Source organism: Leptosomus discolor, chromosome 12, assembly GCF_034619465.1.
Source record: "Leptosomus discolor isolate bLepDis1 chromosome 12, bLepDis1.hap2, whole genome shotgun sequence".
In the NCBI taxonomy this organism is placed as follows: domain Eukaryota; kingdom Metazoa; phylum Chordata; class Aves; order Leptosomiformes; family Leptosomidae; genus Leptosomus; species Leptosomus discolor.
The window spans coordinates 12008723-12152901 of record NC_141402.1 but is presented as its reverse complement, the minus strand read 5'-3'; the positions used below and the strand labels follow the sequence as shown (position 1 = coordinate 12152901).

At 41.6% G+C, this 144179-nt stretch overlaps 2 protein-coding genes across 3 annotated transcripts; both read right to left on the bottom strand.

The window, feature by feature from the left end:
• Window positions 1-32380: 32380 nt before the first annotated feature.
• LOC104345048 (mucin-5B) lies at window positions 32381-78121 on the bottom strand. 2 transcript variants are annotated; one of them, XM_086472301.1, is made up of 48 exons: window positions 77902-77983; window positions 75993-76248; window positions 74402-74516; window positions 72944-73031; window positions 70806-70939; window positions 70178-70403; window positions 67759-67884; window positions 66895-67012; window positions 65577-65715; window positions 64873-64974; window positions 63773-63842; window positions 63379-63516; window positions 62436-62600; window positions 61488-61582; window positions 59859-59985; window positions 56613-56865; window positions 55525-55577; window positions 55038-55138; window positions 54594-54745; window positions 52696-52834; window positions 52001-52111; window positions 51038-51217; window positions 50404-50640; window positions 49350-49506; window positions 49035-49163; window positions 48517-48601; window positions 48275-48312; window positions 47067-47225; window positions 46227-46292; window positions 45798-45890; window positions 44853-45094; window positions 44163-44340; window positions 43615-43865; window positions 43019-43202; window positions 42299-42491; window positions 41460-41638; window positions 40871-40940; window positions 40603-40724; window positions 40204-40235; window positions 39583-39760; window positions 38517-38621; window positions 37838-37878; window positions 37157-37279; window positions 36141-36236; window positions 34836-34964; window positions 33913-33952; window positions 33116-33239; window positions 32381-32555 (listed from the first exon to the last, which is right to left on the bottom strand). In XM_086472301.1, the coding sequence occupies exons 1-48, from the start codon at window positions 77981-77983 to the stop codon at window positions 32381-32383; spliced, it is 6396 nt and encodes a 2131-aa protein (XP_086328427.1). The 2 variants fall into 2 exon arrangements, with proteins under 2 accessions (XP_086328427.1, XP_086328426.1); XM_086472300.1 differs by lacking the exon at window positions 46227-46292 and having other exon boundaries at window positions 77902-78121.
• A 12261-nt stretch (window positions 78122-90382) lies between these two features.
• Window positions 90383-143842, bottom strand: MUC2 (mucin 2, oligomeric mucus/gel-forming). Its single transcript, XM_086472002.1, has 53 exons — window positions 143773-143842; window positions 141903-142167; window positions 139384-139498; window positions 138607-138697; window positions 138124-138233; window positions 137668-137884; window positions 137090-137215; window positions 136268-136385; window positions 135813-135951; window positions 135036-135146; window positions 133965-134034; window positions 131204-131341; window positions 130456-130620; window positions 129756-129850; window positions 128699-128829; window positions 127788-128039; window positions 126846-126898; window positions 126457-126566; window positions 125975-126126; window positions 125388-125526; window positions 124711-124821; window positions 124209-124388; window positions 122931-123170; window positions 121559-121715; window positions 120193-120321; window positions 118300-118447; window positions 117388-117431; window positions 116638-116835; window positions 116248-116277; window positions 115434-115877; window positions 114293-114404; window positions 112395-113008; window positions 110640-111260; window positions 108885-109505; window positions 107115-107750; window positions 103736-105699; window positions 102404-102578; window positions 101598-101845; window positions 100228-100411; window positions 99892-100096; window positions 99064-99242; window positions 98337-98406; window positions 97918-98018; window positions 97704-97735; window positions 97358-97535; window positions 96699-96803; window positions 96047-96087; window positions 95263-95385; window positions 93949-94047; window positions 93184-93312; window positions 92476-92515; window positions 92055-92184; window positions 90383-90632 (listed from the first exon to the last, which is right to left on the bottom strand). The coding sequence occupies exons 1-53, from the start codon at window positions 143840-143842 to the stop codon at window positions 90383-90385; spliced, it is 11205 nt and encodes a 3734-aa protein (XP_086328128.1).
• Window positions 143843-144179: the final 337 nt, after the last annotated feature.

Here is a 144179-nt window from a genome sequence, read left to right as displayed (position 1 = left end):
ACAACCTAAATACTTCTATTTGCCTTGCGATTGAAACAGTCCCAGATGACAGAACACAAAGTGGTATCATCTTGCAGCTCCCACATGGAAGGTGGTATCCCTTCTGCATCTTGGAAATAAATGAGGAGCTGAAGCTATTTGTTGAGGATGGGCTGAAACGAGAGATCCTCATTGCTGGGTCTGTTTTGCTTCTGTGTCACACAAGACTGAAGGGTATGCTGGGAGGGAAATGCCACACTGCAGCCAGTTTATTTTGCTCCAACGTGTGCCAGCTCATCATTGTCACTGAGTCAAGATACTGTCTGGAAATAAAGAGAGTTTGGAAGAGGTGAACTCACTGGCTGTGCAAAGCACATGGCGCAGAGCTGGCTGTGTGGTCATCTTTTGCTGGGGAGTCTCTCATGCAAAGGTTTTCTTTGTTCTCCAGTGAGGCTTTTTACACCTGCAAGGTGTAAAAAGGTGCACTGCAAGGCAATTCATCCTGGGTGGAGGGGGAAGCTTTCTGTGTGATTTTCCAGGTAAAGGGACTCTTTGTGTAGGTGTGTGAAGCTCATTGCCCAGGAGTCTACAAAGACTTGGTGTGGGAGGAAAGCTTGGGCTCCCTTCTCGCACAGGCGAAGCAACAAACCTTTCATTTCTATCTTGCTTCACTGCTCCTCAGCCACCTCTAGGCACCTCTCCCCTGCTGCTCTACGTGACGGCCTTAGGCTTGCCAAAAAGCTGCACATCAGCGCTACGCCTCACTGCTCAGTGTTGGTCACTCCTTCCTTGGCTCTGCTGCAGGACCTGTCATAAAATGCAGACCGCTGAAAGCCGCGGGGCCTTTCTGGAGATTCAGCTCTGCTAAGGGCATTTCTGCATCTCTACCTTTGAGGTCTTTTTTCTACCCCAGGTTGTGGTGCTCCACTTCACTGACATACTGGACTTGGGAACAGAAGGAGGAACAGAAAAGCGGAATACTGGACATGTGTACATTTAAGTGAGTATAAAAACGCGCTGCTTCCATTTGTCTACTGTGTTGAGTAAAACCTGTCTTTTTTCTTCTTGCTTCAGGTTTTTATGCGCGAGTTAAGGTCATTCAGTGGTGCAACGTGGATCTGTCTCTGTATTCGTCCACTGTTCCCAGACAACACCTGAAGTCAGTGGCTGATTTCAGTGAAATCTGACAGAGGTATGTGATCCCAGAGGCTCTAGATTCTTGCAGGCTCCATGAAAATAGGGGGTAAAGCAAAAGAAAAAATGTCCGTATTAAAAGAAAGGTCAGTGTGTGAGCTCAGCCCTTGTTATCTACCAGAGAAGCCGTGGTGATCACACCAATAATGCAGGTCTTCATGAAACCAGGCCTTCTTGTTCCACAGCTCATGCAACATGTTGTTTTTTAACTCATAGCCTTGCTTATTTTGCTAAATTTTACATGTGTCACTCCAAGTGGACAATGTTTCTTGACTGATAGTTTTTGCTTCAGATTTGCTTTGTCTATATGTAGAAGTCATACACCTCTACCAGAACAGAAAATGTAGCATGGCTGTGAGTTGAGTGGTATAGGTGGTGTGTTCACAGTGTTTGTTTCTGCACTAAGAGGAACCACTTACAATAGAGTGTAATACCTCTGCACTGCTACAGTCATGATCACACTATGGACCATACTGGTGCGGGAGTGACGAATCATGCCACAGGAGAATATGGCCCTTTATTTTTCTTAGTTGAAGCGATGGGTATTTCTCCACATGAACTTGCCCACAAGTCAGATGAACTGATGGTTTATAAAAAAGGCAAATGATTTGACATGAATAATGATTTTTCAGCTATCCAGAGGTTGCATTGCAATTCACTTGGGCAGTCACCCATCTGGCCTCTCTTTACTCCCCACCGTCCAACCTTGGAGCTGGGCACTGTATTTTTGTCTTTATTATATCTATAATATTTACTTTTTATTGGGGGAACATACTTCATATAATCCAAGAAAATCCTAAAAATTTGTTCTGCACCTCACCATCAATGTCATCCATGTTTGAGCTTATATGTGATGAAATCATGTGTGCATTACGGACTTTTGGATATTCGTCAAAAATTATTCCTAATGGAGTGATTTAATATAGGGCTTTACAAATTACTCTGTGCTGTTGCAAACCAGATCAGCCATATTCAGACCTGTTGATCCATTGAGCTTGGAGTGTAGATGGGAAATATATCTTCTCCCTTGCTTCTCTGTGCATGACACCTAAAGATAGTCGCATATAGCGATCATTCTCCCTTTGGCGTTGTATTTGCCCCGTTGACTCACTAGTACCAAGAGATACTGTACACATGCATGGAAGAACAAAACCACCAGGCTAAAGTTGCCTCAAAAAAGGCAAGGGTTGAATGTGTAGATCTTTAGTAACCATAACAAACCTCACTACATTGTATTGCATATTTTTATGTTAACAATATTGAATTAAAGGTTATGACGTAAAGGAGCACCTCCCAATAGATCTGTAACAATGATAACAGTTTACAAATATGACTACTATTTCTAGAACGTAATTAATTAGACAAAAGAAAAAAGGCAGACTTCATCTTATGCGCTGTTGGATACCTGCAGTGTTTGTATCAAATGCCTGTGTCTCCCTTTGCAATGCCTGGACAGAAACAGGCTCTTTTATAGTGCTATTCACACAGTACGATTCATAACATAGTACTGAAAGAAAGTCGGATGAACTCTATCATAAACACTGTGGTCTCAAGGCTCCTGGAAAAGAGGCTGTGTAAGGAGTGCAGTACTGCTAGATTGTACAATCTTGTTACATTTTTGTCCTGTTTCCATATAATCCAAGAAACAGGAATTAGCTGAAAATGCACTTAAAGAAACAAACTGAGATAATTTATATGCAATTATCTGGTGTGTTCTGATGAAGACTTATTTCTCTTTTTTGATGATTAACAGCCTACAGTAAAAATACTATTTTCGTAAGAGGTAGACCCAAGCTTCCTCAGTGTCTGTGGACATACTTATGTCCACTTACATCTTTGACTAATTGCATAAAATCTTTTGACATTATCTCCAAAGGGGCTTAAGCTTCCATTTCCTCAAACAAAACTGTCGGTAATTTCTCCAGAGCATCAGCCTTTCCTGAACTTGTTTCAGCCTCCTGGATTTTGTTTAGGTCTTGAGAAACATTCATTGAAATTGATTGACAGAAAAGAGAAACGCCTCTAACATAGATAATACCGCAGCATTCTTTAACTTCAACAAAATCGGCTATTTGAATCCCTTTTCATCTGCCTGATGTACAGCTAGGAGGTCAATCTGTATGTGGATGTAGACAGAACACCTGGTAACTCCTTTTGGTTTGGTAACATATGAAAGGTATTGGTCAATAAGTAGATGTGTGGCCAACGAATGAGCGATGTACAGTAAGTTCTCTGAAGTCAAAGGAAAGATGCACAGTCACTGGTTTTTGCAGCATGTCCCACCTGAGGGAGTAAAGCTGTTTCTCACCCTTGAGCCAACAACAGGCAGGCACCTGAAAGTTTATTGTGAAAATGGATCAACACAGTTGCAAAGAACATTCCATCCAGTTAATTCACTGACAGGTTACTTTGATTTGAAGAGAAAAGAAAAAAAAAAAACAAAAAACCCCCACAAAAAACCCATAAAGGATCTTCCAAATTATTCAAAACACTACTTACTGCATGTGGCTAATAAATAAATAATTAAAACAATAATAGGAGAAATTTACTGAGGCAAAGTAGGAAGTGGTTGCTGTAAGAAGTTTCCAAACCATAATTAGATTGCCCTTCTGGATGGAAATCTGATGGGATGTCATAAATCAAAAGCACTCTGAAGTGTACTAGACATGGACCAAAGCGTGTTGAGCCACTCTAGTACAGTCACGCAAAGCTCGTTTGCAGTATCTCATCTGTGATTAGATTATGATACGCAACTGTTTCCATGAATTTTGTTGTCTAGGTAAAAACAGTGAACCAACAGCAAGGCCTAAGTAAACATCCATAGAGATTATATGGCAGCGTGTGTTGGTCAAAATGAATGCCAGTAGTAGAGATTAGGGAAAGGCCTTTAGAAGGAAGTTTTGACCATGTTGCTCTTTTTTCTTCTGGGGTCTTTCAAATTTAACCACTGAAGATAGTGGGGTAGCACCTGATATCTTCAAGACGATCTCTGCATTCCCAAGTATACTTTTATTATACCAGTAATACTTGAACAATTTGGAACAGTGCTCCCAACTAGAGTGATTTGCCACATTCCTGTTTGTTGCTGTTTTTTTTTTTCTAGTAAAGCAGCAGCTAAAAATACTAGAAGTCTTGACTTTTAAACTATCATGAGTTGGGCAAGCAAGACAGAAGAGGCCGTTGGCTCATATCCATTGAAAAGTCAGTAATGTACGTGCAAAATAACATACTTTCTGATTTGTACCAATGGAAAATACAGCAAAATCTTAGGTGTGGTGATCTTGATAAAAATGCCAATAAAATCAATGGAAAGGCTTCATTTGACCTCACTGTGTTTTAGAGCAAAACCACTGTGATGATAACTGTGAAAAAAACCCCAAGGTTTTTAAAGGGACTCTACAAGAACAAAGACCCGAGACATACATTCAGATGTTGATTGTTAAGACCAGCCTGGAAGAGCTTTGTTTTGGATATCTTTTCATTTGTGTGTGTATTTATGAGTTTCCCAGTGTCATGAAGGCCATGAAGTTTTAATAAAAACGTTACTAAAGGAGAATCACAGAATCACAGAATGTTAGGGGTTGGAAGGGACCTGGGAAGATCATCTAGTCCAGCCCCCCTGCCAGAGCAGGACCACCTAGAGCAGGTCACACAGGAACGCGTCCAGGTGGGTTTTGAATGTCTCCAGAGAAGTAATTATACTTTCAGGAAAGTAACCTCAGAGAACGATCGCATATCTGAATTTAGCGAATTTAGCAAAAAGTTTGCTTTTTTAGTTTTCAGTGCCAGTGTGCACATGCTATCTGCGATTCCTGTATTTATTTTGCTGGGTACAGTCTGATAGCATAATCTCAGCTATTCTGTATTTGCATAGCACCTTTCAGAGACCCTTAATGGGTGACATAAACAATTCAGTAGGTGACTCATTCACTTTTTGTCATAGCAGTAGACCATTGTTTCCCATCCATCACGCATATCATTGGAATCACAGAATGTTAGGGGTGGGAAGGGACCTCAAAAGATTATCTAGTCCAACCCACCTGCCTAAGCAGGAAGATGATGTTTTGTAGAAAGAACAATTATGCAACTAAAAATTGATGAACAGAGATGAATTCAGTAAAGGAGAAGATACTAATCCCATGGTGGTATGGTTCTAGTTTGGAGGAATTTTCATGGCTAGAAAATTTGCCTTATATTTTCAACTAAACATAGTGCTGTTATTATCCTCTATGCTGCAGTGTTTCTCTGCACTTTGCATTGCCTACAAATGGTTATCACCTATCTACACAGTATTCTTAAAGCAGCTTGTGAAGCCATAGAGGATGAAAGGCCCTGAGTTAATGTGAGATAGCATTATTACTGGGGATGTGTATGTGCTTGAAGTGCAGAGAATGCTGCAGGTTAGATAGTAAAAACTTGTATTCCAGTGGTTTTCATTATCATTCTGCTTTGGTTTTGTCCTGTCTAGCATTACAAACTATCAGGATTAAGGGAAGTGAAAGACCAACATTTTTTACTGCAGCTATGTCAACAGTAGGTTATCACTTGGGAAAACTTTTCTGGAGGAAGCCAGCACCTTGCTGTGTTGCCTAAAGCTTAACCACTGCAAGTAGTGGGGTGACCCAATGAATGCATTCAGTGAAGAATCTGTGTACGTGTGTTCTTACCTGGTTTTGCATAATTCTGCTATGTCAGTAAAGCTGAGGCTGTAATCGAAATTACATTATCCTTAATGTTGGCCTTGGGTCCCTATCTGCCTTTCATCTCAACCCTAAGTTCTTTCACTTGACCCCAAACAGCAGTGCAGGCTGACCATGGTGGGAGATCTGGTCACCTCCACGTAGCAGACTGACCCAGCTGCTACTGACTTTCCAGCCAGTGTCTGCAGGGTTGGAGTCTACCCACGTGCAGATCTTGACACACAAAGCTGATGGACAGGAATTGCACAATTCCTTGTTCCTGGCTTCTGACCTGTCAGCATACCATCTCTCGCATTCTGCATGGAGTAGAGCAGTGTGTGGAGGAGAAGCAAGTGTCTGCAGAGATGTTGCTCACAAGAGTGGAGATCAAATGGCAAGGTGATGCCCATTCGGCATCATCTGGCCTTTGGCAGGAATCTTGGTGCTGGCTTTAGGAATGCACATAGTATATATGGGTTCTGTTCAGGATAGAGGACCTGATGTAAATGGGGAGGGTGGCTGGTAAAAGGCAAAACAAGCCAATGCTGAACACCAGCAAAGACAACTTCTAAGTGATCTTCATTCTTTGGCAATTGCAGAAGGGCTGTGCATTGAAGCCAGGTTCTAATCTACTCCCAAAATAAGACCAAACAGTTCTGGCACACAAATTGTTTCTAGTCCTGTGTTTATAAATCAGTGTATGCATCCTTAAAGAACAGAGTGAAAATGACTCAACTCTTGGGGACAAGGCAGGTCTTTTCAAACCTGTAGCAGATGAAGCAGCATCCTGTTCTCAGTGGTGCAAAATGAGTGAATTTGGTGAGCAGCAGCTCCTAGGGTTGATGGAGGTGGGGACTGGTGGAAGCTGTGTTGTCAAGAAAGCAGTGGAGGTATATGGGAAACTTAAAGCTGTAAACAAAGCTGACGAAGGTAGTAGCAAGTCTCCTTGGAAATGCTTTGAATGAAGACTACGACCAGTTTCTTTCATGATGTCTCTTTTTTTTCTAAAAAAGAGAAGGTAGAGGGTGGGGACTCCTACAAACCTTGCCTGTGTTTTCCAGTATTCCTTGCTTTTAACTCCTGGGCCCCCTGAATTCCTAGTATTCTAAACTCCAACCATGCAGGCAACAGCTTATGCCCTGCATTTCAAAGGGAATTAGCCAGGCTTTTCAAACATCTGTTCATAGAACTCCTAACACAAAGTTAGAAATGGTATTTATAGCAAGTTAAATTTTACATTTGGCTAATACCTTTCATCCAAAAGGATTCCCAAGGAGATTTACCATTACGTGTGTGCCAAAAGCATCAGCATTCAAACAGCAAAATAAGGCCAGAGAAACCCATCAGATAATTTCTCATTCCCTGGGTAGAAGTATGCAGATATTTAAACTGCATGCCACACGCCTCCCAGGAATTTGCATCTATCATCTAAAATTTCATAGCAGGGGAGGTATCGTAAAAAGCAACTGCCAAAATGATACATAGAGGGAAGTAAAAACTTAAGGGACATATTGATGACTCGTGTCCTGATCAAGCTTGACCATCTTTATTTAGCCAGTATTACTGCTGCAAATAAGTTTGTGCCTTATCAGTTTGACCTCAAAGGTTAATTAAACTTCATTCTGGATTTGATGTCTTTCCAAGAACATGTAGCAAATGATTTGTAGAGGCCAGCCAGTTTGCTACAGTAATGCTGTTACACACAAGAAAAGACAAATCAATTTGTCTTGAGACAAACAAAAAGACAGTGAACCTATCAGAAATTTTCCAAGAAAACAGGGAATATGTTCCACTTGCATAAAATCTCCTCCTGTCAAAGAGACTGTATGCTTAAAACCAGACTTGGCATCACTCGGTATTTCGTGACAAACCTCAGAGTCCTCTGGTGCCTGCCTTAAAGCAAACATAGCTGATGTTGAGAGGTTGCACAAAAATCTCAACTTTCCATTCAATGCAGTGGTAGCAGGATAAAGCTCTAAAGTGAGCATGGAGCTATCAATAAAATAGTGCTATGTAGGCAGATGACCTCATGGAAACGCTGGAGCAGGTGTCTGCTTGTCACTGTTGCTGCATAGGGGAGATGGCATAAATTTCACATGTCACTGTGCCCTACTATATTCTATTTCCTAAAAACCTTTGCCTTGCCTCTTGGATGGATATCACATTAAAAGCACAACTTTGAAAAACGGCTTTCTTAGAGGAAACTCGCCTGGAGGTCATAAATCAGGAAAGCATAAACAAAACAACTTAGCCAGAGCCGATAGACATCCTATAAAGCTAGACAGCTTTAAAGACATCCTGTAATGAGGAACAGAGCAAGGGATACAGAAAAGAATGGGATGTGGGTTTTGCTATGTACTTCGACTTTGATGCATCACACCTATATCAAAGAGGAGGAACCCCCAAACCCAACAGCCCCTTCCAATATGCTTCAGTGAGAAAAAAATTCCTCTCTGCTCAAGGTCTGGTTCAACTCTCTGTGTGCAAACAGGTTATGGCAGGTGGGTACCTGTGAGAGGGGAGTGCCATACGAGCACTGCTGCACCTTCTTCGCTCCGCCCAATCTCCAGGACTTCAGAGTCTGAAAAAGACACCTGGCAGCCAACCCGTGCCTGAAGGGGCATGGGGGAAATGGTTGCTTCCTACTTTGTCCTTCAACTCCCTCCCTGTCCCTGGAGCTATTGCAAGGAGTGGGGCGGGGGCTGGTACTGCAACTGTAAAGTCTGTTGCCAGGATTTCACCTCCAAACTTACCTCAGCCCTTCTGTTGGGTACCTCAGCCGTTCTGAGCTCCATATTCAAGTTAATTAGTTTTCTGACAGCCTTTTGGAAGACCAATGCCAAATCTGGTACTTTCAGATCATGATTGGTTTGTGACTGTCTGATATTTTACCTACTTCAATTTCCAGTTCTCATCATTCTCTTTGCATTGTTCTCCCCTCTTCAGATTCAAACCTTTAATGTGTATACAAAGAAATGTCATAACCCTCTTTGAATCTTTGGCTAAATAAGCTATGCTCTTTTAACTTGTTTTAATAAACTGCTTCATAGTCCTTACTCCTTTTGAGCAAGAGACTCAGGAAAAAAGAGATCATATGCTAAAATACATGTATTTTATAGAAAAAAAGAAAGATTGAACAGCTCAGAGAAGTGAAGGTTTGAGTGAAAGAACTGGGAGAAGAAATTAAGCCATCTGTAATTATATTCACATATGTGGACGTGTATGTACGAGTGCATTTATGCACAAATTAGTTTTTCTCTCCATATAAGCAGAGATTTTACACAATGAACTGTCTTGATCTCTTATTATACAGAAAAGCTATGCCTGATGTTTTAGTACTACTTAGGAATCGTGTACTTTTATATTATTAGAAGATACTCAGAATCGCTGCCTAACTCTTCATTACCCTTCAGTAGTTTCTGTCCAGAGAGGAGCAGGTAGTCAAGGCATTTCTGATTTCATGTGCAGTAAGGAAACAATACCTACATGAGGTATAACAATTTTTTTTCTTTCTGGACAATGATTGAAAATCAGAAACTTTACTGAGTGTCTTCAAAGGAGTGGCATTAGTTGACAGCACTTGGAGATTTGGCTTTTTTTTTTTTAATTTATTTAATTAATCTTAACCCACATCAGAGCCAGGAGTGTTTGAATCTGGGTTTTGGCTCTGAGTAGGTTTTGTCTGTTCATTTGTTTTGTTCATGGACTCTAGCAGTGCAATAAACCAAATGAAACTAAACTCTTCTGCTTCCAAAGTGTCTGAAATCCAGATCTGATTTATTTTATGGCTTGAGCCCTTTCTTATCTTCTTGCAGCCGGCAGCTGGGGAGTTAGCTCTGTGATGAGACACTGCAGCAGACATTCACAGTGTTTGATGTAGATCCTCTGACTCATCCTTTGGTTTCCACAGAAATCTATATATAGTGATTATTTAGTGATTATACAGTGATCCACATAAGCTCCTAAGTCTAGTTCTCTTCATTGTGTGTGGGATATACCTGAACCAAGTTGCATCTATCCAACTGTATACATATTAGGGGGATTTAAACAAATCAACACACAATACCGATATTAACTTTAAGGATTTGTACTTTTTGGAAAATGTGTTCAAAGAAGATCTCCGCACACTGGGTGGCTTCCTCCTAACCAAGGGAAAACTACAGAACAGCATTAAGCTTTAGTGCTTGTTCTGGTGGACCCTGTACTAGGTCGAGGCACATCAGAGCATTTTAGTGGACCATCGGAGAACGAGTTGCCCATGAATAATGTTGGATAAATTATGATGTTACCATGTTAAGTTAAAGGAATGCATTTTTAAGGTATAAAACATCTATTTTTCCATTGGAAATCATAATCCACTTCTGTTCTTACCTGTTACCGTTTCAGAAGAACTAGAATAATTTTGGAGCAAGTGTGGTATGGGGTAGCAGTATGCTATCATTTAACCCAAACTGCTGAGTATATACAGAATACGAAAGGGAAAATCACTCAAAGGTCATGAACTGAGCTAATCTGAAAAATATTAATGAAAATGCCATTGAAGCATTTTTACCTTGAAAAGAAAAAAAAAGGGAAATATTTTGTAAGTCTATGTTAAAGAAAATTACTTTTAATTGAGAAAAAAAATGTTTCAGCAAAGTATAAATGCCACTTTAGAGCCACTTTTTGTGGCTCTAACTCATTAATTTTTGGTTATGTTTTATGTTATGAGAAAATATCAATATGAAATATGTGGACTATATTTAATACTAAGATAAATGTATATGTATATTTTTATGCTTATATATGAGGGCATTTAAATAAATTAAAACTATAATACTATAACAAATAAATTGAAAACTAAGAAAAAAATTCCTTTTTTTCCCGTTTTACCACATCAAAGAATTAATTTTAAACCAACCCGGATGATGGGTATTTCCTGGTTTAGATTTCCTAGTGAAATCCCAGCAGCTATACTTGTCAGCTCTGTCACTTATAAAATGCCATGGTTCAGAAGGTGTTGACAAAAGACAAATTGCTGAAGAGGGGCTCTGCCCATTTGTCAAGGAAACCTGAGGGAAGAACATCCAAGTCCTCTTTATCACAACTTGTGGTTAGTATTCTGCAAAGGCAGCTGTGTTGGAGATTTGATTTTATGACAAGCAAACAGTGCTAACTAAAAAGGTACCTATAAAGATATTTAAGCCAGCCTACCTTCTGCTTTCCTGCAAGTGTCAACATCGCTAAAGCCTAATGTTATGTAGACTTTATTACACTCTTAACCAGCACTTATCTGATCTTTGCTATTCACATAACCTGATAAGGCACCATTGAGGCATGTAACTTGTTATAAATGCTTTATCTTTTTTCACTTGTAATCTTGTTATGCCACCATCAGATAGACCCTGAAACTTATTTATTGGTTCCACATGATTTTTCTGTGTTTGCCGTAATAAAACAATCTGTGTTTTACTGTTGGAAACATAAGAAAAATCTTCTTATATGGTTGCCACGTTTCCGAGAGCCCCAGTGGGAATACACAGACATTTGGTAATTTCCAAAACATACTGGTTTTCCTACATGATTAAGGTCATCAGGTTTTTTTGCTAGCTCTTTAACATCAATTTGTTGTTTAGATTTTGTCTGTCCCATCCCCCACACTCCAAACACACACACGTGCACACAGAGTGGCCTAACCCCTCGGGTAAACTACGCTACCATAAATTTGGCCAAATCAATATCCCTTACATGTTTTTGAATGAAATCTGCAACATACCTTTGAGCATGCTGAAGTTTAACCTTTTAAGATTTTCTTCAATTCCATGCAGTCCTTACTGCCTGCAGGACTAGGGCCTTCACGTGTGGAATTATCCTATTCATTTCACATAGCCTTAGGGCAGCAGCTATTCCAGCAGATTTTGGGGTATTTTTTAATTTGGACTGCTGCCTCCTATTAAGTGTAATAGAAAATAAGATCCTATGTCTTAGCTAAAGAGAGATCCTTTGGGTAAAATTTTTGGCTGCCTTGTAATCAGAGTTTTGCTGTTTTACCTTCCCCGTCTCTTCATGGACTTGCTATGACAGCTTGAGCACAAATTGAGACTCTTTTGGGCTAAGTGGCAACTTACCTTTTGGGTTAATGGTTCCATAGAAATATTTGGAAAAATAAATTTGAATTAAATGGGTAATATTATCATGAGGAATAAGCACCTCACTTCCCTTTAGGTAGCTAATCTGTCACTGTTAAGCCATTGATATCACTGTCTTTCAAAGTTTGGAATAGCTCCCATGACAATCTGCGTTTAGCTGTAAACTGGATTGTTTTGAATATGGGGAAGAGAAGCTGTAAATGTATAAAATCACTGACTCCTGGCCATTCCAATGGTGTAACATTTTTGTCAGGAGGCTGTTTATATCAGATTTTTAAGTGTCCTCACCAAAAAAAATGTATGATTTATGGTACTTTAACCCTGAGAGCTGTCACGTAAGTAGCCACTATGAAGCAAACAATATGCTGTGCATTGTAACTCCTTAGGCTATGGGGAAAGGTTCCCCGGGGGAAAAAGCAACCTCCCCAACTGACAATAGATCACGTTTCCTTCACTTGTGTTTTTCTGGGGCATGTGTCTGATGGATTTTGGTGTAACAGCTGACCATTGTCCCTACTCCTGTTCATCTCCAGCCCTGCCTACTCTGAAGTCGCTCCTGTAGTAGAAGCCAAGTATTTCTTCCTGGAAGAACTGTCCCACAGTGATCTCCGTATTCCTCTTTGCTGATGCTGCTCAAGCCTTTTCAATCCCTTCTGTATCAGTAGGATTTCCAGCCTTGACTCATTGCTGCAAGGGTCCTGGCCTTCAGTGTACATCCAGTGAATGTTGCTGTGCTCCCCATTGACAGCAAAAACGTGATCTTAAAAATTAAGGAGGTGCCTGCTAGGAAAATAGTTCTATACAGGGACGTTCATTGCTAAGTGAAACCTGGTACTTATGGCTCAGTAACTTCTCACTCTTTCTTGTTCCTCACCAATCCTTGTGTAAAAGCAGGATGGGAAACTGTGGAAATGTTATCTATTCCCTTTTATTTACTTATGACTTCATCTCTCCCCAAAGGGGTGATTAACATTCATCAGTGCACACTTAGTTTGCATAACAATTTGGTGATCGTGTAAAATTATAGGAATATTTTTGTAAGCTCTACTTAATCAGGATGTTTTTAATCTAAGAAACAAAGTCAAAGAAAGACGTGTTCTTCGGAAACTGCAACTGAAAAAACAACTGCTACCACTGTTGACCAGCAGTGAATAATAAGCGCAGACGTGGAGGCATAAGGCCTTTTTCATATTGACTAATGGGTCAATATGAAATGACCCTCTTTGTTGCTGACTTATTCCTGCTGTTGTGCTGAAGAAGATCCTTTGATTTCCTGCAACTCCTGCACAGGACTTCCCTCCTGGTACCCTGTATTACCTGAAGCTACAACCCTCTTTTGGAGTGTTTTTTTCCCTTTGTGTCAACTGACACACAAAATCACCAGAGGCAGTAAAGTGGCGATGACAGGCAGATCCAAACCCAGCTGTAGTCATTGAGGATCATTCCCTTGACTTATCTGCCCTTAAGTTCTGATGCTTTGTATTAAATGGACTGCTTTGCTCAGGATGCTGAAACCATCCCCAGATGCTGAAATATGGTCCTTCCTGGAAGGTCCCGTGTCTGCTGGCTTGAGCTGACTTCCATGAAATGCCACGGATCACAAAAGCACACATGACAAGAGTGACGCTAGAACTGGGCAGCTTTGCAGGACTGAGATATGATGTATATCAGTGACTGCCTTCAGAAATCAAAGTAATATTTAACTTGACATTTGCTGGCAGCACAACTGAAGTCTGCTTCCCCAAACGTATGGGAAATTTCCTTGATCATAAAGTTACTACCATTTTTATGCTGTCTTTCCAATCTTCTCTGAGAATCTGTAATCTCTAAGGATTTGTTGTGTCTATTGCTGTATGATTGAATGTAAATGCCGATTAAAGTGTGAGCTTTGTGGACAAGAGAGTTTACAAAGCATTCAGGCCCCTCTTTGGAGCACACGGAGTTGCAAAGTATCTGGACAATAAATTGCAGAATAAAAATGGAAGGTCAAATCTGGGGCCTATTTGTGATGGGATCTCTCTCCATATCTTTGATGGGTTACAGTTAGGAAGGCTGAGAAACACTTTGTGCTCAGTAAGTCAAGGCTGGAGTCCTGCAGAGTATCTTTAAATGATTACTCACAGCAAATTCTAGTTTTAATGGATGCCAAAAGCTTACCTGCCAATAAAATATGAGGGCCCTAAATACGCTCAGTCTGATGTGGGCACTTAACTAGGTATGAGGGCCCTAAATACGCTCAGTCTGATGTGGGCACTTAACTAGGGTACTTAAATTAGGATCTAAGTCGGTGGAGGGTAACACAAAGAGATTTGTATCTCTAATGGGCTGAACTGCCTTGGTGGGGTATTGGTGGGCAACTAAGGGTCTTAACTCACTAAGGCATGTAAATGGATGAAATTAGGTAGTATAAGCCCAAGGTGACATTTGGGATATTCAGAGTCTAACCTCGTCTATACAGATTAAAATGCGAAGAGAATTACAGGAACAAAAGTCTAGTTTGATGAACCTGTGATACTCAGAAAATTTATATTTTTGTGGAGTCCCACTGGGGAAAGCTTCTTGAGGTCTGTATCTGTGAACTACTGCGTGACAGCTGAGCTGCTAGGAATTTCTTTCATGCCTAAGCATTGTTATAATGCATATAATAGATGTTGCCTCTTGATTCACAGGGCTACAATACAGGATGTGTTTCCATCATGCTATGACACAGTATGCTTCTGCACCAAGCAAATTTGTGCTCCAGCTCTTCTTCTTAGGCACCTGGCTCAGGTAAACATAGGAACAGATGGAGCTGGGATCTACATGTTCTTGTACACCAGGCTCCACAAAATTTGTGACCAATGTTGTTATTATGCCAACCTACGATTACGCAGGGTAGGTCAAGCAGCATCTTGCATTTTTCTCATTAAATGAGCTTAAACCAGTGTTCCTGTGGAACTGAACTGCTGAGGAATGCATGTTCATGAGGAATGCAACTACTTGGAAATCATCTCAGTTACCTTGGGAAGAAGCAGTCATCTAGGGAAAGACAAGGCATGGTGTGGGAGAGAAAAGAGACTCGAGATGAGATCTACTGATCAACAAATAAGTGAAGACACTGTCACGTACTGTTTGGTACTGGGGAATCTGCAGAACATTTTTTCCGGAGGTATTTCTTCTAGCTGCAGTCATTTCTTTTTCTAGAGACAAATTGCTTTTTCTAGAGACAAATTGCTTTTTACAGATAATTCTGCGTAGCAACTAATGTTGTATTGACCAACTAGATAACACCTTTCTTAGAAGAGGGATTTAAATGGACAGCCATTTCTGGTGATTCACTCTTCAGACCGGTTTTTCTATGTGTAGCTCAAGGTGCTTTGGTTACCCTTCTAAACACTCAGCCCTTTCAGCTTCGGCCACGGTTAGCAGAACAGGAAGACTCAGGCTTATATATATATGTATCCATCCAGCATACTTCTCCCTTCCCATTGCTATGACTCCGATCACAGATGTTAAACGCTACAGCTCTGATCACAAGTGTTAAGTATTCACTGAGTTATATACCAGGAGGAAAACTAAACAACCTCGAAAGTTTCTGTTTACTTGAAATTGTTTGGCGTAAATTGCTAAGATTTTTTTTTCTAAAGGTGTGACCAGACTCTACCAATCCCAGCTGCCCATAACAGGAAAAGTTTTGACTTTCCTCTTTGTGTACGAACCATTAATCTAGAAAACAATGCCTCAATTCTTAACATCCCTCCCTCCTCTCAAGTTGCCTGTTGCCATTTACTCTTCATTAACTCTTCCAGCTCTACAAATGCAGTAATCTTGGGATTATAACATTTCTGCTGTGAGCATGGGCTGTGGGGCCACATGCTGCTGTTCCTGCAATTGCATCACAAGCACATGATATAGGAAAGAATGAGTACAGAAATGAAGATAAGCAGTGGGAGAGGCAATTCAAAAGGAGCTTAACCTCTGCAATGCAAAGGCACAGCCTTCTATTTTCTCTTTTAGGGGAGTTGTGAAATAGGGAAAATCCTGTATGGAAAATCGGAATGCAGAATTTGAACACCTACACCTTATGTTTGGTTGGTTTTGGTCCCAGGATCTGGTTTGAAAAATGCTGAGGTCTTTCTGGTTCGCTCGAGGGAGAGAACAGGTTCTGCCCTTAGGCATAAGAAACAGTGTGTGTACACCTAGGGCCTCTGTTTATTTAGTAACAGAAGATGCTGAGTAGTAAAAGCTATTGTAATTACTATCACTTAGAATTTTACAAGTTTTAAATCTTCACTTTCCTAGAGAGAAATCCCAGCTGATTCAAAGGAAGATTGTCTATCCCATTCCAGCCTCCTTATTCTTCTGTAAAGATGGAAGTAACCAAAACAGCAACAGGAATGGCCGCTGGAGAACAGTAATTGTATGGGATGTGGGAGTGTGTGTGTGTGTGGGGTGTCTCACATCAAATAAGGGTAACAACCATGCATGAAATGAGTTGGAAGGGCACTCCTTCTGCACCCTGAGGAGCCTTTCACTTACACAACAGTTTTGAACCTCCTTGAACTGGCCTGTTTACGCCAAAGATGGGCAGGTCCCAACCAGGGCAGGGTCTTTATTCAAGAAGCAAATTTTAGCATCTCTTTCACTTTAGGTTTCATTTTAGGCCGCTGATTTCACATAAAGTCTCGTTCAACTGAGGACCAAAAAGAGTGACATTTTAAGCTTTTTTTTTTTTCTCCATTTATGTTATATTTCAGTGACTCTGCTCTTTTTGCTCTGATTTTTCTTTTTAAAAAAAAAATGCTACAGACCAATAGCAGCTGTGGTTATCAGCTGTGCTGATGCTGTTCTTGGCACTGAATGCTGAGAGACTGGAAAATTATTTTATTGATGGAATTTCCTGAATTCCTTCAGCATTAGACACAATGGAGTGAACATTACTTTGACGTAGTAAATTCATTGGGATATTTGTTTAAGACCAACCCTCCATGACTCTGGAACATACCTCAATCAAGAGGGGATGGGCTAGAAGCTCAGTAATTAACTTTTTAAAGGAAAAAGTCCTACTTTTCAGAACTATACACAGCTTTAGGATCTGTATAGGCAATAGGTTTCAAACTAAGGATTTTTCATTATTAGGACAGACATGATCTATCAAACACTTGATATTTCTGATATCATATCAGCAAAAATGTACTCAACTTCCTGGTACTGTGTGCATTTTGAAGTTGCAGAACTGCATGCTGTGACCCTTTAAGAAACAGGGAAATTCTTCTGTAAATGTAACAGGATTGATTTTTTTTTTTTTTTTCCTAAAAATGGTCTGGTCCTCCTACCTCCTGCTCGTGCTCTAAGCAGCAAGGGAGTGGCAGCTACAACTCCAGTTTCAAGAGATCGGCATAAAGAGCTATCAATTAGTGACTGGTCCAAGATCAGACTAAACAATGACTAAAATTTAATGATAACCAGTTTTCACTTACTTTCCTGAAAATGGCTACAGTTTGGAGCAGTGGAATTTTCCCAAAGCAGAACAAAACCCGTGAGATGTGTGTGAGAGGCCTTACAATACTGAATGTCTGAGGACAGCAAGAGGGGCAAGAGGAAGTAAGTTTTGGCCATGCAGAAACCTGTTTCTGGCTAGAAATTCCACTAAGGTCAAAAAAAATTTATTTGGAGGGCAGCAAATCAATGATTAAGAGATCAGCTGCAGGCAAGTGATCCTGTACAGGCTGCAGTGGAGAGGCACAACCTTTAGTTCCCCAGGAAGCTGGACTTTGATGACCCACCCAGTAGGACTGGCCAGACCTGTCAAGTCCACACAAGGTCCACAGCGTCCCACCGCACATGTGCCTTCTTAAACTGGAGCAGCGACTCTCTGCCTCTCCACTCTTCCTACTCCTCCCTCCTCATGTTGCCTGACCCACACCACCCTAGGGAAGAGGACACCAGTTTAGTAAGGAGCAATTTCCCCAGTTTCCCAGAGGCCAGGAGTCCCACAAGATGTGAGGTGGTTTACAGGCAGCAAGTCCATAGCTGAGGCTTCAGCTGTTCCAGAGCAATTTCCATCTGCAGGCACCTAGGCTGGGGGACATATGAAATACAAAGAAAGAAAAGGGGAGTGGGGGGAAGTCTCCATGCAGGTGCATGCTGGTAGCCAGATGTAATTTGGTGAGGGGTAGAGGTGGCCTACAGGACTGCCAGAAGGTCGGAACTCCAGGTAGTGTCTTGTATTGCATACCCCTGGAGCTGCCAGAAACCAGTCCATGGCCTGGAAGAAGGTCCTTGGGTCATCTTGAACAGTTTTCAACTTGAACTTCCTTCTTTCCCTCTCTCACCCCACCGAACACTCCTACCACATGCAAACAAGGCAGCTGGGATGCAGGAATCGTTCTCAGAGAGCACTCCCAACTGGTGAGGGAAAGGAGATCAGGCAATCCCTGCAGGCTTTTGCAATATCATTCAGGATGCACACACACCCCACCCACCCACCCACTTCCCTGCCGCGTAGCTTTTTGTGCTATTTAAAGAGGAAATGTGTTGACAAGTCTTAACAAAGTCTGACTGGGATTGCTGTAAATCCAGAGCACCCACTGGGCTCCAGATCCTACAGAGCAGATGGTGATGTGGGGGGGCTGGCGATGAAAAAAAATCAGCACTGGAGCTCTTTCACGCATTCTGGGAGAGGGGCTGTGCCAAGAACATGCGTCGTGGTTTAACCCCAGTCGGCAACTCAGCCCCACGCAGCCACTCGCTCACTCCCCCCTGGTGGGATGGGGGAGAGAATAGGAAGGGTAAAAGTGAGAAAACTTGTGAGTTGAGATAGAGACAGTTTAACAGGTAAAGCAAAAGCCGCATGCAAGCGAAGCAGAACAAGGAATTCATTCCCCACATGGGCAGGCAGATGCTCAGCCACCTCCTGGAGACCAAGGCTCCATCACGCATAACGGTGACTTGGGAAGGCAAACAGCACCACTCCGAATGTGTGTGTGTCCCTTCTCTCTTCTTCCCCAGCTTTCTATGCCGAGCACGATGCCACACAGTCTGGGATATCCCTTGGGGCAGTTGGGGTCAGCTGTCCCGGCGGTGTCCCCTCCCAACTCCTTGTGCCCCCCTCCTTGTGCTCGCTGGTGGGGTGAGGAGCAGGAAAGGCCTTGGCTCTGTGCAAGCTCTGCCCAGCGATAAGGAAAACATCCCTGAGTTATCAACGCTGTTTTGGTCACAAATCCAAAACACAGCCGCATAAAAGATACTATGGAGAAAATTAACTATCACAGCGCAAAGCAGCACAACATGTAATTGAGGGACAAAGGGAAAAGCCAGCAGTAAAATGCCCATCTACCTTAGGGCTAAATGGGCCCACATGCATCAGGCTGGGGACCATCTAGCTCTGATAGATGCACTCATTCAAAATGGTGGGCTGCTTTTTTTTTACTTGCAGCAATCTAAAATAATTAACCACATGTAGCAGAGTGAAAATAAATGCCAACATTGGCTTTCAAAGGCTGTAGGACACAGAACGGAGGGGTTTTCCCCTCGGCTCCCACGTGCTAGGAGCATTATGTAACCCTGTTTTGTAAGAAGCACACCGATCTCCTGGCACTGAAAAAAAAATAGATGTTGACTGCAAAAATGGGAGAGACAGGAATATATCGTACAGGAACGGCTCTTGCCAAAGTAAGCAAAGTCCAAACATCCCACACTTCCCAAATTATCTTTCTTTCCTGCTTAATGCACTGTAAATGAAATTCAGTTGGACTTTGGCATTGTCGTGGACTGGATTCAATCCCATTTATACTGTACGTAGATAGGAACTGATGATAAAATGATATTGTTTGACCAAATAGCTCACTTCCTTTGCAATATTTCTTACCATTGTTAACATATTAATAATTATAATCGTGTGTTGCGTTTATAATGGCGCCTTTCTTCACCAAGGATCCTAATGGTCTTGTGAAATAAAGTGATTGTACTGCATGTGTGCTATCTTAACTGAAAATATATCCAATATTTGCCTGCAAATCATGCTTTAAAACATAAGGAGATTAACTTTCCTTCCAATTCATTGCATTTTCAGTGCCTTTTTTTATTGTTAAATATGGCTCTGCTCATTCCTCCACAGAGCTTGTAAAATGCTTTACACCAAAATAAGTGTGTAAGAAATCTGCAGCATTAGGCAATCTTCCTAGGGGAACTCTTCATTTCTTTTCAGTGCTGCAGCCATTCCAGTTGAGTTTGATTTCCCTTGATTTTTGAAAAAACAAGACAAAAATTAATAGCAGAAAACAGACTTCTTAAAGAACAATATTAGTATTTCAGTGGTTCCATTCAGCCGTTACTGTTGACACTCTGGGTGTGCAGAAAACATGAGGTAAGCCCTCATTGCCCAGTCTTGAGTGAAGCAGAAAGGTGCATGCTGTTTTTACTCAAGCAGCAAAGTATGTGAGGTCAGCCCTGGGAAAAACACTCTCAAAAGTAGCTCATGCTGCTTAATGTCATGAGGCCATATAGCCTGGCAATTTCGGCTAGGTATCTCGATTAAAAATAAATAAACAAAAAATCCCTACATCTTTATGTAGATGAAAAATTCCTCTTAATTCTTGATTCAGTGAACAGACAGGCTTGCAAGGCTGATATAATTTTGTTCAGATCCATAGGGATGGTCACATCAGAAACTGAATCATATGGAGAAGTTGGCTATTTCTTTAAATCCAAAAGTAAAAACTTTCCAATACAAACTTAATATGAATGATTCCTCTTTCTCTTACTGCTCAGGGGTTAAACACAGAGGCTTTGGAGGAATTTGTTAGGAACTGGACACGGAAATGCTTGCCACCATGTGTGGCACGTGGCCATTGTAAATAGAGCATGTCCCATCACTGCCTTCAGTGCCTCCACATCTGAACAGTGGGGATAAGAGCACAGAATCTGTGCTACTCTCTGAGAATGATGAGAAATAGTTAATTTTTTTTTCTCTCTTAGGATCTGTGAGCATATTATTATTGTCATTAGCCAATATAGGTAGTAGAAGTCATCCATATTGGCGCTGCTGACAAGCCCAGTGTCAAGATTTAATCAATCTCTATTCTTCTCAGTGTAGAATTTTAGTTGTGATCTTAGACTTAGTATGATGCTAAATTGTACCTATTGGCCCTTTTAATCATATCTAAAGATCAGAAAATAGGGAAAAGAGAAAGAATGGCTATCACTTGTGACAAAAAAAAATGTCAGATGAAGAAGTTAAACTGCATTTCTGAAAAACAAAAGTCTGGAAACTATTTTTCTAGTAAAAACAAAACAAAACAAAACATCCAAATCTCTTGTTGGCCAAGCATGGAAAATGCCTATTCCTTAGGTAATTGTCTGAATAGTTAAAAGGATGCAGGAAAGATGATAGCTAAAATGTTTTGTGCATGGGTGATACAATGAGTTTTCTTTACCAGACAGCTGTAGTAACAGTGAAAGACGTAGGAATGCCCTGCCCTGTGAGTCAACAGACTGACAACGTGGCTATTATTTGCCAGTTTAGAACAAGAAGCAGCAAATGCTTCGTCTACAAGAGCTGAAACTACAGGGCTAACATGGGCAAGCAAAATGAAAGTATGCATGCTGGAATATATGCAGGATGCCAGGTTGTTAATACTTCTACCTCTATGAAAAATACGATAAATACTGTATTGCCCATGAAGAAGGCAGAATTGTAAATGTTGTCCAGGATTCCGAATTATTCACGGAAGGCATGTGGAGTCCCAACAGCAGCAAACACCTGTCTTTTGCCTCAATGGGTATTGGCTCTTCCAAGTTACGGAAAAGGTGGCAGGTTCATGCTTCATGCTCTGTAGGGCCAACAGCGTGGCCTTTGGCTTCCAACCCTTCCTGCCGCTTTTGAGCATCTCCTGCTAGCACCCATGGTCACTCCCTGGGTGACCCTATTATCCCAGTACTTTGTAGATGAAGGTAATTCAGAAAAAAAGAAAGCTTTCTGAAGCTGGAAAGGGTGTCTGATTCTGAATTGGCTTTGTGCACAGACCACTTTTAATTCCCAGATAAGAGCAATCACCCAGGAAGCCAATCAATAGGCAGCACAGTTTAAATTCATACACACACTCTTAATCCAAATTCACTTCCGTAAGGAGATAAGCTTTCAGTAACTTCACTAATCAGCCAGTATAAGTGGAGAAAGCAGAATGGGAGGTGTGGTTTCACTACTTAGTTTATTTTCCAGGATTTACATTTAATTTGAGTCAAGGGTAAAATGAGAGTAGTGCTCCCATACTAGTTTCCATCAGAAACATTTCTTTTTTCACAAGCCAGCATTTGCTGATAAACTTGGTTGAAAAAATAAACTGAAAGCCAAGACATAAAATGGTTGTAAAATTATAAACAACCATTGAAAAGGGCTGAATATAAAGGAAAGGGAAAAAAAAAGTGAGGAACCTCACAAGGCAGCAGCTTTTCCAAAGCCAGTGGTGTCACCGGGAGTGGTTTTATTATATACTTGAACCACTCAGGATATCGGGTGATGTGCAATACATCTGACAAGCTTAGAGGCAAACCCTCCAGCAACTGTCCTGACACTTGGCTCTGCAGAGACTCACCCTTGGTGGGTCATCAAAAGAAACAGAATTCTTCTAAAAAAATAAGGAAATTTTAGTAACATCACTAGGAGAAAACATGAATGCAGCTAGTTTTAGCCCATTTCTTAGGAATTTTATTGCACAGGAGCATTTCCCGACTGTGAACCTGAGGTACAGTTTAAAAGGGAGGGGATGGGTCTGTCGTCTTTGCAGTTTAAGTTGCTTCTTTAAGTCTGGGTCATTTTTACAGGAAAACGGTGGTCCTGGTCTAGCGGACCTGGGTTTGTCTCATTACTGCTTTATTGGCGCCTCTGGTGAACACCTTAAAAGCCTTTTGCAGCAATACCTTTTTGCAGTGTTGGCCCTCGTCATTGTCCACTGTACGTGTTTTGAGCAACAGGCCACAGGACTTTTCCGTATCGCATGCAGAGCACCCTCTTCTCCCCAGGTAGCTCCTGACACTGACATTGCAAATTTACTAAACTCCTAAATTTGTTCACCTTAGACAAGGAGCTCTCTGGTATGTGGTGAAAAAGACTCAGGGCTGGACATGGACAGGAAGAAGGAAGTCTGCAGTACCTTGAAAGCCATTCAAAAGTGCTTGCCCAGCTATAGAACTTAGAAGTTTTGTCTGGTAGTGCTTTGTCCTGTGTTCAGAAATGCTTCTGAAAACCTGTAGCTACTTCCTTGTAATTAACTAAGCACAAAAGCTGAACCCATGGAAATTGTACAGTAAACACTACTGCTTACTGCTATACGGGAAAGAACAATGAGGGCACAGACTCCCATGCTAACCTAAAAGCAACACAATATACTGTATTTTGGGGTGATTCCATTGTGCTGGCGTATGATTTAGGGAGAAATAGTTGCTTTTGCCAACACAGAAACAAGTTTTCCCCTGCCATTATGTTTGGGCCCCTTTTCACCTCTCCTGTGTACAGTGTTTGCTGAAGTCTGCCTGGCCAGTCAAGCAGGAGGTGAGCTGCGCTGCAGCAGACATGTGGAAAGCAATTAAATGATGTATTACCTCTATTGAACACGGGTTTTGAAAAGCCAACATTGTCCAGTGCAACAACACCACTAGTAACACACAGCCATTTGCTTCACTAATGTCTTACCTTGGGATCTCCCAAATCATGGCAGAATATCACTTGGTCCCACAGGATATGCTGCCCTGGAAAGAAAATACGGCTAAGCTAGGATGAAGGAGATACAGTCACCTTTTCTGCAGTATGAACACCTGAGAGAGTCTGAATCTGTGACAGTGAATTTCAAACAACATGAAACAAAGACAGTCTTACAAGCCTCTGCATCTCCCCGGTCAGGCATAGCAAAAAAAAACCCAGGTCACTTGGTTTAACTTCAGGCTTTGAGATCGGCACATTCATGGTGAAGAAAGGATCACACATAAGATAAGGTGATGTTCAGTGACATCGCCACAATTATAGCAGAAATGATAAAGCTAGTGCTAAAAACTCAGTGTGGGAGCTGAGTAAGGAACACTAGCTCAGGACGTAAGCTACGTTAAATGCTCAGTCTGGCAAAGGTCCTGGGCATGCCATTGCAGCCATGATTTATGTCAAATCATGTACTGAAAGCAAGAGGATGAAGTTTAACTTGGCTCTCTGGACAGAAATACGCCAACGGTCAGGAACATGTTGTTCAAACAGCCAACATGGACCCTAATGCGCACTAAAAGCATCAACCTCCTGACTTGTGCCACTAAAACTCATGTCCCTGGTCTACCCATGAAATTTATTAAGAACCTCAAAGTGGAAGAGAGTTCCTGGTTCCCCAGATTCCCTTCTTGTATCTAGAAGGAATCACATCAGGTAGCCTCTCATAAACGTATTGATCTCCATCTTAAACCAAATAGGTTTTTCACCTTTGCCATTCTCTAAGAAAAGCTATTACGGGGCCTTTCATGTTTGGTGGCTTACAGACTAAGTCTGATTTCAGATTAAGGAAGAAAAAGCAAATACCTTTGTAAAACTTGTTGATTATTCCATTTTTTTTATATTGCCTTTCTGGGTGCAGATGGTGTGTGCACAGAAATATGCAAATTGGCTTTTTTATCCTTCATCTGAAAAAGCTCTGTCAGCATCAGATCTTTGTGTTTCTCAACTTTCCCAGGGACCCTGAAGGGACCTGGAAACCCCAGTGGTGCTGGCAGGGGCTGGAGAAAGGACCCACTCTTCACGAACACAACTGACAGGGGACCTATTTAATCAAACCTTTTAAAATCAGATTTGCCCAACAGCTCTGCAGTTCCTCTGCTGCAAGTCATCCTGTTACCGATTATTACTGTGTACTCTAGTAACATCCAGCTGTAGGGACTGGAAGTATCTGGTATTTTTTTGGCATGAGAGAGCCCTTTTTACTTTAAAAACTTTCTACTTGAGTGATCTGGCTGGTTAGGGATCCTGTCACACCATATGTCTGTCACATCATAACACTGCTTTCCATGTCAGCTCGTATCGAATGACAGGTTGGGTTTGTCACAGAGAGCAAGGGCTTTTCTCCCTTTCAGAATCTGCTGGTCTAAGCATATCTTTCATTCTAAAGGACAGTACTGACACATCTCATGTCTCCAGCTGTAGTGCAGACTGAGCACATAACTAATTTGTATTTCCTTCAGAGCAAGCTGTGCAGACGAAGCAGGACCTGCTAGTCCAGTCAGAATCCACTAGCAACAAAGATTACATATTTCAATGTTTGCTCTGTTGTTTTGACTGCAGGAACAAGGAGAAACAGTTCTTAATTACTAATAATCCCTTGCATGCATTATTAACGGACTATTTTGTTTGAATAGTTGGAGCCTGCAGTGTTTTACAAGCTCCATGTACAAAGCTAATGATAATGAGAAACTTTATTTATTGTTTTGTTAGGAGAATCTTTCTCAGACAAGGCAGCCCACCTTATGAGGGAAATAAAACCTAAAAATATAGTTCAGTTTTAAAATTGTAATAAAAATCTATAATTAAAAAAAAAACCCCAACCCATGATTCCTGAATTATCCCAGATTTATAACCTAGAAACTGGAAGAGAATCAGGCCCAAAGCTATTGGAAACCAGAGAATTCAAAGTGATTCAGTACCAGTGAAATGTATAACTGTATTATGGAATCGCCCAGTATCTGCAAGCGAGGGTGATATTAAACCCTTGATGTAGAACTTCATCAAATAAAACCACAACTCATTTCTTCAGGATTTTTATAGAACAAACAATTTTGTTGTCAGAAGTGCCATGCTATCCCAGGACAAATATCAGCCAGGTAGACCTAAGACACAGTGGCAACATTCATGTCCAGGATGTAAAGAAACTCCTTTCACTGAGTCTTACTCTGCAGTGAAAAATCAACATCAGAATCAAGCCCCTTAATTAATTAGTTATTAATAACAACACATCAGGGAAGTTGAGCACACTCTCAAGCATTGCTCCGAAAGCAAATAGGAGACCCCTGGGAAAACTTTGTTTATCTAACTTGGGAGGGTGGGGGTGGGGTGGTGTGGTGAGTGTTTCAGGTGTTTTTCAATTCATTGAGCTTGAGGGAAAGGTGAATTAATAGGCACAGATTCTGTTTCCGCCAGAAACCTTTGCATGATTAGTAACTGAATACCTAATTATCCAGTTATGAAAGTGTGGACGTAGGGTGAGAACATGCTTGAAACTGCTTTTCCTTTTACAGAGGCTGTAAGGGGCATTATTATAATCTAGTCTAAGCAGCACAACATAGGCTACAAAACTGTCACCCAAGCAACTGCTTGTTGTGTCTTTAGGAAGACATGCTGTCCAACTTAGTTGGTGATGGAGAAGAACAAGCAGCCACACTGGTGCCACAGGGGCTAATCTGGTTCTCGGTAAACAGCCTCCAGACAGGCATTTCACCATACAGAGCAAACATTGCAGGCTATAAAAACTCTTTGAAGGATTTCCCAAGCTAGTTATTTAGGAAGGGTGTGGCAAATTGTAGCCGTTCCTGAAAATATTCCTGGGGTAACAGTAAAGAAAGATGGATTTATAGCATATATCACATACCCAGAAAATCTTTTCCATGCCTAATCTGAAATGACTGCATCTGAAAAAAACAGAGAACATCATCAAGAGCACACAGATAGAAGTAAACTGGGGTGCTTGGGGATGTAAAGGTATTTGCTGTGGTCCTTGAGAGAAATAGCCCTGGGGAAAAAAGCTAATTCCAGGCCATAAAATAGCAGCTGGTATGGCTACACTGCACTTTGCTAGCCTTTTGTTTATAGAATAATGCTTGCTGAGGGTCAGATTCAATTCTGGTTTTAAGCCAGGCTTTTATGGCATTGTAGGAAATGGATCAGCCAATATAGAAAAATGTCTGGATATGTAAAGAAGTGAAGGCAAGATGCTGTAAAGGAGTGGCAATGGACTGGCTTCCTGACTCTGACTCTCTTTGAATAACAGTACAGGGAGAGGTGGTGACATGGAAAAAAAACATTTCAGAGCTGGAACACAAAAGGGTTTATGCACTTCTTCAGCGCCCTTCAGAAATTCAAGCTGAATCTAATTTACATATAAAACACATAGGAATGGCAGCAAACTCCCTGCCTGCTAAGTTAGTCCAATATTAAACTCCCTTTGATTTGCTGGAGTCATACTAAGGGACATTAGTGTAGGTCAAGATATGACTATTCTTTGTCAGGGCTGAGAATGAGATCGGTTACTAAGGACTACATTTAAAAAACCAAAAGGAAATAAAGGCAAACCACAAGACCACTATAAATGTTAAAAGCAAGTGAGATGAAGCCCTTGCCAAAGATCGTACCAAAAGTAATGAAGCTGTTCTCAGCATCGTTCTTAGAAAGCAGAGTGAAAGGGTCTTGAATTCCTGAGGATGGTTGAGATGTTCAAGGCAGGACATAGGGTTGGTGGAATTTGCAGTAAATATCTGGTGCTTCCCATTACAAATATATAAAATCAGCTTTTGGGATCAACTTCTTACATTGTTCAGGATGCAATTTAGATTTAGATAAGATATGGCTGTACTTACCTTAGACTGCCTATGAAGTCAAGAGAGGGAGAGGTGGGGGCGTTTCCAGAAGGCAATTGAGCTCTCAGGTAAGAGAGCAATTTTCATTAACTACACGGAAAGATTACAGTGCCTCAAGTCCTAATTTATACATACTTTTTTTGAGGTAGATGGGATGAACCAGAGCTTACCCACCCAGTCCTCCTTGATCTCTTCACTCGTGTCAATGAGAGACCTCATTGGACTGGATCCTCTGGAGGATCAGTAGTAAAATAATTTTCTTTCCAGCAAGGAGGATATTTTAAAAACAGGCCTTCAGAGAAAGCAAGCTCCAGTGAAAAAGGGTGATCTATAAACAGAGACATCAACCTACAGATACAGGAAGCAACTAGACATATTCCCTTTGAATTAAAAATTCATTAAATTAAAGCTAGTGTGTATCAGTTAAACTGCCTTAGAGACTACTGATGAAAACTGGGTCTTCACATCTAGAGAAAAGTAAAGTGCATAAGAAATTACAACCTCTCTGTATCTTCATGATCAAACCCTGGCCGACTTCTGACATAAAGCCAATTGCCTGGGCATGCTGCCGATGGGGTTGCTTTCCTGAGAGAGGGATTGCGGCTGTCAAAGAATTAAATGGATGTGAGAATGGCCTTGTACAAGGTAAACTGAGACTCCATTGTCGCCCTAAAGATACTGCATAATCAGATCCTTTGAAGTGTAAAAACCAGAAAGATTTTCACAACTGATTATCTTTGTTTTGGTGTCTTTGGAAAGTTGTCACAGTTCTTTCTCCTAAAGGATGTTTGGGATGCCTGACAAAAGCCAGTGTAGACACTTCAGGTTTGCAAATACCATGTTACATAGAACTGCAAAAAGGCTTTATGAACTTAAATGTTACAATCACATAAAAGAAACAAAGGCCTACCTTTATCCTTATCTTTAGATCAGAAAGGAAATAGAAACAAGGCCAAGAACATGTATTTGAACACACCAATCTGTAGACGAGTCAGGCACAGCTCTCAGACCACCCAGTGCTTGGTCTACCCCTTACCTGAAAGATGATCTGTCGAATTTGCCAGATTATTTTATTTTCTGGTTCATTACTAATCAGATTACTTTCCTGAGTGATATTTAGACAAATTTTTTCATGTTTACTTGCAACTTTCTAATTGTTAAGCCTGTATGCTGAAAGAAAATAGGTGCCGCATTCTTTTAAACAATCCCTTCTGTATTAGAGGGCATTTACAGTTCACAGTCTTTGTTTTCAGCTGAGATTCTAGATACCAGAATAGATTGGTATCGATACAGCACACCATAGGTAACACTGGAGGTTCAATTCCACAGCCAGGGGATCCACTCAGTGGAAAAGTTTGTAAAAGAACAGTGCCTCTTTCCAAATAAAAACCCAGAACGCGCCTTTAATTTTCTTTTCTTCCTTACAATCACCAATAATTGGTAACAAAAGCCAAACAAAATTTAGCTAAACTACGTCAAAGTAGTGTTGGGAACTGACCTTTCCAAGCCACTAATCAATAGGCAAGTCAGCGTCTGTCTCATAATGGCAACCCAGACTCAGAGCACACTAGTGAGATGATAAAGTGTCTTAAGACATATTCACCTGACACAAGGCAGTATCTCCAGCAAATATTTATTTTAGCAATATGGGACAGGACTTCCTGGTGTGTTGCCTCAGAACTGCTCAGTGAGTGGGAGTACCTTCCTCGCATGATAAGAAAAGAATGGCTACAGGCTGAAACCAGCTGAGCCCTGGCCCAACTGGCTCAGCTGAATGCTGTTTCTCCTGGGGTTGCCCTATTGAAGTGGATGCTGGTGTAAAGAATTCACGCAAAAGGAAGAAACAGTACTTGGAGCAATGCCACTGATTTTTCTTGAGTTACGCCAGGGAAATGTTTGACTTGCAGAGACTAGTCACTAACTGGAAGGGATGGCCTGGGGCTACAGACGAGGGCTCGACCGTGCACACGTGAGAAGCGGCCACACAGCAGCAGCAGCGTGATCATGGTCAAGTCAAGCCTTTACAGGGAAGCTTTTCCTGGAAGGGACGCCTGTGTTTAACTTTCCCAGTTCTGGTGGGGGCCTTGTGACGACAGCCTAAAGAAGGACACACAGACTTCAGCTGCAGTCCAGCTTGCTCTTTGCAAGCAGCAATGCCACTACACGCAGAGGCAGAGCCACCCGGCCAGAAAGGCCAGCTTGCAAGTGGGTCATTTTATCCATTTACTTCCAGTGTAACTCTTTCCCAAGGTCAAGCAGCTTTCAGGCTGATTTTTGTTTCTGTGAGTTTGTGTGGAGGGAGACATTTGACCCACTGACTGTCTCTGAGCTGAAGAAGCTGAAAGTTCTCATTAAAGAGGCTCTGCCTTGCTGGCTGCATCTCAGCTAAATGGGACTCTGCATCTGCGAACAGAGGACTAATGAGTTCGCTTTGACACCCATCCATCAGAGCTGTAAATAGTATTGCACAGGCCAGTTAGGTGCTGGACTGAGTGAGTAAATGAAGTACCAGATGTAGCTGGGAATGGAGAAGGAGCATGTGAAGTTTCACATGATCCTCTGTTCAAAAGTACTCTGGAGGTGGGAATATGCCTTTGGTTCCAGCATTTCGCTTGCCTGAAAAGCAAAATGGATGCCAAAAATGATCAGGAAATTATATCTTTATACCAATGCAGTCATGATTTTCTATATGAAGTCTCATCATCATTAAAACACACGGGAGAACAGAAATCTAAGCACACCTGGTAAGATTAGATTGTGTTTTATGCCCTTCTTCCACCTGAAGATAATGCAGGATAGGAAAGGTTTCTCATTGTGTTCTTGCTAAGCCATCCTGCTGAGAATGATTGATTTGCAGGATTTACATGAGTGTGTATCTAGCTGCTTACAGAGTCTGTTTACTCTTCTGATGACAAAAGCACTCAAGAATGATTTCTTCTCCCTCAGGGAAAGGCAAGGAGGAAAGAAAGGAATGTCCTTTTTTGTTGCGGTTCTTTGCACTGTAAAAGCACACATGCACTTGATTTGTATCAGTAAGTAAGAAGTTCGCTGGGCTAATGTGAAATTTGTACATGAGCCTCACTGTCAAGCACTTGCAACACATGCCTTCTGAGGGAGTTGCATTGCACTGACAGTTAACTGAATTATTTGGACATTCCTATCGTTTATAATCAAGCAAATTGGTCCACTGACTAGTGTAGCAGCTGGAAATGGGAGAGTTAGGTTCAGATAGATGACCCATATGGGTCCCTTCCAACTTGAGCTATCCTATGATTCTATAATTCATTACTTCAGCACAAACACCTTGTTGGATTTTGTTGTCCATGTTTCCCAAAGATACCTGCAGTGCACCTATTCCCGCTGTGAACATTAACTATGCCCAGCATATCTTTTATTTGGTATGAGGAAACAGAACAAAAACAAAGGATGAAATTCACCTCCTCTGACTTCAGCTGTCTAAGCCAGCTACCCTGGCTCCCAAAATACCCAGTGCTGAGAAACTGGTAACTTCCCAAGGGCTCTTACACCAGTCTTCAGCTGAGACAAATCACTCCAGAAAGGGGCTGGAGAATGTGTTAGTTAAAACAATCTAAGGTGAATCCTTCAGAGGCTTAACATAGACTGCCCTATTGCATCACAGTGGTGACCCAATAAGCACGGGACTCTCAGGTGAGAGCGCGGGAAAACATGTACCATTCAACCCCTATGCCTATTCAAAGTCAAGGATTCCCACAATTTTAAATCAACATAATGAAACATACACATGAATGTAACCTGACATCAGCTGAAATGATTTATTATGGGAAAGAATTAAATTAAAGATTACTTGGGGTTCAATAGCTGCAGCATTTTAAAAGGGAAAGCTAAAAGTTAATATGCTTCATATCTACTTGATCAGTTCAAAAGCATTCCCTTCAAAACAGTTCCCCAAACCCCCCACACAGCAGGCTGCAGGATACTGCAGTCTAAGAAAGTCACAATCCTCAGTTGTCTTTCAGATCACAAAAGACCAAATTGCTCAAGTAGCAGAAGCATCTGCCTTCCTTGTGTACTCTGAAAGTATTGTTGGACCATTTTGATCCTTGGCCACATAGGCTGTCACCAGTACCATTGGACATGCTAGCTGGGAGTCTGTCGTTTATAACACAAATCATATTCGTGTAACCAACAGTGAGACTGAGCATCAGTCTCCCACCTGACACACAGCTCGGAGTTCGATGTTGGCAAACAATAAAAAACACCAGTGAGATACGGACTCACGTGTTACTACACTCCTGATGTAGTGCTCACTGTGCAGAGGGGAAAAAGCACCTTGCTTTCCTCCAGTGACCCAGAGTCCCAGACAAAGTAGGTTCAGGACCACTGGGGAGAAGAACTCAATGCGCCCTGGAGCTGAGCCCGGCCTCTCCGACAGAACTGCAGCTGTGTAAGGGGTTGCCGTTTCCCTTCTAAGGGAAATAAAGTGGTGCAGGTCGTTATGGTTTTTACAATGTGCAGTTTCTTCAGGCCTTTTGAAAGGCATTGGTGTCTCTAGAGTGTCTTGTAATAACCTTTATACACCACTATGGGATTAAAGACATTAACCACCTTGCCCCCTTAGCAGCATCACTGAAACAGGAGAACAAGTCCTCTTTGAAATGCAGTTTATTCCACAAACATTTAGAGTAAAATCTTTAGCTAATTTTCATAACTGCATATAATACCAGAAGGAAAAAGCAGAAGGGAGAATATGGTCATCTGAAGGTTACTCACAGCTGTTTTCTAAACTACTCACTTGCTAGGAAAGCATTAAATGGGAGCTGAAATTTTTCCTTTAGTTTATGCTTATGTTCTCCTCTTTGGGCATTTTGATTCCACACATCCACATTCATCTACATGCACATATGTGAATTGGACTGTCTTATGCTCAGAGCAAACCAGTTCCACTTTCACTTCGTGACTCCTTTTTTCATGGCAGCAAATGCATTTGTGTTCCATTTCACTGGCCTCAAAGGAATACCTACAGAAACGAGATTTTCACGTCAGTCTGCTGCCTGTTGTCTTCCCAAACTGATCCGTATTTGCTGCCACAAACGGGGGTGCTTCTAAGGAGCAAAGGAGCAAAATTTCCTATCTATTTTTTCTGCTTATTCATAACAGTCTGTCCTCAGGATGCTACTAGCCATTCAGGGCCAGATCCTCTGACATCAGTGGGGAAAATCCCAGTAACTTCAGTGGATTTTGGATGGGGCCCATTCTGGCAAGACTGAAAGGAACAATTCATGGAGAGACCAAAGAGCAGGAAAAATCTCCACTAAACACCAGAGCTGTTAAAAAAAACTACATAAGGACATGTTTAAGAACAGGTAGTTAATAAATTTAGCTGATGTCTTTTCAAAGGACCTATTTTCCTAAGATAAGGCACTCCTGTCACACTACTAATGACTGCTGTTCTGCACACCCTGTTTCCCAACCAGGTCCTTTTAAACATCAGGAAGGTGACAAACAGCTCAGCCCGTTGGTGATAAGAACCCAGGAAGACCAGACATGGAGGAAGACAGAGAAAGGTTTCCAACTTACACTGAATAGGTACTGCACGTCCCTTCACAAAAGGGCACTGGGACCGGAGAAGCCGACTTGCAGTTGTTGTGGACAATATACTGCTCTTTCACATTGCGTTTGCATTTATGTGGCAGGTCGATACCTGCGAAAGAGAACACTTCTGTTAGACTCCTTCAGACCGGAGAGTAAATGTTTTGAAAGGTATCTGCTAGGAAAGCCAGGGCAGATCATCCTGCTAGAACATTTTACAGTTCAAATGCATAACCAAAGAAACAAATGAGAGTGCAAAGAGGCACTAATTCAGCAAAGCAATTTCCTGCTGGTCAAGGCATTTTCTATTTGTGGACTAGCTCAAATGAAGACATGTATATGCTCATGTAAAGATACTGTTGAATCAAGACCTAAAGGAGACGTGAAGGGTTTGGTTTTTAAAAATTGCTGAAAATTGTATTTGTGACTCTATAACAACCTGTGATTTCTGGGTGGATGCTACAGGAAAAGCCCCTTTTTCCCATGCAGTTTCCAGGTGGAAGAATACAGAGCATATTTTCTACAAATTTTCCTTTCAGGACTATAGGTCAAACTAACAGTATTTCAGTTATTTAAAAACACAGAAATGGAAATTTAGTGTCCCCATTGGAAGAATGAGGCAGCTTTTTAGCCTCAGCTGTGAGGTATGAAACAGCTCTGTTGCTGTAAGAACAGTCTTCCAGTCTATGGGAACTGCAGACTCTCAGTGCACACAGGAGCAGGACTACAAGCAGGGAAGAACTGAACAGTATTAGAACAGGGAATCATTGATTTAATTCACTCACATGTCTTACAACAGCCATCTGAAGTCACATCAACTGTGCCCTGTATTGAAAGCAAACATAACCAGAACAGTTCAGACATAGGTATTGCTAAGCAGCTAGTGGCAACAATGAGAGTTCAGGTATATTCCCTCGTCTCTAACCAACAGATTCCTCATCAGACCTATTTGTATATCAATTATACACAAAACTGCTTAAAAAAACATCCATCAAGGAAGGGAGTTAATTTTCCTAAAACCTATCCTCTCAGAAGCCAGGTGAGATGTCCTGTAACACATGCCTGACCTGACCTTACGTAGGTCCTATTGAAGCCAGCACAAAAAAGCCAGCACCAGAGAATGATGGCTGCTGCTGGAATTGAACAGCCTGACCTGCACAGAACCTACCCCAAAGTAGTTCAAGTCAATGGCTGTCTTTGACACTGCTTTGGTTTTCAGATCTGCTGTGAAGCCCCGCAGCGCTTCTGAAAGTTGCTGGGAACCTCTAATTGCTGGAAGCCAGGCATGAATGATACGCCTTGCTCACTCATGTACCATTTGTTTGCTTTGTGATGCACCACATACCAGAAGACACCGTGTTCATTGGTTTCCCCAGGGGTCTGTGGTGAGTTACCATTCGCTGAGTTGCATTTCATAACACTGGTGTTTCTGAAGTGATGAAAAATCTCACTTTGCTATTGCCCCAATACTCTTCTCTTTCAAGTTCTAGTGTTTATCCCATAACAAGTGAAATGCATGGGTTGTTTGCAAACAGCTTTGTTTTACTGCCACAGGACACTCCCTTCAGGGCTGAAAAAGTACATTTCCTTCAAACAAGGATGATCATCTCAGAAAGATCAAGAAATACTGAAGTGGTTCATTCAAAACAGTGAAGAAAACTCCCAGACCAGCAGCAGAAGTCTGCTCTTCTGGCTCTAAAATACTTACTGGGACACAGTTTGATTCTTCAAATGGTAGGCAGACCTTTACTGTACTAGTCAAGGAAAACTGGCCCGCTGATTCAGTGCATGTGTACTGAGTGCAGTTATCATATGGAGCTTTATAGCTCTTTCCAACCTGAATAAAAACAGGAAAAAACACCCCAAGTGAGTACAGTATAGCAATAAAAATAGAATAATGCAACAGTAATACAGTCAATGAACGGACAGAGGGGCTGGGTTGTTCACATCACTCTGAAAGTGCTGAGGTGTCTGGAACTCACATCTGCAAATTGCATACTAAGCTCACCCGCTGCCAGCCTATGCAAAATCCCTCCTGTGGAAAGGATCCACCTAGGTGGAAAGAATCAAAAGTTGGTGGCCGAATGAGCATAGAGGTATGAACAGAAATACCAGAAGGTAGGTGTGTTACTGTATTTGGAAGAAAATGTACACAAAAGAAAAATAATTCTTTTGAAGGATTTCAACAGTTTTGTTTTTAATAGATGAAAGAAGAGCAAAAAGAGTGAAAGAGGAGAAAAGTCTTCATAATAGAGGTTAATGGATAAATGTAGAGCCTCATGGAAACATGAAAATTGTATATTGGCACAGGAGAAGCTAGCTTGCAATTATCGAGGAATAAAAGGATGAAATAGAAAAGATGCAGAACATAAGAGCTACCAGAGAAGCAATAGTACCTAAGAAAAGAGTCAGTGGTTGAGACAGCATCATTAGCCGTTCACAGGAGTAGCAGGCTGTAATAAACCCAAAGAACTAGCCTGAGGCTCAGCCCATGTCTACACAACGCTAAGCTCACAAGACATATTGCCTGAGTGTGTTACCAAGTCACACTACCCTACAGCAGCTATGCCACTTTTGCTTTCTGCCTCAGCACCTTCAGAACAAGTGGTGGTACATCTGCATCAGCTCGCTCACAGTATTTAGCCCTGTATCTCCAGGGCGAGGTAATGACACTGTTTCCAGATCGGGGCAGGATGATGTGAAGCCAGATCACGTATCTCTGCAAGAGCAGTATTACACATTGCCACCATTCCCTCCAAATCCCTTCTCTCTGTTGCATGTCAGGAGGAGAGGGGGTAACATGATCTCCATTCCTGCCAGAGATGCATAATTTTCAACACAGTGGTACCTGTGAGATGCACACAGCTGTATAAACATCTACATTTACTTTGGAAATACAGACATTTTAAAATCTCCTAGAGGTCTTCCCAACCTCAAAACGTGTGACAGTGGTTCAAAAAATGCTGAAGTCTTTTCGATAATTCAGCCTTGTGTGCAGAGCAAGAGTGCTCACCTCAATGGTCACATTGCCAAATGGAAAATTTGCCACACATGCCACTTGCTGGCACTGGCTGCAGCACTGACCCTCCTCTTCCACATAGCGGAAACCCTGTGGGAATAAAGTTTACATTTAGCCATGTTACCTGATGTCTTGTTCATGAAGATCCTTTGGATCAAAGCCACACTGGAGATGGCAGAGGAAATGAGACAACCTTTTGGATTAATTTCTGGTTTTTTTTAGAAACATGTTGGACCCACTTTAAGCCTGTAAATCAAAGCTGACAGTTTCTTTCCCTTATTGAATAGTGACTTCTGGCCATTTCAGTTTCCATTAAGACCCTGTCATTGGCTATTCTTCTTTGGGCTAACACACAAGTCAGGCCAAATAAATTAATCCAGCATATGATAACTTGCACAATCTACTGCCAGTTCTTGGTCTAGTATGGTTACCCACAAGAATTGCTGCTGTCAGACATATCAAGATTATGCATCAGTTATTTCCTCCCCTGGGTTTTAGGTATCCATTGGTCTCTTTGTGGGTGTGAGTGTTGCTGGCTTCAGGATAAAGGATAATGGTTTTATCCATTTTTAGAATTGGTGGTGGGTCTGGCCTTATCTTGGCAAGAATGGAAAAGAACCACTCTTTGCTTACATTCAGTAATAGACTGAACAGTTTGTGTGCAGGCTCTCAGCTCATGAGTACTGAGAAGTGTCTGGGAACATACAAATCACTGTGCAGTTTCTTTACAATCTTAGTTTTTGAGCTGACAATGGGCAACACCAACAGAAGGGCACAAACATAGTCTTTCACAGTAGGGCTTCTCTTTAGCAGGTTTGCAACCATTCTCCCTGAGGGCATCTTTCCAAGGGTGACCTCTTAAATTTGCTAGAGCAAAATTAGCTAGCACCCTGAAAAGGACTCTACCAAAAAAATCTAACAGAAGATTATTCAGTGGGGAAGCAGTTTCACAGTACATCCCCTCAACAGCCTTTGTTGGTGGCTGGGGAGGCTGAGCACGCAGCGCTGACCTGCTGGCAGGTGGTTTGGCATTTCACTGGAACACACTGGATGCGGTTGGTCTGTGTCACGACGTCCGGCTCATCTGTGCACACGCAGTCCTCACACGTGCTTGTAGGCACCACTGCCCCAGGCTGGAAAGAGAGAGGAGAGAGGAGACAGGCCATGGTAAGGATTCAGCACGTTCTAGAATAAAGATACATCCCCTGGACCATCAAAGCTGAATGCTTATGCTTGGGATATCTTTGGAAGAACTTCCTGATATGAATACCTCTGGATCTCTAAAACCTCACACTGTCAGTATCACAAAATGAACACAAGGCTGACACTCCCAAGTGCATCAGTCACATTAAATGAGTTATTATATTATCTTATAAATTCCATGCACCAATTTTCACTCAGTTTGACCTAGTAATTAACCTTCCAACACCCAATGAGATTTAAAATTTGTATTCAGTCACAATTCTGACCTCTTGACTCTGAAGCATAGGTAAGATCTCATTTAGTAAGCAACCTACTGGTCTCTAGTGTTACCTTTTCAGTAACATTTCCAGTACTTAAGACTATTGGCAGAGGAAAATGACAGGCTGTTCTAATCCTGCTTTTTATATGAGTGTTGACAATAACAACTTCAGAAAATTCTGACTCAGGCAGCATTAACCTGTGGAAAGAAGTGTCTGAAGAAGACCTACCTTAAATTCAACTCCTTCAGAAACACATACGCCTTTTGGTACTGTAAGAAAAAAAGAAAATGAAAAGGATGTGCTAGGAGTGATGTAAACAGTTACTGTACTGATCTCTGAATTTTGAGTGATTTAGAGGAGACAAAGAGTAGAACTGAGTTTATTCACTAGCCTTAACATCCCCCACAAAAGGGGAAAAAATTAAATAGTACATGGTGCTAATTGTTATTTGGAAGCCCACATGTAACATCTGCTCAGATGTTGTGCATGAAGTGGGGTGTAAGTCTATATCCTGGTTTTTTCCTTATGGAAAAATCTATTTACCTTGGGGGTTTTTTACCCATACTTGAAATTAATTGAGCTTTTATTTATTGTTAACCACCTTGCTGGTAACAGAGCCAACGGGAGGCTAGGTCAGCTATGTGAAACTGGAAATATAATTTGGCAGCAGAGCTTCTGGATGGGTTCAATGTAACCAACATTCAGTATCTGATCAATAACTTACACTCACTGAATACTAGCTACAGAGAACCTACACCAGTTACTCAACCTCCAAGAAAAATGAAAGCACCAACTGTAAAGGCTGAGAGGGAAGGGGAGAGGGTACTGCCTATGATTTTGAATCATGTACAAAAAATGAAATAGTTCAAGGAATAAATAAGACACCTTAAGAAAACATTGTACTTACTACAGGAGAAGATAGGACAACAACCATCCTCAGATATAGCAACCACTGGTTGGAAGCCTAAGTTGCATGCTGTTTTGTTGATAATGCAGGTTTTTATATCACATTCTGCAATAGACAACAGAGATAAAGTAAGCCAAAGCATCCCATCCAGCAGTATTACTTGCAGACAAAGCTTGAACATCCAAGAAATTAGGTAGAAATAGATTATTCTTGAACCACACATTTTTGGAGTCTGAGACACGTTCAGGTGAAGTATCTCTAAGCTTGCTCTACTGTAAAGCTCTTCCCTGGACATATACTTCTGGTCCTTGTTCCTCCTTCTCTTCCCCCACTGCATGTCATCCCTAAAAAAACCTAACGCCCCCATCTCAGAGAAGTGACAGAGAAACAAGTTGGGGTAAAGGTAAGTGAGTCAGAGAGTGGAAAAAATTAAGAGGCAGTGGATGAGAGCCAAAGATGTAAAGGTTGGGACATGCAAGGTAAAGCATCCTGACAGTGCCCACTGCTCCTTCAAGGCATCCAAGGAGCCTAACGGACCTCTGTCTTGGAGCATGAAGGGATGAGGGACAGAAAAACATCCCACCACCATTGCCAGCATCCCCCATCCTGCATCTTCCCACAGGTGCTGGGAATGGCCAGGGTTAGGAACAGGCTGGTGAGGAGGTCCTGTGCTGTTGTGGGCATTTGGGACTAGGAGGATGCAAATAGAAAGGTGAGGGCAAACATATATCAAGAACCTCCACAGGAGTCATCCTCCCTTACTGGATGGATCTCTGTGCAAGGGTCACCTTCTCATCTCAGAAGGGACAAGAGCCAGAAGATCCCATGAAGCACCTGGAGGATTTTTCCAAGTAAGTACCTGGCAGGTCATGGCACTAGTTTAGAATACAAGCTGGACCAGAGAATGGTCTCTTCTGACAGTGAGAGCTCCTGGCACGTAGATAGAAGAAATGACCACTCCAGTGTGTTTGTTTGAATCTGGTACCTGTGGGGTGCCAGATCTCACTTGAGGATGTCTGCTAAAGGCAAATGATGCCACATTATGATGTCCGAATTATCTACTCACCGCAGACTGTCTCTGTGCAGCATGGGTCATCCAGGCGTGCTTTTATTTTGCGTACAAAGCCCTCTTTAGTGCAGTTGATAGGTGGCGATTTAGCACAAGGGCGCGGGAGGCAAGAGATATTGAAGGTCGCTTCATCGCAAGCACAGTATTGACAGTCGTGCTCCCAGGCCTCTCTAGGCTGTGCAAACAATAAGGACAGCAGTTCAGAGGGCAAAAACTAGAAGCATTATGTTAATGAATGCCCGCTGCAAGAGAGTGTAGGGCTGAGGTGCCCTAATTTATTATGTAGGAAAATCAGAGTTCAAATTCCAGAGGGAGAAGAAGGGAACAGTAAGAAAAAATATTATTATTTGCCACCTTCCTTTGCAGGTTTATACATTTCCAGAAGGGAAGCGTGGTAGTTCTACCAGGAAACAGTGATTCCCACAAACTGCTACTTCTGCTTCTGTACCTCAAGTGATTAATAAAGTTCTGGAGTTAATAAACTCTGCTATTTTCTTTCTGTCATTGCAGTTCACTGGTATTTAAGCATAGAATTAAAAGAAGAAACCATGTGTTCATTTTTACCTAAGGTCACAGCACCCAGCTATAGTATAAAGACAGTATTTTCCTTTTACTTACCTGTTTCACTGACCCATCTTGTGCAGTGCAACCTATAAAATAAATTACAGATGGCTTTAATGATATCTTAATCAGGGAAAACAACAGAAGCAGGAAGGCAGGAATAGAATGAAGGTCTTGAAATCTGAGAAACAGCCACAAAGAGAAAGAGAGATCCAGAGTGCAGAGTCACAGGATATGTACCCAAACCAGATACTCCCTCTTTGTTCTTTTGAAAGTTACACTTTCTGCATATGAACAGACAGAAACTGAAAATCTGAAACATTTCCAGACTAACTGGAAAGGATCAGCATCAGGGTCTCCCACATTTCCTCTGTACCCAGAACATCCCCCTTAATGTGCACTTCTAGTCAGGCTCTTATCCCACCTTCCCATCCCACCATTTACATTATTTCTTACCACAGACAGAAACACAAATGCCATCACGATCATTCAGCAGGTATTTTCCATCAGGACAGTAGCATCCCTCAACAAACACTGGTGTGTTATTTTGGGAGGGGAGGGTGTCCATAATGACCTCTCTGTACAATTAGAATTAAACAGGAACAATTGAGAGGTCGGTATGTGTCCCAGGGCATTCAGACACCTAAATCCCAGAGGAACTGAACATCCATCCTTCCTTGGAAATTTTCCAGTTATTGGAAAAGTGCCTTAGGAAATGACCCACCTGCTGAAGCAAGTGTTTCTTTTTGCTTCCCCACACGGCTTATATACCTGATCCTGAGCACAGCTGGCCTCTGTGGAGCGTTACAACACACAGGTTAGAAAGCCCAGACCCACGCATGCCCTTCAATGCACAACGGATGAACTGCACACGCTGACGCAGCCCGCCCCATGGGTCTGTGCAGCCCAGGGAGGGGGTCCCTGCAGCTTCAGCAAGAGGGGATCAATGGATTCAGCAAGCGGCTTGCCAGAGTACTAGTAATTCTTCTGCCCAAATCACTGGGTCCCCCTCCCTGAGCAGGGCCAAGCAAGCAGAGAGAAGCTGTGTTTTGCCATCTAGTGATGGAGCTCTAGGTAACACATGGGACTTCTCAGCTGAGCTGCTCAGGAGAGACTCTGGGCCTATTTCTCACTCGTTTTGCACCAGTTCTGGACTGCAACAACCTCTTTGATTTGTTCCTGCTTTTTCTCAAGTCCAGAGCAGCTCAGGAAAGATTGAAGCCTGATGACGTGGTGGAACACAAACAGGCATGTAGGTGAGGAAAGAGCAGACCAGAGTTGCTTCACCAGCAGCAGGTGTTTCCCAGGCTTACCGCACTGCCCGTTCGCTTGCCTCCTCCAGTCCACACAGACCCCGTGGAGCCCGCACAAGGCTGCGTATGTCTGCATGCTCTGGCACTGGGTGCCGGGGTGCTGTTCTGAGCACCCACTGGCCACACACGCCTCATAGTAGGGCTGTGGGGGGACCACTCTGTGGCACTCGGTCAGGTTCCTTCGCAAAGCAAGGAGACAGACACGGCATGTCACTTCCTTGGGCTACTTCCAACTCAGAACTAAACGCATCCCCACCCGGAGAAAGTCTCAAGGTAAGATACAACCACAAATTGCTCTGATAGGCAATATGACCACACAGTTTAATTAAGAATGAGCTTTACCTCCCATTCTTTACAATGCTTTCAAAGGATGCAGTTTTATGTTGAACTGGCGTCTGCAAAGAATAGTCTCCTGCACATCTCACAGCTATAATTCTATATGCTGACATTTTTACGTTTGACAATCCTGTTTTAAACTACAAAGTTGTTTTAAAAACAGACATACATACTTGCTTACTATATTCTGATTATTTTCGTTTTGATCCAGAGCTTTCAGCTACAGAATTATAGCTAGTTCCTGATTGGCTCCTCGAGAACTGACAGACACAGGGAGTGCCAAGCAGCAGACAGTATTAAGACAGGACTGATTTTGATGATGTGGTTAAAAAATATCTGCCAAACTCAGGAACATTCACACATCAGTTCACTGCTCAGTTTTTCAAGGTATGCTAGACTTCATATTTTCATTGTGTCCTATAAACAGTACACCCAAGTCACATAGTAAAGCACAAAATTATCTTGTGGACTTATTTTTCTGGCACTTATGGGGCTTTTCTTACCAGATGATTTTACATAGATTGGAAGGCTCACAGTGCTGATGATATTGAATCTCAGCTGGTTCTGAGACACCTGGATTACAGTATCTGTTAGTAGGATCTGGGACTTTCCAATCTAATGCCATCTCTTTGAAGGACTCAATAACCTCACCGTTCCTCTTCATAGCATCATCAGACTTCTGGTTGGTGCAGGTACCTGGTAGCAATACAAAAACAAAGTGACAATAGGAGGACAGTTGAAGCTGCTTTTAGAGAAAGCCTGGAGGGAAGTTCTCCTCCTTATGGGAAGGTAACAACACGTGTGGTCCTGGAAAAGTTCAGAAGAACTGTTTGTAGGAAGAAATAATTTGCCAGTTACTCATGAAAACCAGAGTTGATGTGTTGGTTGATACATTTTTCCTGGTGGCTAAAGCAACTGAGATGGCTCTATTTAGCACAGGACTCCAGATTTTGTACATTCCCCTACTGAATAGATATGATCAAGAAGAAGGACTTAAAAAGAGCCTATCTCCATCCACCAACAGACTGTGAACAGAACGAAAGGAAGTGACTCTCTCTCCTGACAGTGTCTTTCCACCGAATAGAGATAAATTATCAAAGTTTGTGAGGCATAGAAATTAGTGGGGTTGCAAGCATTTAGACATGTTTACAAGAGAACGAGAGAAAGGAGGAGGAGCATTTACTGCATTCATTACTGTCAGCTGATGAGATGAGGACACTCACCACACAGTCCCATGGTATTGTTATAAAACTTTCCGAAAGGGAGTTTTATGTAAAATGCGAGTTGACTGTAGGAGACATAAACTTCTAATTCAGGTATTTCAACAATGACGTAAATGCCAGAACTGGTTATTCTGATGCCATTCCTAGAAATGTCTGGAACAACTTTCTTATCATTAAACAAAATCTAAAAAGAAGAGAAACAAAAGGTCTCTATGGACATCCTCCGGTTGAGTAAGGTATACGGTTTGTGCAACTGGAAAGCAGAGCAGCACGAATTCAGACCTCAGGTCACCAAATGAAATCTGTCAAAGGCAGTCATTTAAGCAGTTCTCTATGATTCTTTTTCAATATGTTGTAATTTATATTTGAACACTCATGCAGGAAGAAAATCACAACTTTCAATTCATTTCCCAAGTTTTTAGAATATACAAATTTTTGTTGACACAAAGGAATAGAGAGAAAGCAATGTAATTCCATTTCCTACCCATTCAATTTTTTTACAAGCTTCATCCTTTGTCATGACAGAACATTTGGCAGTACAGTAATATAACTACAGCAAAATAATATTGAGAATTCATTTTATCACAATACTTTACCAAGTTTGTTTCTTTTCCATGTTCCATTGCTTGTGTCAGAGTAACAATAGAGTTGGAGTGAAAAATGAGAAGGGACATTGAACAAATTGCTCCATCAATGGCACCACAGTAGTAGTTGTCTATGTGAATCCAGAAGTTGTAAGAGTCAGGATGAATTGACTTCACAAGGACATAGGTGCAGTTTTCTTTAAAATGATGATATGTTCCATCAAAAGTCACATAATGCTCATTTCCCCATCCACTGCAAATACCTGAAAGACAGAGTGGCAGACTTCAAACTTGGCTTCTGAGCTTCCTGTAAGTACAAGCTGGTTCTAATTCTTTTACTCACTTTCAGTGAGAGCTGAAACAACCAGTTTGATTAAAAAATGTCTAACAAGGACACTCTTATCTGCTCTTAACAGCCAATGGTTTAGCTGGGATTTCTGTTCCGTTACATCATCCTACTGAATTAATACGAACATAATAAAGATGTTGACCACATAGACCTATATTTCTTGAGTCCCAGGTGAACATAACATAAATCTCAGGAATTCCTAAGTACTTACACTGGCACTCAAAGACTTCACAGCAACCAGTTTCATCGTAGTGTTTCGTGAATGGGAAACCATTGACACAGAGTTTCAGTTGCTGAGGAGGGCAAGCCGTGCTGGACAGTTTAATATTGCTTCCTTCTCCCAGGCAAGTGGCAATCTGGCAGTTTCCAAAGTTCCATGTTTCATTAAACTGTTAACGGATTGAAAAAGAAGAGGAGAGGCATGTAACAAAGTAATGTAGCAAAATCTTTAATATTACACACAGCAACTATGCTCCATTCAGTTAATTGTCTAGCATAGCATTATTTGCTATCTACTGTTTCTCTGGAAACTAGGCAGTATGAAACATCTAGCAATCAACAGAGGCTTTATATCTACTTCTGTTCTACAACATTTTGCATAGGACTCAATACTAAGGTCCTGACTACTTCTGATGACAGGACACTGCCAGATGTGGTTTCCCAGCCTTTGTTCAGCTGAGGTAGCTCTTCCCACATACAGTCATTTAGATGTTTCAGGTGACCAGAATAATCTTCAACTTAATCCCTCAATTATCTGGCAGCTTCTGGTATACTTCTAAATCACCTAATTCAGCCACACCTACAGCTGTAGTGGTGGCTATCAGCATCAGAGGAGAACACCAGATCTTGGCTGTAGGCAATGCCGTAGCTGAAGAAACACATCTTCTTTCAAGTCTCTCACCTTTCTGGGAGGAATGAGCTCAAGACAATCGCTCACAGGAGTCCCCGTGGAAGCAGGAACTTGGCTTGTTGCACTGGGTGCAGGTGTTGGTGGACAGGCTTCAGAGTCCGGATCACAGATCTTGAGGGCCTCAGTATGACCAGTTTTACACTCTGCCCAAATTAATTCAATCTGGCACGATGCATTGCAAATGGAGTAAGCACAATGACCTGATATATTCACTGGCAGAGAAACATTTTCTCCTGCAAGGTCAAAACCTGACTGTTAGAGCTGGACTGTGCATGAAACTGGTAATTCTCGAGGCCTATGAATCGCAGATTGGCCACATAGTCAGCCCTGCATTTGGCTAGCTGGGTCTGCCTGTACCCAATTGCCGCATTCGGGTGTGACTGTCTGTCTGTAACTCCTTGAATTCAGTGACTGAACAGGAGCTCGAACCATCCAAATGGCAAAGGCTGTGGGCGGGCTACAGGCAGCTAATCTGAAATTGTCCTCTTAAGTACATTAGTGGGAATTGAAAATGAGTACAAAAGGAGAGAGTACCAAACCCATCACTGAGTGCATCTGGTCTTCACAAAGACCAGGAGATAGGTTGTTCAGGAGCTAGTAAGGGACAAAGAAGAGTTTTCCCTCCTCTGTCTTTGGAATATGACTGTGCATTACAAACCCACGTTCAGCAGCTTGGGATTCAGGGTTTGTGCTGGAGATCGATGAAGTTAGCGTCTGGTATAAGCTTCCTTCCTCCAGGGATACTCAAACCAGGACAAAGTTATAGGATATGGGAGAGTTGTTCTGAAGTTTTTAGTTACAGTTCAAAGATGTAACAAGATTGTGGTAACGGGTAAGTGCAGAAGGCTGAATGAGCACCTGCTGAAGCACCTTTATCTAACAGTACATCTTCCCACATTGACACTACAGAAAAAAAAAATTTGCTTGGCTTCTCACCCATTGGTATCAATTGTCCATTGTCGCTGCAGAAGCAGGGAGTGGCTACCATTGACAACGGAGGTGCAGATGTTACAGGTTGCATATGTACTTCTGCAGGAAAGGAAATAAATTAGTATGCAAATCCTCTGCTACTCTACTTTCAAGCCCTATGGCATCTATTATATTCTCAACAGTCACAAAAAGAGGAAAAAATAACCTTTTTATACCCCCACCACATTCTGTACATGTACACACTAAAATGGTCCTCTCTGTATTTATATACACTTTTTCTGTTACACTGTGTGCTACTAGAATAAAACACACACACACTCCCCCTTGTAGTTAGGTTTTTTTCTATATATATTACACAATAAACTGCCCATCTACTATCCCTTATTCATTCCAGTTTAAGGTTTCTTCGAACTTTCTAATCCTACAGGATTTCACCTGACTTTGGAGAGGTGATTTCCAGTGGCGCTCCAGTTTGCTTTTTAATGCCTTGTTGCAAAGCTTCTGTTGGTTTAAATACAGACAGATCATTTAGACATTTTACTGTGCCACCTACACTCTGCTCTCATTATACTCCTTATTCCACTTGTAACACGTTTAGTAAATACCAAACACACAGGCTCACCATCTAGACTTTAGGTCTTCTACTTACTTCAGTAGAGAAGATAACTTTTAATTTTCCTCTGTATAATTTGCTACCAGGATAATACACATTTTTTCAGACACTTATTTTTGTTTGCTATAATCATGTGGCAAAATTCCACCTTTTATTTATTTCTTTTTACTTCCTGATTTCTGTTCATTTACATCCCCTTCACCCTGAAACTTTTCTTTTGGGAAGGGAGTAAATTGCCAGGCAGCTTTATTTTCTTGCTTCAGTGACCCATTTGAAACTGACTTAATCCAATGCAGCAAACAGTACAATAAGAACCGTAGCATGATATAGGTGATGAGAAGGAGGAAACCAAGGTTTAAAAGTATGAAATACTGAGAATAACACCACCAGTGTCAACTGCAGTATGCCCGAGGTTATTGTAAAAGCTGTACTGAAAAATGGCCAAATCTCTCCGTTCTCTCTTTACACCATTGACAGCAAGACTCTATGAAAATTACACTTTTGGTCCCCATTACAAGATTCACAAGCTCTGACCCCTCATTCCTGAACATTCAACCGCCTTAAATTCTGTGCTTATCCTAGACATGCAGCAAGACGGAGGATTCTTATTACCGTTACAGACCTTCATAAAATCACCACCAAACCTCGTATAAATCTAGTACCTTGTGCTGGTGTGGATGCTTCCCTTCCGCAAGGGAAGAGTGTTTTAATGATCACTCCGTCAGGGCCGCAGACAGCATCGCTGCACTCAGGCCCATATACTTGGCTGTACACAGTTTCATTTAAGGTGTAGGTCTTTCCATTGTAGCAGCAAAGGCAATCTGAGGCATCAAAAGAGCAAATGCTGTGGTAACAGGGGACACTTGTAATACAAATACAAATGAAGAGAAAACCAAACTCTGGATTTACCCTTCTGTAGCTCATATCATCAAATACGAATTACCTGGCTGAAAACCTTTCTCAGTTTCTACTTGAGAAGTTGCACTGGGAGTCTACCTCATTTATTTAAAGTGGGTTGTATTTTTGTTGTTGCTGGTGTTTCTTTGAGTCAGCTTGCACAGAGGAATTACTGGCTGGTGAAAGCATCAGAACTGGCACTGTCCTCACCCAGCACGGAGCACAGGTGCATTCCCTCTTGGTAGGGAACATGACTGGGATTACTGCCTTGCTGAGTGACAAAACACTGGCTCAGAAGGGTTTGCGCAGCAATTTCCATCCACTAATGAGGAACGTGCAGTGATAAACAATTTCATTTAAATATGTGAGAAGCTCTCCACATTTTGGAGAATGTATATTCTGGAACCCAAAAGAATATATCTATTACTGTAACAAAATCAGCAAAACTGAAGATGTGTTGTCTATCATGTTACCCTGCATTTTGGGATGTAGCTTCTCCCAGATATGGGAATGAACCGATACCATACCTTAAGCAAGTGGGCCCTTTAAGCACACCAACACATCTCTCATAGCTGTCTAGGCTTACTATGAAATTAGGAAATAGCACCTCTACAAGATTTGTCCTGTTCTAGAAGTGCTCATTAAACAGGTACCATGAATTGCCTGCTTCAGACTACTTTCTCTCTGTCTTCCTTGACTACCAAGGAAGTGTAAACGTGGAGAAGTGGCATTTGCCTGGGTGAGATGAATCCCACATTTCACACCTCTCCTTCCTCCCTATGATTATCATTTAGACAGTTCTTCAGATCAAAGGCTGAGTTTTGCTTACCAAATTATATCTGTACTGCTGTGCACCCACCTATTGAACTAGCTAGTTGGAGTCCGATTACCAAAACACCTGCAGTAACATGTGGTATTGGGTTGTTTCACTCCTATTGTCACTCAATGAATGGTAAGGGTGGTGAAAAGTTACCTTTGGAGTCTTCAGTACATAGTTTCTCCTCAGAATCGCTGAAGATAAAAAGGAGAAGACTTGTTTTATTGACTTGAATCAGTATGCAGAATAACAGTATCTGCAATGTTTATCTACTTGTTCATAAAAGCCTGCTTCTGGAGGTTTAATGATAATTGCCACTGCCTATGAACATAAACCAAACATTGCCCAGTTTGTCCTTTCCAGTCCTATTCTACCTCTCTCTCCATCAGCTGACCCACCATGAAGTGCAGTTGGGGAGGGAGACACACTCCCTGCTCTCCTCGTCAAAATATGGCTTGTCAGGACTACACTCTGGGTAACAGCCTGGAAAGTTAAAGTAAAAAAAGCATTCTTAGTCTGCTTTACATAGGTTTGGGAAAACACATAAATACCTCTATAAGATGCAGATTTGATACAAAAATGAATGTGATCCCAGTATGAATGTTCTTTATACTACCAATTGTTTTACCATGTCCTCTTTTTCCCTCTCCCCCAAAAGTTTTAATTATCTGATAAGATAATAATTCTTTGCAAATTTAGACTGAATGACCTTTTCTCTCTCCCCATATTTAAAGGCAACAGGCAAATTATGCTATGCATGTCACCATCACATGGGGAATTAGCCCAGGTGAGGCATGGTCAATGAGCTTCTGTGGCAAATGGGATAGCCTTTCAGCAATCTTGATGCTTAAGACATTTAAAACCAGACTAATAGCTCCAATTCCCATAAACTGCATCAAAGTCAAGCAAGGATTACCTTCTAAACTGTACAGCAAGTTCCCACATTTCCCTTGTGGGTTCCTGCAGGTCTTTAGACAAGGGGCTCCACAGGGTTTATAGAACCATTCATGTTTGTCAGGTGGGTTGTAATAATCACAGAACACAGCTGGAACAGAAGAATAAAAAACCTCCAAATCTCAGACACTGGGCAGGGGTTATTTTCTAAATCTTCTAAACAAGAGCTTGCTCAGTTACACATGCACAGCGACGTCAGAATTCTCTTCCTTATCTCCCGTGTGCCTGAGCACATGGAGCACTGCTTTTTTGTACGCATTTTCAGTGCAATACTTACGGCAAATGGCAGGCGTTCTCCAGTCGATACAGACACCAGCTCTGCTGCAGCTTCTTGAATAAGCAGCAACTGAGGTACAAAAGCACTCGCAGTCCCCCACACTGTCACAGCCACAGAAGTCAGAAATACAAGATTCATAATATGGTATTGGGTTCACCTATCAAAATACCAACAGATCTGTTACTACAGAGGTACCTGCTGCACTGTGTTTCAGTGAGAGAAAGGGCTCTGAATTTCTGTCATCCATTGGCTGTTTCTTTGGCAGAACCAGGCTGAGTCTGTGACAGGCAGGGATTGTCATGAAGGAGCTATGCTATTTTAAAATAGGTAGTTTTCTATTTTCACTTGCGTGGTAGAATTGGACTCTAATCTTCTCATTCTCATGTATGTAATACTGGCATTTACGCTCAAAATGTCTTTCCAGTGTAATTTCTGCAGGACTGAGCCACCTTGCTTTGGGTTAGCACAACTACATAGTGTGTTCACCCTCTAACTGAGAGACAGTGATTAAGTGAGTATAAAAGGAAATCCTATTTCCACTGAACTTCATGTCTTTTGTGTTTTAACCTGTGCCATCATGAACTAACCAAGGAAATTAAGCCAAGTTTGCTTTTAAAATGGCTTATTAACCTGCAATGAAGCTTTGTATAGACATTCTTATTAAGAATTAGTAGCCCTGTTTCTGTTTACATTAATTCAATTTGTGTCTAAAATAAACCAAATAATTAATCTCTTTAGGTAATTTGAATAAACTTTCCCAAGGATCCCCATACATGCAGTCCTACACTTGCTTATCTCTAGATTTTGCAGTCTGATACCTATCTTTTTACTTCTGGTGGCCAACTATTATTTCTTTGTCTTCAGTCACGCAAAACAGGCACTTCTGTTTCCTCAATACTGTGCAACAGGATTCAGCTGGCATAGTCGAATTTGAGAAAGGTAGCCCTTGTACTCGAGGATGCTGTGTAATGGCCTTTAATGGTAAAAATTTGTGTGCAAATGTTCTGCATAATAGCAACACCTAGTGTGAAACTACTGAGGACAAGAGGATTACCTTACTGTGACAGGCTTCAAAGATGTTACTCTTAATGATGCTGCAGTGCTTCTGTCCCAGGGCAGACTTGAAAGGCTGATCGGCACACAGGTCTGTCATGTTTATATTTGAGCAGGTGCTTGTTATTTTCCAGCTGTTTCCAAACTCCTGGATGCTCATCTCCATGGACTGCCCTCTGGTTGTGAAGTCATTCCGTGAACGGCCATCGAAGTCCCCACAAAGGCCACAGACTTTTCCCTGAGTAATTTGCATAGGCACAGTAAATGGTTTGGTTATTTTGAGTGCAGCCCACTGTTTGACAGAAATAAAGTAGAGAACAGGCCAAGGCGAAATATCTGTGAATTTCTAAACAGCCATCAAAATACAGCATAGAAAAAGCTGGATTTGAGTGATGAGATCACTCTGTTAGCCCTCCAGTACTGCGAAGTGACTGGCTTTACTTCTAGCTCCAAATATTCTGGAGCATTTCATACTGACTGAACAAGAAAATAAAGCACAACACATGGCCATCTTGCTTCTTCTTGTCTACTGAAATGAACTCTTTTCCAAGCCCTGCTTTTCAAACCGGGGGTTCCAGTTCTGGATGCATAACTTTGAGTTTGAAATGGTAATTCTCAGTGCATACCATACCTACCTGGAAAGATGGCGCCACGTGAACAACAACAGTAGTCTTCTGGTCCCACATGAAGTTCATCCCTTGATTTGTTTCAATCACAATATAACCTCCTCTGAGATCCACTTTGTAATTCTTCTCAGCTCCTGGATCAGTGGCTATCTCCTGAATTCTTCCTTCCAAGAGCCTGATTTCACGGCTCTACAAGAAACCGATACATTGCATGGAAGAAAATCAAATAGAAAACTTAGTGAATAGCACTGGTATTCTGCCTCTTGTCTGTCTTCATGTATTTCTGTAGTCTTTACACTGCATCTTGGTCTGTTGCCAGATGTGTGAGCCACAGACCAGACCCACTGAGTTCAGTGGGAAACATCTGCCCTTGCATGACAAGCCTTACCTCACGGCCACAGAAATTGTCCTCATTCTAGATGAAGTCTGTTCTGCTGGTGCAGCAGCTCTGGAGTGCAGGGGCAGTTGGGCATGCTAGAACACCCCTTGTCATGCTGCTTTGTTTCACCATCCCCTCACCCCCCTCACCCCCCCACCCCCCCACCCCCGGCTATGCAAGAAATCTCTTTTGTGTACACTTTGGGGAAATTCTACGCCTAAGCTGGAGGGAAACAACTCTTCCCTCTGTAGTTCCATCTACTCTGTGCTCAAACCATGCTACAGAAACATGCTCCTCTGAAAACTTTACTATCGCTCCTATACCACTAATGTCACAGACGCAAATACACACACACACGCACCTACATAGAGTGCTGGTGACTCCCTGCATCTAACCCCTCACGTGCAGAGGTGTCCAGCCCTGTTAACACCAAATACCTAAACCTTCCTCAGCTTGCTTGCCTCTGCTTTCTGGCTGTTCGACTTCCACAAGTACTCTCTAGCAGCAACTGAGTTGGAATATAAGGGGATACTACACTAATAGCTACAAAATCAAGACCACAGCTCCTCTGTTACAACCAATTCCAGACAAACCTCAAAAATCAGTGTGATCTTTAGGGAGCAGATGGAGAGTGACTTCCCACAGGCGTTGTTCTGAATTACAATTCGGAAGGTGCCAGCATCCATGTTATTGGGGCAAAAATCCTTAGAAAAATAGATAACGTTGTGTTAGATCTTTTCAAGCAACTAGACCAGTCTTAAACAGGAATTTCAAAGAGAAAAGCTATGGAAAAAACTGAGTTGTTCGTAGTACCAGTCCTGCACAGCCGAAAAGGTAAAATATTTTTTCTTAAAATTAGCAAAACCAACTATAATTTGGGGATGACAAAATGTCTCACCGAGTCCTGAGGTTAAGGCTGATGCGTTAATCTCTGCGTGCTTGTGTCACAACAAAAATGCTGTCAGTCTTGGATGGGTGAGAGAAACTCTCAGCTTTTCAACACCACACCAAGTCCTTTCCCTTGCAGGTGCTGGAATTACATCAGGAAAGGACTGTCCGACCCAGGAGTTAATCGTATAGTGCCCTCTTGTGTCAGTTCTGAGGGTTAATTTCTTTGCTTTTATATGGAAAATCTCACTGTATCTGGTCTAGGTGCAAGAGGAGGGGAGGAGGTTCCGTTAATCAGTGTTGACTATTTTGCATGGGATAGCCCTTTAATTACTCAGACTGAACCCTACAGTGTAAGCTGTGAAAAGCGTATGGGTAGAAAAGTGAAAAATATTGATACCTGAGCTAGGATATAGTCACAGTCTCCCAGGAAATCAAACTTCTCCCCATCAAAGCTCATGTAATGCCCGTTTCCATACACAGTGCAAGTTCCCTTGCAGGGATTTTCTGTGCAGTTCCACTGCCTTTTGTTACAGGTGCTGGGAGGCAAAATGCAAAAAATCACAATCTTTGTTTGAAACGTGTTTTTTCCTTAACCCCAAACAGGGCAGAGTAATTCGAAGATTTGTCTTTTGCAGTACTTCAAAGAAAGCAATCGTCTCACTCTTCCGTACTTACCCTCTCAACTGCTCTGAGACTATGCCATGACATGGCTTACTAATCAAAAATTTCATGTTTACTACCAAGATGCGTTTGAACTTTGTCTATTTTCATTCTATTTTTTCCTTCAAATGTGTTTCAACAATTTCTGAATATTAATCTGTGAGGTACCATGTGGTCAGGTTCTGTTCCTGACTACAGTGGTGTGAACCAATATTCTCCCTGTCTTCCCTTGCTGTATTGGGTCTGGCCGAGATGGAGTTTTTCCCCCAGCAGCCCTCATAGTGCTGTGCTTTGTACCGGTAGCTAGAAAGGTGTTGATAGCACATCAGTGTTTTGGCTGCTGCTGAGCAGGGCTCACACAACATCAAGGCAGTCTCTCCAACATCCCCCCTCACCAGTAGACAGCGTGTGGGCAAGATCTTGGGAGGGGACATAGCCAGGACAGCTGACTCAAACTGACCAAAGGGATATTCCAGACCATATGACATCTGGTCAGCAACAAAAGCTAAGAAAAAGGAGGGGGAGTGGGGGCATTCGTTATTATGATGTTTGTCTTCTGGAGCAACCACTATGCGTACTGAAGCCTTACTTCCCAGGAAGTGGCTGGACTTGCCTGCTGATGGGAAGTAGAGAATAAATCTTACCTGTTTTTCTTTGCTTCTATGTGCAGCCTTTGCTTTTGCTTTATTAAACTGCGTTTATCTTCACCCACAAGTTTTTTCCATCTTATTTTCTCCCCACCCCCATCCTGCTGAGGAGGGGAGTGATACAGCACCATGGTGGGCACCTGGTGTCCAGCCAAGGTCAACCCACCACAACTTGATAAACTCTACCTCCAGTTCAAGGGGACCACAGACAGAAAATTTTAGTTGTTATACCCTTGACACAGAGACTACAATTTTTTTCCTCATGTGTGTCCTATTCTCATACAAAACCAAAGCCCTCACTGCAATAAAACCTCTTAATGGGCTTTGTGATATCAACTGCTTATCAGGGTTTGGCTTCACATGTTAAATTTGATTGCCTGTACCACTGGTGATCAGACCAAAGTGTTTCTGGCTCTTATTTTCTGTGCATCCTCTTGGCAGGGCTGTACAGTCTCATCCTCACTAAATAATGGGCAAGGATTCAAAGCATTTTACCCACCATGATCAGTAATAACAGCGAAGGCTATGGTGGAGCAACTAGAGCATTCATTTATCTTATTTGAGACCTACACACCCAGCAGCACTGCAAGTCACTGGAAGATTGTTGCAATTCCTCCATCCTCTAAATTCAGTCCTTTTCTGGGGTTCAGCTGTGCCCAACAGACACAGACTCAATTCCCTCTTGTAGAATGACCAGCCACAGATCAGCCTGGATGAGCCTGGCACTTCTAAAGCTGGTGTGGAAGTAGTTTGTAGAAAAGGATGGAAATTGTTTGACAGAAGATCTTGGTACTTGTTCTCCCCCAGTGCAGGCTTGTGCAGTGTGTTGCAGAGAGGAAATGTTTCCCCTTTTATTTTTACTAAAATCCTGATGAAGAGCTAATGATGACGAGGAAGGCTTCAAAATGCATCCTGCTCCACGGGCGCACTATGCACTGACAATTTTAACAGCCTTTGTTATAAAACACAGCTCCCTGGAATAACATACCATGTGTTGCAGTCCACTTTGATTGTTTCCCCAGGTTTATAAAAGTGTCCTCCATGGACACATGGGCATTGATCTTTGGGAATACATCCTCCACTGCCATCCAATACCAGCCCATCGGGACACATGCAGCCAGAAACACATTCTGTAACATACTGCGTATTCAAAGATAAAACATAAGGCAACTCGTTAATGCACAGGAAGTACAGGGAACCAGCAGAAGGGCTACCTCTGGATGCCAAACTTTTGGATTTTTAAAAAAATCCTGTGAGTTAGTGATAATCAGACTACAAGTACCACAGCTGCATGGGTAGCTATAGCTCTGTGTTATCAGTAAAGTAGTTGGTCTCTGAACAGTGTAACATGTTACCACCAGTGTTTGTTGAGGACAATCATACATGCACAATCATGTTGTCCCATGCTCCTGCTAGGAGGTGAAGTCCTTACACAGTGCATGTCCTGCGTCTTACAACTTTTCTGACACTCTGATCCAATCGCACCAGGACCTGCAGAGCTGCAATTGAAGTAATACATGGGAGCTGGACAATCTATAGGAGGAAGAAAACATTTTAGGAAGGTAATTTAGTGAGAGCAATAAAGATGCTGTCAGCAATTGTAAAACAGAGCAGAGCATTTCAGAGGGCAGCATGTGTCTCTTATTTACAGTTTCTGTTAGCTTTTGCTTCTGCCCACCAACAGTGCAGGGAGAAGGAGGCAGATAACTTCTAAGCGTGGGAAATATCTTAATCCTTTAAATGATTCAGCAAGTCTGGCGACATTTTTACAAAGACAACTATTATCAATAACCAGCACATTTCAGGGAGAAGGCAAAAATGTGCAGAATACTAAAAAGTTATAGAAAGTGAGAGATAACACAGAAAAACCTTATAAATACTAGCTAACACGATAATGCCATTTTTTAACAAAATCTCACCTTTTACCAGGACAGTTTCTCCAATGCAGTCTAATCTTCCTTGAATGCATTTGCTAAAGAGATTCCATAAAATGAAACACATCAGCTCTTTGCACGTTTCTCCCTAGCTATAGAGAAAGCCACAGCAAATCTTCACTAGTCACACAAATAACAAATTCGTATCAAAATGAGTATTTGGTACAGCTATCGGGTTCACAGACATGGATTACCATTCCCAGAATGAAGGTTAAGACACCTAACTCTTAAATACTCCTCCGGATCTGGCACTGGTTTACTGCACATTTTCCCTAAATCAAGCTTTCCTAAGCATCTATTTTCTACTCTGTGAGATGAGACTACTTTCCTAAATAATAGAGCTCTTAAATCACTAAATGAATCTGTGTTTACAAAATAGTCTAGAATCCACAGAAAAAAACATGGGAGTTAGAAGAGAGAGAGAGAGAATACGGAGACATCTAAAGATACAAATAAGTTGTTTGAATAAAAGAGGCTTCCCCTGATATTTGTTTACACTGCTGCCCTGAACTGGTTGAAAATGAGAAAATGACAATTGTTTTTCACTGTAGATGCAAATTAATTATGTTATTGTTAGTATTTTCCCAATTTCTTCTTTTCTCTCTCTCTCTCTTTAAAAAACTCAGTTTAAAAACTGAGATTTTGGATTTTTTCCATGGATCACTTTTATTTCTTAAATAGTCTGCAGGATGGTATGTTGGAGGGTATGTTTTACTTTGCTTTTTCATTTCGAAGCCAGAGACTCCCCCAAGACCCCTGTCTTCCAGAAAACTTGTTCCCACTGTGTGTGGATATTTTTTACACAACAATGAACTTTGCACAGAGATAGATTGCAAACATCACTCTACATAAGGTGTTTTCAGGTTCTTGTTTGCTAGCAGGAATATGGGATCTTAACCTTTGCTGTGGCTGCACTTCCTGCCAGGGGAATATTTGCTTTGGTACAATCTAGGAGAAATTTGTCATTATTTCTTATGCTAAAATGACAGCATTCAGTGATTAGAGCAGGGACTTCCCCAACGAGCCCTGACATCCCTCAGGTATGCAGCCTTTGCATCATTAGAGCAGCTTACCACATCAGTTTGTCCTCTTGGAAGGAGTTGCCAGGCTGAACAATCTTGCCTTTGTAGTAGCAGGGACAGTCATCTGGAGTTACACATTCCTCCTCGTCGTTGATGTAGGTCCCTTCAGGGCAGCCGCAGCCCTCCAGAGGAGCAATCTGAACTTTACACAGCGGATCAGGTTCATCCAGCGAGCGGCAAGACTGGTTACAGTACTTCACGCTGTAGTTATAAACCATAGTCTCAGGACACTCCTCAGAGGGATCTTTGCAAGAGAAATAAAATAGATGTATGGTCTTCTCTGTGCAATCATCGCTCATGCTGTTAACACAGCTTTCTGCATGTTGGTAGCCATCAATGTACTTTTTGCAAACTAGAAGACCTTGTCTCCAAGTGGTCTGGGGCAAGTCTGCTCACATAACCTAAACTATGTGACACTGAATACTGAAATACTCAGCAAAGAATAAGGGAATCAGTAGAATTTTGTAATTTTTACCGTTTAAATTTCTATCGTATGCCAAGAACTGAGACCAATAACTTCTGACTCATCCTTGTAGTTAAAAATTAATTTTCTGTCTTTTACTAATGGTTTCTTTGGCTGGGAATAGTTCAAGAAATGAGCATATTTTGAGGGGTAAATTTTGACATCAAATGGGCAGTGCCAAGGAACTCTGCTAATTGTTTGATACTACCAAAGAAAGTGTGTTTGAATTCTTATAGATGTCTTGAGGAAAACTCTTGTTGTCATCCTCCAGGGAAATGAGAAACAACAGTTTCTAAGACTTGTGGATGGATCAAATAGTTAAATACCAAAATCTAAAGAGTCAGCTGGCCCTGTAAGACAGTGAAAAGCTGGTTAATTTTCACAGGCTACAAAGAAACAACACCTTCAAAACTCTGCCATAAAATCTGCAGTAGTGATCCATAGGAACGACATCAAATTTTGACAGGAACTATCACCCACATTAAGACTGTGGTTATCAAGAAAGCCTGACATCCAGATTCCTCTGAAATTCAATGAGAACTGGGGATCTAGTCATCTTGGACCTCCTTCTAACTCACATCTACAGATTTAACCCCACAGCTGTTTTTCAGATACATATAGATGTACTAGAAGGTACAGGGGAGTTGTTCTTGGGCAAGTGTGCTAAGCAACTTTGCAGCAACGCTATCACCATAGTGGCAACTTATGTGTTTAAATGACACTCTGTAAGGTTTTGCAGTCCATGACCATAGTACACTTTCTTAGATTAGTTACTGTGCTAGGCTTGTCTACACCTTCAAAACCACCACTCCACCAACAAAATCCAGTTGTTTTCTGGTCTTAGCTGGAGCAGACATGATATCGCATGTATAAATCAGGAAGGCCATATTTTCCTACTTCATAGGCATACCATGAAGATGCAGCAACTGGTATTTGCAAATCAAAATAGGTCAAATAAGAAAGATATTAATAAATATGTTGAACATGAATTTACATCAGATTCACCTGAATAGGTGTCTCAATTGTTATTTATTTATGCAATAAATTAATCTGTTTACTTTCTCCCTTTAATTTTTCATAGAGGAAAAAGATTGATTTTGGTAAAGTGAGATCGGGTAAGTAAAAGGTTATAGTAGTCATAGTCACAGACTTGTAATCTTAGATCACACACATCACAACTGGTGGCGTGAGTGCAGAGAACATGACCATAGCAAAGGTAGCTTCAAGCTAGCTTGCACAAGGAACAGTAGAAAAGCAGTGCCATGACTTGGCAGAGGCTGCTAACTCCAGTGGTCTTCGGGGTAACCAGCAACTCAAGTGATGGTTCATGCTTCCACTAAAGATTGTGTCGCATACACGCACCGCCAAGAGCTGGCTAGTAGGGTTTACTTATTTCATACATTCTATGACTGCAAGGCGGACATCCTGCCTTGGATGCTGCCTGCAGCCCGGCACAGCTGGAAGAGCCTTTCAAACTCCCGCAGGGGCACAGACCACCAAGAGTGACTGTTCTGGCCCATTTATTCTTTCACTCATGAATAGTACGACCTTCAGTCTTATCTTAGGCATGTTCCTAAAAGATTATTTCTTCTTAAATCAGGCCTAAAATGATTGTGCATTTTTTTCCCCAGGTTACTGCACTGTTTGAGTCAATATTACCTACTGTGTCACGAGTCTACAGACTTCAGTCTAACCATTGTAGCAAACCAGTCTCACTTTGGCATTAAAAATGTCAGTAATTCTACGTTGATAACAAAGCTTTCAATAAACAGGGACTGTGTCTTGTACATAAATCTGCATGATTCTAGGATAATTTGCTGTGGACTACACTGTGTTCCCTTTGAGTTATTTCAGCACAGGTTTGTTAAATTGTTCTTACTGCAATCTTAAATGCCTTTGATAAAGCACCATACCAGTCACATTGTTTGTCTCTGTTAAATATCCCAGCTAGCTTCTAAGTCAGGCAATTAAATAGCTCATAGCTGCATTAAAGCTGCATAAAAATAGTTATGTTTCCTATTCAGATGTGGTACTAGTCAAGAAACACACATCTATTTTCATATTGATATAGGCAAATCTCACTTGAACTATCTGATTGTCACTGGAAAAATGGAAATGTTGAAGTAAAATTAGGAAGCTGGGACATTTGAGTTTTATTCTCAGCTCTGATACCATCTCATAATAAATTCTGGCAGTGCCAAAGGAAAGTATATACATATATACAGGATTTAGTGATAATGTGTATGTCTGAGACACTTCTATTCATTAGATAGTCCTGAGCTGAAAATGCCTTTAAACACTTTCACATTCTCAGATGTCATCAATATATATTTATTAAAAACCAATACTGTTTTACTGTAATATGGAAAAATGCAGTTAATGAGTGTGATGCCATTTGGCAATGTCTACGACAAGATGGCTGAGACAGACTGCAAAAAAGGGATCAGAATTTAAAAACATGGAGAGGGCTGTGTGTTCAAAACTGACGTAACTGCAACTCCTTGTTGTGATTTGATCAATACACCTCATACTCCTTTGCTTCTCTGAGTACTGAATTCACCTAATATTTTACATAAGGAACACGCACCATAAGAGCATGAAGTGGACATGAACTATTTTGGCAGGCAGAAGTTTTTTGTGGAACATATGCTTATGCTGGTTTTCAAAGACCCACTAACTTGATGACAGAGCACAAAAGATGCTGACTGCCACAGACTGGCCTTTCCTGAGGCTGTTCCCCCATATTCCCACCCAAGGTATTCTGGGATGCATACCACAGATGCCCTGCCTCCAGCCCTTCAGGGACACGCCTGCTGCAGCACAGTCTCTGGAGTAAGTAGAGAGCACACTACACAGTGCCACTTCGCTCTTGTCAGCATTGCAGGTGTCATACATACATTTCTAGGGGACAGAAAAGGACATGGGTATTATGCCCAGCTCACAGAAGAAACAGGGAAATGATGTAGCAATTCAAAAAGTAGTCAACCAATATATTTTTGAAAAAGCATTATTACCAGTGAAGCTTAATTTGTAATGGCTCTAAGAGAAAAATGTATGCTAACGAAATCCTATGCAAACCTGAGAAACAGGAAATCAATTACAGTCGTGTAACTGCAATGACGTTATGTCTAAAAGCCATGAATAGATAAATAATGACAAGGGCACCTATAGTTCATTAAAGCACTAAGAAATGTCTATACCAGCCTCCCATGTGGATGTACAAACTAGGACATGTCAAAATATGTCACCTGAAAATATACAGAACTGGAAGTATTACAGAGCGATGACTGGCACTTGTGTACCTATCTAATGTGTAGATAAGATACACCCAATTAAATGACAGGTGTATAATGGAAGATGGCTTAATAGGGAATCATATGTAATGACATCTAAAGAGCTAGCTAGGCAAGTACAAAGGGGATTTAAAGCTCAAGTTCTTTTAATTGGGTGACTGGACAGAAGAACCCAGATACAGCCAGTCACTCAAGAGCAATAGGGTTGTACTGCATAGATGATGACTTATCCTGCCATTACTGATGTCATGGAAGACACTTCCATGAATCATGGTTTAAAATCTGATGAGATCAGCAGGAGCAACAGACATATCCATAAGAAACCGGTTACTACTTTTCTTTAATTGAAAATTGCAAAATCCTATTTTATTTATAGTTAAAATGAATTCTCAAGCAGACATATTTTCTGAGGGAAACTGGGGAGAATTAAAGCACGTTAAAATTTAGGCAAAATTTCAGGGTCAGATATTTTCTCAGTAAGTTGTATCGCACACACCCCCTACATGAATCTTCTGCGTTCTTGCAGAAACTTCTTTACTATTCACATAAATGCGGAAACTCAGCAATGTGGAAGCTCAGCCAGCTTCCTCAGCAGCATTGTAGAGCTATACACCAGGAGTACTTACGGACAGCTTCTTGTGTCCTAAATACGAGGACACTAACATGATTCTGCAGTAATAAATGGGATAAAAATGATGTAAATATAGTATATATTCTCCCCTTAGACATGAATTTTAAACCAAGTCAGAGGGAATCCATGGGGCTGAAAAAGCTCTCAGTTCAATTTCACAGAGAAACTCTGATTCAGCTTTTCAAAGAGTGAATAGTTTTCAAGAACAGTAAACTTTTTTTTTTTTTTTCTATTTTACTTCTGGATCGTGCAACAGAACTGTCAGTGGTGGCAGTCGCTTAATATTTTCACAGTCACAGCCAAAAAGGCCCATCATATCTTGCATAAACTCTCATTTTGTTCTTTTTCTCAACAGCATCAGTGAACTTCTTTGCAAACAAGCATTACTGTAATCTATTTCCCTCCCCTAGGCCAGACTACCTTCATGGTAGATAAGACTCTGGACTAGGTTGAGCCACCCATTTAGACCAGTGCCTTACCTTGATGTACACAGAAGGGTCTACAACAGAATGGCAGGCAGCAAACACACCACTTGTATTAGACAGAAGAGCACACCAATGCTGGGCAAATTTTTCTGAAGTGGGAAAAAAATATCGTTGTCCGTAGTCACTTAAACCATATTATTATCTGAACCAATGTTCTTATCAGGTACCACACAGAACTAGAATGTCCTGAAGTGTTCAGATAATGTCAGAAGAAAATATGGAGCATTAACATATCGAGGCGATAAGCATAGGCGGATGGGTGACCAGTCATCTCCCTAAGTGAAAAGTTTCACAGTTCCAAGTACTAACATTATTACTGTGGCTGCGTTTGCAGAACATCTGCAAAACCTCCCCATTTTCATCGTTTTCCATCCCACTTTCCTAATTCTTTACACTCAGGCAATTCTTTATAGTCAAGCAAAAACATCAAGCATGTAATAATGAGTGAGCTGTGTAGCTAGAGCTGCAACTTCAATTACGTGGCATGTGGCAGTACCTAGGAGAGTGCAGTCTGAATCCTACATGTATCCAAAGCGAGACACCAGACAGGGTACCTAGTACAGTACAATGCTTGCTGAAGTCAATGCTGTTGATAACTTATTTTGACTTCAGCATCGCCATAACAACCTAGGCTGGATGAAGACCCTGCCCAAATGTTGACAACCAGGTATGCTCTGCCTTAAACCTAGATTGTTCTCATTGATGCTGTGTGTGGTTTTCAAGTCATCAGTGAAGAAGGTGTTGGCCCTTTCTCCAGCAGTGCAGTCTTTTTGTTTTAAAGCAAAACTGTCACCTTAAAGACCTGCAAAACCCAATGTGTTCTCTCTAGTAACAGGCTCAAAGGCAGTGGCTTTTGATGTTTATGCTTTCTAAAGCTTTTTTGGTTAGTCACCGTGTGAAAATCATTTAGCACTGATCATCCAGGGATGAAAAGCCTGCTACCTTTATCCACACTGTTTGAACAAGGATCTTCAAAGCTGTCGTCAACATCAAAACAGCTGGCTCTAGTTTTCCATGAGTTACCAAAAGCAGAAGCTGAATCTTCCACAGCTCCAGTAGCTGTTCTGAAGTCATCAGTCTGGATGTTATTGAAATTACCACAAAGACCTTGTGTGGGTGGCAGGAAAAAAAAACAACAACCAAAACCAAAAACAAACAAACAAATGAACAAAAAAAAACAAAAGAGAAGAAGAAATCAGTACGAGTGGAAAAAGAAATGGTTTCTAGATGGACACTCTTAGATCTATAATGGACCTCACTGGAGAGAAGCCCATTTTCCTTCAGAGGCTTCCTGGTGTTCCCACAAATCAGACAGGACCCTGTCTTTAGGGTGTAATTATTATTTTTCTGCATTACAGTAGCACTTAGTGATAGCACAGAGATTGGAAGCTGCTTAAACATGCTTCAGTAAACGCTGGCAGGCAGCAAAGTGCCTTCCTCAAAGGCTTATAAGCAAAGGAAGTCGCCAAAGCAAAACAAAATGGGTCGGAGCAACAGGATGTAATGCTATTACATCATAGATAGGAAAATACGTTACACACAGATAGGAAACAGAAGCACAAAAAGCTTAAATGATGTAAACAGGAGATGGGTGGCAAAACCAAGAACACAGTCAGAATCTTGCAACTCTCTGATGAAGACTTGCTTTTATAGTCTTTTATAGTCTAGAAGACCTGCACATGCTAAACATCACCAAGATTATCTAATTCTCTTCAGCAAATGGAAGGGTTTAGCCAACACTTTGTTTCAGGAAGGATGTAGATTTAAACAGGGGTTCTAATATACCAAAGTCAATATAAAATCAACTATTTTGTTCACTTAAAGTGATAGATAAGCAGCTATAACTCAGCTTTAGAGCAAACTGAAAGAGCATGATGTGTCATACCAGATGTGTGATTCTGATAAGAATGATCAACTGTTATGGAGAGCTGCATTACAGGTTTCATTTGCACTTGAATTTGTACTCCAGTTGAGCTCAAGATTTTGATGAAAAATGTAGAGGGTCTGAAGATGGTGATGCCATCTAAAGAGGAAAAAAGAAAAAAAAAGATGTATGCACCTGCACACCTTCGTGAAGTTAAGTAAACAGGAACTTGCATTTACCAGTGCATCCAGTGTAACACAGGAATTCCCAGGCAGTCCTAGACCTAGTATCCGCCTAAGTCAAACAACCTAATGATGTTTGTACCATAAGGATCATGTTATTTTCAGACAGAGGAGCAGGAATCCCTCTGTAAATAGATGTGGACTAGTCTGGGGAAGATGTGAAGGACATTTACCTTTGCTTACTGGCAGCTTCACAATGAAATTGTTCATGTAGATGTTCCCACAGGTACATATTTTTATAGTCTGCAGCGAAAAATAAAAAAGAAAAAGCCCACAGTAGCGAATGAATATGACATGAGACAGAAAACAGTAACCTGACAAGCTTCAGTAAGCATTAAGAAGTAGTGACTTCAAAACATGATCACCTCTGGGGTCAATGTAACCAGTGTCTGGATGCCATAGAGTAACATAGAGCAAATCTCTAGGCCATAATAAAAAATTAAAATCCCTCTCCATAAGCAACAGCTTTGACTGAGTGCTCTCACATACCTAAGAGTTTAATTATCTTTTTGAGAACCGCTTGTGAGATGTCACGTGTAGGTCTGGACCCACCTCACTGGAATTGTAACATAACCCAAATGAGAGCCATCTGACAAACTCCCTCAGCAGGCAGTGGAGGGAGACAGGCCTCTCTGGAAGAACACCTCATACTTTAGGTGGGCTGACTTGTCCTTTGGGGATCTTCCTTTATTGACTACAGAAGGAGCTTAGGATGTTGGACCTCCTAACAAGATTAGGGCTGCACCAGTTAAATACCGGGCAGGCAGAATGAATCTGCATACCTTCAGGAGTGCATAAACACAGCCCTAACTCAGCTTCCACTGAATTTGGTTTGAATCATGGCATAATCTTCAGTAGGAGAAGCCTCTGGCCTTCATTTGGAAAATTCTGCTACTTCACTCATTGCGTTTGGAAAAACCTCAGGACTCAGAACTGTTGTAAACAGAAGGGGATCTTTTTGTGTAGGAATCTCAATCTTTCAAAAACAAAGAAGTGAAAATGTTTGAAGTCATGAAAAAGAGAGGGAAGGCTGACAAGGATCATTTTTAGACATCTACCTCTAAAGAAAACAGAAAAGCTGGAATCCAAAACTGGAAAGGAAATAACTCTCGTAGAACAAGACCAAGAAACACATGTACCACATAATCTGATGGTGTTAATCTTGCAGTCTCAGGAGTGCAACAGACCAAAATAAGTCCACAGTGTTAGAGAATTCCCATCTTTGAACCTAAATAAGTGTGACATATGTCACTAATTAAAGCAAGGTACTTACAGTTCTTCCTAGTGTGACTAGTACATTCTTTAGGCAAGTCATTGTCTTTGATGTCCCACACTGGATGATCTCTCCAATCACCACAAATGTGTCATCAGTATTCTGAAAAGACATGAAAAATGGATGTGCAGACATTCTTAGCATGTTACAGGAAGGGAGGTGAAAGAGAAAACAGGTGTCTCTGAAAGGCAAAAATGGAATAATGAAAGAACTGGGGCATTTAATCTTGAGCTGCAAACTGCTTTATTTCATTGCCAAAATCAATGATGTTCACTGCATTTCCTCTACACTCTGTTTCCTTGCTATCAACCTGTGTGGGTCGTATATTTGCAGACAGTCATGTCAAATTCAATCGTTTTGCAGGAATTTTTGCTCATCCACTTCCTTTTGATAGTCATACATGAAGAAAGCTTCAGGAGAAATGCTTAGATCTACACTAATACATCCACTAAGAAAATTAATTCATTGGAAAAAAAAGTTATAAGGCTGTGTTGAAGCTGCAAAACTTTGATGTCAAGCATCAAGCAATTGACTTGCAATCCACTGCAAATGGGAAAATTTATGGGGTTTAAGACTGAGCATGTGTTGAAGAGCTTTCTTGGATTGGTGCCATTTAATTAAATTAAGTCATATAAAGTTCCAGCACAGCTTAATGCCTCATGCTACTCAGGAGATTTAGGAGTGAAGTGGAAGACTGTTCATACCTTAGCTAAGACATAATGGCAGTTGCCATGAAAATTGAATCTCTTGTTATCGAACGTTGTTATGTGGAATCCTCCATCGATATGGCAACTTCCGGAACAGGGCAGAGGGATACAGCTCCAGTGGCCTCCTTTGCAAGTACTGTACAAGAGGCAAAAAGGAGCAGTTAGAACAAACATAGCTTTAAAGGAGCAGAGGTGAGATAACATCTGTATCTGAATCTGCACAGGTGACACCCTCTGTCTTTTTGGCTTGTTATTTGGCTGCTTATCAAATCTCTGTGGGATGAAGTCTTTATGTTAGAGTCTTAAAGTGTGAAGGTTGGATGGCTCTCAATGAGAGAGTTAACTGCACTGAGCTTTGAACTAGCTCCTTCAGGGAGACACTGAGTAGGTCAAGCAAGAAATGTTTTTCAGGGCCTAAATTCAAGCAGGATCTTGCAACGTTTTATGCTACTGATGCAACAGTTCAGCAAGTTGCTGATGTAACATTTCAGCAACTAATTGTGGAGGACCTGAGACAATGAGCAGCTACAATTCTTAGAGCTGTGCACATAGCACTGCCACATTAGTTCAGGCTTTGTGAGGAGTAAGTGAGGATATGGCTAGATGGGAATCAACCAGAGCCCATCAAGTTCCGTTCCTCAAAATTGCAGGTTTTGAGGAGTGTTTCCTCAAAATGCAGGAAAAATTCGATCCAAAGGGAGTTGCAGAAAATCTGGCCTACCCCACCATGCACCACAGCATATTTCATTCCTCTCTATGGTAAAGGTCAAGAAAGAGTGCTATGTCACAGGAGCTCAAATAACGTGAACGACTGTTCATTCACTAGATGGATATCGGAATAAGAAATAAAACTGCTTTGAGAATAATACACCTGAGGTCTTACTGCCTTTCACTAGTGCAGGTGGGTTCAAGCTACAGGGGTTTTTTCTAAATCGATTCATTCTCGAGGATCAGTACTTTTGAGATCCAAGCCTTGGAAAAGCCTTTTGTAGATCTAGAAAGGTGGTTGGAAATTTAATTCACTAACTCTTTGCCTCATTTTAGCAGCCAATGCCTCTGAACTAACCAGGAAAGAGTCTCATTTTTCTGCATTCTGAAACCTTGAGCTCAGTTTTTGCTGGCAGTTCCAAGTGAGGCTGAGGACTGCCATTAAGTTTTCCTGACTGTTGAAATTCAGACCCAGATTTGCGTTATTATTTAAGAAACATTAGGAACAGGGAGAAAAAAAAGGGGGAGAAAAGAACAGAAAGCAAATCATCAATGCTCTGAAATAAATGCCTCTGCCTTGTTAATGCAATCATGTTCACAACAGTACCAGTTTTGGCAGGGAGTGGAGTAAGTCCCTCCAGATGAGTAGACTTTGCCTTGAAACATACAGGGGCAGCTGTCTCTGGGGATGCATTTTTTGCCACCGAGGTCATCAAGGATAGATCCTGTTCAGACACATTGGCTAGTTAATATTCCTTTGGTGAGTCTGGGAAACACCACCAAAGATTAGAGTAAGGACAAAACTCTGGGGTATTCAGCATTTCTGTAAATGAATGGGATAATTTTTAAGGAAAACACCAGACCAGGTCCTTTAAGGTGTTAATGGACGGGAAACGTTTCTTACTAGAGCGCAAATGAAAGTAACGCAAAACCCAAAGAATATCTCTGTGTGTTACTGGAATCTGTCACTGTGAGCAGGATTATCAAGTGCCAGATTGCAAGGATGTCAGCCAGTTTCCATCCTTTTCTATTAGTGAATCTAACAGACCCTCACCTTAGCCTCTACTTCATGTGCAAACTTGCACATGCACATACCTGGCAACAGGTTTATATTACGTGTGACTTAAGCTACAGCAAGATCTAGCCTCATAACAGGGAGGCACCTCACCAGACATCTTCACCTTCATTCTTACTGTCTAGAGAACACTTCTCCTCTTTCCACATCTGTAGCATTTTTTTCCTGTCTAGTCCTTAGAAATCTTTCCCTCCACTCGTCCAGTGCCAGGTTCTTGAATCTTTAGAGATCTAGCTCTTCCCAGGAGGATGTTGTTAAATTATGCTAGAAGAAACAGTTTATTCATTGATTTAGTGTAAAACGTTAAAGAAAAAAAAATTGCCACTAACTGAAATGGAACCACCTTCCTCTGTCCCTTGATATGTGTGACCCATTGGAAGAAGTGAATTGCCTTACCAGGAGGACAGAAACAGCCATCTGTACACGGGGCTTTACAAATCTTGCTCCTTTCTGGGTCAGCACATGTGTCAGCACAGGAATTTCCACATTCCATGTACTCCATGTTGTTTGGGCATTCCTGATCTGCAAGATCAGATGAAAATGGTGTATGTTAATGACGTATTTATAAGAGCTCTCAAATCACTGGGTTACTACCCGACTCCTTCTACCTTCTTTCTACCATATCTTGTTTGCAAAACTTTCTATCTGGATATGTCATGTTTGTTTAACCTCTAAAGGAACTTTTTATAGTCACTTTTACTTCATCTTTGGAAATATGAGTTATTTCACATTATTTTACTAGCTCAAGGCTGGCTAAAGTCATATATAAGCAAAGGACACCAGAATCATTTATGGACTTATAATAGTTTATTTTTGCTTGAGGCATCAGTCCTTCTGGTATTAATTTTCTATCCCAATCCACATCAGCAGTTTGGGAGAACTACCTGAAGCCTTCCCCCAGATTTACAGTGATTTCCTGCTTGGTAGCTGTGACTACTGCGTATGAAACCACAGGATAAGCTGAGAATAAATACATTAGACTTCCCAGTGACTTCTTCTAACTAGGTGTCAACATTTAAAACAAGGCTGTTTATGATTTAACTGTGCATTGTAAAATTAAAAAAAAAAAAAAAGAATTGGAGAAAACTTAGATATAAGGAGGAGGAGGACAATATTAAGATGTCATAAATCTATGGGGCTGGATGGGGTACATCCTAGAGTGCTGAGAGAACTGACAGGGGTGCTCACCAAGCCACTGTCCATCATTTACCAACAGTCCTGGCTGACTGGGGGGGTCCCAGCAGATTGGAAGTCAGCCAGCATAACACCCATATATAAGAAAGGATGGAAGGATGATCCAGGAAATTACAGGCCTGTCAGTTTGACATCAGTGGCAGGTAATCTGATGGAACAGATCATCCTGAGTTCCATTATGCAGCATATGCAGGACAACCAACTGATCAGGCCCAGTGAGCATGGGTTTATGAAGGGCAGGTCCTGTTTAACAAACCTGATCTCCTTCTATGACAGGGTGACCTGCTTGTTGGATGAGGGAAAGGCTGTGGATTCATCTACCTCGACTTTAGTAAGGCATTTGACACTGTTTCCCACAGCATTCTCCTAGAGAAATTGACTGCTCTTGGCTTGGATGGGCATACACTTTGCTAGGTAAAAAACTGTTTGGATGGCCAAGTCCAGAGAGTTGTGGTCATTGGAGTTAAATCCAGTTGGCAGCTGGTCACGAGTGTTTTCCCCTGGGGCTCAGTACTGGGGCTACTCCTGTTTAGCATCTTTACCAATGATTTGGACGAGGAGATGGAGTGCACCCTTAGTAAGTTTGCAGGTGACACCAAGCTGGATAGAAGTGTCGATCTGCTTGGGGGCAGGGCAGCTCTACAGAGGGATCTAGATAGGTCGGATTGCTGGGCCAGGGCCAATTCCGTGAGTTTAAACAAGGCCAAGTGCAGGGCCCTGCACTTCAGCCACAACAACCCCCAGCAGCACTACAGGCTTGAGGAGGAGTGGCTGGAAAGCTGCTGGGCAGAGGGGGACCTGGGGGTGTTGGTCAACAGCCAGCTGAACATGAGCCAGCAGTGTGCCCAGGTGGCCAAGGCCAATGGCACCCTGGCCCGTATCAGCAATGGTGTGGCCAGCAGGAGTAGGGAGGTGATCGTGTCCCTGTACTGGGCACTGGTGAGGCCCCACCTCGAGTGCTGTGTCCAGTTTTGGGCCCCTCTCTACAAGAAGGACATCGAGGTGCTGGAGAGGGTATAGAGGCGGGCTACCAAGCTAGGAAAGGATTTGGAGCGTGTCTCGTATAAGGAATGGCTGAGGGATCTGGGGCTGTTCAGCCTGGAGAAGAGGAGGCTGAGGGCAGATCTTATCACTCTCTACAGCTACCTGAAAGGAGGTTGTAGCGAGGCAGGGGGTCTCCTCCCTAGTAACAAGCGATAGAACAAGGGGAAATGGCCTTAAGCTGCACCAGGGGAGGTTCAGGCTGGATATGAGGAAAAATTTCTTTACAGAAAGGGAAGTCAGGCACTGGAACAGGCTGCCTAGGGAGGTGGTGGGGTCACCATCCCTGGAGGTGTTTAAGAGACGGGTAGGTGTTGTACTTAGGGACATGGTTTAGTGGTGTTGATAGAGCTGGGACAAAGGTTGGACTTTGGACTTGAAGGTCTCTTCCAAACAAAACTGTTCTATGATTCTGAGATATAGTTCTAATTTAAGGAGCAAAATCAAGTTGTTTCTGTCAAAGTACTTCCGCAGATTTATTCACAGTAGTTAACAGAGCTCCTAGCTTTGCTCTGCTGGGATCAAAATACATGTGTGTATGTCTAACCTGAAAGAAATCTCCAGAGCAAGAGTTACTTACAGCAAAGTTCTTTGGTTCTCCATTCCCCAGGGTCTCCCTTCCTGAGGACGCAGTCTCGGGAGTACTGGTTTAAAGTGCTGCATATGCAGCTGGAAACCAAATCAGAGTGAGAAGAATTAACTGCACAGTGGCACATATCCTCAGTGCAGGTCTCTATGTAGTCATCAAATGCAACCACTCTGGGGCAGTTTCCAAAACGGGACATAAGTTTCTTGCATTTTTTTTTCTGTAAAAAAGAAAAGAAGGAGAAGAAAAGCAATACTTGACATTTTACCAACTTTCATGTTTATTGATGTGCATCCCAATTTTTTATGATACAATTCCAAGGTCACAGGATAATTCAGGTTGAAAGGGACCTTGAGAGATTATCCAGTTTAAAGTTCCATCATGAGATCCTTTTTCTTGGACTGGAAGCTGTCATTCAGTTGCACATTTTCCCACTATCTGTTTCTTTAACATTATAATAGGATATTCTTTCAGCTATAAGACCAACATTTTGCTCAGATTCATGGGTAGACTCCTGAAAAATTCAGTTCAGTGCATCTTCTGTAATCAGCACTTGTCTCAACACAGTCTCTCCAGGACTGTAGTTCATGAGGATTTGTAATTCTTGGCCACACATACTTACATATTTACTGCATCTATTGTCTTCCCTCCTAGGATGTCTTCCAGTGTGGTCATCTGGTCTCACATCAGCACATTTTTCTGATGGATCCTCTACTTTGTGGAAGTTCCCAAACTGCCTTGGATGCATTTTATACCCTGCAAAATCCCCAAACACATCTGAGTAACCACCTGGAATTATTTAGATCAGTTAATGGGCTATAAAGGTGCACTTAATCTTTGGGCTCTAAGGCAGTATGTTCTTCACCAAATGCCCAAATTTAACCACAGTATCCATACTACACAGGATGACAGCCTGATATAACTTCCGTTGAGCTAGAGCCAGGAATCTGGCACACTTGTGTCAAGGCCTGCTGTCATCCTGGGCATCTACAATCACATGAGACTCATGACCTTTCTATTGCACCTCATCGCTTCCAAAGGCTTCTGTTCATTATGAGTGTATTTGATCCTATGGGTTTGTATTTGCATGTGTAATGGTCATACTTTTTATTTTGCCTTCTACTATCACAACCTAAGGTACAGCCTCAGGTGCAGATGTTTGTAATCATCTGGAAATCTATTCCTTTTTACAGGCTAGAGAAGATGGGAAGAAGGAGCAGGAGGAAGACAGGCACACAATACATGTATGTAACCATCACACTAGCTAGAGCGGTGTGTTTTCCCAAACCATTACCAGAAACTCTGTTCTGGATATGAGAAATATTTCTGACAAAGTTTGAAATTTATGGATTTTTGTGGAGAGTATGCATAAATCACCATCCTCAATTTTTTTTTTTTTTTTTAAAGAAAGGTTTAATAGACAGATTTATGACCAGGTCTATTCTCCTGTGCTGGCTCAGTCCCTTAACTAAGTGCAGGCCTGAGAGAATTACTTTCACAAAAGCATTGTTTACAGATGCTTTAACACAGACTTTTCTGGAAACAGAAGCCCTTCTAAAGCCCTGAGCTCTTGGATCCCTGTGATTTGCTAAGGATTTCAATGGACATTAAAGAATATAAAGAATAAAGTTTCAAGAAGAGCTGCTCCATGCAGAAATGGGATTTTTCTTCCTGATAATTTTTTTCTTAAGCAAAAAGAGTCTGAAAGTGAGAAGACGTTTTGGACTGTTACGTGCAGTGGATCATAACCTGGGCAGGCAGACTGACTGCAGCCTCCTTAGCCCGGGGAGAAGGATGTGTTCAGAGCAGAAAGGAGGGAGGTGGGAGACCACCTGATCCCCAGGTGTGGGAATCTGTTGTTTGTGGAACCAGATGCATAAAAGAAGAGCCTGTTTTTCTTAGAACAACACTTCTCAGTAGCAAACCGTTTCTTCAGAAAAATTTGAGCCAGATTTAGTTTTTACCTATTGCACTTGTGAAGCAAAGGGCAGAAGCATGACTAAGATGCATCCAAAAAGCTTAATATGATACATGAGAATGAACCCCAAATCTATCACTACAAGTCATATTTTTAATCAAATCTCAGGATTCTTTCTGAATGGCTGAGGTAGATTACAATATTTTTCTGGTGACTTAAGAACCCCAGGTATTACATGAAGGGATGATGTTATAACTTTGGCTTCAGTCCTGCAGCTAGTATCCCAGGATAAAGGTTTCTTTCTGCTCATACAACCTGCTGCAAGATCACAGCCTCAGCTGTTTGCTTTGTTGGCCTCTTTCCAATTCAGTGCAATATCTGAAGTTGTCAGTGGATGGCACCACGTTTTCTGCAAAGATGCTCAGTGAAACCTCTCTGGCTCAGTGATGATGCCTTCATTTCATTACAGAGGCAGAAATAATCACACTTGATACCTAAGTGTAAAATCATAATTGGAAGGACAGAACATGCACTTATGCCTCATTTGAGACACTATAGGTTCCTGAAAGTTTGCTACTACTCGGAAACCTGGCAATATTGCTGCATGATAGCCAGGCAATTAATTTGAGCCAAAGAGGTTTGTGACTGTTGCAAGTTTGCAAATAGAGGAAACCAAATCACCCCAGAACCTCTTAAAATACACCTCCTGTATAAGGAAATGTTCATGTATTCAAAGCATCTGTCAGGAAATCTGAAATGCTGCTTAAAGGAAACAGATACCAAGTGCATGTCACATATTAACAGTTCCATTCTATGTGGAATATGCTGTATTCATGGCCTACCATCCAAAATCAAATCATTCTTCTCACTGCCATCATAGTTCCCACATAGACCACATATTTTCCCTTTATATGTTTCTTCCAGGTCCAGCTGCAAAAGAAAAGGAAAGAGGAAACCCAGAATTTAAAAGCTTTTCCCCACATCAGCAGTGCATGTTACAAAGTGGTTCAAAATAGAAAAGCACAGCAGCAGCAATGCTCATTACCATTCTGTAGCAGTCTCCTTTTCTGTTACAAACCTGTCACAAAACTTGCCTGCAGAGAGGCTGAATTTAAATGGGAAGTTAATCCTCTAGCAATTGTCTTTCCTACCTACTAAAGAGCTAAATGAAGCATGCTGACCCCTGGACAGATCCTTGGACTAGTATCTCTCAGTATAGAGACACTGGCATATAGTCATGTGGTACCTCTTGCATGGTACCACTTCTCCACTCTGGACGGGTCAAATAACTGTGCTCTGATGCTGGTTGCTGCGAAGCAGCAGTTTCTGGTCAGCTTTTAGCCATATCTAAGGTTTTTTTTTTAGTCCAGAGGCTGAATGGAAAACTTCATAGCATTTCTAAGGGTGGGTCTGTTCAACGTAACTTGTTCTGCCCATACTCAGTGGCAACAAAGGGCCAGGTTAGCACATTATTGCCTTGCTAGATAAAATTCTTGCACCTAATCACTCGTACATGCTTGAAGGATGGTACTGGCATCACCCTGGTCAACCAAAAAAAGGTGGTTCTTTTCCTACAAGTATGTGACCCTAAAATTTTGTCCACTCTACAGGTGGTGCCTGTAATACTTCAGGTATGAATTAGTACAGGGGAAGGAAGTAAGGAAATACTTCATTAAATCAGAATCTGAATACCACTTGATTTCTTCCTGATTTTTTTTCCCTCACTTTTCACCTTCTAACCTCTCTATGTCTCTGAACAGCAAAACATGGCATACAACTTTTATCTATTTAATCTCAGTCCTGATTGCAGAGGATAAGTGTTCACGTCCAGAAGTATAAACACACTGTTGCAAAAGACAATATTCTGAGGTGGATGTATAGAGGGGAACTCCTGCATAGCAAGGCTTTGGAATGAGAGAGGCCAAGGTCTGAACTGGCCACACAGATTAGTTTCCCACACAAGATGTGCACTGAAACAGAGGGTTACTAACAAGTCAGAACTGCAGGTACTAGCTGTGCTGCTGCCAGTGCCCCATGGAGGAAGGTGATAACTACAAAGGTGCTGTCTCCAGGGTTAACAGTGACATCTTTTGTCATATAAAATTGGTTGGGAATGCCTGGGTGTTGTGACTGCATGCCCCTGCCCCATGAAACCCTTAGTTTGTTATGTCACTATCAGCTTATGGATACAGTGATACCTCCCCCTCATAATCTCTTATATCAACACCGTGCCTGCATCCAGCTCTGCTTTTCATCATTGAGGTTCACCAAAAGAAAAACAACTAACTGGCTGTTCATACTAGGAGAGTGTCAGCCCAGTTCCACTTGAGTGTCAGGCCCAGCTTGGAAGTGACTTGGAAGTAAGTACAGGTGTCCTCAATCAGGATGCTCTTCAAGCTGAAGGGCATGGGGATCCTGGAAATTGGAGGGAACAAAAGAGATTGCATTGAAAAAAAAGACTGATGAAATACTCTCAGAGATACAGGAAGAAAAACTAGAGTCAAAAGGAGCTAAATAAGCCATGGGGACATTCTTTTCAAGGTCAGCCTTCATCCACACAATGCATTAAATTTAGGTATTATCACTTTGTCCACTGTGACCTTTTACCAACCTTAATCCACAACACAATGTGTTTCGGTCATGAGTCTGTCAATACTGCATTAGCCACTTGACTGGTACCAATGCAGTTCCACTTGTTTACATATCCTGAGGACCTAACCCAAAAGGTTACAAGGAGCAAGATCACAATACTAGGAAAATGGCCCTCCATGTAAGGATACTGCAGGTTCTCATCACCCCTCCAGGCTTGCCTTGACATTTGGGATTCACAGAGGTGTGAAAAGAGCTCTGTTCTGTTACTCATGTATTGACATGACTCAGATCTACATCACTTTTTCATCTCACCAAGACAAGTACTATTCATTTTCCTAGAGCCTGAAAAACTTAAAAAATCAAAAAATGACTAAAAGATTGGAGTTTTCTTGCCCCTGTGATTTAGAAGATACATCTGGACTTTGCCACTGTAATTACAACTGAGTGATGCTGTTCTATATTTGGTTGTTTCTAAAAGGCTGTCAAAAGTACTCAGCCCATATGCTCGCAATTTTCTCTCCAACAAGATTGTGAAGGCTTTTCCCAGAGTCAAAGCTTGCCTCAGCCATTCATACCTATATTCTGGGAGCAGGTCACTGCACTTCTCATAAGGGTTGCCCTTAAAACTGTGCCCAGCTTTCAGCTACTGTTGATATGACTTTTTGCTTATGGAGTATTTTTCCCCTTCTCTTTACAGTTTGCTTTCTGGTTCATTTCAGATTGGAATTAAAGGTGTGGATTTTGACTTCTGAAACTTCTGTCTTGTGTAAGAAGATCCCAAGGCAAGCTTTGATCTAGAAAGCAGTGCGATTTTCTAGACTAATCTAGCTGGAAACAGAAAACTTTTCCTAAATGGACCATCTGTTACTGAATGGCAACATACAACAGTGGAGTTAGTACCACAGAAATAATGTTTTGAGAAAAAAAAAAAAACAAAGTTTCTACAAAATAAAAACCTTCTATAAATAAAGTATTGATTTTATCTCCTTCCCTCTACCTCTCCCTCCCAAATCAAAGCCACATTAAAGAAACCTACTCCTTCTGTTTTTGTAACACACACATTGCCTTTTGCTTAACATGTTGGTGTTGATCCCTGGGAGATGTAGTTTACATGCTTCTTGCCTCCTCCACCACTATGGGGTGAACTCTTCTCAATACCCTGTTTGAAGTGCTATGAACATATCAGACACAGCCATTTGCACCTCTGCAGAATAGGTCCATTTCTAGACAGACCACCTGTTGCTAATACCTAGCAATAAAACTGCTACACAACAAAACAACAGTACGGTCTTTACTCACTTGTTCCCATTCACTGTGATGCCTGTCTCCTTCACCTCCAAGATCAGTCCATCAATGGTGACAGTGAAGTAGATCAGGAAGCTATTCTTGTCACTGCGTCTGATTTGGATGTTGAAGTCCTGGTAGCTGTCATTGCAGTGTGAAGCGAAGACATACGTGCAGGTTCCAGGAAAAGTGAACTTAACATGGTCAAATGTATGAAAGTGGAAATTGCCCCAGGTGGCACATTCACTCTTACTGACAGTAGAGACCTGGACTAAAGAAAGAGTAATACAACATGAAGTGCTCAGCTTTTTGTTGTTGTTGTTGAAAAACATTAAAGGAGAGATTTTAAAAGGCAAAAAATGTTAACCTCCTTAACAAAGATGTTAACTCCAGGAAGGAGTTTCATCTCACTGAACTTCTGAAGTCCATGCCAGTGATACTTCCAATGTAAGCAGATGAGCCCAGGCTCATTTGAAGTTATCAGTGAGAAGCAGAAGAGGTTCAGCTTCCCTACCTTACATATCTACCTAGGAAGAATATGCCCCAAGACTGCATGTTTCTCACAATTGCCTATAATGGTTGCTGAGGGGTGCCAATGTAGATGGCACCCCTCAACATTTGTGCTGTAGATATCAGAAGTGCAGTGAGGGGAATCCCATCCTGGCTGCCTAAATCTCATTATTACTTTTGAAATCCTGCTTCTTAACACAGGCAAGACTTTGGTCCAAAGTCTTGAATTGAATCTCTTCCAGGATATATCACAGGTGGCGTGACTCTTCAGCAAAATTGCAGCCGCTGGTCTCAGCAGCTGAGGCTGCCACCAGCTTCAGCAGTTGACTCAGAGCTACTTGTTTTTCATCTCAAGCAAAACTCATGTCTCGGACCTCTGGGTTGTACCTCTGTCAAAGGTATGGATACATACTCTAAGTCCATATAAGAGCTCACTTCAGAAAGTAGTTTTCAAACCACTGAGCTGCACAAAGCCAACATGAAACACCTTGAATTAAATAAGATACACTTGCTACTGAATGCTTTTAGCGTTTCTTCTAGGCCCATCTGAAAGAATGACACATGAAAACAGGCAAATTTCTTTGTGTTGTTTATGTAGCATATTTAGGAAAATCAACATAGTGACATCCATCACAGATCAAATCAAAACCAGTCATTAGTGTACTCAGTGAACTCTAAAATGTTATTAAATATTTCTACCTAAGAACCAGCAGGGAAACACTGAGAAATTCAGATCTCGATGTCAGAAATGTGCAACACAAACTCAAGTGCCAAGACGTCCTTACAGAAACAGCTTTTCAAAGGGGCTGTAATTTGCTATAGGTGTTTGCTATAGCACTAAAGTGGACTAGGGTAATTTGGCACTTTCCTACACGGTACTGGGGGGAAATGAGAAAGCTTGGCTCTTCTTGGAAGTGGAGTTGCTAAAATTACTAAGACAGCAATAACTGTCACATCAATTGTTTGTGTATTAACTGGGAAAAGTGTAAGACGTTCAAAACCAAACCAGGAGGTAACAGTGCAGCAGACCACAAAAGTGCGATTACTCCTAATACCTTATTTCATACTGGTCAATCAAACCTAGTAGGCATGATGGTAACACACTTCTATGTAGAATAGAAGTGTTGAAAAGGGTGTCACCATTTTTTTGTGATGCGAACTGCATCCAGAGAGTCTCCTCTTTAAGATTAGTCACAGGACATAAAATAGTGATAAACTACCTAGTAGTGAAAGATAAAAAGTAAAATACTTAAGTGGTTCACAATAAGGATAAAAATGTACAATGTTAAACAGTACCTGGTATGCCTACAGCTCTTACACAAATATGTTACACATTTTCATTTGACAACTCTATATGATGCCTATGGAGAGCTGCATGTGAGCAAATAATCTGAGAATTAGAATTTTTTCTTACCTATCTGAACGGGTTCTTTGCCCTTGCAACAACTCCAAATTAGGCAGAAGATCCAAAATGACCTCCCCTTTTTTAATTCCATCTTGCCATGAAGCAGTAACTTGAAAATCCTTCCAGGGAAGTGTTTTTTTTCTTGGCTTATAGGGAGATTTTTATAGTCCAGGAATCTGGCGTGAAAACAAAACACTGACGGCAGGGCCCCTGAAAGGTGGAGCTTCATTCGATTTTCTTTCAGTGGTTCATGATTAGCACCCAGTCACCTCCAGTCCTTCAGACAAGACAGGTATCCAGTTCTCTCTTGTTTTATGTGGAGACAGAGAGCTGTCCTTTTCTTATTGCCTTCATTAATATAGGTGTCCTCACTCCCCACCCCCACCATGTTGCTTTTTCTTTGGCAACAATCATTTTTTATAACACCTGATTAGTAACAAGCAATCATTGCCCTCTTCCAGAGCTTTTCTCAGGCTTGCACATCAGCACAGTCCTCCAGCTAAAGAAAAAGTGAGTTTTGCCTCTGCTAGCTTGATGCCAACTTCTAAATGTTAGAGAAAAAAAATATTGTAAGTTCAGGCATAACATATGGTTTATTTAGAGCAAAAACTTTTGGCATGAGGGCAATGTCTTTTAAGAAGTGTATCCAAAATATCTTACAAGTAAGGCCAGAGATTTACTGCTTCAACAAACCAGGAATGAAATCAGCCCAGAAAGTGCAAACTTCTGACCTCTGCTGCACAAATGTGATTTAATTACACCAGTCAGACATGGGAAGCTGAATTATTCTTTACGCACACAGAGGTGGAGGTTTCTCCAAACAGCATAAGGGAGCAGTGCCCATGTCCCACCAAAATGTAGACCACCATTCATTCTTTCATCTCTTAAATTACACTGCTGCAAAAGGGTCCTATCAGAGTGCTTTAATACCCTATCACATACCCATAAAAAATCCAGCAGGCTCAGTCTTGAGCTGATCTACATTCTACTGCAGGACAGTCAGTAGATACGCTGTCACAGATGTTTGATGTCAGTAATTTTAGGGTCTCTCTTAGAGATTTACTTGCTCTCTTGGCACAAGTTGACCCAGCGTTTCTTCACCTTATTGTGCCATGGGGGAACCATTCCTGACAGAAGAAGCCTCTCACCTAGTCCCAGCAAATCAAACACAGGTAACAGACGTTCCCACACTTTCAAGTGCTCAATGCCCCTTTGGGAATACAGCAAGGCCAGAATGATTGCCAGTAGTAAATGGGCACAAATACAGTTTAAAGTGGACTTAGTTTTCACCCTTGTTGCAAGTCCTCAGGTCGAGTCTGTCCATGCACTTAAGGGGGAATATACATGACCTTTTATCTGGTTTTCAGACAGTAAGCTGGTCCTTGAGAACTGTGTCTTGCTCACTGCTTTACCAAGTTTTCCAGCATTTACAAAGTTAAGTGTCCTAAAGCTGGCCCATTGCTTCTTTCACCTGTCCCCCCTGCACAGTCATAAGCCACTTACTAAGTGGCTTACAGAATTGCAGGTGCAAATGTCTGCCAGACAAAGATTTGCTGCTGCTATTGCTCTTAAGAAAATCCTGCACCAGCGGGCGAAAGCATTGTGCAGTACATGAAACATGAGTTCATGTTACCCCTTTCCCACTGTCCGTGTCCCATTAATTCCATTGTCAGTCTCACTTGAGGCAGGGCACTACTGGAAGGTAAAGTCTGTTCTTGAAGCCCTGCCATTTTGGCTGGAATACAGAGTCAACAGACTTTACGGCACCAGTGACGGAAGTAATAGGCTTCTGCTGCTTTTACTTTTAATCACGACATATCTTCCCTGCTGATCTCCATCCAAATAGTTACAAAGTAAACCAGTAGAGTATCTAGTAGATAAACTAAATCACAAGAATATGACACTGTAGATATGAGGATGATCTGAAATCAAATACCATGCACTAGTAACACTCAAATTCAGCAGATTTCTATGGTAACTTTCAAACTGACTTCTTGTTCAGGTCACAGAACAGTGTTAGTGGCAGGTGTGGGGAAGGACTGGGAAGCCCAGGAAAAAAGCCCACATAGGTCAGTAGACCACAGACACTGACAAAGAGAGCTTAGTTGAGGATAAAGATGGAAAGCTGAAAGCTATTAATTTTCCCAAATCGAAGCTAATGTCAAATCCAAATGCAGAACTCTGCTGAGATAGAATCCATTTTTTAAAAATCATGGTCCTCTTCCTTTCTCATTCCCACTCAGGGAATGAAGTCACCTATTTAATTCATATCGGTATGAGAGCAGAAAGAAGAATAGGACTTTAGGAGTACGATTCCCGACCCTGTAAAATAATCCCTTTATTCCCAGCAGGCAGCAGAAAAGCAGCAGGAACCACATATGAACTACCTGCCAAAGATACTCTTCAGGTTGGAGTAGTCCTTAGATGACAAAAACATGGTGAGGCTGACCACTGCAACTCCCAGCCCTTTGTCTTCTACATATGGGGTGGTTCAGGGGCATGCTGGGGTGGGCAGGAGGGATGACCTAAGGCATGATTTCCTCCTGCAAGCCCTGCTTAGCATTTAGGGGGCTGGGAAGATCATGAATGGCACATGTTAAAACTATGTCCAAGGAACAGACACAATAAAACAAATAATTCATTGAACCACTTAGACTCCATTCAGCAGAGAAAGTAGCATCTGTCATCTGGGATCCTCCCCTGAGAGAAGCAAGAGCATATTTGCTACTCAGAGAAACAGGAAACCCAGTTCTCTTGCTCAGTACCTAGCCATTTTCTTACCTCTGCTTCTCTGCTCTGTCATTTTTGCCATTCCTTTGCCATTTCTTGGGGACCAGAGTTCCTGTCAGTGACTAATCAGAGCTGCTGCTTCTGACTTCTCCGCAGAAAGTGCTGGCTACACTCCTTAGAAATCACTGGATGCTTCAATCCCTTGCAATGAGTTCAGGGCTACTGACAGGGAAGGATATTTGCATTCAAATGAAGTTTTTATATTCAAGTGTGACAACACTGAGGTTTTCAGCAGAAAAACATGGTAGCATTTCAGAATGACAGGGAACTTGTGAATATATTGATCATTCACCACTGAATCATTGCTATTGCAGACACGCAAGTTATAACTATTCCCCCTGCAGTGAGATACTGGGATTAATAACTCTTCCCTTTATTGGACCCTGCGGCATAAGAGGCCTTTGCTCTGCTGCAGCTGTATTAGCAAAAAGAACAATTCCTCTTGGCCCCTTTACAGCCCATTTCATGGATCATTTGCCATTAAAGGGTATGTGATTTTAGTAAATGCAATAGGTAAATATTAACTGAGCTTCGTTATCGTCGCTGACTTGCTGGAGATAAACCATCATGAAGCTAATGTAATTCACCAGTGACTCACATCCCATATTTTTTCATATGAACTTGGTAAAGAGGCACTCAAATTGGGGGCATCTGGTGGATTAATGCCATTCATAGCCAGCCACTCTACTGAAGCCTGGCAGTTGCGTTTGCATTGTACCCTTCTGTCAAAAGGTGATCCCATATGTACAGTGAAGTGTTAAGGCTACCAAGACTTTTGTAACACACCATCCTGGGTCAGTCCAAGCACTGGTGGGGTTCAGCTTGGAAATACTCTAATATTCCACTTCATTCCAGGCAAAGCTGGTACTGCTTCTTAAAATGTGAATCCACTATAAAATGGTGTTTTACAAGCACTGCCTAGACAATAACTCTAATGAAATCCTGTGTACTTCATTAACAAGGTAATGTTGGCTAGGAAAACAATTGATTTGGGTTTGGTGTCAAGCCCTCTTGTGCCAATAATCCACATGATAAAAACCTCTGAAGTGATCTTGGCAAAATATTTTACATAACTGATGGTTACCACACTAATTTGCATATTCTAAATTGCCAGAAGAATTCAAGAACAACATGGATAATATTTTTATCCTTGGTACAATCCCATAGAATTTAGGAAATTCACATCAAAGATTTATTTGATCCATCAAGTTTGCATCCATCGCACAGTTTGAAACAGCTGGCAGTAAGTGTAAGGTGATCTGCAACAGGCAGAGGAAAAGCAGGGAATGGATCTCTGTCATTAATTGTTGATTAAAATACATGAAGAATGCCTTCGGTGTTTTAATTTTGATAGGAGATGGTTGGGTATTTTCTTATATTTTGCCTTAGAATGAACACAAAGCTCCTTAACGTCTCATCTTGCCATAGGGTTCCTTGACTTTTCTTGAACTAATCGAGGGCATTAGTTACCCCTGTTTGCAAGGAATCAGTTCAGTTGCTCTTTTCTGTTCTTTTTTTAAGAAGATGTAGATCTTTCAAAATCCACATACAAGAAGTAATGACACGGCTGATTGGTGTTTGTGCACACAGGTCTCATTGACCTATTGGCACTTCCTCACATAGGAAAGACTCCCTGCATAGAAATCCGTCTCATCAGGAAGTTGGGCCCTTGAGCTTTTTCTACTTGAAAGATTTTCCTTTAAACTACCTTCCTGGTGAAAAATATGGAGTAGCAGAACAAAGGGAACCCAGGGCCCCATGTTGGGAAGGATACAAACATTGTGCTTTAAGAATTAGAGTTTTATGGTTTTCATGTGAGAGCAGATTCCATCCCCTTTTTTTTAAAAGCAATTTCTTATTTCAGGGGGCCCAAAACAATTCAGAAGATGCCACTGCATACTTAATACTGAAGTCCATATAACCCTGAAATTACATACCCAGTAACTGTATCTACCATGACTGAAAGTTACTGCAAGCCAAAAGGCAGAGAGATGGGGCAGAAAGCAGGCTGAGGTGAGAAACCTTGGCCTGTTTTTTTCCTAAATTGGACTTACACTGTGTCCTTATTAAGGACCTGATCTAAAATTCTGTCAGAGCATTTCTACCAGACTCGTGAAATTGTGATCCTTCCAACATGAACCGTGATATTTCACAGTAAGCAGCTAACTTTCTGTCATCCAAGTTTCAGAGCTCACCTTGCCTTAAATCAGCAGCCACTAAAACCAAGGCAGTTTTGTAGGTGGCTGAATGCCAATTTTCTTTTAAATTCAAATTACTTTAGTGAAGAAACTGCCTTCTCGCAGCTTAGATGAGCATCCGCTCTTCTGCGTAAAACACTGGCTGGACAGCCGGGTCCAGAGAGTCGTGATCAAGGGAGTTGAGTCCAGCTGGCGGCCAGTCACAAGTGGTGTTCTGCAGGGATCAGTGCTAGGGCCACTTCTGTTTAACATATTTATCAACGATCTTGACAAAGTGATAGAATGCACCCTCAGTAAGTTTGCAGATGACACCAAGTGAGGTGGTTTGGTCCTGGCCACATGCCAGGTACCCACCAAAACCACTCTATCACTCTCACTCCCTCAGCTGGACAAGGGAGCGAAAATATAACAGGCACATGGGTCAGGTAAAGACAGTTTAATGAAGCAAAAGCCGCACGTAGAAGCAAAGGCAAAACAAAGGATCTTATTCTCTACTTCCCATCAGCAGATGATGTGCAGCCACTTCCTGGGAAGCAGGGATCCGGTACACGTAGTGGTTGCTCTGGACGACAAATGCAAAATGAATGTCCCCCCCTTCTTCCCCAGCTTATATTGCTGAGCAGAAGTCATGTGGGATGGAATATCCCTTTGGACAGTCTGGGTCAGCTGTCCCGGCTCTAGCCCCTCCCAAGTTTTTACCCACCCCCAGACTACTGGGGAAATGTTGGGGAAGCAGCCTTGGTGCTGTGTGAGCCCTGCTCAGCAGCAGTCAAAACACTGGTGTGTTATCCAGCTACCACTGCGCAGCGCGATGAGGGCTGCATCTCAGGCAGACCCGTTACAGGTGGGAGTGTTGATCTGCCGGTGAGTAGGAAGGCTCTGCAGAGAGACTTGGACAGGCTAGATCAAAGGTCCAAGGCCAACTGTACGAGCTTCAACAAGGCCAAGTGCCGGGTCCTGCACTTCTGCCACAACAACCACATGCAGCGCTACAGGCTGGGGATGAATGGCTGGAAAGTGCCCGGCAGAAAAGAACCTGAGGGTATTGATTGACAAGCAGCTGAATATCAGCCAGCAGTGTGCCCAGGTGGCCAAAAAAGCCAATGGCATCCTGGCTTATAATAGGAATAGTGTGGCCAGCAGGAGTAGGGAGGTGACCATCCCCCTCTACTTGGCACTGGTGAGGCCACATCTCGAGTACTGTGTTCAGTTTTGGGCGTCTCACTACAAGAAAGACATCGAGGTGCTGGAGAGTGTGCAGCAACGAAGCTGGTGAAAAGCCTAGAGAATAAGTCTTATGAGGAGCAGCTGAGGGAACAGGGGCTATTTAGTCTTAAGAAAAGCAGGCTGAGGGGAGACCTTATTACTCTCTACAAATACCTGAGAGGGCATTGTAGAGAGGTAGATGCTGGTCTCTTCTCACAGGTAATGATAGAACAAGAGGGAATGGACTGAAGTTGCACCAGAGTAGGTTTAGGCTAGACATTAGGAAAAATTGTTTCACCGAAAGGGTTGTCAGGCATTGGAGTAGCCTGTCCAGGGAGGTGGTTGAGTCACCATCTATTGATGTGTTTAAAGGTCGTTTAGATGTGGTGCTGGGAGGTATGGTTTAGCGAAGTACTTGGTAGAGTAGGGTTGATGGTTAGTCTTGATGATCTTAAAGGTCTTTTCCAACCTGCATGATTCTACGATTCTGTGACTATCCACAGATAGGAAAAACAAGTCAAATGGGGCTGAAGCCTTTCTCCACGTCTCTGCTTAGCATGTTGCAGAAGTTAGAATTAGTCACCCAATAGCTATCTGCCCTTAGTGTGCTGTGCTTAGCTCAGGTTCCCTGTGTTTTTAAGAAGAATGAGCATACAGCTCCCACAGATGCTGCAAACGAAGCACAAGAAATGCTCAGCTACACTAGTCCAAAGGGAGAGGCTATTGAAATTTCACTGCTGTGTCAGGTCACAGGCGCTGTGTAAAGCCATATTCCTTGATCATAGTTCTAGCTTAAAAGAGAGATGCATGAAACAAAGGCTCTCCTTCTCAACCCCAGCTCTGCCATACTTTCTTTCTACTTGATTTCTGCCAAATGGGATAGTTGTAGATAAGTTGCTTCACTTAATGTCCAAGATTTCTTTGCCACCTTGGTCCCCACGCACATGCTAATCTTTGCATGATTTGAAAATCTGGATGCTTTTCTTATCATTACATGAGACAGACTAACAGCCTTGGTGTGGTCAGGCAGTAGCTTCTTCTGTGTCTGAAGATTAGCATTTCTGTGACTAACTGCGTTAAGCTCTCATGACTAGTCCTTCTGTTTAGCCTTCAAAGCAAATGAAAGATTTTCACTTGTCAAATATGCCATATAATATGACCAGGAACAAATTCCCAGAATGATTCTTACAAGCTACTCTTCATAAGAGTAACTGCTTATCACTGAAAGTTCCATGATTTCCTGAAACTAAGGAAGCTCAACAGCCGTTGGGAGAACTCATGTCTTTGTCAAATGTGGAGAGGAAGCTAGTCAAAAGCGCAGCGAAAGGTAACATAAATTGTTTTCTCTCTTTAAGCCACTCTGCAATAGGAAGACATTCTGATCTGGAAGTTGTACTGAGGCAATATCAAAAATACATTATGAGTTCTACTATGTTTGGTGAGTTTTCTCAGAACCTTGGAATAAGGAAAAACTGCAGTGGTGTTTTTCACTGCTCTAGAGACAAGTTTGTGAAAGGAATTCAAGCATTTCACATATGAATGCTCAAAAACTAGAACATTAAAGGAAGTCTAGTTTGAACATACCAGATTTTAAAAGGATAATGTTGAAAAAAACTTACAGGATTTTCTCCATTAGTGATGGGAATATGGCTTGCATAGCCTGGTTGAAGTTAGTCTGGGAGGTTGCCAATTGGGAACACAGGTCTTTGCGGTAGCCTGAAAAGAATAAATTTAGGAAATGTGGCCTAGGAAGAGGGCTGCTTAACTTGAAGAACTTGTTCTGCCTTAAAATACCCCTAACCCTCAAAGCTTCTGCTGGGAGGTGAAATTTCAGAAATTCTATATCGATGTTACAGTTATTTAAATGTATTTCAGTTTTTGTGGGACCTAAGTTCAGAAGAATTTTCTTTCCTGTGATATTAGTGTTTGTAAGTCTATTTCCGCCTCTTTTTCCAGTATCTGATTTTGCTTTGCTACACAAGTTCAAGCAGTTTATAACACAGTAGCTACTTGATTACCTGCTTAGGGCTTTGCCTTTGCTGAAGTCCCTTCCTTGGGGCTTACATGGAGAGTTGCACGTGCTTAGTTCAGTGAATTGTGGTTTAGCTAGGTACAGTCCAACAGTAAACATACTGAAAATTTTGTCTTACCCTTCCTCTCCTGCAGCACAAGATTAGAATGTTATAATACATAGTTACATCACTGAACAAATTATTAGATCAGAAATCCCTACCTTGTATTATTTTCAGGAGGGCTCTTCTTGGTTTGAATGTGGCTTTTTCCCCCCCTTCTGAGTCCTATCTGCCTCACCTCAGATAGCAGCAGTGATTTTTCCATATTGCTAACAAGCATTTTCCTTTCTGCCCCTGGTGTTCTCAAAACACTTGTCCAGTAATGGTTCATAAAACAACCATGCTCACTTTATCAGCAAATCTTCTGAGAACTGCTTTTTAAATCCAGATGAAAGTTCTCACTCTATTACTGTAGAGTCATATGAACAGCATTGAATTTCCAGTACATCTCCAGGTAATTAGGAAGAAATTTTCTGAGCTTCAAGCTACCTTGGAGAAGACTACAACTGGGAATGAAAGCCATGTACTTCCACAGATGAGGTGCACGTCACAGTCGCCTTGCTTCCAGGGAAGCATGTAACCTACTTTAAGGAAGACTTTGGGTATACCTAAGGGAGTACTTCTGTGTATCCCCCACAATGGCCCACAATGAAATAGGACAATGAGATTTTTCTTTCTGCTAATTAGAGTGGCCAAGTGTGTCAAAAGCTGCACTGAAGGCCCTCAGCTGCAGTGCTCTTTACCCTCACTGAGCTGCAGCCAACCCACTCAGGTTTGCTCCAGCATCTGGCAGCGGTCCCCTATAGCTATGCTGTGAGGGGCTTCCTGGAAGACTGCAGCTGCCTGGGAGAGATTTTCTTGAGCTTCCAGCTTCCTTGGAGGAGCCTGCACCTGAGGCAAGGACTCAAAATCGCAACCTCTGGCAACCAAGGCAATAATTATGCTACAGGTAAATCCCAGCTCCAGTCTGTACTTGGGAATTTCAGCCTGACCGTATCTGCCCTTCCTTCGGAAAACAGCAATAAGGCCATGATTTGTTTTGTTTTGTTTTGTTCACCAGAATGTCCCAGCAGGTTGAAACACTTCTCTGAGGGCCTCAGGAACATGTTCAGACCCCAAGCTCAGAGGAACTTCACTCGTGTCTTGCTTAGGGACAATGTGACAAAGTGAGGCCAAACCAAGCAGCTCTTGGAGAGCAAAATCTAGTACTCTGGCTTTTTGTGCCTTCAAAGGCTGCATGGCTAGAAGTCCCACTTGCCTCCCAACAAGGCATCCTCCTTTTTCAAGGCAAAACTAAACCTTCTAAGTCACTGGAGATGAAGAAAAAGAAACAAACCAAAAAGAAAACCTTTGCCACCAAGGAAAGTGGGAGGCTAGACAGGAAGTCTAAGAGGTGATGAACACAGAATTTGGGCATGGAAATATGACCATGTATTAGCCACCTGCCATCCAGCTGAGCTCTGCTGGGGCTCTTGCTCCTGCTCCCTTCTTGCTAGACTCCAGAAGACAAGGAAATTCCTGGAGAATGGAGTCATTCTTGGAGGACAGAGGGAGTCAAACCCATTCCCTTTGAGCACCAATGCTTTTTATGAAGCTGCCGGTGACACTTGCAGTAGGTCCTGCCTGGGAGACAATGGAAACAGAAGGTTCCACCATCTCCTCTGAGCCCCTAAAGGGCCAACTTTGCCTTGTAAGACATTTCTTCAGTTTGTCCCCTGTGTTTTCTAGATGAATTTCTGCTTGTGACTGGCAGATCCAACAGTTCTTGCTTAAGAAACAAAATGCTCCATGAGATCAGGCAGGACAGGTCTCCGTTTACTTCCAAGAAGGTTGTGGGAAGGAACAAAAGTGCTGCTCATTGCCATTACTACTCGCTTTGTAGGAATACACAGCTAACGCTTCTTTCCTTCCTTTCTCTCCAAAAGACTATTTGTGGATTTCTTTGCTGGAAAAAGTTTAATCTGTTCAATTCTGTCATCCAGTTCCAATGGAATTACAGGTGCAGACTGAACTACAAAGTACTAAGGTGACTAAGAGTGCAGAAAGGGGTGGAGGTTTGACACGTACAGTTTGACCTGGAACTGCCAAGCACTTGTAAGTAAGAATTCTCTGACAGTGTCCGCTTGGGAGCCTGCTTTACGAGTAGAACTGACCCAGCCCCAAAAATGAAGGGGCTGCTGTAATCCAGAGCACTGTAAGGAACACCATCCTGTGCATGCACATAAATTCCTGTCAGAATTAATTTTTTTTCAGTGCTTACTAAAAGCATAAAAGGTGTCTGTTGGGAAATACCAGCATTCATTCTTCTCAGATGTGAAATCCTCTATTTCATGAAGTACAAACTCTCTTTTGGAGGAAGCTTGCTTTTTTGTGTCGAAGTGATTTTACATTCTTAGCCATAGACTGCCCTGCAGTGGTGAAGCCAGCATCTGCAGTATTACTGGCTTTTATACAGGATCTTTTAACTTCCTTATTTCGATGTAGTTCGCTCATCACTAGAAGGGACAGAAAGAGCCTATGCAAACTACAGAACAAAAAAAAAAAAAAATGAAGCAAGGGAGATTTTAGTCTTCAGCGTAAATATAGTGTGTAGCAAAATGCCACTACTGACTTTTTAGCTCTTTTTCACAGGAAACAAGGCAGAGTTGATCACAGCTTGTATCTGTTTGTCTCCAGAAGCTATTTGCTGACTGCAGCCAAATTTAACTGCAAAAAATTAAGATGTCAGAGACAGCTATCCAAAATCAACAGATTTGGGCAAAAGTGGGGTTTGCAAACACCTCAAGGAAAAGTATGGTTGTAGTGTCAGCACAGAAATTGTTAGACAACAAAGAATCCACAGAGGAGAGTGACCTTGTAAATGCCCCAGAAGATAAGTCTCAGCCACATCTCACAATGAACCTCGAGACGGAAATCCTTAGAAACCCATACTAAAGCAGAAACCAGGCTTCATTAGTTCTGGAGCTTGCTTTGTAAACTGATGAAAATTTCTTCTTCTTAGATCAGCTACCTCTCCCTCACCAGAGAAATTAGCACTCTAATCATAGTTTTCTAAAAATGCAAAACTTCTAGAGTTTCATTTTCTATGCATTCCTACCAGTGTCTGCATTCTAAGCTGCAACACATTTATCAGGGCTAGTAGTAGCACAAAATGGTACCACCTACTCTTTAGGTAGCAAAGATGCTTGTATTCAGGTTGGCTGTGGCTTAAGCAGTTACTTTAAGTTCTCAGAAGAGTAAAGCACAATTGGTGTTCATTAACAGAGACAAAATGATACCAAAAGCATTTTTCACACACAATAGAAGGTGTGGATTACTCTTGTACTTCAGATGATTCAAGAGAACTGTCCATCTCTCAGCTAATCTCCTTCAGCTCCCCTTACAGTAAGATCAGATAAACAGGCACTTTAGAATGCAATTCAGGTAACCTCCTTTGAATATGTCCTTTGATGTGAGATGAATGTCAAAAATGGCTATTTCTCTCCATTTCCTGTAGAGGAAGCCGAGGATTACTAGCTCAAGACAGGCATTTCTTCTGCAAACATTGGAATTTAGAGTCTTCTTACTATAGTATTAATTATATATCCCTCAAGCAGTGCAAATGAACTTCATATCCTTATAGCTGAGGGACTACTTTCTTAGTGAAAATACATGATTGAGATGAACTGAGACAGTTCCAACATACACAACCCTGCTAAAATGAGATCTGGTGCTGAACTGGAAGTTTCTTCAAGTCCTCTGAATCACTTCATGGTGATTGGCTTTGTTCTGGCAGGCAGCATCAACTCCTGCCCCACGTTACACACTGGGTCCTCCAGACAGTATCTTCTGATATTTCAGTTTTTAAGGAGCCAGAAAGATACACCCCAAAATTTAGGAAATACATCAGTTCACTTCCTATAACTTGAAAAAGAGCTTTTCTTCTAAAACTCAGGCTCATCAGGACAGCATGTGAATAAGTACAAAACCTATCATTTTTTTTTGAAACGTGCTTTTAATCATTCTGAGAAAATAAGCTGATTACAAAAGGACTCAAAAGGCTGTGCACTTGGAATAATACAAATTTGTGTTCTTATTTTGTGCACAAATAAATAGAGCACTGTTACAAACAATCAGACAACAAACAGGATATAGTAACTGGGAAAAACAAAATTCAAAAGTAGTCAAGGAAGATGAGAATGGTGCATAGTCCTTTTAGTTGAATGCTGCTAGGTTTTTCCCCCTTCATTTTGATGTTAAGCTGATGGCCCTCTTGATACGGTTCAGAGTCCTTGCCTTGTCGTTTTCTTCTGTGCTCTGTGACTCACTGGAGATGCTGCATTGAGTGTCTTGACAGCTGCAGCTTTCCACATACACATACTTATGCCACATTGAATCCCCAGTGGGGCATTTCAGTTGGACTTCCCTCACTGTAGTCCTTGACTCCCTGCAGCAAGAACAGCTGTGGTCCATAGAATTGGCCTCGGCAGAGTATCTGTCAACATAGAAAATGGCAACATTATGCCAGAAGCTAGGATACTGAGGAGAGAGTGAAACTAGGTACACAGCTCCTGTGAGAAGTCTGGAATAATATGTAGAAAAGCCACAGTTGTGGCTAATGAAAGTGCAAAGCTCATCTGAGAGAGCAGCGGTTACAATGCTATGCTTCTAAAATTCATTGCATTTGCTGAGATTTTTTTCTGGTAAAACAATGAATCTCAAAGTCCTAATAAAAAACCCCAGTGAGTTCTAGGAGCTTGGCTTCCTTAGATTCCTCTCATCATCCCAGCACTGATGAAGTTAAATACATCAGATCAACAATTAAGGGCAGACAAAGTCCTGACTTGAATAAGAAAACTGCATAGACAAGTGGCTACAATGCCATCTACGATGGCATCACATCAATCAGTTGGCTACAAGGGCTACAAATGCATCACGTAAATCAAAGTGCATCTTACAAACCAGGCAGTGTTAACAGGGGAATCAGCAGCTCTTTCTGTTCCTATCCCACAGCAAAGCATTTTTTGCAGCCTTGTGTTCATCAGCTTCCCAAGCACCATTCCTAACCTGCAGAATCTGTCAATTATCAGGCTACAAACTGTGTCAAGAGCCATCTTTTTCTTGTATTTGTGTGCAGAGGCAACCACAGCAAGACTTTAAGATGATAAGGTATTTCACAATATTAATAAATGCCCTGGCTAACTGGGGTTTGGTCTGAGACTAAAGATCAATATTTTCCCATGTAAGGTGCCCTGTGGCCTACTCAGTGATAGGCAGCAAATGACAGTTTCTTCAGGGAGTTGGGATTATGTTTTTCCAGTGTTTTAATAGCTCAGTACCAGGTGTCCCTTTAGCCACTTTCTTATAGCCACTGTTTTGTAGATTCATTTCAGAGAAAAAATGTACAGTGAAACTACTCCACTGACACCACTCCTAAAGCATTTGTTTTCTAATTTCTTTACTGTATAAAAATTGCGCGTGTTTGAATCTCCCTTTAAAAGACATATGTGTATTTAATTTTAGATGATAATTATTGAGAAGCAGCTTTTCAACTTATGAGCATCAGGTCTGGCTGCTCTCTGGGCTTATTCCCATCACAGGAAATAATCCATGTTCTTTTGTGATGATTTCCTGCCAAAGTGATCTGACACAAGTGACAGACAAGCCAGCTCCTAATGAATGAATAGATCTTATCACAGCTGTCTGAATCCCAAGGCAATTTAATGCATTTTTCTGCTTTGTATTAAGATGAATCAACTGTTCAGTCACAGATTTCATTATTTTGTGCCCATGATTTGAGGAACTGATAGTTTCAGGTCTTCTACCATTCCGTAGTCCACCTATTTATTGTTCCTTTTATATAAACAAGCTCAGTGCCAGCAGAATTCAAATCTCATTGTCCCATCAGTTTACTCACAGCGAGAAGGTTCCGCATGTTCCTTCACATTCAGTCATGACAACTCTGTCCACAGAACGGCAGCCCTTATAGACGATAAAGTCTTTTCTTTGACGGACAGAGCATGGTGTGGGACTATCCAAAGGTGCACCTATAGGGAAAGATCAGAAAACACTTTCAGTAAAATAGCTCCAGAAGTTCCCTGCAGTTCAGCAACCTCTGGGCTTCACCAGTGCACTCAAAGAATTGGCTTAAGTGGTCATTCTGCTTCAGTTTAAACTTTCCCAGAGAGATCAGACAGTGACTGCTTGGACTAACAAACATAAATGTAGAAGTATCTATTTAAACACAAACATATCAACCTCCATGGCTGGAAAATGCGTTGATTTAAGAAGAAAATTCATTCTCTGTGTTGTTGATCCAGGTACACTGGCATACTTACAAGTTCTGCAACAACCGTTAGGCAAGAATGTAACAGTTCCCTAAAAGAACAAAGAAAAAGGAAAAATAATATTATTTTCTTTCCCTGTATTAAACGGGCTTTTAGGCCAGTAACTGAGGAGAGCAATTCCTCAATGGCTGAAAATAAAACTGTAGCATGTATCTGAATAAACGAAGATAACTGTCTCTTCCAGACTTTAAATCTATCAACTTACAAAGGATTGTAGAAATAAAGATAATGCTTTAAAAGAAGTCTACAGTTAACATAATGCAATTTTTCCTCAGAAACTATTCCAAAAAGTGTTTTCTCAGAGACTTCTGTGTTTGAATGGGGAGTATGCATGGTGTTACTGGCAGCCTACTGACTAAACTGCTTGTGTTTCTGTAACATTCAAGAGAACAAGGTTCTTGTTCAGACAGGACACCCCACAAAGCAGTCAGGAGGACTCGATATCTCAGTGCTGACCAGTGTTTTGGCTACTGAAAGACAGCTGCCAGTTATAAGCCTTGAACTCTCACCCTGGTATCTTATTTTATACACTCTATTGGTCTGTGCATGGATGCAGCAGAAACTTTTGCCCTTGGGACTGAGAAACTTTCGTGGAAGATCATCAGAGCTTAATTTGACTTCTGTTGCTAGTTAGGTGGCTAAACTAAACTGAAGTAATCTATGCATTGAGTAGAGGGTAAGTTTTCCATATCTACTTACAGGTTTGCAGCTGTCCTCATTGAATGCTGGGCAGGTAATCTCAGATGTGGAAGAGATAAACTGGTTGTGGATATTTACACAGCTATAAATGGTGCAGTTGTTGTAAGGATCATTTTTAAACTCTCCAGGCTGCAAGCAAAATATAAAATGTAATAAGGAAAGCTGAAATTTTCCTGTCCTCTAACAATGACTTTCCTCTTGTTTCTCAGTCAATTGTTTGTAGATTAACAGCCATTTTGGATACAGATTATTACGTATATTGCAGTATGCCATACATGGAGACAATCTTCAATTTTACACTGGCTTTCCCTCGGAAAAGAAAAATACCTCTGAATTATGTGGAGTACATTAGAGTTATTAAAATCATCCATGCCAATGGATTTTGCCATGGGAAAGCTCAACTGTTGTATGGTAATTAAGAACTTTCCTAAACTTTCACCCTACAGGGGCAATAAAATTGTTTACTAGTGTTTTTCAGTACACAGAAATGAAATAATACACAAAAGCCCAAGCTTCCAGACATTGCAAGAAAAACACTTCCAATGGTATTAGATTTGTCATTCCAGGAAAAGCCTTCCAGAAAATTTGATTTCACGAGTCCTTCCTTCAGGCCAAAAAATTGTCGACAGGCTTTGCTTTAGGTGAGCCTCTGACCTTTCAGGTGCAAACTTACACTAAGCCTTATCTCCGACACAGAGATCCTCCCTCTCTGAAAGGGGGAACTTTACAAATTTGGTAGACACATAAGATGCAGGGCATACTTACACTCAAGATGAGGTTAGAATTGCTTGCTATATGTATAACACACTTAGTCTGCACACATCTTCCACAACATTCGCCTTTCACTGGTTGACGTTCATATCCCTAAATATTAAAATTAATTAAAAAGGAAAGCACTATGATAGATGCATTTTTGCAAAATAAATTAAAACATATTAACCCATTAATTGATTATGTTTTGGAGTGCACTCTAGATATGTGCCTTTCTGTGCCTTTCTCTGTTCCAACCCACCAGAAGACAAATAATAAAAGCAGGCTATAGATGGCATAGATTAAAATACTATAATAAATATGCCTAATAATTAAATATCACTCCATTAGTCACAGAATCACAGAATGGTTTGATTTGGAAGGGACCTTAAAGATCACCTAGTTCCAACCCTCTGCTGTGGGCAGGGACACCTCCCACTAGACCAGGTTGCTCCAAGCCCCATCCAACCTGGCCTTGAGCACTGCCAGGGAGGGGGCAGCCACAGCTTCTCCGGGCAGCCTGTGCCAGTGCCTCACCACCCTCATGGGAAAGAATTTCTTCCTAATATCTAACTTAAATCTCCCCTCTTTGAGTTTGAAATGGTTACTCCTTATCCTATCACTACACTCCCTGATAAAAAGTCCTTCCCCACCTTTCCTGTAGCCCACTTCAAGTACCAGAAGGCCACTATAAGGTCTCCCAAGAGCCTTCTCTTCTTCAGGCTGAACAACTCCAGCTCTCTCAGCCTGTCCTCATAAAGGAGGTGCTCCAGCCCCCTGATCATTTTCATGGCCCTCCTCTGGACCCACTCCAACAGCTCCATGTCTTTGTTACACTGGGGGCCCCTGAGCTGGATGCAGCACCGCAGGTGGGGTGTCACCAGAGCAGAGTAGAGGGAGAGAATCACCTCCCGCAACGTGCCGGCCACACTTCTTTCATGTGATTGGCTTTCTGGGCTGCAAGTGCACATTGCTGGATCATACTCAGCTTTTCATCCACCAATATCCTCCCAGTCCTTCTCCACAGGCCTACTTTCAATCTACTCATCACCCAGCCTATATTTGTGCTCGGGATTGCCCTCACCCAGGTGCAGGGCCTTGTTCTACAGAAATTTCCCAGCTAACCCTCCCAACGCGAAATGAATACTTTAAGTTACACAGTCAAGCTTCACACAGCAGATTGCCCAAGAACAGTTGATATCCGTGCTGGAGTTGGACTCTGGATTTCTGCTCCCTGTCCTTTGCTTATATCACTCATTGATCAAAACTGCTTTTCATGTGCATGGGTATTTGGGGTTTTTTTTAATCACTTTTAAGTTTATCACTTACTGGTTCACAATATGTGTTGCATGGAATGTGTTCACATGAGATAATATTCAGTTGAGTGCTGACGTTAACTTGATTAGTGCAGAAACAGTTTTGACACTTGTCAACAAAGACTGAGGAATTAGGCTGTAAATTTTAAGTAAACAAGGTTCATTTATTAATGAGATACGACATGTGTGACAGACATTTCTTAATTCCCAAAAAATCTCTAAACCAAGCAATGGAAAAGGAAACAATCACAAAGATAGCTATTGGATAGCTATTTGGCTAGCCATTTATGAAGACAACATTTTAAATACTGAATGTAATTTAATGTGTGTCTTTATTGAAGTGCTATATAGCAATGATAAACTCAGATATTAAAAGCACAGGTGTCATACAAATATCTGCAATAAAACAATTACTAGACTCAACAGAATTTATTAGGAATCCAAGTCTGTTTAGAATAATACTTATTTACAAATCTTTTAACTTTTGAAAGCATAATCTTAAAACTGCGATAACATGCTGACAGTAAATGTGAACTGACTTTTTAAAATGCATGCACACTTAGCTCGAAACCCAAATCTCTCTCTGATACTGACATACAAACAACTTTAGTCTCTTTCATACATGGCAACTTTTCCAGAAAACATTTAGGCTTTGTGAAATGATTGAACTCCTGACAGGTATTTGAAAATTTCTAAAATATTTATTGTACTAGATAAGCCTCCTCATAACACTTCTGATAAAGTATACTAATTGGTCTTTTAAGCATTTTCAGAAGACTGTTGAAATGGGAACTTACCAAGAACTCAGCATTCTGATGTACACAAACCCTCTTGGGAACTGTTAACGAACAAGGAGTTAGGTGGTTACATAGGGGAAAAAAAAGGTCTTCACCCCACTCTAGTCAAACTCATTTCTTCCACAACAAATCACAATGCATATAGTCAAATACATTGGTTATTCCCTGTTTCCGGTCGCAGATATGACATATATAAAGTATAAGAACAGATACTGCATGTGCAAAAAGGGAGGAAGATTTGGACCAATGTACACAGTCCAATTCATAGCCAAGAAAGTCCACTTAAGAGGTACAAGCAGTTCCATGTTTCAATTACTAGGAACAAAGCAGACTTTGCAAAGCTAACTTCCATTGGGGATGCTTATAGGGACATTTTGTTAGATTAAGCTGAGATCACAGTCGCAGTTAACTCTGTAGCTGTTCTTACGTGTACTTACAACCAGGAAAACTGAACTTGAGCCACTTGAGCTATATCTGATTTCGTAGTTGTTTGTCATAACTATAGTAGTAGTAATCAATGCTAATAGTAACCGATTTGTAGAATCTGCTGTTTAACACCTCTTTCAATAGGCTATTGCTTACAGTCTAACTGTGATGCTAAATTATGTAATACATAATGCTAATCATCGTAATATATTTCCAAGGCACTTACCACACTGGTACTCAGGACAGCACTGACCACTGGGAATATGAGAATGAACTTCAAATCCCAGTGTACATTTGGGGGCTACAGTCGTGCACAAGCTTGTATTGCATTCTGAAAAAAAAGGAATAAGCCAGAAGGTACACTAAATCACGGCTACTAGAAATAGGCATCTATCAAAGCATTTAGAATATGCTTTCCATTGCTAGGAAATAGTCCAGATCCCCTCCAAAGAAACAAATCACAGAAAGAGAACATATTTTTCCTAGTTAATCCAGACACTGGATTGGGGGACTGCACTAGTTTATGAAACTTTTTCTATTACATAATTACCAGGTGTCAAAAAAGTATCATAATTCTTTGCAGAGCAGCAGTGGACAATAGTTACTCACTCCAAGGCTGTAGGCAACAGCCACATAATGAAAACCCACATAGAATTCCATAATCTATCTGCATTTTACTTGAATAAAATGTGGTCCTGAACTCAAGAACTACAGATTCAGTTATGCTGAGTCATTGCAATATTAAAACGTATTTTCCCTAACCCTGGCAAAGATACCGTTTTGTGTCTCCCTGCTGCAGGTCTCTGGTGCTAAATTAGTTCCATTCTCTTTTCCTTTCTATTCCTAAAAGGTATAGAAAGACTAGAAACAAAAGTATCAACTCACTGCAGGTGACAATGGGGCAGCAGGAGTCTTCAGAATTGACTTCATTGATCTCGTAGAAGCCTTCTCCATCACAACTGATCTTATTTTGTTTGGGACATTCATGAGGCTCACATACAATGCCACTTCCACCTTCCAGGCAAATACAGTCCTGACAGTCTACTGTAAACCTTTCCCCAAACTGTCATTAAAGAAAATAAAGTGAGTGACTGCAGGTTACCAATTAAAAAGAACAGAAGTAAAAGCAGGAATGAAAGGTTCGGAGACCACAAGACAAGACTGCACCAGTGGAGACCACTCTCCCCACCCTCAGCCTTCATTTGAAATACAAAAGCATATGGCAGCATACCTCTCTTGGTATCTTATCCACTCCAACACAGCCTGTGAAAATAGCAAGATAAATTTCCATTACTCATTCCATTACAGTTATATTACTCATATAACCATAGACATCTCTACTATATGTTGTATGAGTACTGCATACAGTCAGATCTGTGTTGCATACATGAGAAGGAAACAACAGAGGAAACAAACATGCTTCCAAGTAAAGCAGTAAAACTCACCGCAGGTTTTCACACAGACATCCACACCAGAGTCATACAGCATTGTTCCATTAGGACAGAAACAGCCTTCTGCTTGTTTAGTTGAAGTGTCGTTTTGTTGACTGCATGAGACAAAATGTTGGGAGGAACACCATTACTGTCATAGGCACACAGAGGAGGATTATGCCAAATAACCTTTCACTGAAGATACAGGCAAATGATCTGCACAATTGTGATTTAGGCATTGTCAGTGTTCGTGTCTGGTATAGCCAAGCAACAGAAACAGTACAGGCACCCAGATATAGGATCAAGAGAACAGCGGTACCAAATTTGACAGTCAGTTTAAGACGTGAAAGAAGGTTGATTTCTCTCATCCACCTATGGATTAGATATGACTGAACAGTTGTATGAGCTAAAACTAACAGTGAAGGATTATTTACCTTGATTTGCAGGTTATCTCTTTAATAGGACCACATGCTCTGTATTCTTTACCTGGGGGGCATTTATAAGCTGGAATGGGAGAAAAAAGAAAGGAGGAAGGACTCAGTAACAATATCTTATAAAAGCCCCATGACCTTATGCCAAGAATTTAAACACTAACTACTAATTTTCCTATGTATCTCTGACAATCTTGAGAAGCAAAGAGAAAAAAAAAAAAAAGCTATCAGACTCACGTATCTGAATGGAATTATTTTATGCAATTTAGCCATAGAGATACAGCACTATACTTTACATCTGAGGAGATAAAGCCAAGAGTCTACATCTTGATTACAATTTTTTCATAATTTCAGTCTCTTTTGTACATGTTCTCAAAGGGGAGTGTATTCCTACCCTCTGTCCTCTTCTTACTACAGCTGAAAATCAATGCATATCACTAAAAACAGAGTGATCTGCTGATGCCTGCAAAACACAAACCAGCCCGTGTGCAAAAAAGCATCTGCTGGTATAGCTGTTACTGGCACAATCAACAGATGTATATTTTTGCAGGCTTATTTATCATTTCCATTGTTAAAAATGTTACTTGTAAAATTACTTAAGGAAAGCAGCTGTTGTGCTTTATTGGTGTCTTCATTGCTTGGAAAGCTATGTGACTTACCATTAGGATATTGTCAAAACAGTTCCATATAAGCTTCCCTAACAGTTCAAGATAAATGGCCAAATACTTACAGCAAACACCATTGGTATGACTTCTCCAGTCAATGCATACACTTTGATCAGCACAGGTGGCAGCATAGATCTGCAGACTTGAGCATTCCAGGTCTAAGTTGGGAAGTACACAGCTATCAAAAACGCAGGCTGCATAGTACTTATCAGGATGGACAAAGGCATGGCACGGCTCAAACACACTAGAAACAGAAACATTTATCATTATTAGTTACAGAATAATCCCTGAATTCTTCAATGTGCTTAACATGTTATAATGTGGCAACAGTGGTACTTGAGGAGATGTGAATAAGGACTACTACGGAGAGATTTTTCTAAGAACACTTGTCTAGATTGTAACCTTTCAACATACCTTAAAGTATTCTCCCTTAACCTACAAAATGCACAGGCACTAGTATTTTCTGTCCAGGAGTTACACAGTTATGTGAATATTGTCAAGCATAACTATGACCTACTTTTCTAAAGAGATTTTGTTTGATTTTTTTTTTTTTTTAATTCTGATATAACATTCTAAAAACTAAGATCTCTGTTTTCAGTTGGACTCTGCTTTCTCCTAAGTGAGTATGGGAAAAGGCAAGAGCATAGGACAGTGGAGGGTAGAGAGCATAGAAGAATGTGAGAATACCAAGAAAGATTAATGTAGCAGCCAGATGGTTGGAAGCAAACTATGGCCAAAGAATGACATCTAGAAACAGTAGAAGGAATGGAAGTAACTCACAAAGCTACAAGAAATGGAGCAACAGTTAGAAACACTTTATATTGAGAAATGAATCCTAAAATTGCCACTTAATTTGAAGATCAAAGACTTATAAACCCCAGAGGAATGTCTACCTTCCCAAAAGAAGCTCGCAGATGGAAGATTCTTTGCAAGGCTGCATCGGGGTTGTGCTAGGTGCTTTTGTGGGAATTTGTCCTGGAGAGCACTGTGGTTTGGAGGGATCAACAACTTGCCAATGATCTGCCATAGTTTCACAGTTTTCTGCAATGTTTCCATTCGGCAACATGCAGTCATCTGCTGTGTTGTTATTGCAAGTACCTAAAATTGGTAAGGGGAGAAAGAATTCACTCGAAGATTTATTAGCAAATTCCATTAATCTTTGTGGAAGGGTTGTTATTGACCTGTTTGTGATTTTCTGTAAGTACAAAAATTAGAAGAGTAAGCCTTACCACACTGTCCATGAGTGTTGTTGCCAAACAGGCTGTAAGGCATTCTGATGGAAAACGACAAGCCATTGTAGGTCACATTCATTTTTAGTTCAGGAATTTCCACTACACGATTTATGCCTGACTCATAGATGCTCACACCAAATTTTTTATAAGGCAAAGCCACTGCCTGTTTGTTTACTGTCACCTAATAAATAAAAGAAAACAGTAAAGAGACATATATTTAGTTTGACTTTAGAAAACAATTGATTGTTCATTACTTTACTTTGCAGACAGAATGTAAAGGCAAACAATGTGCTTTCACTTTGTAACAAGTCTCCTTGTGTTTCCTTTTATGTTACTGGAAAGTCAAACTTTTCTTCTCTGAGTGAAAGAAAATGCCTATCAGCCACTGACAAACTAGGTTAAAATTCAGAGTTTAAATCAGCTAAATGCTAACACTCAACAGATTTATTAGAGTGACTACGATATTAAGGACACCTCGTGAAAGTGCAATATAAAATTCTCCTAAATTCCTAGTGCACATGGTTTTAACTTCCTTGGCATAAACGGAACATGTTTGAAGGAAAATTAAATGAAAGAAGTAAGCCAAAATCTGTATTATTTATTTAAATACAGTATCCATGATATACCTATGGAACTAACGTTACTACTTCTATTCAGCAATGGTAGATTTCCTTGCTTTGGAGGAAAAAAAAAAAAAAAAAACCCACACCAAAAAAAAAAAGAGGTCTAAATGTTGCAAATTTTCAACAATATGCTGCAACCTAACTTGTAATATTCCCACACAGTAATGTACAAAAATAAACAAAACAAACCCCACAAAAGCCTAAAACCAACCATTTCTCACCCAGTTTTGAAGCCCCAAAGCTGGGGCATCATGTTTATCAACGAAATAAAATTATAACAAGAGCTTCTATTCTGAAAAACTAGAAAGGTGACATCAATCAGAGCTAGTAATGGTACTTTCAAAAAATACTTAAGTTCAGTACTTTATTGTTACGTCTAGTTTGCCTTGTATCCTCCCATTCAACATTAATTCTTTTCCTTTTTTACATGAATATTAATTATAAATCAATTTATTTTATATCCTTAATTCTTAGCAATTTTTCCATGTTTGTGTATTTAGGAGAGATAAGGCACTGCAAATATTTGAGATAAAACAGGGAAGAAGTTGTAGAAATTTTTGCCCATATTCAGAGTCAAAAAAGCAGTCCTTCAAAGCAGTCCTATTTTATAATCCAAACTCATATTAAATCTAAAACGCAGGTTCCTTTTTAATTTTTCTTTCCCCTAACATTGTGAATATAATCATCAGGTTGATGCTATATTAATACTTTAATCAAGAAATCAAAGGTAATGTTCTCCAGTACCTCTACTTGTAGAGTATTTAGTTTGACTGTTGCTATGCGCACTTCCTGAGTCTCGTGTCTCACAATGAGCGTTCGAGGACAGGATACCACATCCCGTGTATCACAATGGTAGTTATCAATGTAGACACCAAAGTTGTCAACTTTCTTGTTAATCTCTTCCACAAGGACGTATGTACAATTCCCTTGGTAGCTGTAGTACAGTCCATCAAACGTCATGTAATGTGGGTCTCCCCAGCCAGTGCAGTAGCCTGCAAAATGATACAGCTAGGTTAGCTTCTTATGGCAACATACAGATTCAGATCAGACTATAAACAAAATCTGTAGGTGTGGCATTCATCAAATCTAACTTTTAGCATTAAAACTTCTAAAGTCTATACGTCAATGCACGAGCTCATTACCTAGAACTCATCAATAATAAAGAAAAACAGGCACTTTCAGGGCACAGTTCGTCTGATATTTCTGATAGACAACTAAGAATAGTGTTCCCTGCACCCTAGATACACCTTTGCAGATAGTCTGAAGAAGTAACTTATATGTAGGCTATAGATATCTGCAATTGGACATTTAAATCCTGCCTTGGAAAACCAGTTTATTCTACCAACAAAATATTTATGTAGAAATGATGGCAATTTAAGTAAAAGCTCCCAATTAGCTAAACAGAATCAATGAAGCACTCCAAATAGACCAACACTAGATGTCTGAGTGTCACAGCCTTGTATGATACTTGTCCCCTGATAAATATTGTTGCTCTTGACACTAGTATTTTTCCCATAGGAGATAAAACAGTCAACAAAAGATATACTTACAGTCACACTCCCAGTGCCAACAGCATCTATCCTCATCAATGACTTGCACAGGTGAAAGCCCATTGGCACATGTAGGTTTAGGAGGTGGATCACAGATAATGGGAACCACCTGGACTATATTGTCTTCTACACATATTGCCTGAACGCACTCACAGAGCCACCAAGTCTCACCTGGCTGTGTTTGGAAAGAAAGGGGAAGGGAGAAGAGAAAGAGAAACCTTATGAAGCAGCCAGACTGACAACAGTTATGCCTGAATATCTTTTACAGAGTTTTAAGGTGCCATTTGTTTATTGACAATTTTTCCCCACCAGGAGTCTGAAAATGGGAAGGAAGTGCAGCAGTCATGACCATCAAGGCCTGAAGGTGAGCTAGCACTGCTGAGAGCTGCTAAGAGAAAAGCATTACTTATAAAAGACAAGCCAGTCAACCTGAAGTGGGAATTAATTTTTTTAGTTTCAGCTATCTGAAAGTTAGATGTCTGATCTAATCGCATCACCTAGACTCCCTCGCTAATCAACAGTGAAAGACACTGATCAAAATCAGTAATCAATATACTTTCAATCCCCTTCCATGAATGCCTAGAACAGTTTAACAGCTAAAGTTACAGTGAACACCAGCTAGTTGAGGAGTAATGCCTAAGGTGATTACACACATGCATAGTGATTGTATGAATTTTTTCTATCTTCCACCGGTTTTTTAGCCTTGTATAATTTTTTATCCCTGCAGATCTACTGAGCAAGTTGGCAGACATCTAAGCTGTGAGGAGGCTTTAGAAATGTACAAGACATTAGCTTGTCTGTGTCAGAGGTGGAGGGTCCCAAAAAACTCAGAACCCTGAGTCAAATTTCATGAGTATTTGAATGTGGCAATGTGTCTCATGGTCCTCTCCTGAAACCAAGCTACGACCAAGTATGACTAATTCCAAACTCAGAATAGTTCACCCCTGGGGGTTCTTGTTGGAGTGCACTGTAAACACACAAACAACTTTTCCCCACTCTGGACCTATTCAAAAGGAGAAATAGAAAAGATAGTCCAGCACCACTTAGTCTTTGGTTTTCTCTTCATCAAAGCTATCCTACAATCAAGAGAAATAAAGAGGCTTGAAGAAAGCCTTTTTAAAACTGTCCTTGAAGAATTAATAGCAGTATATAAGTTATTAAACAGAATATCGTTGGAAGTCATGCTGATACCCAAGAAAACAGGAAGAAGGAGAATGGACTGATACTTCCTTTTCTATCAGGATGAATACCTGCTCTGCATGTTACTAACATTGAAATTATGTGACTAGTCTCCACCCAAAGCAGAATGCTAAAAAGACTCATGAAACTTACCGCATACGATTCATTAGGTAAAATAGTACAATTGTTGCCAGCAGTGGTTGGTGGTGAACTTGTAGTTGAACTAAAAGCACTGGGCGGCGTAACTGTACTGTACATAGAACTGCCTGTAACGGTGACTGCAGTTGATGTTGCAGTTGGCCCAGAAGTACGAGTTGAGGCAGGAGAAGTAATTTCAGAAATGGTGGTGGTTACAGTGATTGTGGGAAAACTACTAGAGGTTGTTCCTGAAGTGGTGGTAAAAGATTCTGTTGGAGTTGTACCAGAGGTGATGACAGAAATGGGGCTGGTTGACATTGATGGTGGAGGTACAGCAGTGGTGGTTGTAGGCTCCGGGGTGTACGGTGGTGATACAGTAGGGCTGGTTGTAGACTCTGGGGAGTATGGTGGTGAGGTTGTGGTGCTGCTGGTGGTAGTAGGCGATCCTGTTGGAGGGCTGCCAGTCCCGGTGGTGGTGGTCTCGGGGCCAGATGTTCCCGTTCCTGTTGTGGTGCTGTGGGGAGTGGATTCTGAGAATGTGGGGCCCGAAGTGGAGGTTTTGGTGGTCATTCCTGTTTCAGTGACTCCAGAGGTGGTGATTGGCACTTGGCTTGTTGACACCGATGGCGGAGGTACAGCAGTGGTGGTTGTAGGCTCCAGGGTGTACGGCGGTGATACAGTAGGGCTGGTTGTAGACTCTGGGGAGTATGGTGGTGAGGTTGTGGTGCTGCTGGTGGTGGTAGGTGATCCTGTTGGAGGGCTGCCAGTCCCGGTGGTGGTGGTCTCGAGGCCAGATGTTCCCGTTCCTGTTGTGGTGCTGTGGGGAGTGGATTCTGAGAATGTGGGGCCCGAAGTGGAGGTTTTGGTGGTCATTCCTGTTTCAGTGACTCCAGAGGTGGTGATTGGCACTTGGCTTGTTGACACCGATGGCGGAGGTACAGCAGTGGTGGTTGTAGGCTCCAGGGTGTACGGTGGTGATACAGTAGGGCTGGTTGTAGACTCTGGGGAGTATGGTGGTGAGGTTGTGATGCTGCTGGTGGTGGTAGGCGATCCTGTTGGAGGGCTGCCAGTCCCGGTGGTGGTGGTCTCGGGGCCAGATGTTCCCGTTCCTGTTGTGGTGCTGTGGGGAGTGGATTCTGAGAATGTGGGGCCCGAAGTGGAGGTTTTGGTGGTCATTCCTGTTTCAGTGACTCCAGAGGTGGTGATTGGCACTTGGCTTGTTGACACCGATGGCGGAGGTACAGCAGTGGTGGTTGTAGGCTCTGGGGTGTACAGTGGTGATACAGTAGGGCTGGTTGTAGACTCTGGGGAGTATGGTGGTGAGGTTGTGGTGCTGCTGGTGGTGGTAGGTGATCCTGTTGGAGGGCTGCCAGTCCCGGTGGTGGTGGTCTCGAGGCCAGATGTTCCCGTTCCTGTTGTGGTGCTGTGGGGAGTGGATTCTGAGAATGTGGGGCCCAAAGTGGAGGTTTTGGTGGTCATTCCTGTTTCAGTGACTCCAGAGGTGGTGATTGGCACTTGGCTTGTTGACACCGATGGCGGAGGTACAGCAGTGGTGGTTGTAGGCTCCGGGGTGTACGGTGGTGATACAGTAGGGCTGGTTGTAGACTCTGGGGAGTATGGTGGTGAGGTTGTGGTGCTGCTGGTGGTGGTAGGTGATCCTGTTGGAGGGCTGCCAGTCCCGGTGGTGGTGGTCTCGAGGCCAGATGTTCCCGTTCCTGTTGTGGTGCTGTGGGGAGTGGATTCTGAGAATGTGGGGCCCGAAGTGGAGGTTTTGGTGGTCATTCCTGTTTCAGTGACTCCAGAGGTGGTGATTGGCACTTGGCTTGTTGACACCAATGGTGATGACTGTTGAATAGTGGTGCCTATGGTAGACACTGTACTTTCTATTTCTGTTGTTCTAGTTGTTGGCAGCAGTGTAGCTGTAGGAGTAACTTTAGTACTTGTTTCTGTTGGTGTTCCTGACTGAGATGTTGTACCTTCTTTAAGACAGGTAGAAAATACAGTATTTTATTTAAGTAGGCAAATTATGTTTGTTATCAACTTGATTTCTTTCTCTAATGAGCAATCAAAATTCAACAATCCTAAGCATAGGTTATTGAGACAAGAATTAAAGCGAGAACTGTTTTATTAATTGCTTTTGCATAACAGAGTGATTATTAAAAAAATCTCCTATATCTTGTATGGGAGACATTGATGTAAACACTTCATCATCAATCAATGTCAGATGAAACAGTTGTCTGTAGTGTTTAAAACTTTAAACTGCAGAGAAGAGTTCAGCAGTCCTAAATCCACGGGAGTTCACTGAGTTGATCAGTGAACTCTTTGGTTAATCCTGTATTGCTGTCATACTATATTCTATATATAGACCACTGTTCCCTGTGCTGCTTCATGTATCATGTTCATATCAGCATTGATTATGCTCAGGGTCATTTGATTCTACTCAATCAAATCACTCTATTGCTGGAGCAATCTGTGTTCCATATCTAACTCCCAGGCCTTTAAGACTACTCACTTGCAAGCTATTTTGGCATGCTAGGAACCCCAAATTCACTTTTCTGCTTTTTTCCTTCTCACATGACCAACCAGTTTTCATTATGTGCCCTAATGCAGGCTCCTTTAAAATACTTTTTGATTAGCATTTTAGAAATTGTTCACAATATTCAGAAGCCAGCCTCAGAGACATCGTTTGTGCTTTTACTGCATGATGTAAGAGACACATGACAGAGAAGCACTACACACATAATAAAAGTTCAGTCATAATGCTGGAGGACAGGAGGAAGTAAGATATGCTGCTTCTGCCCACACTGCACAAGGGTCCAGATGAAGGCCACAAAAATGATCAGAGGGCTGGAGCACCTCCCGTGTGAAGAGAGGCTGAGAGAGTTTGGGTTGTTTAGCTGGGAGAAGAGAAGGCTTCGTGAACATTTTATTGCAGCGTTTCAATATGTAAGGGGGGTTTATACGAAAGACAGAATTTTTACAGAGGCCTATAGTTAAAGAACATGGCAGAACAGTATTAAACAGAAAGAGGGTAGGTTTAGATTGGACATAAGGAAGAAAAGTTTCATGATGAGGGTGGTGAGACATTGGAACAGGTTTCCCACAGAAATTGTGGATGCCCAAATATTGGAAGCAATCAAGATTGGGTTGAATGGAATCTGAGCAACCTGATGTAGTGAAAGATGTCCCAGCCCATAGCAGAGGGGTTGGACTAAAAGGTCTTTAAAAAGGTCCCTTCCAACCCAAACTCTTGTATGATTGTATCATTTTTTAAAAAAATAAACATCAACTACGTTTGTCAGAGTACAAACATTGACACACACCTTAAGCCACCAATAAACCGTGGTTTCTCCCATAGCAAGGCAAAAAAAGACAATTACAGAAAGATATTTACCCATTCTTTCTGTACTTGGAGGCAGCGGGGTTTTCGTGACTACTGTTACTGGTGAGAACGTGCTTGCAGTAGTTGGGGTGGGTGTGGGTGTGCCAGTAACAGTCGTCGTAGTCGCCGGGGTCGAGCCAGGGGTGCTGCCGGGGGTGCTGCCAGGGGTACTGCTGGGGGGCATTGTGGTGCTGCTGGTGGTGGTGGTGGTGGTGCTGGGAGGCTTTGACGGAGTTGGCGTGGGAGCGGTTGTCGATATGGGTGGAAGGGACACCGTGCTCGTTGTGGATGAAGGTGGGGCTGTCGTGGTGCTCATGGTGGTACTTGTAAAACACTCCGGGATGTTGGGGACGCAGCAGACGTTGATCTCGTAATTGAGGCAGACCGGCGGGAGCGTACCTCCGATGTGCTGATCCTTATTGTTACAAGTGAGCCCTGTGTTAACATCGCAGTGCACGACCTGCCCCAAATCTGCAATGGGAGTGTTGGGGAATTGCTCTGCTCTGCATGAAATATTCTCAGCTTTGGCGCAGACCCAGGAGGGGTCGTTCTTCTGAATGTTCTCAAAGGTTTCGTAGTCACCACTGTTTTTGTCAGAACTATTTGGGTAACTCACATCAATCCAGTCCGTCCAGACGCAGCTACAGTCTGCGGGACAGCCACAAGAGGAACAATTAGAAACAGCCAGAACAGAGACAACCAGACAGGGCACGAGCACACTCGTGGGTGGCGCTCTGGGCATCCAGTGCACACAGGGGTGCCCCTCGGCCGCTGTTGCACCAGTCAGCCAACCCTGGCCACAACTAAGTTCACTTGTGTGGGCAGGTCTCCCCTTCTTGGCACTACAGAGCACACTAGGGCCAAAGCAGGACACAGGCACTGCCGAGTCACGTGCGTCTTTCCCTCTCGGCTAGGGTGCGTCGCTGCAAGGGCCTTCTCGTCTGCAAAAATCGCTCACGTAAGGGCAACGCACGGGACAGGGCAGGGCTGAGCAGGGACTCCCACCACTCTCTCGCCTTCTCGTGCCACTCACGCCACCTCGCTATCGCAGGGAGAAACCAAACACCAGGAACGCTCGTGACCACAGAGGAAGCCAGCACAGGACACACACACGGCTGCCAAAATGTTGCCTTGCTTCCCAGCAGCATGCAGACAGCTGGGGAACAAGAGTCGTGGGAACGCTGGGAGAAACCGGCTGCCCAGAGCCTTGGTCTCTAGCAAGGGGCAACTCGCGGTCTGAAACCTTTCGCCAAAGCCCGCTGGGGAAAAACTTCGAGGCTTCCTACAGCCAGAACTGCAATGGCTGAGTGGCAGCAACGGCCACAGAGGCATCGCAAGAGAAGAAAGGGAAGAAAGTCTGCACAGCTGCGCCCAAACAGCGCCTGGAATGACGGTGCCACAAAAAACAGCCCTGCTCCCACTGCACACCATGGGTCCCACTGACAACGTCCTCTCCAGCTGAAGGATGAGGTCCAACGGCAGGAAAAGCGAAACTTCCCATCAGTTCAGTATCTGCCCAAGCTGGGCAGAGGCACCAGGAGGAAAAACCTCCTTGGAGCCCTGTTGAGTCAGGGAACACAAGACCTTCTACCCAGGACCCCTGCACCCTCCTCCCTTCTGAAGCCGCCAGCCAAAGGGCTAGATTTGGGCACGTGCCATTTCAGGGAACGCACAACAATTACTCCCAGCCCCAACCCGTACAGAAGGCACAAGCTGAGATGCTCACGGACCTTTGCTTCTCCCACGGCAAGCAACACAGGACAGCACAGACCAGACAAGTACCTATAGGTGTTACGGTGACAGTGTACGTTGGCGTGGGCACGGATGTGCTTGTAGTAGTTGGGGTGGGTGTGGGTGTGCCAGTAACAGTCGTCGTAGTCGCCGGGGTCGAGCCAGGGGTGCTGCCGGGGGTGCTGCCAGGGGTACTGCTGGGGGGCATTGTGGTGCTGCTGGTGGTGGTGGTGGTGGTGCTGGGAGGCTTTGACGGAGTTGGCGTGGGAGCGGTTGTCGATATGGGTGGAAGGGACACCGTGCTCGTTGTGGATGAAGGTGGGGCTGTCGTGGTGCTCATGGTGGTACTTGTAAAACACTCCGGGATGTTGGGGACGCAGCAGACGTTGATCTCGTAATTGAGGCAGACCGGCGGGAGCGTACCTCCGATGTGCTGATCCTTATTGTTACAAGTGAGCCCTGTGTTAACATCGCAGTGCACGACCTGCCCCAAATCTGCAATGGGAGTGTTGGGGAATTGCTCTGCTCTGCATGAAATATTCTCAGCTTTGGCGCAGACCCAGGAGGGGTCGTTCTTCTGAATGTTCTCAAAGGTTTCGTAGTCACCACTGTTTTTGTCAGAACTATTTGGGTAACTCACATCAATCCAGTCCGTCCAGACGCAGCTACAGTCTGCGGGACAGCCACAAGAGGAACAATTAGAAACAGCCAGAACAGAGACAACCAGACAGGGCACGAGCACACTCGTGGGTGGCGCTCTGGGCATCCAGTGCACACAGGGGTGCCCCTCGGCCGCTGTTGCACCAGTCAGCCAACCCTGGCCACAACTAAGTTCACTTGTGTGGGCAGGTCTCCCCTTCTTGGCACTACAGAGCACACTAGGGCCAAAGCAGGACACAGGCACTGCCGAGTCACGTGCGTCTTTCCCTCTCGGCTAGGGTGCGTCGCTGCAAGGGCCTTCTCGTCTGCAAAAATCGCTCACGTAAGGGCAACGCACGGGACAGGGCAGGGCTGAGCAGGGACTCCCACCACTCTCTCGCCTTCTCGTGCCACTCACGCCACCTCGCTATCGCAGGGAGAAACCAAACACCAGGAACGCTCGTGACCACAGAGGAAGCCAGCACAGGACACACACACGGCTGCCAAAATGTTGCCTTGCTTCCCAGCAGCATGCAGACAGCTGGGGAACAAGAGTCGTGGGAACGCTGGGAGAAACCGGCTGCCCAGAGCCTTGGTCTCTAGCAAGGGGCAACTCGCGGTCTGAAACCTTTCGCCAAAGCCCGCTGGGGAAAAACTTCGAGGCTTCCTACAGCCAGAACTGCAATGGCTGAGTGGCAGCAACGGCCACAGAGGCATCGCAAGAGAAGAAAGGGAAGAAAGTCTGCACAGCTGCGCCCAAACAGCGCCTGGAATGACGGTGCCACAAAAAGCAGCCCCGCTCCCACTGCACACCATGGGTCCCACTGACCACGTCCTCTCCAGCTGAAGGATGAGGTCCAACGGCAGGAAAAGCGAAACTTCCCATCAGTTCAGTATCTGCCCAAGCTGGGCAGAGGCACCAGGAGGAAAAACCTCCTTGGAGCCCTGTTGAGTCAGGGAACACAAGACCTTCTACCCAGGACCCCTGCACCCTCCTCCCTTCTGAAGCCGCCAGCCAAAGGGCTAGATTTGGGCACGTGCCATTTCAGGGAACGCACAACAATTACTCCCAGCCCCAACCCGTACAGAAGGCACAAGCTGAGATGCTCACGGACCTTTGCTTCTCCCACGGCAAGCAACACAGGACAGCACAGACCAGACAAGTACCTATAGGTGTTACGGTGACAGTGTACGTTGGCGTGGGCACGGATGTGCTTGTAGTAGTTGGGGTGGGTGTGGGTGTGCCAGTAACAGTCGTCGTAGTCGCCGGGGTCGAGCCAGGGGTGCTGCCGGGGGTGCTGCCAGGGGTACTGCTGGGGGGCATTGTGGTGCTGCTGGTGGTGGTGGTGGTGGTGCTGGGAGGCTTTGACGGAGTTGGCGTGGGAGCGGTTGTCGATATGGGTGGAAGGGACACCGTGCTCGTTGTGGATGAAGGTGGGGCTGTCGTGGTGCTCATGGTGGTACTTGTAAAACACTCCGGGATGTTGGGGACGCAGCAGACGTTGATCTCGTAATTGAGGCAGACCGGCGGGAGCGTACCTCCGATGTGCTGATCCTTATTGTTACAAGTGAGCCCTGTGTTAACATCGCAGTGCACGACCTGCCCCAAATCTGCAATGGGAGTGTTGGGGAATTGCTCTGCTCTGCATGAAATATTCTCAGCTTTGGCGCAGACCCAGGAGGGGTCGTTCTTCTGAATGTTCTCAAAGGTTTCGTAGTCACCACTGTTTTTGTCAGAACTATTTGGGTAACTCACATCAATCCAGTCCGTCCAGACGCAGCTACAGTCTGCGGGACAGCCACAAGAGGAACAATTAGAAACAGCCAGAACAGAGACAACCAGACAGGGCACGAGCACACTCGTGGGTGGCGCTCTGGGCATCCAGTGCACACAGGGGTGCCCCTCGGCCGCTGTTGCACCAGTCAGCCAACCCTGGCCACAACTAAGTTCACTTGTGTGGGCAGGTCTCCCCTTCTTGGCACTACAGAGCACACTAGGGCCAAAGCAGGACACAGGCACTGCCGAGTCACGTGCGTCTTTCCCTCTCGGCTAGGGTGCGTCGCTGCAAGGGCCTTCTCGTCTGCAAAAATCGCTCACGTAAGGGCAACGCACGGGACAGGGCAGGGCTGAGCAGGGACTCCCACCACTCTCTCGCCTTCTCGTGCCACTCACGCCACCTCGCTATCGCAGGGAGAAACCAAACACCAGGAACGCTCGTGACCACAGAGGAAGCCAGCACAGGACACACACACGGCTGCCAAAATGTTGCCTTGCTTCCCAGCAGCATGCAGACAGCTGGGGAACAAGAGTCGTGGGAACGCTGGGAGAAACCGGCTGCCCAGAGCCTTGGTCTCTAGCAAGGGGCAACTCGCGGTCTGAAACCTTTCGCCAAAGCCCGCTGGGGAAAAACTTCGAGGCTTCCTACAGCCAGAACTGCAATGGCTGAGTGGCAGCAACGGCCACAGAGGCATCGCAAGAGAAGAAAGGGAAGAAAGTCTGCACAGCTGCGCCCAAACAGCGCCTGGAATGACGGTGCCACAAAAAGCAGCCCCGCTCCCACTGCACACCATGGGTCCCACTGACCACGTCCTCTCCAGCTGAAGGATGAGGTCCAACGGCAGGAAAAGCGAAACTTCCCATCAGTTCAGTATCTGCCCAAGCTGGGCAGAGGCACCAGGAGGAAAAACCTCCTTGGAGCCCTGTTGAGTCAGGGAACACAAGACCTTCTACCCAGGACCCCTGCACCCTCCTCCCTTCTGAAGCCGCCAGCCAAAGGGCTAGATTTGGGCACGTGCCATTTCAGGGAACGCACAACAATTACTCCCAGCCCCAACCCGTACAGAAGGCACAAGCTGAGATGCTCACGGACCTTTGCTTCTCCCACGGCAAGCAACACAGGACAGCACAGACCAGACAAGTACCTATAGGTGTTACGGTGACAGTGTACGTTGGCGTGGGCACGGATGTGCTTGTAGTAGTTGGGGTGGGTGTGGGTGTGCCAGTAACAGTCGTCGTAGTCGCCGGGGTCGAGCCAGGGGTGCTGCCGGGGGTGCTGCCAGGGGTACTGCTGGGGGGCATTGTGGTGCTGCTGGTGGTGGTGGTGGTGGTGCTGGGAGGCTTTGACGGAGTTGGCGTGGGAGCGGTTGTCGATATGGGTGGAAGGGACACCGTGCTCGTTGTGGATGAAGGTGGGGCTGTCGTGGTGCTCATGGTGGTACTTGTAAAACACTCCGGGATGTTGGGGACGCAGCAGACATTGATCTCGTAATTGAGGCAGACCGGCGGGAGCGTACCTCCGATGTGCTGATCCTTATTGTTACAAGTGAGCCCTGTGTTAACATCGCAGTGCACGACCTGCCCCAAATCTGCAATGGGAGTGTTGGGGAATTGCTCTGCTCTGCATGAAATATTCTCAGCTTTGGCGCAGACCCAGGAGGGGTCGTTCTTCTGAATGTTCTCAAAGGTTTCGTAGTCACCACTGTTTTTGTCAGAACTATTTGGGTAACTCACATCAATCCAGTCCGTCCAGACGCAGCTACAGTCTGCGGGACAGCCACAAGAGGAACAATTAGAAACAGCCAGAACAGAGACAACCAGACAGGGCACGAGCACACTCGTGGGTGGCGCTCTGGGCATCCAGTGCACACAGGGGTGCCCCTCGGCCGCTGTTGCACCAGTCAGCCAACCCTGGCCACAACTAAGTTCACTTGTGTGGGCAGGTCTCCCCTTCTTGGCACTACAGAGCACACTAGGGCCAAAGCAGGACACAGGCACTGCCGAGTCACGTGCGTCTTTCCCTCTCGGCTAGGGTGCGTCGCTGCAAGGGCCTTCTCGTCTGCAAAAATCGCTCACGTAAGGGCAACGCACGGGACAGGGCAGGGCTGAGCAGGGACTCCCACCACTCTCTCGCCTTCTCGTGCCACTCACGCCACCTCGCTATCGCAGGGAGAAACCAAACACCAGGAACGCTCGTGACCACAGAGGAAGCCAGCACAGGACACACACACGGCTGCCAAAATGTTGCCTTGCTTCCCAGCAGCATGCAGACAGCTGGGGAACAAGAGTCGTGGGAACGCTGGGAGAAACCGGCTGCCCAGAGCCTTGGTCTCTAGCAAGGGGCAACTCGCGGTCTGAAACCTTTCGCCAAAGCCCGCTGGGGAAAAACTTCGAGGCTTCCTACAGCCAGAACTGCAATGGCTGAGTGGCAGCAACGGCCACAGAGGCATCGCAAGAGAAGAAAGGGAAGAAAGTCTGCACAGCTGCGCCCAAACAGCGCCTGGAATGACGGTGCCACAAAAAGCAGCCCCGCTCCCACTGCACACCATGGGTCCCACTGACCACGTCCTCTCCAGCTGAAGGATGAGGTCCAACGGCAGGAAAAGCGAAACTTCCCATCAGTTCAGTATCTGCCCAAGCTGGGCAGAGGCACCAGGAGGAAAAACCTCCTTGGAGCCCTGTTGAGTCAGGGAACACAAGACCTTCTACCCAGGACCCCTGCACCCTCCTCCCTTCTGAAGCCGCCAGCCAAAGGGCTAGATTTGGGCACGTGCCATTTCAGGGAACGCACAACAATTACTCCCAGCCCCAACCCGTACAGAAGGCACAAGCTGAGATGCTCACGGACCTTTGCTTCTCCCACGGCAAGCAACACAGGACAGCACAGACCAGACAAGTACCTATAGGTGTTACGGTGACAGTGTACGTTGGCGTGGGCACGGATGTGCTTGTAGTAGTTGGGGTGGGTGTGGGTGTGCCAGTAACAGTCGTCGTAGTCGCCGGGGTCGAGCCAGGGGTGCTGCTGGGGGTGCTGCTGGGGGGCATCGTGGTGGTGGTGGTAGTGGTGGTGCTGGGAGGCTTTGACGGAGTTGGTGTGGGAGTGGTTGTCGATACGGGTGGAGGGGACACGGTGCTCGTTGTGGACGAAGGTGGGGCTATTTGAAAGAACAGGGACAGAGAAAACAGGCAAAGGTGCAAGATGCATAGGTGGGTCACAACATGCACTGAATAGAAGTTATATGTTAGCTTGCTGCCACAAACCTATAGCGCTCAGCCCACTCTTACCATAGTGAAGACCTATACTACTAGGCCTTTCTTTCTGGCCTCAGAATACAGACTATTTCCAAATCAGTGGGTCATGACAATCCTTTCCTAGCAAAGAGACTAGGGATGTTGCTGTAATGTGCTTCTCACTAAATCAAAAATACCTACCAATAAGTAAGACATAAGGAGAAGTAAGGCTCTGTGTGGTTTTCTGTCTCTGTCATTACTTAGAGCATCTCGTTACCTCAGGGAGTAAGAACTTAGAGGGGAAGCTGTGGTCTGCGAAGGCAGTATGCACAGGAATATGTTAGAATCATAGAATCTTAGAACAGTTTTTGTTGGAAAAGACCTTCAAGATCATCAATCCAACCTTAGTCCCAGCTCTATCAACACTACTAAACCATGCTCCTTCCTGATTGTCATGTTATTTTCTGTGGTGCAATGTCAGCCTGCTGGAGAGCTTCAGAGAGTACTAGTGTACTCTGCAGCCAAAGATCACAGTTCACAGCAAGTGGCAGCCTGCAGAGTGAAACTGTTGCCAAATGCCTGCCAGGGGAATCCTTCCTTCCTATGTCTATAATCACAGGCAAACATTAGCACTGACAGAGGGAGACCAGAAGGAGAATGGGAAGGAATTCTGCACAGCCCCACCCAGAAAATGCCTGAAATGAAGGTACTCTAAATCAAGCCCTACTCTAATTTTGTACAACAGGTCCTTCTTGGAATCCTCTCTCCAGCAGAAGGATAGAGCTCCAAACCAGCATAAGTAAGACTTCATGCCATCTGCTACAGGATGACATGCCTTTAGTACCCGACCACCCTTTATTTCTCTGTGGCAAAGCAAGAGCAGAGAGTATTGGTCTGCCAAATACCTGGAGATGTTGAAGTTACTGGGGTGGTGACTGTTGGTGTAAATTCACTTGTGATGGTTGGGGTGGGTATGGTTGTGCTGATAATTGTTGTTGGCTGCCTGGTTGTAGTGGTGGTAGGTACTGTTGTGCTGGTGGTGGTTGAAGTTGCAGTTGGCGTTGGTCTCGGTGTAGTCTCACAAGAAATTTCACGCCACTCACAACAGTTTACCCTGATTTCATAATTATAGCAAAGTAGCCACATATTTGCATCTTGCTCATCATTTTTACAGATTAGTCCATATGTAACATTACACTCCACTTTCTGGCCAAGTTCCTCTAAGCTCACATCGGGTTTATCTTTAGCCCTGCATTCAATTTCTTCAGGAGCTTCACATATTTTGTTTCCATGTTGCTTTCTTATTGCATCGTAGGTTTCATAGTCACCATCACCGTCTTCAGGTTTACTAACATCAAACCATTCAGTCCAATCACAGATTAATCCAAAGCATGGAGCTGCAAGAAAAGAAAGAGATTCAGCATCTGATCTTATAGAGAATGCTCTGAGAAGATTAATTATGTATTCTATTCCATTAAGGACTAGAGCAATGCATTGCAACTTGTAGTTTTTCTAAGAGAAACAAGTTCTAAAATTGTTTCTGTAATACCAGGTTTTTCAACAGGAAGTTTCACATCAAAATACAATCACCAACCTGAAGCCTTTAAAGGTCTTTCTTCTTGCCTACATATCACATTTTTGCAATTTAAAAATTTATTTGTTTTTGTCTTAAATATGTTTTTCTGTAGTGGCCACCTTCAGTTTACTCTTCCTTTAAATGTTCCTTTGACGTTTTTAAACAACTTATTTTTTCTATTTAAAACTTACTTGTGCTTACTGGAGGGCTTGTAGTGGTAACTGAAATAGAAAAAAAAAAAGATTACTCCATCATCTGCAAGCTAAAAAAAAAAATATAATAGTAGTAAAAATTCTATTTTTTTCCTGAGACTACTGAGACAATTTCTGCTATCCCAGCAGGATATTGAGATGATAATATGTTTTTCAGAATTAGGAAGGCACCCTCTATGTTTATAGTTATAATTTCTTCCATGAGAAGCAACTCAAAGTGTTAAAAATCTTTCTTAGTGTAGTGTGATAAAACTATTCATAAGTATCACTCTGTGCCAACTATAAGCCCATATATTTGTACATTCTATCTTTAAAGCATTTTCCTTAAAGAAAATAACTTTTAGATGTGCATCTCTGTCAAAGATTTACCTGTGATGGTAGGAGTAATGGTAGGGGAGTAGGTTGAAATGGTTGTAGGTGAAGTAGATGTTGGACAAGGATAAATACTTCCAACAACTATAGAACTATTTTCTGCACAAACGTATGTTATACATATGTTGCCATCCTGTATTTGTGCCACAGTTTCACCCACTTTGTAACTTGTTCCATTGATGACACAAGGGCACCCTGCAAGAAAGAGCTTTACTGTGCAATTTTTCTACTACCAAGTAAGAGACATAGGCAAAATACTTATGGACAAGTAAGCATCTACATGAGCCATGCGTGCTCCTTTCAGAGCTATACCTGGAGCTTAGATCTAATATATCGCACTTATTTATCTTTACATTTAGAGAAACATTAAAACACATTTAATAAAGCCCTGCATAAAATGCTTGGAAGAACAGACTTACAAACCAGGTTTTAAAATGTTCCGAGAGGAATAACAACTGCAATTTACTATCTGACACTTTTCTATAATACTACATGTTCTGGAAGTGCAAACTCTTGTAGTGAAATCCATTTGGCTATGAGACATGGCGAGAAAGAATCAAGGTACATGAGAAAAAGGCTGAAAAATTAGTACTAAGGTTCAACAAAAGCGCTGTCCAATTTTCTTTGTCCACAACTTTCACTTGCACTAGAAAGAATTATTCCAAATCAGTACTAAGTCTTTTGTAAAGACATAGCAGTTCTATGCATTTTTTCTTTTTATTTGTAGAAAAACCCAAATGTTATTACCTACGATTGTTGTACAGTGTATGGATCCTGAGGCGCCACAGACACTAAAAGCAAAATTTTCAAAAATTAAAATGTTGCAGATGTTTTATAGCACCTGTTAGCAGAGCCAAGAGCACAGAAACATCAAAATTTGTCACTTGATCTTCATTCATACTACTGGATATTTTTCCAGGCATAATATTTTCCAATATAGCATATCAAACTAAATCATCACTTCCATTCAAGTACAACATCTTAAAAGTATCATGGACTGCTTTGTGTTATAAATTGCAAGTGTGCAGTAATAACAACTGGTTTTCAAAGCAGTAAACTTAGAGCTAGATCAGGGTTTTCTTTTATCTCTGATCACCCTGTGGAGTCATAGATGTCAGTGCTATCATCAGTAAGGTTCTAGGAACGAGCATTTAAGACTCAACTATCTCTTTCAGGGCTAGTACAGATCATTTCAGATCACAGTGATTTTGAAATCCAAATTTTAAGTGAGAATGCAAGGCAGAGTAGCCCCTCTCTTCCCAAGGACCCATAAGAATCAAAAGATTGTTTCAGAGACAAACCCAGGTTTCATGCGTTTCTAGCATTTATAACACTTCAAAAAGTTTAATTAATGAATTTTCTAATACACTTACTATAACAACACTATCAACCTGAAATTTGGGTTATTATAAGTTTGGAAAATTATGAATGAAAAATTTAGAATATATATGTATTGCAAGTACAGCATTTTTTGAGTTTAAGTCTCAACTGGAATAAACAGCATTGTTCCTCTGATTTATATAGATAAATGCTAGAATATACCACCTCTTCAGTTGAAGTTGCATGTCTATTTGCCTGAGGCCCAGTAAAGTAAATGAGGGGCTTAGCATACATAAATTCTTTCTGAATTACTGCAAATGCTTTTTGTTTTTTATATACCATTGTGTACAGCTCTCTTCTGTGGGTATTTCACTCCCAGGGGGAACATAAGTTCCATTGACATAACACCCACATTGATCTTCACGCACACATTCCTTTGTCTCTTCATTATAAACAGGCTTGTCCTCAGGGCATCTGGGGTAGCAACCTGTTGATGACAATTAGAACAGTATACAGGATGGAGAAAAAGTATAAAGAGTTAACTCAATGAGAGGATACCTTCTGAAGGTAGATGATTCTCACTAAATCAAGCGTGGTGAAAGAAATCGCAAATTTCCAATTCAAATTAATCTTTGTACAATTAGTCTTCCCAGAAGACTTAAATCAAACAATTCTCATTGATAATACTGGGGTGAGGAGGATTAAATAAGAGTTTATGATGAAAACTATGGAAATTGGCTTTTTCCTAGTTTAAGATCTTGGAGAAATATCTAATTTATATTAATTTCTATGGGCAGCTTAGTAGACAAAGAAACATCCAGATTTTTTACAGATATTGAAATGCAATCACTATATCAGTAATATTTTTTCAAAGAATATGGAAGTGGATTCATTAATAAACAAGTTTTTCACTATATTTATTGGAACTCTAGACCTCGTTTATGTGGCTTTAATAGACCAGGTATATCCACCCAAAACAGATAATTTATCTCTATTTTTCCATACCCTTGCCCAGTGACCCAAACCCACCTGCAAGGGATTGTCTGTCAATTCTTATTCCATTTTTCATTTAAATACACTTTTAAATAATTCTTGTATCCTGCTTCTAAATACACTCTCATAAAATCCAGTTCTTAATTATATAAAGTTCTTTTTACACTGTACTGGAGTTCTAAATAACCTGTAAACTGAACGACCATGTAATTAACTGGTACTCAGAAGTCACTTCACACTGCCAGATGGTACTAAAGATGTCTTAACAAAAGTAAGTGTGATCTATATTTCCACTGAAGACAAAAAAAAGAATGATTTAGAAAGATCTAAATCTTTCTAATAATGTAAGACAATCTATTTCAAAGCATAAAGTTAACTTTTCTTTTTTATATATATATTTTTGGTTGGGGTTTGTTTGTTTGTTTGTTTGTTTTTACCAGCAGTTCAAGGATTAAATTAGTGAAGTCAAACTCCAGGTTTTCTTTCCAGTCCCTAAACTGGAGATAACTGCTTCCAGTCCATATCAAAAAGATCGTGTGGCCAAACACATTGCTATTTTCTTGAACTTTATCACTTTGTAAACCAGGAGATATTTGTAAAGTCATTCACGTTCTTGATCATTGCAATTCCCGTAACATGAAATTCATTTTCAGTTATCAAGCACAAGGACTTTCACCTACTAATATATCTACCAACGAAACACACTGAAAACAGAGGTAGCCCCCAGTAGTCCTTGCACACCTTTTTGTGGTCTTCTTTAAGAATCCAATATATAACAGCATCAGTGTGTTTGATATCAAAGGTATGTTCCATTGCAAAGGTAGGAGGATGCTGCACATTAACCTAATAAAGTCAAGATGGACTGATGCATAAAGAATGATAAGGTTAAAAGCCCCCAACTGTCAGTAACTCGCTTCTTTGCCATGTAAAAGGCTTTCCTTCTCTTGAAATGCCCTTAGGATGGGATGCAAAATAACAATGGTGTAATAATCTTGTATGTCTCAGGATATTACCCAAGCAGAGACCTAGTTTTGTGGCTGAAGCAATGTAACTATCACCCACTGATGCTAGTAAATAATAAATTACATTATAGGAAACATTTAGGTAAGACTGGAGACAAATTCAACATGACAGATTTAGGAATATATTGTCAAGCTGACTGACTAGTCCATATTCATTAAATGATACCTGGACAAAGTCACATGAAACAAAATACATAAATGGCAAGGAATTTATTACCTTCCAGGTATGGTACTGAAAAGTTGGTGCTGACATTATTAATCACCCTGCAGGTCATGACATTACTGCCACAAGGCTCATAGTGCCAATCACACTCATTACGAGGGTTGTAGTAGTCACAAAATATCGCTGATAAGAAAAAAAAAGAAACTGATTAAAACCACAGTTGCCAGAATGCAGCTCTGATCAGTTCTTTACAGGTACAAGCTAAATGAATCTACGTGTCAAGCCAGCAAAATTTCTCTTGAGGACCTGGACTTTATTCTACTATACTTAAACATTTGGTACTTCAAAATTTTGGGTCAAAACTCTGGGGCCCAAGATTTTCGTATTAAACACTCATGCCACAAGGTGAAAATGTTTGATTCATATCACAAAAAATTTAAACAATTAATGTTAATTTTAATTTAAAATTAAGGGTATATTTTTGAGAGTATTTTTCTTCCCCAGATACTGGCAAACTCCTATACACTCTTGCAGTATCCTCAAACTAGTTCTACCTTGCTGTATCACACGGGCTGAGAGTCACCTCCAGCAGGCCAAAAGCAAGCATATGAAACATCATGGATACGGCTAAAAACAGAATTTAACTTAGAACACTATGGAGAGAAGAAGGACCTTTTATAAACTTATATATCAGAGCTGAGTGAAACATAACTTCATAGTATAACAGTGAAACTCTGTTTCACTGACTTCTTACACTTAAAAACTACAACTAGCCTTAATTCTGGATCATAATGAATTTTTAAAAATAAAAAAAAATTACAGTTTTGCCACTTAGAATCTCAACATTTTGATTTGAGCATTTTTTGGGGAAATATTAATTTAAATATTATTTTACATTATTTTGTGATGTAGTGGTATGAACTTAGCACCACTAATGGACACCACTTCATATACTCAATACCGGTTATGTGCATCTACACAGGAGTACTTCTATATACTTTTGCTAAAATCAAATTCTGAATAATTTGAAAAAGACAAGAGAGGAGTAAGACAATAGGAGTTGCAATTCACAGAATCACAGAATGTTAGTTACCAGTTCACCGATTATCAAGCAAAATGGAAGGATGACTTGGAACCTAGCCTTTAAAAAAAAAAAAAAAAAAAAAAAGAAAAAAGAGAAAAAGGGGGGAAAAATGTTTTAAAATATTTAAAAAAAAAGAGAAGAGAAAAGAGAAAGCCAGGCTGAATAAAAGATAATAGAAATATAAAAATTTACTAGTTCTGTTTGTTCCCTGACATGCTGTGAAAATAAATTGCATTGCATAGCCAGCATGACCTTGCAGTGACAGTACTACTGATTTCTTTGATAGGCTTTCTGACAGCAGGCAGAAAGACACAGTTGTGTTTGACTGTTACTCACGGCATACGTCAGGAGTTCTCCAGAAAACACAGGCCTGAGCCTTGGTACATTCTTGAGCATACGCAGCGACTGCAGAACAGAAACACTCACAATCTCCACCAGTGTCACAAGAGCAGGCATCGTGAACACAAGCTTCATAGAAAGGATTTGGGTCCACCTGTTGCGGAAAGAAATGATGCCCCAGTTCATCTCCAAGTTAGTTTTCAAACTAGTAAGCTTGAGAGATCTCTTGAGATATGGGAATTGAGCTGGCTAGGAATGAGAGTGTTTCTAAGAATTATCAAGACATAAACAAACATTAGAGGCTTGAAGCTGCTTAATGTATAGTGATAGACTTGAAGTAACATAGTACCTTCATAATTTGCTATGACTGAAAAAATAAAATAAGAGTCCTTGGCAGTGCCCACATTTTCTAACAGAGTTCCATTTTACTGGTCTCAAAACCAAGTTGGAATGATGCCAATGAGGTCTTGTCTTCTATCAGGCTTTGCCTACCAAGTGGTGAGCAGTATCAGAAAGGCTGCACTTCACAGCAAATATGAAGCAGAGAGTATTGTGCTTGCCAGTTTTGGAGTTCATTCAATTACACATTAGCAAAACATTTCAATTTTTTTGCTTGGAACTGCAAGAGGAGAAACTTAGACTGGATTTTAGCTGCTGAAGGAATCAACATAGAAACACATACTAAGTTAATTAATAATTCTTTGTGACTTTTTCACTGTGAGTTAAGAACAAACTTGTTAATACTACCATACTTCAGCAAAGAGACAAGAAATAGAGAGGAGTGCTCTCTGTGCACTGTGCTATGGAAGCTGTGGGCCTGACATAGTGTATGCTATGACAATTTGGAGGCACAGTACTGGCAACTAAGCCCGTCTAAACTGTGTGATGTCAGTGGTTTACAAGAAGATACCTTCTGTGGGTTCAATATTACAAAGAGCAGTAGTCTCTTCACCAGCCACCTTTCAAGTATAGCATGCATTTCTGTCAGAAGATGGGTCTGATGATCACAAGACCTTTCAGAACTTAGGGTATTGACACTCTCAAAAAGAGATAATGCAACTCTAGCACACACAGACCTATTCAGGCTAGATTTATGAAGCTAGCTTATACAGCAGCACCAGTGAAACTGTAGTGATGAACGTGGGCTCGTACAGCCAGGGCTGGCAACACTACTGATGCAGTCCTGTGGCCACAGATACTCAAACCACTTCGAGGCTAGAAGAGATGTGCTGACACCTGTAGCTGTACTGGCAACTTAATTGAAAATCACTCTATTCAACCATCTCTTCATTAATTTCTGACAGTCTCTCTGCTTCTGCAGTAATAGAAATGCACAGCGCTGTCCCATCACTTACTACCCTCTACATACCTTGGAGTGACAAATTTTAAAGACTTCACTCCGGATGATGCTGCATTCTTTCTCTGCCCAGGACTTCCGATGTGCGTTCACATCACAGGGCTTAATCTCTTCTGTGACATCTGGGCACATGGAAGACTGTTTCCAGGAATTCCCAAACTTCAGAGCATTAGCTTCCTGCAGCCCACTCCTTGTCGTAAAGTCATTGTTAGACTTGTCATCAAAGTTGCCACACAGACCACACACTTTGCCCTGGAAAAGAAAATTAACATATCCACAGCTTTTAAATATACCATGGAAGTGAGAAACAGACTAGAGTAAAGTAAGAGCGAAACTTTGACATTAAAAAAAGACAACGGACTCTCCGTGTAAATGACATATTTTCATCTTTACTTCCAAATCATTTGTACAGAAATTAAACCTTTATTTGTCTGTGTACTCAGCAAACTATTCAGCTGCCATGTCTTCCCTCCTGGAAACCAATTATATCTAGTGTATTTCCATGTCTCTGTGGTGGCCCTTCATCCAACTTACAACACTAAAGAGTGGCTAAGCCTCTTTCAGCTGAGAATTAATTTATTTTCCTTTCTTCTCAGTTTGTCATAACTCAGCTATTAACATAGGCCTGAGGGAATTTCATTCTGCTCAAAACTGTTTTTATTAAAAGCTTCTAAGATAATGAGCACCATTTCTTCATCCATGGAAAAAAATAGTGACAGGGACTATTTTTTTCTCGAAAGAAAGAATTTAGCAACTTACCTACAGTAGTGAATTTTTGGTAGTGCTATTTAAGGCACATCAGCCCCCTCAAGCAACAGTGTGTTCCTGTTTATACAACCCTGCACCTCCCCATTCAGCCCAATGAATTCAGTACTCCATAATAATTCAAATGCTGATTTTCAGAAATCAGAACCATTTCCACACATTGCCTAGGGAGTCTGGTTTTAACTCAGGGCTGAGACTCCACTCAGGTTTCCAAGTGCATGTACAGTCAGTTTGCATCCTTTAATTTATTTTGGGTGCTTGGCTCTTAATATTCACAAACTCAAAATGCCTTAGGCGTTTAGCTTTATCTCAATCATATGCTATGCATCCTCTGCAATGCATTGTGATGGACTGTAGGGAACTCCAGTACCACCTCTGCAAGCTGCGATAGTAATAATGTAAGCTAATCATCAATGCAGAGGATATAGGAACTAAAGACCAAGTCAGAATAAAAGAACATTTATGTTTCCTTTCTCATTTATCTCTTCATACTGCTACTTCAGAAAAGGACAGACAGCTACTAACTTTGTAATTAGGGGTCAGCTTGATGAAAACAGTAGTCTTCTTATCCCAGATAAGCATCACACCATTGCTAGCCTCAATAACAAGGTAGAGGCCTACTGTCCTGTTCCAATACCGCACATCATCACCAATATCTCGCTGAATTTCTTTATAATCTTTGTTCTCCAGTTTCAGTTCAGTTTTCTGAAAGATAAAACAAGAAACATTATAACACTTATCTCATCATTTTATGATAAGATAAAATATTAGACACTTGTAGCAATACAACTCATCCTGAAACCAATAGCTCAAAGTCTGTGATGACTTTCCAAGGTGACAGAAAGTGGTGTAGCACGTTTGTTTGAGAGAGTTTTCAGTACTTGAGGATCTACAACTTTACAGGTTAGTTTGATAGGGCCTCTAACCTTTACTTGTCATAGTTGCTTTCAGGGGTGTGGTTTTGGAGCATTACTTTTTTTTGAAATACTGGAATACTGATATATACACACTGAGTATCATTACTCACCCCTAGAAACATTTTAATAGCCTTTGAGCAGGTGACTCCTGTAGTTCCACAAGGGACACTCTCTGTGATGATACTGAACGAGCCACTGGAATTTTTATCACCACAAAAATCCTATTGAAAAAGGAAAAAATGAGCATAAGAAAATTAGACAGAATATTTACTTTTTAGTTCAATCTCATAATAATTACAATCATTTAAATTTCCACAATGTATAAATTGTTACTGCTGCTTCATATGTGAAACCCTATGTACCTATATTTTTACACATGAACAAACATATAGATATACCTATCTGCATACATATAAACAGGTAATGCAGTCTCACGTGTGGCAAAACCCGGGAAACAAGTGGGACAATAAAACAAAATGAGGAATAGACCTTTAAATATAAATATCTTTAGTTTGTAAACTTAGAATTCTGATTTATTTCAGAACTGATAATGAGCTGTTAGCTCTCACTATAAAATAGTCCTGTTACATACAATTTATGATCACTATATCAGAAAAAAAACACATTCACACAGGTTGCTTAAACTGAAAATACAGAATTTATCTTGGCAGAATGTGTAAACACCTCAAGAACGGCGATGGCAGGCAATAAGGAATGACAAAACCAAAGAGTAAAGTAGATCTTCAAGGCAATCGGATACCATTTCAGCCCTCCTGATGAGCATTACCTGAGTAGCCACATATTCACAACTCCCATCAAAGTCATAGAATTTTCCATCAAAGGTGATATAATGGCCACTTCCATATATCATACAAGTCCCATAGCACACATATTCAGTGCAGCTCCAAAACCCTCTTTGGCAGGTACTAGAAGAGAGCAGAAGAGTTGAAATTTCAGATCTCATCAGGAGTGTGCTCTGTGGAAAACCGCAGAACTAACCAAGCAGCTACCTGATACAACGTGATAATGTGCACAATATCCATTTCAGTGTTACAGAATGCCTTAAGTCTCAACTTCAATAGTTTAGCCTGTTTTTAAGCCTATAACATGATTTTTAACTCTGGTCAGCTACATTTTTTAGATCTGAGGGCATTTATATTTAAAAAATGAGTGCACTTTTCCAATAAGAGGTGCCTACTTAAAAGCCCAATATTTTCAGCATAATCTGTATTTCCTCAGGTAGCAAAAAGTATGCCTGAAAATAAAAGTTTATATGTGCAGCTGTCACAGCCACTGTAGTACACAGGCCTAGACATAACTACTAATTTACTGCCTAGAATATATTCTGGAAGAGAGTACAAAATTATAACATACCAAGTATTGCAGTCCACTGCTACCTTCTGTCCAGAAGAATACCACTGGTTGTTATGAATGCATGGGCAGTCCTTCTCTTCAACACAGCCCCCTTTACCATCATCAAATAGACCTTCAGGACACACACAGCCCGAGACACACTCTGCCTGGAACTAAGGGATATACGGAGAAATTGTTACTTCATGCCAAACACTGCATTGTAACTCCGCTTGTTCATAAGCACTCTGGTAAAAACTGCATTTATAACCTAACAGCCTAATATTGATTAGTTTTATAAGGTTTTTCTTTCTAGATTTCTAATGTTTTTCTTTTCTTTTTCGGTTGTCTAAGAACACAAATCATATTTCATTTGTGAGGTAGGACTTAGCTGAAGACACAGTAGAAAGAAAAAGGAGAGGCAACTGCATTTTCTGTGTTGCACTATGTCTTTTAAAGAATACAGAATAAAGGAAAGATGACATGGAGAAAAACTGAATACATACATGATCAGTTCGAGGAGTATGACAGCTAAGTTGTACAGGTGTTTGCGAAGTCCACTTTGGGGATGTATTGCAGTCAAAGTACATCTTATTAGAAGAACATTCTGTTGCATCTGAAAGGTACATTGTTGGTTTAGATGAATCAAGAAAAGGCAAAAGAAATGTGTGTGAAAGGTGTTAGTTACTGAGCCAGAAATCTCAGGATATGTCTATCCTTATGAAAAAAAGAGGTTTGGTGAAGACAGAACAAAGTGAAAATGCGTAACTCTTTCACATAAAGAGAAAAAACAAACAAGCAAAATAAGTGGAGAATTCAAATGGAAAGTGTATGTTTGGGTTTGGAGGTCAGGTTATGGTTTTTATTTTGTTTTACTTTGTAGAATGTCACTTACTTTTCATTCCTATTGTCACTGAAGTACACTGGACCTTTGCATTTCGGCAAACACTAGAAAAGAAGTGAAGTAAGTAGAAATTTAAAAAAAAAATAATGTAAGCTCAGTGTCTTCTATTTAAATCTAAGGATTTGTTTATTTAAATTTGATAGTATTTATCAGAGACATCCTGCATAATTTCTACTGATATTTCAAGGTGAACTCTATTGAAGCTCGCTCATGAATTTTCACTTGGAGAAAAAGTGTAGCAAGACTTTTGGCATAATGCACTGGAAGGTTATGTTCTAAGGAATGACAGCTGTTCTATTAATCCTTAATAGTATGCTTTTTGATGACTCAGGAAACAGGTAATAATGAAACAGATAATAATGATAAATCAAAGCCTTAATTTGGATATACAGTATGTTTTCATGCCTATTCAACTCATGCTGCAAATTTGTTGGCCTGGATGCTTCATCTGTCTGGCAAGAGAAGGAAGTATTTTGCAATTTGCACTGATGATTCACATAACAAACAGTTGTCAGAGTTTATGATAAAAAAGTGCCAGAATCGTGAAGTTGCTTTCAAAAGATTATGTACAGTAACTACATATTGAGGGGACCTTCCTCCAGTGGAAAACATAAGGAATCTGTCTCTGACAGAAAAGGAAACAGTAACACAACATTTAGCTGGCCTTTTATCTTCCTTTTACCCCTCTGCTCAACAAAGCCCTATTAACAGTGCAGCTTCACAGGAACGTTTATCTGTGAAGGCCAGTACTCACACCTCCAACAAAGCTGCACTTCTCAATTATTAATAAATTACATTGCTCAGCGTGAAGATGTTGTGAAACATGTAACAAATGTTCATTAAAGCTGCATAAAAAGCTAAGCTGCTTACATCTAATAAACAGCTTTTAAAAGGGCTTTTATCCCCAAAACCAGAAGCCATGATAAAACATACCAACGTTCTCCATCTTTTGTGACATATTCCCCCGGTTCCAGGTATGATCCCTTGTAATAACACGGGCACTTGGAGACGGGCACACAGGTATCCTGGTTATCCAGGTATGTATTATATGGGCAGCCACAGCCATCCACAGGAGCCAAGTCTTGCAAGCAATGCTTTTCTCCATCAGCAAGGGAACGACAGGTTTGCTGGCACATTGTAAGATTGTAAAGGAAGATTTGATTTCCTGGGCAGGCAGACACTTCACTAGCTGGAGAGAAAATAAACAAACTGATAAACAAGGGATCCAGGACGGGCAATTTAACCTTTACATTTCCGTTTTGGTTTCTTTGGCTGTGCAGCATGTAATCGTAAAAATAATCCCGTAGATTTTATTAAAGTACAAAAATATCGTAAGTCACAAGTAATGTTTGCCTAACTTTGTTTACCAGTTGAAGACTTCTCTCTAACTGCTACTAATAGGTTCTACTTTCATACCCATACTTGTTTCATATATTGATAATGAGACACAGAGCACAATATAATAAATTCCTAGTCTCAGTAATACTCTACTGTTGATGAAAAGCAAGCACAATGATAAACAAAACACTAATAAGCAAAGACACTGTAAAAGCCATGATGGCTGGGATTAGTCGAAGATAGAAACGGCACTATTATTTAAGCTGGGGAGAAAAGGTGAACGTGAAAAATACTGCTTTCTACTTTTAAGTATGTCTTGAACAAATGACAGCTAAATAACATAACAAGAATTAGTAAACATTATAAGCATTGTCTCTTCTAAATCCATTAGACATTTCTAAAATACTCCAAATCCCTTAAAACTGAGATCACTGACAACCAAATTCAGAGAGAACCCACTTATTTCTCGTGGCTAATTAATTCCACAGGGATTACAATTCCACTACTTACTGCAGATGCTTTTTCTCCAGCCTGCCAGTATGATCCCTTTGAAAGCACAGGCTCTTGAGTAAGAGGACAGGGCAGCACACAAACACTCTTCATTGTCTTCGCAGAGGCACGTGTCATATTTACATTTCTGAATAAAGAATGAAAGGATCAGTAAGCCCACAGGAAACCAATGGGCAATTGCAACTCAGTTCCTATGAAATATCCCATGTCCTTTTTTTGATGGTTTTCTTAATTCCCACAATCAGAAATCAACAGAAGGAATGGACAAAAACTGGAGACTGAAAGTGCCGTTTCATTTCATACACAATGAAAATGTCTGGATGTTTGTCCTAACCTAAGCCAAGCCTCTTGAACCTTTAAAAAGTAGCAACCCTCCTAACAACACCTTTCTTAAAGGATTTTGATACCATTCTTTCCCAGTTACAACTTGGAAATGCAGAGATCCATAAATATTAAAAATCATAATGGCAAAATAATAGCTAGATCTATGAAGATTTTCACAAAAATTGAGCTCAGACTGAGTTTCGGGTATGAGCAAATACTTAGGAATTTCTTCTTTGTTGCTCAGGTAAGCCTTACTTACTGCTCAACAGTGATGAGCATAGGGGAAAAAGAAACCCTGGAGATTCTGGCATGAAAATGATTTGATGTTACATTCCAACGAATACAGGAAACTTAATAAATACTAATTTTTTTTTCCTGACTTAATAGTAACTAGTGTGTAAGGGTAGATGTAAACTTTCTGTGCATACCTGCATCTCTTGAATCTTCCTTTCAGTTCAAATATCCAATCCAATAAAAAGTACATTAAATACAAAGCATAAGAAACAAGAAGAACAAATTTACCCTTTTCTTTAGCAGCACTCCTTAAGAATGTCATCATAGGAAATACTCTGGATGCATGCTATGCTGCCTCAGTTAATCACTGCAAGAACTTCACCAGCTTTGTGGGCCAGCTACTCAGTAATGTCTCAGATGTTTGAACACTGATAGAAGTCTACAGTCATCCATCTGAAATAAAGCAGTACTAAAAAGAGTGCAAGATTACAATACCTTATAGTGTTCTGAAGGATCAATGATTAAGTGACATCTTGCAAAAGGACCCTCTGGGTTTTTCAGCAGTGAACACCAATGCTCAGCATAATTTGCTGCAAAAAAGGAGGAAAATGAAATTGTATTATTATATTCATTACATTCACTTGTCTTCCTTGTGCCATGTCTAGTTATGTTGTCACATAAATGTAATGCAACAATATAAATGAGAGACTTGTATGCACTTTGGGGAATGGAGAAACTACATGTAATCACTGTACATACATTTCTATTCTCTGATTCAGTTATCTAGCAGCAGACATGCAATCATAAAATCAAAAATCATATCGTACTGCTGCAACTTGTCTACATGGCATTGTGACAGCCCTTTCCATTTGGCGACCATAAAGCTCAGTTAAACATAGGGATAAATAAAACTGGGAAATACGAGCTGCCTTTGCAGAAAATATAATTAATGACCTTGTTTCCCTATCTTCCAGCTCAGGATTTTTCTACAATCACTCCCTAAACTATCACTTCAATTTGATGTGAAATCAGTGCTCATCTGTATACATACTAGCAGAAATTAATTATTAATTTGTCAGTCCTCTAAAGAAACTTCAGTGCCGCACTAGAACTCTCACAAGCCTGTTGCAGTAATACACAGCAAACACTGCTCATCCTAGCAGAAGCCAACCATCTGACTTATTAGTGTGCTTACCACTTTCAATGCTGAGACTGCAGGGGTCTTCCAGCTTTTCTGCCTGGTCTGTACAGGTGGATTGAGCTTTCCATGTGTTAGCAAAGGCAGACCCTGTAGCTTCTACCAGCCCACTGGTTGTTTTAAAGTCATCACCTTCCATTCCATTAAAGTTTCCACAAAGACCTATTGAAAAAGAAGGCAAAAATCTTACCTAATTATTACTCACTCTCATTCTAAAAGGTCAAAGGGAAAGGGGCAACTGACATTAGAAACAGAAATTCATAAAGCTAATTTTTCCACCTCAATATTAATGTATGCTATAAGTACTGAAGATTTAGGAGCCTTATTTTAAATCTTTAACCTCTTGGGATGAATAGTCTCCATGAAGAGATCTCTGTCTCAGGAGACCATCATCCTAACCTGTTTGGGTTTTTTTTATGTTTTCTGTTGATACTGAAGCCACAAAGTGCACCGAAAGTCTGGTTTTGTGGATAGTTAAAAATTAAACTGAATACATAAGTAAGGAATATTCTAAGAAACATTTGTTACTGGCACCAGAGTGATCGGTCACTTCAATATGAAAATGAAATAATAAAAATGCATTTCTAGTTTGCTTGAGTCAATTCTCTTCCAATGTTTTGGTTTCTGCTTTTTGTTTCCTCCTCTTCAATCAATAAGTAACATGAATTATCACTCATGTGAAGAATACATGACTCTTCAGCTGTGGAACAGCATAGCTTTGCTTCCCATTTGAATGGACACTTGCCTTGAAGTTTTCCTTGAACTGATTGATCCACAGTCGCAAACAGCTGCATGACTGGAAACAACTGGATCTGCAGCTGAAGCCCAAAAGAAGTTTGTACAACAAGGTAGTAGGAAGATGGTTTGAATACCGAGAAGCTGGCTGAAAAACAAAACATGAACTGTGCAGTAAACACACATAGAGGCTGCTGAAATAAACACTTCTTACTAGATTCTAAGGTATCACCTGCCATGAAAACTCTAAGATCAGGGTCAAATGAATCATTCTTTTCCTCTAAAAGTTGCTGGCCAACTAGATACAATGCTGGTCCCCACTAACTTAACAAGTTGATTTCCTATGACGACTCATCCCTGGGATCAGAATCAAATTCAGATTTTCTGCAATACAGCTTCAATGCTAACTCATTAATGCTGAGCAAGCTGAGCAAGCTGAAGAGCAAGAGATTTTCTGAGAAAGTATTATCCCAGCACTGTTGCATACAATAAGTAGTAAGCATGTCTCTACAAGACGATACATACTTAAATTACTACTAATAAAATGTTAGATGCTTATACATAAGGTAATCAAGCCATTATAGGAAAATCAGCAGAACAGACATACAAAATAAGCATAGTGGAGGAAGAGGGCTTCCTAACTAGGATCATAGAATCACAGAATATCTTGAGCTGAAGAGACCCGTAAGGATGATTGAGTCCAACTCCCTATCCTCGCAGGACTACCTAAAAGCAAACCATATGACTAAGAGCATCATCCAGATGCTCCTTGAACTCCGACAGGCTTGGTGCCCTGACTGCTCCCCTGGGGAGCTGGTTCCAGCAACCAAACACCCTCTCAGTGAAGAACCTTTTCCTGATGTCCAAACTGAACTGCCCCTGACACAGTTTCATTCCATTTCCTTGTGTCCTATTGCTGGTCACCAGAGAGAGGAGATGAGCACCTCCCCCTCTGCTGCCCCCCTTGAGGAAGCTGAGGACTGCCATGAGGGCACCCTTCGCCCTTCTCTTCTCTAAGCTGAACAAACCAAGTGACCTCAGCTGCTCCTCAGAAGTCTGGTCCTTGAGACCTTTCGCCATCTTGGTCACTCTCCTCTGGACACACTCTAATAGTTTGGTGTCCTTCTTATATTGAGGAGACCCCACCTGCAGTACTCAAGGTGGGGCTGCACCAGTGCGGTGTAGAGTGGGACAATCGCCTTGCTCAGCCAGCGAGCTATGCTGTGCTTGATGCACTCCAGGGCATGGTTGGCCTTTTTGGCTGCCAGGGCACACTGCTGACTCACATTCAACTTGCCATCAACACAGACCCCCAGATCTCGTTCTGTGGGGCCGTTCTCCAACCTCTCATCCCCCACTTTGTACATATAACCAGGATTAATCCATCCCAGGTGCAGAATCCGGAATTGCTCTTCTTAAATTTTGTATAGTTGGCGACTGCCCACCCCTCTAGTCTATCCAGATCTCTCTGCTCTTAAGGTAGTCCACAGTTCCTCCTAATTTAGTATCATCAAACTAACTTAGTGTACATTCAAATCCTGCATCCAGATCATTTATAAAAACATTCAAGAGTGCTGCCCCTAAAATTGAGCCCTGGGAAGCCTCACTGGTGACTGGCTGCCAGCCTGATGTAACCTCATTTACTAGAACTCTTTGAGCATGACCCGTCAGCTAGTTGTTCACCCAACGTATCATGGACTTGTCTAGCTGTGTGCTGGACATTCTGTCCGGAAGAATATTCTGAAAGACAGTACCAAAAGCTTTGCTAAACTTCAAAAAAAACATCTACTGGCTGACCAACTTCTTATAGCAAATCTATTATTATATGCTCTATGTATCTATTTAATCAATTTATTAGACAGTTTATTTTATTGTCTAAAACACTTTAATTTCTCTAAACTTTCAGCTACACACTGTAATTGTTTTTGTGCAAGCATTCGTGAACATATCTTGTGATGAATACCTGTCCTTTCAGATAAAGAATTACTTTCTTGCAAGTAACTTGCCACCTGCAGATAAGCTGGTAAACGAACAACACGTACTGTGTCAGTGTGCTGCCTGAACATGTCTAGAAAGGAGTGATAAAAAGTAGTTCTACATTCCTTTCGAAGTTACTGCCAGAGCTCACAGCTGTTGTCTGATGTGACCTTCCACCAGAAGGCAGTCTCCTAAATTAGGTGATCTGAGTCAGCCTCAGTGTCTGTCTAAATCCATTGATTATATGAAAACATGCTGACGTCTCTGGAAGATGAGAGGGTGCTACACAGCACATCTTTCTTTCTGCCCTGGTTGACCAAAAAATACAGCAGTTACCTTCTGCCGGGCTTTCTAACCACAGGAAAAAAAAAAACAACATCGGGAAGAAGTGGGGTGGGGTCAACATGCCTGAGCCTCATCATGACTGAGAGCCAGGACACGCCCACATCATGTAGTCAGACTTGGGAAGTGCTAAATACCCCTCTTTATAGGCAGGTTAAGTAACCTGCTTTAAATGTAAGCCATGACAATTTCTCTTTCCCAAGCTACATGCCACAGTATATTCAAGATGTATGAAATAAGTGAAGGGGCTATTTTTTTCAGTCCTCTGCTGTACACAGAGTAGGTCTGCCCATGCAATTCTCAGTGACGACTATGAAATCACATTCATCCCCAAGTTGTTCCAAAGTCTGAACAAATTTCATATGCCTCTGTTCCACTTTTGCCTCTGAAAAAATACACCCCGACATGAGAAGTCAGGTGTGTGACACAATACACAAGGCTATGTCACTTACCTGACACATGAGGCACATTCACTGTCATCTCATTCAGTAACACACTGCCATCTGATCTGAAAACCACCACCTGTATCATAGCAAATAGAATCAATGAGGTTCCAGTTACTGAAAGGAAAGGGAACTAATAAAAAAAAAAAAAAAAAAAAAAAAAGGAGACATTTTACACATTTAGATTTTGACTGGAACTTAAAATCTTTGAAAGGAAGAATCTGTCTGAAAATTGAAGTGGCAGCAGACCTGTAGGATACAATTAAGGTTTCATCTTGCTATTCAGTGTTTCACTTACCCCTGCCTACAACAGTGTATAGCAGTAATGGAATGCAAATCTTGGGCTTCAGCAAATAAAAGAAAATATTGGGCCTTCAGGCTCTATAGCAATTTCCTATTCCCTATAAAAGCATGTGCCAACAGCTTCAGTGTAATGGTTTAGTATGATTCTGGCATGGTAAGAAAGCAGTTTGTAAAACTTCCTCATAAAATGCTAGTCTGTACATACAGAACCATAAAATGATGAGTTTCTCATTTGGTTTGGTTTTGTTCTAGTTATGTGGCAAGGACACGGAAGACCAGAATCACAGGAGGAAAATTATGTGTACATGTATGGAAAATTATGTATCAATGTAGTCTAGATATTGCCATAACCAAACAGAATACTAAAGTGAATGAAAATATAAATATTTAAGAAGGTTGGATTGTATCAACATTCAAAGATGGGATGTTTTCTGAAAAAGACTCAGACCTATAAAATTGTATCTGAATAAAGTAAAATACTGTTAGGGAAAGAAAAATCGTACTCTTACTTCCAGCCAGCCTGGAATACAGCAAGAATAATCATACAGCAGAGAGCAGAGAACGGAAGAGAGGAAAATACCAGCTTATTTGAATCTCATCTTTTGTTCAGCTTAGGTCTGTTTTGAGTTCTCAAGGCAGAAGCCTGAGTTGTTTTTCAGCCTGTCTGAGGTGCCCTAGCTATCCACAATAGCAACTCCAGAAGAACTAGTTATTGCTCCTCAGTAAGGGAAATATGCTAATTTTCAACGTATCTAGCAGAACCCACAGAGTACTTACATTTTTTTTGTGATCTACTAACAGCACAACAGTCTTCAAACAGGTCTGCCTGTCTGTGGAGCCACAGGGAGACAGCTCTGCCAGGAGAGCATGACTGTCATTTACAGTACCCTACAATTACAGGGAAATAAATGTCCATTAGTCCAATCAAAATTCTCACAAGATGATTTCCAAAACAAAGACTAAAGTGATCAGTTAGAATAACAATTACTATAGAACTTAGCTATTAAGACCACCATTTCAGCACTGGCTCTGAAAGCTGAACTGTCTTTCAAACAAATTCAGTGGCATGGTTTCTAGTTCAACAAGATCTTCGTCATTCTCTAGAAGAACAGGCACCAGCTATTGTAGGAACAGATGAATAAAATAGCTGCCTACCTCCTTTCCCTAGCTGACTTTGACACTCGGACACAAACAACCATTACAGATCTGGCTGGGAGCTTCTAATCCTAAGAACTGCCAATTTTTGCAGTCTACCTATCCATGCAGCCAGAGTGATCCTTTGATTCCTTATACATGAAGGAGTCCACCGGATAATGACAGCATACGTAGTCTACTATCTGACTAAGTTAACCACCCACGGCAGTAAGTCCCCAACTCCCTCCTAGGGCTATTACAACCCACCTTGAATTTTCCAGTACAGCTTTTAACATTTCTGCTTCCCTCATCCCATAAAAATGGAATAAAATCACAATTCACAGCTGATACATATCAGTGCACAGACACTTGTATTTACTTGAAAAGAGAAAAGAGAAAAGCCCTACACTACACAAGTACCTTTGCCAACACATAGTAACAGTCTCCATGGAAGGTGTATTTCTTCCCATCAAAGGTGGTAATATGGGAACCTCCTTCCACTGAACATGTGCCTGGACAGGGTAAATCTTTACATGTCCATCTGCCTGAATTGCAGGTGCTATAAACAGACAAATAATAAAAAAATGCTTGTAGATATTAGCAGAGCTGAGAGCACTGAAAGCATCTGTATACCTAGTGAACAGCAAGATATCCCCAGGTGTTTTAAAACTCTATCTTTGACCATTTCCTTAAGATTTCCCCTCTGCCATATGCTGTAGATACAAGAAAACTTTTCAGAAAACTGGCTGTATAGACATGCAACATAAACATTAAGTTCAGAATGTTTTCAGGAAGTGTCCTATGACTAAGATTGAAAAACATATATCCATTTACAACCACTCAAAGAGAGGTGTATAAACAACCATGATCCTTACCATTCTTCACATTCGTTGGTGATGCTTTCTCCAGGTGAATATTCCTCTCCATGGAGCTTGCAGTGGCACTGGCTAGCAGGTATGCAGCCTTTTTCAGTAATATCATCATACACAGTTCCTGTAAAGCAGAAGAGAAAACTATTCCAGTTCTTTCTGAAAGAAGCAGTTTCCACAGAGCAGAAGCTCTCAGAGGAAGCATGCTATCAACATGACACGGAAAGCAGAGACTGAGATTATCAAAACTGTGAAGAATAAGGTTTTTACTTTTTGTAGTATAAAACACATGGAAAACACTTTTAACCATCTTTGAAAATCTAAGGCTACCATTTATATAACTATTCACAGATTAAAATTTTAATATATTTATAGAAGAACAATCTCAGAATTTTATGTGTTCAGATTTTCAGTCTTTCTGACATACTCTGTAGACTATCACCGTAATTTTTTTTCCTAAGTTTGACAGTAAGTCTGAGAATGTCACTGACTGTCCCTCATTATCACTCTCTGGGCAAATGATGTCCATTGTCTCAGAAGTGTTCAATCTAAAAAGCATGATTTTATCTATATTAGCAGAAGTCCATTAGTTGAGAACTAAAAAGCAGATTTATTACCAATGATTTAACTATGAAGTCATTGATTAATTAATCAATTATGACCTCCTTTTTTAAAAACCTTGTAATTATGTTCTTCTAGGAGGGGAAATAATGAGCAGCAGTACTAATTTTTAAGATGTACTTTGACTACATTTAATATTTTAGCTATGACCTCCTTTGCCAGATCTCTTGGTTTTGCTCCATATAGAATAATTAGAATAACACTTGCCTTCAGGGCAGAAACAACCATCCATGTAGTGTTCCTCACAAAGGCTGCTGATTTCCAAGTGTGAGCAAGTATCCATGCAGGGTGAGCTGCTTTCTTTGTAGATCATGGTATGAGGACAGGTCTTGGCTGAAAGGGTGAGAAAGACACCACCAGTTATCTGAGTGTAAAGTCCATCCTTCCTCAGAAACCATAGATCATATCCCCTACTCCCCTCAAGTCAGTGGTGTGACAAGCCAGACTCCATCTGGGAAATCATCTGTTTCTGAACTGCTTTCCCTGCTTTTTCTGTTTTCTTCTTTTGTTCTTGAATAGATCAAATTATCCCAGACATCTCATCTGTAGCATCAGACCTCACAGTTTTTTACTGGGAACAGAATTTCTACTTGCTGAAAAAGATTTCTTAATAATAAGGGTAACAGAAGAAAACAAGAAGAACAGAGTATGTAGTTTATTGCACTACTGATATGAAATCTATAATATATGCCTATAGTTTTGGAAAGAAGGAATGAATTTAAATTTTTCACACGGCTACATCCATGAAACGTTTATTTCTTTGCAAAATTTATATAGCTGCTTACGGCAAAAGTACTGTGTCCTCCATTCTCCTGGATGGCCACCTGCATGTGAACACTGACGAGAATACTCAGAGATGGTGCTGCAGAGGCAGAAGGAGTCCTCATTTCTATTACATGAACACTTGTCCTGCATGCAGGCTTGGATGTACGTTTCCAAATTGAGACGTAACCAACAATCAGCAAATGCAGAGGAAGTCAGCAACCTCTCACACTCATCGCGCTGAGGAGGAAGAGTAATAGTATTTAACAGATTCGTAAGCACCTGAGCTTCTAGTCACTTCCTGTCTTGTCATAAAAAGCGTTGTGTTCTGAACAGCAACAGTTGTTCAAGAAAGAAAGAATAATCTATTTGCCCTGGAATGGACAAAGTCTTCCCAGCTTCTTACACACTAACTCCCCATAGCACAAGGATGTCTCCATGCACCCATGCAAGTGAAGTTCATCACTAGGAATACTCACGTGCTCATTACAGCTTGGAAGAGGCTGAGTTTCATCAGGATCTTCGCATTTGGCATTGGGTTTGCTGATCTTCTGTAAATTCCCATATGTAATTGAATTGTAGCTTGCAACTGTGAGAAAAAATTACAAAGAGGACTTGCTGAGTCCCAAAAATTGACAACAAAAGCGTCTCATTCCTGCTGATCAAGGAAAACAGTTACTATGGTATCAAATATGCTTGTCAGACACAGGTCTTTGCTTTGAATTGTGTCTACTGTGTCTAAGAGTGCCTAAAAACATAAAGTGGTAATGAGAAGTCCAGTAGAGAAAAGAACAAGATGATTCATCTGGAATAAAAAAGCCTTAGACGAGGAATGCATCACTGGAACATAATATTTACTCTGGGGTAATCACAGAAATCTCTCAAGTGAGATTTGCTCTCCTGTGCACAATGCTTATCAGTCTGTCTTCTATGATAACTGTCAGTATGATAGGATGACTCACTTCCATTGATAAACTCATTGTAGATTGGAACTCCATTGTAATCCCCACAGAGACCACATGTATGGTTATTAAATTTGCTGTCCAGCTCCACCTAGGTAATGGAATGAAAAAGAAAAAATAGAAAAGAATTATCTGGAGCATGAAGACATTCCAAAGCAATCATGTTTACTCAAAAGGGAAGTTGCTAAATGACAGAAATGATGGTGAACCCAAAATTCTTAGAGAAGTAGCTATTGCAAATGAATGTGTAACATAGTTAATAAACACGCAGTTAGATGCAGAAAGTGACACAGAAAACAGAAAGAAGTGACTGAAGCTCCTGTATTTCAACAATGGCAGTAACCACCATGGTGAAAAAGAAAAGCATTCTTAAAATCACAGGATTTTTTTTTCTTTCCTTTTTTTCCCCTACTGGGATAAAATTTAAGTCTTGCTATAAATAGGAAAGTCAATGATGGCAGTCCTTTAAAAGTCAAATGAAGGAAAATTCAAAGTGGAATGTGGGGGTGCTATAGCAAAATCATTAGCTATTTCTCAGAAAGCTCCTTCTCCCTTTTCTTGAGATCAGTAAGATCATCTGCATGCCATACTGCTACTTCCACCACATTGCAGAGAAAGGAATGTGTTTTTTCTTAAATAAAGCACCACAAGTGTCAGTTGGATGAGTCACTCTAACACTCTAGGTCTGTTCAGTTCATGAGATTCTACTTCTGTTCAGTATACAGTAGTCTGTTCAACCCCGGAAACACCAACAAAAAAGACTTCGATCATACATACCATCAGTGCGTCTTCCTGATTCCATATCAGAACCAGGCCTAATTTGGCATAAACCTTGGTGTAAATGTCATTGCTCTCAATGAGCACACCAGAGCTGTAGTAAGGTGTCTTCACACTAGGAAGAAAAGCAGAGACTTTGCATTAGTACAGAAACGTAAGGGGTGACACAAATGTCTGTAATAAGCCAAATACTCTAAAGAATAGAGAAACCTGTCATTGTCTACTTGATCCTAGCTGCACAGGATGCCTTGTTTTAATGAGGCATAAAATCATCTCTCTCTGACACTTGACGTGGTAACTCACTGCCTTTAAAAGGCAAAGCAACTTTAAAAGGCAAAGCCTCCTCAAGGGTACAAGTTCTTTAAGAAAAAAATCAAAATGTCAGATGTCTTCAACTTAATCAAAGGAAAACCTTTCATCATTGTGGTATTAACAGAGGCTATTCAAACACTTACTAATAATTTACTTCAATGAAAGAGGTAACAACATAAATGGAAGCTTTTCTTTACCAAAAGAGCTAACAACTATTTCAGAGAGAATGAATGTTGCCTTGTAAGGATCTTCCTCCTCAAGACAGAGTTCAAAAAGCACAGGCAGATACAGTGACTGCCAACAAAAGTTTGGAAAGAAAGGAGCATTTTAAGAGGAATTCAGTAGTTAGTTCATTAGTTTTCAGTTGACAGGACCAAGCTTGTTAATGGTGACTGCAAGACGTGTTGATGTGACAGAAGATATTTTGCAGAAGGCTGATGCTTTTGTCTGGTAAAGAATCAATTCACCAGATCTCTCTTCTGTTCTTCTACGTCTGTCTTAGAGTGCACTACTTAACAAGTCACACTGCTGAATTTCATTCAGCGCTAAAGGGATTGTGGCAAGCAGCCTCATCCTATAAAATCTAAAGAACTAGAGTCTGTTCAAACAGAAGTAGTACAAACTGGAATCCAGTCAAAACAAGCAGTTCATTTTCTACAGATTTGCCAATATAATTGTTACCTATCAGGATTCATGTATGTCTATGTACATCTCCTCTTAACTAGTGTCTTGACTGGGAGAATTTTGTCTCCTAATTTCCTGTTTCTTGAATCTTTTCGAACCATTTACCTCAGGCATTTTTAACATGGCCACATGATTTACACATCTAAATACCAGGCAGGAATTCAGAAGACATTATTTCTACTTTTGGCTGCAGTGTTCATCCCCTGGACAATGAGACCTTAAGAGATCACGTTTCTGGAGAGGGATTATAAAACATTGGGCAGCTTTTCATTTTTCAGCTATCACAGCATGTAATATTTCTCTTTTTTTCTAATACTAGGACATTCAATCAATCAGTGGATCAGGTACCAAAAGGCAAATCCATATATTTTTCTATTTTACAGTTTTCACTTCAGTAATGTGAACTGCTATTTTACATGACAAAGGATCAGATGTCATTTAAAGAGCAGTATGGGAAATTAAGTTCTACAAAAAACTAAATCCCCTATGCAGCAAAAACCTGTTCAGAAATGATCTATTGTTTTATGAACACTACCTAAGAAAAAAAGAGGCTTGGTTTAAGAAAAACAATGTTTAAAGGATTTCTAAACGTGATTTTCATAGAGTTCTTTTTAAGACCTGAGTACACAATAAAGGGCTTTTTTAGTCTGGGGCAAGAATGCATTTTTTATAACTTCATGTCATTTTGTTCTGCATTCTGGTATGATCCTCGGGAAATTGAATGTTATTTTCTGTCTTTGAATAGATTTTCATTGCAGTGGCTTCCAGAGTTTAGAGCAAAAGCTGAATCCTGGACAAAACTCAGTCCTACAATGACAATAGAAAGGAATTTTTTTTAAAATTATGCTAAGACATACTAACAGCCAGTTTCTTCCATCTCCAGAACTATTTCTTAACCTATGAGTTCCTTCACTTGTTTCAGCATGTAACATGTAACCATGTTACAGGAGGGGAAAAATACTACAACTCAATGTGAAAAAGTACATATTGCCACATAAAAATTAGTGTAAAATTTGACCTGCACTCTCTGTTATAATCCCTTGAGGAATGGCCATTGGACCTTATTAACAAAGATCAGAAAAAAACACCTGTCTTCTGCCATAAAATAAGAGAAAAATACCCTGGAGAAATGCATCTTCATTCTTGAGGATTTGCTACACCATGTGCTAAGGTAAACTCAAAGTGATGCCATCAAACAAATGAATCTATGTCATTTTATGCCAGTGAAAGATCTGGCTCATGAGCTGCAATGTTTGCTGCACAACCAGAAGAAGAACAGTTCACTCAAACCTCTTCCTGACTTGCATTTAAATCGTCCCTTATGCCAGTGTAGAAATGCCAATGAATACTAAAGACCCTCCCCAGAGCAATTTTTAGGCTGGATATCAAAGGGCTTTTTTTTGCCTGTGGAAATGCTTGTAGCAGTTACCTTAATTGTATACAGACAGCTGTGTAAAGAATCAACCCTGGTTTTATCTGAAATATGCATTTCTCTGAAATACTATTATACTAAAGGAACTTACATCCTCCCATCCACCACAGCCAGTTTTGGTCTGAGGTACACCGTAAAGTCCTTGATCGTTAGCAGAATGTACTGGATCTCAGGGTGGTTATTGCTGTTCAGAGCACGCTGAATGTGGACAGAGAACTCCTTATAAGACTCTCGGCAGTCAGAAGCAAAATTATACTCGCAAATGCCAGGGAATTGATAGATGTCTCCATCAAAAGTTTTGAAATTGTTGTTTCCCCAAGTGCTGCAGACAGAGTGGCCATGATTTCTTGTCCTTCCTGTTAAGTGATGAAAAAGAAACAGGCATGAAAAAAATTGAAACGGACAAGCTAGCATCAAGAAAAGCTAAGTGTTGCATTTTACAGTAGAAATCACTTGCAGTCATGTGCACAGTGATTCTCCAGATCTCAAGCCTGATCACATGCCTGCCTGTAAAGCAGAAGAGATGTAACTCTCTAATGGAAAATAAGACATTAACAAATACTGATGAGACCTGGGTATGTCTTACAATCCTCACTTCACTCCACTGAGGTGAAGGGACTTGTCTGCTTGAGGTAGGGAACCTTCACCCTCTGACCGCTAACAAGCTGGTGCATCAGTACAATGGAGCTGCTTTGCCAAACATAGGAATTTATTCTGTTATTTTTAGCAATATTAAATATTTCTAAGAGCTGTTTTCTTCCTTGATGCAACATGCACTAGAAGGGAAACAGTTAGGAAACATAGGAAGTATCACTCCTACTCTGGAAGGCAAATAGGTTAAGTGTTATGAAATGACTTGTTCAAAAGGCGTTTTTAACAAATTCCTTCTTTTCCTAACAGAGGTAGTGATTTCTATTACTACAGAACAGAAGTTCTTCAGAAGATGGGAGAAAATAACCATGGTAGGAGCAAAATCCAAAAAAAAATATTTTGCAATAAAGATGAAGATAGTGATATTTGTTCCCTTCCCAGCCATCTATGCCAACAAATAATACAAAGTAATGCAGTATCTGATAAATCTCAAGATGCTGTACATTAGGGGTGAACAGAAAAGCTGAGCATACTCGGGAAGCTTGCCAAGGTACCAAAAGCACACATGCCACTCATCTTCACAAGATTTTCTTGCAGCGCTTATTTTGAGAAAGCGAAACTACCAAGGGGAGTCTAAGTTACTGTACTTTGATGGTATCAGTCATACCAGATACATCCAGCCAAGCTGGTATGCTTCTCTCCCCACAAGGAAGGCTACACAGAGATTCTCCCAGAGCTCACAGCTAGGGTATAAAATGCAAGATAATGCTTTCCTCCCATTGCTGAAATCAAGATGCAGCACACAAGACCAATTCCCCAAACCTGATCACACAAAATTCATCACCTAGTCCTCCAAAAAGTTTTCAGTATGAGAACTCTATTTCAATGCTTCCAACAAAGTTGATAACAAACAGAGTAAATTAAAGCTTTTACAGAAGGATTTTTAATGTCCTGAATGACAAAATGAGCTTTGTCTAATTCTACTACTTTCACTCTTGAAGAAAGTTTTTATGTCACTCCCAAGTAACGGAAGACATCTTTCTTCATTGCTCTAACTCCTATTGTTGCTTCTTGCCAAGTAGTTGCCATACCTGGGAAAAGTCTCAACATATGGAAAGAAAAGTAACACTGAAAATATTTTCCAAGCACATCAAAAAACAGATTAGCGCGGTAGATAAAGAAAGCCATATCTTCCTATGTTGGCTGCATCACGTAGACTTACTATTTGAAAGGTTGAGAAATTTAAAGCACTTTAAAACTCCACTGCATTGTTTAAATGCACTGCTTCCTATTACCTCTGGCAGTGGTATTTTATTTCTCTCCTTCTTTTCCAAGAGGCAACCTGCTACCATTTAATTTCTAGAGCTTACCTTTTCTTATTTCGTTTGCATAGGAAAGAGCCAGCCAGAGCATAAAAAGGCTGGCAACTCTTAGCCCCATGGTGGCTAAGGTGGGCGAAATAAGAGCTCCACTGAAAACTTTTCTTTATATAACATCCACTGATGCAATTGATTCTATCACAGAGGAGGAGATACAAAGGGAGGAGGAAAGAGGAGGGGTAAAAAAAAAATAGGCGTGATATTTACAGAAGATAAGAAGTAAACAGACAGGTATTTTTCACCATAAATGAAGGAATTCAGTATACAGGAAATGGTATAATATTGATTCAGTAATCATGCAAATTTTTATTGCTCTATTTAATCTACAGGATGCTCTGCTTTTAAAACCTTCAGATGCTCACGCCACATTTAACCTTCAGTAACTCTTCTAACAAATA

Coding starts and splice junctions, on each gene's coding strand:
- LOC104345048 (XM_086472300.1), bottom strand. CDS start 78,121: ATGAAGCTCCACCTTTCAGGGGCCCTGCCGTCAGTGTTTTGTTTTCAC. Junction 74,517..75,992: donor ATCACAGTGAATGGGAACAA/GTGAGTAAAGAC, acceptor TCCAATTTCCAG/GATCCCCATGCCCTTCAGCT. Junction 70,940..72,943: donor GAATGATTTGATTTTGGATG/GTAGGCCATGAA, acceptor GGGATTTTGCAG/GGTATAAAATGCATCCAAGG.
- MUC2 (XM_086472002.1), bottom strand. CDS start 143,842: ATGGGGCTAAGAGTTGCCAGCCTTTTTATGCTCTGGCTGGCTCTTTCC. Junction 111,261..112,394: donor TGTCACCGTAACACCTATAG/GTACTTGTCTGG, acceptor GCTGTCCCGCAG/ACTGTAGCTGCGTCTGGACG. Junction 109,506..110,639: donor TGTCACCGTAACACCTATAG/GTACTTGTCTGG, acceptor GCTGTCCCGCAG/ACTGTAGCTGCGTCTGGACG.